Raw genomic sequence first — 144,179 nt, forward strand, 5'->3', positions numbered from 1 at the left:
GATGTCTCAAAAGCATTGTGTCTGCAGAGTCCATTCTGGAGCAGCGTATTCATGCTGCCTTCCACTGTTTGGATGCACCCTGGCTGATGTGAATGTGTGCACGTACACACATGCGTTGAGGCACATGGAAACCATTTTCAACACATACTGAACTGTGGCTGTATGGTACAATACATGTTAGACTGCACTCTCTGTAACAACCAATGATTGAGTAAATGGTTTCTAGCATGGAAACAATGCATTCCTGGACATAAGTTCATTATACGTGATCAGGCCGTAGAGTTTGTACATGGTGGAAAAAATCACCCAGTATATCTTGCTATCATCAGCAAAATAATTTTTTCTCCATGCCTAACATTGTCCTGAAATTTATTAATGTACATCAGAAACAATATAGATCCTAAGGTGCTGTATTGAGGGCCTTCTGTGTTAATATAATTTGGATCTGATAAATGCTTCCATAAAAATTTTGCTTTATTGTACCCTGTTTTTCATATGTGACTGAAACCAGTCAATGGCAGTTCCTATTGTTCCAGATGATTGTATTGTTTTTAGTAGAATCTGATTGGCAACAGTATCAATGGTCTTTTGGCAACATTAGTTTAGGTTAGATTTCACAATGTTTTGATGCTTTAAAGAATTACAGTGATGATGTGCTGGTGCTACGGCCAGTTCCACCATGTTGCCCAGACAACAATTGTACTGGGATTATGGAACCACCAAATTTATTTCTCCAAAACTGCAGTTTTATTAAGATACAGTAATTGCTTTGGAAGTGTCTGTCTGCATGCTGTGCACTCAAGTTCAGTGAGCTAGTTTTCTTACAGCGACTTGCACTTTTCATTTTGCGACACTGATTACACTGGGCAACAACCAAAAAAACGTCATGGGTTTCTCAGCTGATTTAGACTAATTTTGGTGTTCTGAGTCCGAATATCACATTGATTTTGCTCTATCAGGTCAACTTTTTGAGATACAGCCATAGGCCTACATGACCATTTTTCCCTGAAATGTAAGCCTTTTTATAGGCTTCAATATGCTAATATTAGGGGTTTTAAGGGGATTATTCAGGACATATGAAAACAAAAGAAGCCTTTAAGATTGTAACAGTTAATCATTCCAATAGATGCCTTTTTTTCTTACTATAGTATAAAATTTATTCTAATTTTTATTGTCTGACAGTCAACTGCATATTTCTATTACTATTTCAGATTGATATGGCTTCTGCGCGACGTTCATGCATGAATAATCCAGACGTTTTCTGCTACATCTGCGGAGAATACACGCTTTCAGTGGACAAGAAGAACATCACGGGATTTGTGAAGAACGCCTACCAGGCTTACTTTCAAGTCAAGCTGGGTGACCAAGATAAGCCCTGGGCACCGCACACGGTCTGCAAGAAGTGCGTGGAATACCTCCGGCGGTGGACGAAGGGCACGAAAACTTCACTGAAGTTTGGGATTCCGATGGTTTGGAGGGAGCCCTTTGACCATGCATCGGATTGTTACTTCTGTGCCATCAATACTACTGGCATCAACCGGAAGAATCGGCACAGCCTCCAGTACCCCGACCTTCCATCTGCCCGCCGTCCAGTTGTTCACTGCGAAGAAATTCCTGTACCAGCATTCACAGAGCTTCCTAACATCGACGACGAGGCCACCACTGCAGACGAGGGAGGATATATAGCAGACGAGGAGTATGAAGCACAAGATGGTCGGCAGCTCTTTTCACAATGTGAGCTTAATGATCTTGTTCGGGATCTCAGCTTGTCGAAGACTTCATCCGAGCTGTTGGCCTCCAGACTCAAAGAGAAAAATCTACTTGGTGAGGACGCGCGTATCACTTTCTTTCGTAGAAGGCATGAGGACTACATGGGCTACTTCTGCCAGGAGGAAGACCTAGTGTACTGCCGAGATGTCGCCGGTCTTCTTGTTAAACTCGGGGCTCCTACATACGATCCGAGAGATTGGCGACTCTTTATTGACAGCTGCAAGCGTTCTTTGAAGTGTGTGCTCCTCCACAACGGGAACGAGTTCGCCTCAATCCCTCTTGCTCACTCCACAACTCTCGTAGAGAAATATGAAGCAGTGAAGTACGTGCTCGACAAAATCCAATATGAGCAGCACCAATGGATCATCTGCGTCGACTTCAAGATGGTGAACTTTCTACTTGGTCAGCAGTCCGGGTTCACGAAATACCCATGCTTTATATGTATGTGGGACAGTCGAGACAGAGCCCAGCACTATGTAAAGAAAGTGTGGCCACCACGAGAGCAGTTAGTACCTGGTGCGAGAAACATCATAAACGAACCTCTTGTTGACCGGGAGAAGATATTGATCCCACCGCTACACATGAAGCTTGGGTTAATGAAACAGTTCACGCGTGCTCTGGACAAGGATGGGAGGTGCTTCCACTACCTGTGCCGAGCCTTTCCGCGACTGACCATTGAGAAGCTGAAGGCCGGCATTTTCGATGGGCCACAGATACAGCAGCTCATAAAGGACACAGAGTTCGAAAACTCCATGAACACGTTAGAGTGCGCCGCGTGGAAATCGTTTGTGCAGGTGGTGAACAACTTCCTGGGGAACACGAAGGCAGCAAACCACGCCAGACTCATCAGCAGCATGATAGAGGCCTTTCAAAAGCTCGGGTGTTTGATGAGTATAAAGATGCACTTCCTGTACTCACACGTGGAGAAGTTGCCTGAAAACCTTGGGGCGATGAGCGACGAGCAGGGAGAAAGGTTCCATCAGGACATGCGCCAAATGGAGGATAGGTACCAGGGGAGGTGGGACGCAGTCATGATGGCGGACTACTGCTGGATGCTGAAGAGAGACAACCCAGCAGCTGCTCACAAACGGGAATCGAAGAAACGCCGATTCATGCCGTGAACTCTGAACTTTTGTGTCACGTAACGCTCATTGTTATACTAATATTATGATAAATATGCTTATTTAATTTGATGGAGTAAATAAAAACTTAATGAATTTGCATACGTTGACTTTTATTTCTTGAGGAAAACGGAAAAAATCTTGCGGGGTTTCTCAGCAGATGATACAAAGAAATTTGTTTTTTTACGAAAAATCGATTTTTAAAAATTTCTGTAGCAAAAAATCCTGACCTGATAGAACAAAACCAAGGTCATTTTCGGACTCAGGGCATCAAAAGTAGTCTAATTCAGCGGGAAAACCCTAGACTTTTTTAAAAAAATCTTTTTTTGTTGCCCAGTGTTATCAGTATCACCTACAGTGCCACATAAAAGACACCAAATCTAATTTTTGTTTTCTTGTTGGTATTTCACATATATCATAATTTTCATAGTATAGATTTACACCTCTCACAGTGTCAAAGTCGGCTGGTTTGAATGTTGTAGAGTAGCCAGATGGCAGACAACAGCACTTGTTTTCATCCATTTTGTTAACCTTTTATTTTCATTCTACATTTAGTAGTAGGATGTATTGGGAGTGTGCATGCTGTGTGAGGTGGCAGGAGGAGCTAGCCCTGGTTCATGAATAGCTGAAGATGCTGCTGGCTGCTGTCAGCTGTCTGCGGGCTTCCGACTGAAGGTGTAGCAGTGGCGGAGAAACTGTGCTTTGCATGAGACACCTCAGGTATGGCTCGTTTCATCCAAGAGCTCTGCTGCCAAGACACCTTACAGTGGCGAATCTGTGTTTGCCACAAAGTGAGTGGCCTGTTGTAACACATTCACATGTGAGGACTGGCTATATGGCCTTGCCCATTCATCTTGTGAAAGGACAAGTGGCCACCCCTTCAGCAAGATGTGATTAGCCACACAAGGGGCGGAGGTTGCTAGATACCGGGGTCTCCAAAGTTAGGCATGTTATGGAGCACTGAGAGAAATAATGACCGGGGCTGGAAAGAAGTTCAGTGTACATAAATGATTTGGTGGGCAGCAATCTGCAGTTGTCTGTTGATGATGCTGTGGTGTATGGTAAGTGGTTGATGTTGAGTGACTGTAGGAGGATACAAGATGACTTAGATAAAATTTCTGGATGGTATGATGGATGGCAGCTACCTGTAAAAGTGGAAAAATGTAAGTTAATGCAGATGAGTAGGAGAAACAAACCCGTAATGTTCGGATATAGAATTAGTCCTACTTGGTACAGTCACATCATTTAAATATCTAGGTTTAACATTGCAAAACTGTAGCAAATGAAACAAGCATGTGAGGTTTGTAGTAGGGAAGGCAAAAGCTGGACTTCGGTTCATTGGGAGAATTTTGGGATAGTGATTCACCCGTAAAGGACACAGCATATAGGACACTGGTACGACCTATTCTTGAGTACTGCTCGAGTGTTTGGTATATGAACCAGAGTGGATTGAAGGAAGACACTGAAGCAATTCAGAGGCAGGCTGCTAGATTTGTTACTAGTAGGTTTAAACATCACGCAAGTGTTACGGAGATGCTTCGGGAACTCAAATGGGAATCCCTGGATGGAAGGTGATGTTCTTTTTGAGTAACACTGTCTAGAAAATGTAAAGAAATTGCGTTTGAAGCTGACTGCAGAATGATTCTGTAGCCTCCAATATACATTGCACTTAAGGACCACGAAGTTAAAAATATGAGAAATTAGGGCTCATATGGAAGTATACAGACAGAAGTTTTTACCTCATTCTGTTTGCGACGGGAACAGGAAAGAAAATGACTAGTAGTGGTACAACACGCTGTAAGATGGATTGCAGAGTATCGATGTAGATGTAAGCCCAGTATGCTGGTCATGGACCCTACCAGAATGTGGAGGAGGCCCTGCATGTGACTATCAAGGATGTAGGGTGCAATCATCTTCAAGTTGTAGTTCACGTCAGCACCAATGTTGCTTATTACTTGGGTTCGGAGTGTATACTCAGTTACAGGCAGCTGGCAGAAGTGGTGAAGACTCACCAATTTGCAATATCATACTTGCTTACTTACTTTACGTGATCAGGCCCAATGGACCACACACTGCTTTGGGAGATTGCCTCCACTTCAGCCTGTCTTCAGCTCATTTCTGCCATCCTTCCAGCAGTCCCACTCTCTGAAGGTTTTTGGATATGCAGTCACTCCGTCCAGTTGTAGGTCTTCCTACAGGCCTTCTGCCAGTTGGCTTGGTGTTGAGTACAGTTTTCAGCCATCGGTTGTCCTGCATTCGAGCAACATGCCCTGCCCACTGGAGCTGTCGTGTTTTCATTATAACCACGATGTTCGGCTCTTTGTAAATATCATACAACTTTGTATTGTAACGAATCCTCCATTTTTCACTCTTATCATTGTAAACTCCTCCAAAAATCTTCCGAAGGACTTTCCTTTTAAATATCATCAGTCTGTTCAGACCTTGCTTGGTTGTACTCCAGGTGGCACATCCATATAGTACTGCTGGCTGTAGGTGTGTTTTGTAGATGTTTATTTTGAAATGTCTTGACAAACTTCTGGTATTGAGGAGAGCATTAAGGCCATAGGCGATAGTTTGAGATCTTCAGATGAACACTTTCCGTTTGATACGCAGAGAGTGAAATCAGACTGCATACAGTGTAAAGACACTTTGAATGTCAAAATTTTAACAGTAAATTGCCAAAGCATTCTTAACAAAAAAGTTCCTGAATTTACTGCCCTCCAAGAAAGCTATCATGCTCAAATTATATGCTGAACTGAGAGCTGGATGAAACTCAAAAGTAGAAAGCTCCATAATATTTAATGAGGAATAGAACGTGTATCAAAAGGCAGATGGAGGGGAAGTGTTCATTGCTGTTGACAAAAATAGTGTGTCAATCAAGTTTGAACTTGGATCTGACTGTGAAATTATCTGCACATGAGTAATCAGCCTAGATGAACTCAAGTTAACCATCAGATGTTTTTACTTTCCATTTGATTTTGCTTTAACTGTTATAGAATCATTCATAGAAAGTCTGCACTAAATAGCTTGGAAGTACCCTGATCGTGCAATATTAGTTTGAGGTGACTTTAACCCAGCGAGTATAGACTAGTACGTCTATGGATTCATTGCAAGTGGTATGGACAGCTTAAGATTTAAGTGTAGGGAAGTCGTTTCTGAAAGTATTTGTATGGAGTGTAGCCAAGTATGAAAGTGAAACATGGACAATAAACAGTTTAGGCAGAAGAGAATAGAAGCTTTCGACATGTGGTGCTACAGAAGAATGCTGAAGATTAGACAGGTAGATCACATAACTAATGAGGAGGTACTGAATAGAACTGGGGAGAAGGGAAATTTGTAGCACAACTTGACTAGAAGAAGGGATCGGTTGGTAGGACATGTTCTGAGACATCAAGGGAACACCAATTTAGTATTGGAGGGTAAAAATCACAGAGGGAGACCAAGAGATGAATACACTAAGCAGATTCAGAAGGATGTGGGCTGTTGTAGGTACTGGGAGATGAAAAAGCTTGCACAGGATAGAGTAGCATGGAGAGCTGCTTCAAACCAGTCTCACGACTGAAGACCACAACAACAACAACAATGGCCAGTCAGTCTTGTGAAGTAGTTCTGAACATGTTTTCTGAAAACTGTATTGAGCAGGTAGTTTAACAACCCACATGCAATGGAAATATTTTAGACCATGTAGCTGTAAACAAGTTTAACCTTATCAACAGTGTCATTATAAAGAGAGGCATTAGCAATCATGATGTCATCATAGCAACAATGGTTACCAAAGTTAAAAAATATATCAAAGAGGTTAGGAGAGTATTTTTATTAGAAAAAGCACCCTTCTTAGGCAGTGAGTAGACATTACTTAGTGCCAATAAGATGGACAAAAATTATGGGCAAAGTTTCTTTCCTGGTGTATATGCTTCTTTCACCACTATTGGGTGTAGTGCCATATCCAATCATTCAAAAGCCACAATATTTTGGCAGACAATTGTTCTGCCAACATCAGAGGGTTTTGATGGAATGAAGTGTCTGCTGCCAGCTTGGGGTTTTTATACAATGCCAGCCCAGACTTCAGGCCTCATCAGCCCTGCACTGATCTTGGTGGTGAGGGTGCATGTGGCTGATGGTGGAAGGGAGAGTCTCAGTTTCCTTACACCCATTGTCCATGTTTTATCTCTTGTCCAGGTGTTACGTTTTTCTTTGATGGAGATTAATTTTGGCTCCAATGGCTTGCTCAGTTAGAAACTAGTGACTCTGTTGTTTAAATTATCAGTCACATGAAGTTCAATTGCTTCTTTGAAAATGAAATCTGAGATTGAGTGCACCATGTGTACTAGTGTGTTGACCACATTGTTTTTCTGTGAGGGATGGTGGGGGCTGGAGGCATGGAGATATAAATCTATATTTGTTGGCTTGTGGCATGCACTGTGGTCAAGTGAGCTGTCAGGCACTAATCACTCACCCAGTGCAGAGTCACTAATGACTGGCAGAAAACTCAGGTGACTGTTGTATATAAGATGGGTAAAATTACATTCCAATACACATAACATTGATTTGCTGCATAATTGTTGAGCATACTTTAAGTTTGAATGTCATAAATTTCCTTGAGACGGAAAAGCTTCTATCCACAAATCAGGCCAAATTTAGACAGAATTGCTCATGCAAAATACGGCTTGTCCTTTTCTCATGATATGTCCTGCAAACCATGGATGATGAGTGACGGATATGCTGTATTCCTAGATTCCCAAAAAGCATTTGATGCAGTGCTTGCTGCACTGCAGACTGTTTACAAATGTACAAGCATATGGAATAGGTTCCCAGACTCTGATTGATTCAAAGGCTCCTTAAGTCATACAACCCAGTATGTTGTTCTGGACATTGAGTGTTCATCAGAAACAAGGTTATCATCAGGAGTGCCTCAGGAAAATGTGACAGGACCACTCTTGGTCTCTCTCTATACATATAAATGATCTTATGGATAGGACGAACAGCAACTGGCAACTGTTTGCTGGAGATGCTGTAGTGTACAGGAAAGTGTCCCTATGGAGTGACTGGAGAAGGATCACTGGATGACATAAAGAGAATTGCTGTTTGGTGTGACGAATGACAGCTTGCTCTAAATGCAGAAAAATATACATTAATACAGATGAGTATGAAAAACAATCCTGTAATGTTTGAATACACTGTTAGTTTTGTGCTGCTTGATGCAGTCGCATTGATTAAGTATCAAGGTGTAAATTCGAAAAGTAATATGGAATGGAGCAAGAACACATAATGATGATAGTAGGGAAGGTGAATTGTCAACTTAGATTGGGAGTATTTTAGGAAACTGGGCCAGCCGCTGTGGCCGAGCAGTTGTAGGTGCTTCAGTCCAGAACCGCACTGCTGCCTATGGTCACAGGTTCGAATCCTGCCTTGGGCATGGATGTGTGTGATGTCCTTAGGTCTAGGGGACTGATGACCTCAGATGTTAAGTCCCATAGTGCTTAGAGCCTTTTGAACCATTTCGGAAACTGGAACTCATGATTCTACTGCCACAAATATATGTTTCACATAAAGACTACATGAACAAGGTATGCAGACATAACAGATAGTCTCTTCCTGTCACTCCATTTGCAAGTAAAAAAGGAAAGAAAAGTAGTGGTACAAGGTACCCTCCACCATGCACCATATATGGAGTATAAATGTTGATGTAGGTGCAGAGATAAATAGGAGGATATCGATGAACATTAACAAAAGCAAAATGAGGATAATGGAATATAGTCAAATTAAATAAGGTGATGCTGAGGGAACTAGATTAGGAAATGAGACACTTAAAGTAGTAAAGGAGTTTTGCTATTAGGGGAGCAAAACAACTGATTATGGGTGAGGTAGAGAGCATATAAAATATAGACTGGCTATGGCAAGGAAAGCATCTCTGAAGAAGAGAAATTTGTTAACATCAAGTATAGATTTAAGTGTCAGGAAGCCTTTTCTGAAAGTATTTGTATGGAGTATAGCCATGTATGGAAGTGAAACGTGGATGATAAACAGTGGAGACAAGAAGAAAATGGAAGCTTTCAAAATGTGGTGCTACAGAAGAATGCTGAAGATTAGATGGGTAGATCACGTAACTAATGAGGAGGTACTGAATAGAATTTGGGAGAAGGGCGTTTTAAGGTAGGTGTGATGGTACAGTTCGCGGTGCTGTAAACCGTTCCGTGGCATACAACTCGCAACCACAGTGCGCGCTGATCAGTGTGCCAGTGACAGACGAGGTGGGACAGCAGGAATAGCTGCAGATGCAGCAACAACAGCAGCATCCGGAGCAACAGCAAGCATACCAGGATGCACACTACAGCAATAGGAATGTCATGACTGGAAGAAGGGATTATTCAGTAGGACATGTTCTGAGGCATCAAGGGATCACCAATTTAGTTTTGGAAGGAAGTGTGGGGGGTTAAAATTGTAGAGGGAGACCAAGAGATGAGTACACTAAGCAGATTGAGAAGGATGTAAGTTGCAGTAGTTATTCAAAGATGAAGAGGCTTTCACAGGATAGTATACCATGGCGAGCTGCATCAAACCAGTCTCTGGACTGAAGACCACAACAACAATGACAAGCACAGAGAGACAGTGGAAGTTCAAAATCACAAAAACAATTTTAACAGAAAATAATAAGTATTGAAATTAGACAAGCTGTGGGCCTTAGTGCTATATAAAATAAACAGCGCCAACTGTTCTCCACTACAAAATTCATAACAGACATTGATGCAACTCTCTGATCTTTGGTAGCAGTTGGATGATGTCACAAACTGACTGTTGTGTGGATATTTAGTTTGGCTTGCTGAGCTAGTTTGAACTGGTAATTGCTTTTCTTAGTGGTTATAGCCTCTGGTAATGTGTCGAGTATTGGAAGAAGAAATATCAGGCAGAGAAATGTGCCTTGTGCAACAGCCACTTTTCCATAAAACAAAAATAAGCAACAAAGCATATACTGGTCATGAAAGATTGCACTGAATGAATTCACACTGTTATAGATGAGAATATGCGAGATAACGGACTATGGTGTGTGAAGTACTGGACAGAACTGAACTTCAGTGATGCAGTGAGTGCAATATTTGCTTGAAAAGTAAAGAAAAATCAACCTTAGAGCAGGAATATTACTCAAAGGTGGACTAACCTGTCTATTTGGTTGCAAAGTGACTACTTTTACATGTCCAACAGGAGTAGGTCAAAAATGTGAATTTATCTGTAACCTACTTGAGTTTTGTTAAGTCTATGTAATGTCATAAAAGAACTGTATATTTCACATACTTCTATTTTCTCATCATGAAGGAAAGACAACGGCTCAACTACAGCCAACTGAGGTGTGGCACAATGAATCACACAAACTGAAAATAGTACTTAGATGAGCTTCTGAACTCTTTCTCTTTCCTACTAGAAGTACACACGTTCACCTTCACACATACAGCCACAGAGACACCCAAATATACACATGCATGGCTGCTACGAGACTTACTGTTGGTTATTGACAGCAGTTAACTCAGCAGATGGAGGTGGGAAGTAGGTAGGAGGGAGACATGAGGCAAGGAGGGGGGAGCAGGACAGTGCTTGGCAGGTCTTTCAACAGATGAGTGAGCAGCTGCACAACAAAGGAGTTCGGAGGATAGATAATATATGAGGTACAGAGAGGGAGAGGGAGAAAGGGGGGGGGGGGAATTGGAGGTGAGAAAAGCAGAGGAAGGTGAAGATAGGAGAAAGAAGAGGGCCGGAAAAGGGAGCGAGAGAAAGAGAGGAGGAGGAGGACAAGGAGAGAATGCCTGCTTTCAGGGGTGGGGGGGGGGGGGAGGGGGGGGGGAGAAGAGTGGTGAGGGAAGACAGTACGCAATCTGGATATCTGGATGGAGAAGAAGTGGTGTGGACAAAGAGAAGGGGAAAGGTAACTGTGGCAGTGGGAAACAGGTTAGCAGAGATTTTGGCCAGGAAGATTGTGAGATTGCAGGATATGGTGGACAGACAATTCCCACCTGCATAATTCAGAGAAACTTGTGCCGGAAGGGAGTATCCAAATGGTTTTCATAGTGAAGCAACTGTTGAAGTTACTTGTATTGTGCTGCACAGCATGTTCAGCATTGGATGATTGAGTTTGGCATTTGCTTCAGTTTAGCTTGGCCTTTCATGTAAGTAGACACTTAGTTACTTGTCATGCCTGCATAGAATGATGCAAAGTAATTGCAGCATAGGTGGTATATAACAAGACTGGACTGCAGTAGGAAGTGGTGTGTTGGTGTACGGGACAGGTCTTGCACCTGGTGTGACCACAAGGGAATGGCCCATAGGATGCAGGATTGGGAGCAATATTGGAAAAAGGATGGACAAGGAATTATACTGTGGGAATGTTGTCTACTCCAGGGGCCTTGTTTCCAGTTCAGTCTTTTATTGCTCTGTCAAATTATTCTCACAGGATCACATCCCCCATCTCATCTTCAGCTATTTCCTCTTCCCTTTCTATAATATTGCCTTAAAGTTCATCTCCCTTGTATAGCCGCTCTATATACTCCTGTAACATATTCACTTTTCCCTCATATATTTTACATGCCAAATAAAATAAAACACATGGTATGCTACAAGCGAAAATAATGACAGTCCAAACTCTAACCAGTGATGTATCACATGTAAACTGCCTGAGTTAGGAAGCTGTAGTGTAACAGGGATATGTGGAACCAGTGAATAGCAGACCTGTCTTTTCGATTCTGCATCTTCAAAGTCCAACCACACCACCCTCCTCTGTCAGACTTTCCTACCTAAAGAACAGTTAATGGCATGTTGCTCACCAGCATGTGAATTCTGAGGATGAATGTGCTAAGAAAATGACATTCTGGGGAAGTTAATGAACCTATAAATAAATCATAGACAAATCTGGCAAAAGCTTGATATATTGCAGGAGCCCAGTGTCCTCCAATATTTGTGTGTATATATATTACAACAATTGCACAAAGTTCCAGATGCTTTGATCAGAATTCACAGCACTCTCATGAACTTACCTTCAGCCTTTGAGCCCAACACTATGGGTACAAAGATAAAGTTACTTGCATCAGAACACTAGAACATTCAATAACAATCATCCATTATTCTACACTGCTTGAAACTGTACCTGCCACATGAGTCTTTTTGCCATACTGCCAGGATTGTTTAGGAAATGATGGCACTTTTTCAACAAACACAAAATAACTGCATTCTCTCCCTGTTGCAACCAAATGGTCATCAGTGACAATAAATTCGTGATTGTAAGGAAGTACACATTGGAGCAGTAAAGCCACCCAGCTTATATACATGCATTGTAAAAATGGCATCACGACTGGCAAAGCTTTGCGCACTCAAACTTGTCATTAGTCAAAAATATTTATAATCACCACATAAAGTTACATCCTAAACAACTTGACTTGTAAATACATTATTTATGCAATATATTCAAACTTGCAACATGCCAGTCACTTCAGGCTCCAGGCATGTCTTCCCTACTACTGCCCGACTGGAGTGACAATGATGCCACACCTTCGTCTTTAGGAAATGATAATATTTTGGATACTGGAACACCTTCCTTCGATAGCTCCAAGTGATACCCTTGCAGATTTTGGATACTGGAACACCTTCCTTCGATAGCTCCAAGTGATACCCTTGCAGAATGGATATCTGCCAGAATTTTACCCCTCTCCTGACTATTACAATTCCTAACTTAAGAACTGAGAAGGGAGTGAGACAGGGTTATAGTCTATCCTCAATGTTATTCAATATGTATATTGAGCAAGCACTAAACCTCGAAACAAAAGAAAAATTTGGAGTAGGAGTTAAAGTCCAAGGAGAAGACATAAAAACTTTGAGATTTGCCGACGACATTGTAATTCTGTCAGAGACAGCAAAGGACTTGGAAGAGCAGTTAAAAAGAATGGACAATATCTTGAAAGGAGGATATAAGATGAACATCAACAAAAGCAAAATGAGGACAATGGAATGTAGTCAAGTTAAACCAGATGATGCTAAGGGAATTAGATTAGAAAATGAGACACTTAAGGTAGTGAGTGAGTTTTGCTATTTGCGACGCAAAATAACTGATCATGGCCAAAGTATGGAGGATATAAAATGTAGAGTGCCAATGGCAAGAAAAGCATTTCTGAAGAACAGAAATTTGTTAACATCGAGTATAGATTTAAATGTCAGAAAGTATTTTCTGAAAGTATTTGTATAGAGTGTAGCCATGTATGGAAGTGAAACATGGACAATAAACAGTTTAGACAAGAAGAGAATAGAAGCTTTAGAAATGTGGTGCTAGAAAAGAATGCTGAAGATTAGATGGGTAGATCGTGTAACTAATGAGGAGGTACTGAATATAATTGGAGAGAAGGGAAATTTGTGGTACAACTTGGCTAAAAAAAAGGGATGAGTTGGTAGGACACAATCTGAAGCATCAAGGTTGGTTGTTTTGGGGTAGGAGACCAGACAGCGAGGTCATCGGTCTCATCGGATTAGGGAAGGACGGGGAAGGAAGTCAGTTCCTTTGAAAGGAACCATCCCGGCTTTTGCCTGGAGCGATTTAGGGAAATCACGGAAAACCTAAATCAGGATGGCCGGACGTGGGATTGAACCGTCGTCCTCCCAAATGTGAGTCCAGTGTCGAACCACTGCGCCACCTCGCTCAGTGAGGCATCAAGGGATCACCAATTTAGTACCAGAGGGAAGTGCAGAAGGGGGGGGGGGGGGGGGGGGGGAGTAAAAATTGTAGAGGGATACCAAGAGAAGAATACAGTAAACAGATTCAGAGGGATGTAGGTTGCAGTAGTTACTCGGAGATGAAGAAGTTTGAACAGGATAGAGTAGTGTGGAGAGATGCATCAAACCAATCTTTGGACTGAAGATCACAACTACTTTATCGTGCCCTACTTTTCCTCTGTCTTTTATGGAAGTTGTACTGTTCCACGTGTTTGGAAAGAAGGGATGTCACTGCTGCAAAGTATGCAGTATTTTTGCTTACGACACAGTTTGTATCAATCCACCAACCTTAAAAACTTTCCCAACATCATGGCTTTACCTGTGTCCCCATGACCTGCATTTCCTCAGACAACTCTACTCCACTCTGTGATAATGGCTGACCCTTCTCACTTCTGGCACTCACAAATCGCGATTGATCTGCTGGATTTAAACTTGAATATCTTGTGACTTGCTACTCACATCATGTTGCGATTTTCAACAAAATCACTCTAATAAAATTCTCTATGAAATTATAGAGGATAATACTTGCTCAGTACTTTCTTTCATTATTTTAATTCATCCAGTCATGCCTGAGGAGGACAATGAGCATGGACAGTGGACAGATAACAATGCCATGTTTCACTTCTTCCACCTTTCATCTTCCCCTTCTTTGCATTATACTGGTTTTCCATCTGAGCTCTTGATATTTGTACAGCTGCTCCTCTTTTCCCCAGAGGCCTGTAGGTGGTATCTAACTTCCCCCTAGTGAAATATGCTTCTAAATTATTACTTTTGTCCTCTGGCCATTCCAGTTTAGCCATGTTTCACTTGCTGCATTTTTATATTTTCTCCTTTCATTATTTAAGTTCAGTATCTTCTGTGATAGCCAATGATTTCTGCCATGCCTTGTCTTTTCCCCTATTTAATCCACTGTTACCTTCACTATTTTGTAACATCTCAAATATCGACAGTTGGGATCATGGCCAAGCAACCAAAATGAGACCACAGTATCTGGCCAATGCTATGCCAGCTCATCAGCATCAGCAGAAAGGACTTCCATAGTTGGTGCTTCCGTGTGAACAGCATCATGCGGACTTCCATCACATGATCTACTGATTATGCCACACCAGGCCATCAACCCTGCTCCAGATGTTTTGACACAGCCTTCATACAGTGTGCCTTCTGCAACTAACAGCATTGGAAATGGGTTTGAAACCACCAAGACTAGCCAGTCGCAGCTGATCCATCTAATGACACATGCCTCCGTAGGGCCGTGAATTGACAACCGTTGCCTGTGTGTCCATCCCCAGCACAGAGACACTGCCTCACTGCTGCATCACCACCCTGCAGCCATCAGCCATCATACGTCATGGTAAGCTGAATTCAGTATCCAATATTATTTTTATACTTAATCCAAACACAATAAGAAAACATGGGCATAAGAAACAAACTATTTACTAAGTCACAGTATGACAGCTTAAGTACAATACAGTTTAGAGAGCATACACAAGACTGCCAGCTGGAGCCAGTATACTACTACATAAGAAACATTTGCCTGCCAGGGGCTGCTTGGTATTGGCTGCTGGTGATAGAGGCACTGGACACACGTCGGCAGCCTCTGGAGTGGGTTGGAGCAGCTGAACGGTTCACTCCTCACATGTGCACACGTTTTGACATTTGCTACGGTAGAGGTGGCAGAGGTGCAACAATGTGCAGGTTACTACAATTTTACTCAACATTGTGACAGTGCTTGACTCTCATGAATTATGGTGCAAATACTTAAAATTTGAAATACTGCATGGTACAGAGCAAGTCAAAAATATAGTTTGCGGACCACTGTCTTCATCAAATTGTTGCCTCATATCAATCATCACCCAGGACTTATCTTTTTCCATGTTTCTAGTTGGTAATCTCTATTGTCATAGCATTCCTGATCCATTAATTAAATTGTTTCTCTCTGCTATTTGAGTATCATCATACATTTAACTCGTATTAATATGCAGGTGAAGTGGTATTCGCTTGTCATGAAAGCAAAATGTAGAAACCAGAATTCTGGAAGATTTTCCTCAACATTATATGCTCCAAATACTATGTAGTTGAATACCCTTACTTTGAGAAAGGCTTCATCAAATAAGGAGTTAAAAAACACACACACACATTGTCACAAGCAGTACTGCATATTCCGAGAGATCTAGAGTTCTAGACTCTCTAGCCGGCTTTTCAGTACTGTTCACATAAATACCAATATTGGAAGTGATATCAATGAAGCAGTACTACCATCTGATATAGCAAAGAGAACAATGCTTTAAATGTGCTCTTGTTGTTGTTGTTGTGCTCTTCAGTCCTGAGACTGGTTTGATGCAGCTCTCCATGCTACTCTATCTTGTGCAAGCTTCTTCATCTCCCAGTACCTACTGCAACCTACATCCTTCTGAATTCTAAATTTGCTTAGTGTATTCATCTCTTGGTCTCCCCCTACGATTTTTACCCTCCGCGCTGCCCTCCAATACTAAATTGGTGATCCCTTGATGCCTCAGAACATGTCCTACCAACCGATCCCTTCTTCTGGTCAAGTTGTGCCACAAACTCCTCTTCTCCCCAATCCTATTCAGTACCTCCTCATTAGTTATGTGATCTACCCACCTAATCTTCAGCATTCTTCTGTAGCACCACATTTCGAAAGCTTCTATTCTCTTCTTGTCCAAACTATTTACCGTCCATGTTTCACTTCCATACATGGCTACACTCCATACAAATACTTTCAGAAATGACTTCCTGACACTTAAATCTATACTCGATGTTAACAAATTTCTCTTCTTCAGAAACGCTTTCCTTGCCATTGCCAGTCTACATTTTATATCCTCTCTACTTCGACCATCATCAGTTATTTTGCTCCCCAAATAGCAAAACTCCTTTACTACTTTAAGTGTCTCATTTCCTAATCTAATATCCTCAACATCACCTGACTTAATTCGACTACATTCCATTATCCTCATTTTGGTTTTGTTGATGTTCATCTTATATCCTCCCTTCAAGACACTGTCCATTCCGTTCAACTGCTCTTCCAAGTCCTTTGCTGTTTCTGACAGAATTACAACGTCATCGGCGAACCTCAAAGTTTTTATTTCTTCTCCATGGATTTTAATACCTACTCCAAATTTTTCTTTTGTTTCCTTTACTGCTTGCTCAATATAGAGATTGAATAACATCGGGGAGAGGCTACAACCCTGTCTTACTCCCTTCCCAACCACTGCTTCCCTTTCATGTCCCTCGACTCTTATAACTGCCATCTGGTTTCTGTACAAATTGTAAATAGCCTTTCGCTCCCTGTATTTTACCCCTGCCACCTTTAGAATTTGAAAGAGAGTATTCGAGTCAACATTGTCAAAAGCTTTCTCTAAGTCTACAAATGCTAGAAACGTAGGTTTGCCTTTCCTTAATCTTTCTTCTAAGATAAGTTGTAAGGTCAGTATTGCCTCATGTGTTCCAGTATTTCTACGGAATCTAAACTGATCTTCCCCGAGGTCGGCTTCTACTAGTTTTTCCATTCGTCTGTAAAGAATTCGTGTTAGTATTTTGCAGCTGTGGCTTATTAAACTGATTGTTCGGTAATTTTCACATCTGTCAACACCTGCTTTCTTTGGGATTGGGATTATTATATTCTTCTTGAAGTCTGAGGGTATTTCGCCTGTTTCATACATCTTGCTCACCAGATGGTAGAGTTTAGTCAGGACTGGCTCTCCCAAGGCCATCAGTAGTTCCAATGGAATGTTGTCTATTCCGGGGGCCTTGTTTCGACTCGGGTCTTTCAGTGCTCTGTCAAACTCTTCACGCAGTATCGTATCTCCCATTTCATCTTCATCTACATCCTCTTCCATTTCCACAATATTGTCCTCAAGTACATCGCCCTTGTATAGACCCTCTATATGCTCCTTCCACCTTTCTGCTTTCCCTTCTTTGCTTAGAACTGGGTTTCCATCTGAGCTCTTGATGCTCATGCAAGTGGTTCTCTTATCTCCAAAGGTCTCTTTAATTTTCCTGTAGGCAGTATCTATCTTACCCCTAGTGAGATAAGCCTCTACATCCTTACATTTGTCCTCTAGCCATCCCTGCTTAGTCATTTTGCACTTCCTGTCGATTTCATTTTTGAGACGTTTGTCTTCCTTTTTGCCTGCTTCATTTACTGCATTTTTATATTTTCTTCTTTCATCATTTAAATTCAATATTTCTTCTGTTACCCAAGGATTTCTACAAGCCCTCGTCTTTTTACCTAATTGATCCTCTGCTGCCTTCACTACTTCATCCTTCAAAGCTACCCATTCTTCTTCTACTGTATTTATTTCCCCCATTCCTGTCAATTGTTCCCTTATGCTCTCCCTGAAACTCTGTACAACCTCTGGTTCTTTCAGTTTATCCAGGTCCCATCTCCTTAAATTCCCACCTTTTTGCAGTTTCTTCAGTTTTAATCTACAGGTCATAACCAATAGATTGTGGTCAGAGTCCACATCTGCCCCTGGAAATGTCTTACAATTTAAAACCTGGTTCCTAAATCTCTGTCTTACCATTATATAATCTATCTGATACCTTTTAGTATCTCCAGGGTTCTTCCATGTATACAACCTTCTATCATGATTCTTAAAGCAAGTGTTAGCTATGATTAAGTTGTGCTCTGTGCAAAATTCTACCAGGCGGCTTCCTCTTTCATTTCTTAGCCCCAATCCATATTCACCTACTACGTTTCCTTCTCTCCCTTTTCCTACACTCGAATTCCAGTCACCCATGACTGTTAAATTTTCGTCTCCCTTCACTATCTGAATAATTTCTTTTATTTCATCATACATTTCTTCAATTTCTTCGTCATCTGCAGAGCTAGTTGGCATATAAACTTGTACTACTGTAGTAGGTGTGGGCTTCGTGTCTATCTAGGCCACAATAATGCGTTCACTATGCTGTTTGTAGTAGCTTACCCGCGTTCCTATTTTCCTATTCATTATTAAACCTACTCCTGCATTACCCCTATTTGACTTTGTGTTTATAACCCTGTAGTCACCTGACCAGAAGTCTTGTTCCTCCTTCCACCGAACTTCACTAATTCCCACTATATCTAACTTTAACCTATCCATTTCCCTTTTTAAATTTTCTAACCTACCTGCCCGATTAAGGGATCTGACATTCCACGCTCCGATCCATAGAACGCCAGTTTTATTTCTCCTGATAACGACATCCTCTTGAGTAGTCCCCGCCCGGAGATCCAAATGGGGGACTATTTTACCTCCAGAATATTTTACCCAAGAGGACACCATCATCATTTAATCATACAGTAAAGCTGCATGCCCTCGGGAAAAATTACGGCCGTAGTTTCCCCTTGCTTTCAGCCGTTCGCAGTACCAGCACAGCAAGGCCGTTTTGGTTATTGTTACAAGGCCAGATCAGTCAATCATCCAGACTGTTGCCCTTGCAACTACTGAAAAGGCTGCTGCCCCTCTTCAGGAACCACACGTTTGTCTGGCCTCTCAACAGATACCCCTGCGTTGTGGTTGTACCTACGGTACGGCTATCTGTATCGCTGAGGCACGCAAGCCTCCCCACCAACGGCAAGGTCCATGGTTCATGGGGGGGGGGGGGGGGGCGGGGGGAATGTGCCCTTATGTTTGTGGAATTCTGGAACATTTCTTACTGGATATTTGATCACATATTCCCCATCGATTGTAATGATGTTTGGATAACCCCCATGAATGTTAGAATTCTTCATTGCATTCTTCAGTTCATTTTCAGTCTGAGGCCCATGTGATAAACAGTGGATTATTTACACAAGCACTGTGCCTCATAATAATAACACCAAACCCTCATCATGTATACTTCAGCTTCATTTGTAACATCCAAATTCTCTCCATTTTAGGATTTTCACGAGATCCATACTTGTCAAAAAATGAATACCAGAGGCTTTAACAACTTTGCCACAACCACCCCACAAAGAACACTTGAAGTGAAACTACTGGAGATGAATGAGCACAGTTCAACCTCAATACCATCAAGATTGAGTGGGAAGAGGAAAGAATCTACTAATAATAAAAGTTCCATTTCTGCATTTGAACAATGGATAGGTGCTTTTAGAGTAAAATCAAGCCAACCTGAAGAGGCTTAAAGCATAGCAAGGTAGGGGGAGCTCTCTTGCTACAATTCTACTCCATAAATTCGATTTTTTACTCTCTTTTTTCCATTATGTTTGTAATATGTATGCAATATGGGTAATTTCTTATTTAACCTGTAGTTCAAAAAACTTAATTACTTATTAAATGATGTCATTATTTCTATCAAGAAATAATTAGTTTATGTGAAAACAATTTATTTGAAAGATTACTAAGCAATTTCGATCTCTACATAACACTTGGCATTAAGATTGTCAATGAGCAAACAGCTAATTGTTTATAAAATAACATAACTTGGTCAAAAGCCCTAATTTCCCTTTTTCAGGTAAATATTTTCCTTTCCCTGAGAAGTCATTAACTAGAAACTTATTTGTAATTAACTTTCCACACACCAGAAAATACTTCCATTATTTTGACTTTTTGACATATTTAATTCAAATAACTAAATCTCTTGATTTTGTCGCCCAAATTTTTCTGACTTATAGAATACCTTTGGTTATTGGAACAATCTGTTAATAGATAAATTAAGTTTATTAGAAAGAACTTGTAACATTTTTTATGAAGCTTGGTAAATCCTCATGGTAGTAAACAGTATAGACACAACATAGCTACTATTATTTTGTTAATTTTCTCATCAAACAAACCATACTTAACCAAACTTGTAATTTTCCTCAGTGTAATTGTGTATCCTTTAAATTTGCTCTCTTTTATGTCAATAACCAATGTGTACATCAATGTTTGAGGTTTATTCTTTCATGTGTATATAAATGTGAGTAATGGACAATACCACAGGCAGTCTGTGGTTGGTAATCATTACATCAATGTCACAGTGTCAGAGTTAGCACCCTCTAGTTAACTTGTGAAACTCTCTGTACCAACGTCAGCAAAACTGTGAACACTTACTTGTTGGTCAGTGCCAGTGTAAATGTCTTTATGGAAGTTATTTGAGTCAGCATACTGGTGGGTAATGTGAACAATGATGCTTCAGGTATTTCATTAATAGTATTCAGCTGATTAATGAGCATACTTGTGGGTAATGTGAGCAATTATGCTTCAGTTATTTCATTAATAGTATACAGCTGATTAACGATGAAAAGTGAATAGTTTGAGACGTGGCAATGATCTGCTATCTCATTAGCCACATTCATTTCTTAACACTGAAGTTACATAATTTAGTCAGCAGAATAACACAAGAAATGATAGTGGAACATCCTTGACATGTGTTCTGTTTAAATTAATATTGACTGGAGCGTAAAACACCTTACTCTGACCTTTAGATCGGTAGACATCTGGATCTTCATTTTTGGGGAGACAGCACAATTGTAAACCTATTTCAAGCAGTGTTACTGCAGAGTTGGTACTTAGTAACTTGTGTGCAGCCTTATCATATCTAAATTGTGTGTTAGGGAAAAAGACTTTTCTGACATTAAAAGCAGCTAAAAAGTTATAAATAGGGGCTTGCAGGCCCTCATTTCTTCACCTTGTGTAGACAATGACAAAATATGAAGTCACATAAGAAGTGACTTTAATATGTGTTTTGAAGTCATATTTGTAACTATGACAATAATATGAAATGAAATGTCGTGTGACTAGGGCCTCCCATTGAGTAGACCGTTCACCGGTTGCAAGTCTTTCGATTTGACGCCATTTCGTGCGACTTGCGCGTCAATGGGGATGAAATGATGATGATTATGACAACACAACACTCAGCCCCTGAGCAGAGAAAATCTCTGACCCAGCCGGGAATCAAACCCGGGCCCTTAGGATTGGCATTCTGTCACGCTGACCACTCAGCTGCCAGGGTCGGACGACAGTAATATGAAAAGGCTTAGATGAGATTAGATTAGTTTTTCATTCCATAGATCTGTGCTGAGGAGATCCTCGTGGATGTGGAACATGTCAACTTTTTTTTTTTTTTTTGACAAAAGAGTAGGCCTGACTCCAGGCTGCCAGGCTGTGCCTGTATCTGTTGTGAGCAGCAATCTGGGGTGGATGGTAGGGTAAAGAAGAGGAATGGTGCAGAGAGTGGGGGGAGGGTGGGATAGCAGGGTAGGGGGGGAGGAAGATGATGTGCTGCTTGTGGGAGCATGCAGGGGTGTGGTGAAGACAAGATGCACAGTTGGGTGGCTGTGCTTGGGCAGGGGGAACAGGAAATGAGAGAGGAGAGACAAAGAAGGTGAAAAGACTAGTAGATGTTTTGATGGAGTAGAAGGCACATGTAGTGCTGAAGTGGGGTCAGCAACAGGGTGGGGGACAGGGACTGGTGAAGGTTGAGACAAGTGACATTATGGGACTGTAAGATATATTGCAGGAAGAGTTCCCAGCTGCACAGCTCAAAAAAACTGTTGTTTGTTAGTAGGATTCAGATGTCGCAGGCTGTGAAGCAGTCATTGAAGAGAAGAACATTGTACTGGGCGGCATGTTCAGCAGCTGGGTGGCTTCCTCTTGGCCACAGGCTGTCAGTGGTTGCACCTTAGTTTGTGGATTACATGACTGTTTTCACAGGTAGCCCTGCCTTTGACTGGATAGGAAAAGGCTGTGACCTGACTGGAGTAGGTGGTGATGAGAGGATGTATGGTACAGGTCTTGGATGAGATGAGCCATAAGGCATGGGGTTGGGAGCAGGGGTGGAGTAGGGATGGATAAGGATATTGCGTAGGTTCAGTAGGTGACAGAATACTAGTGTAGAAAGGGTGGTGAGGATGGTGGGTAGGATAGCCCTCATTTCAGGGTATGGAGAGGTAATCAAATTCCTGGCAGAGAAAGTGATTCAGCTGCTCTAATCCTGAGTGGTACTGAGTAATGAGAGACTTCTATGGGGCCGGACAGTGCATAATTGGAGAGACAAGGCACAGGAGATCTGTTTTTGGACAAGGTTGAGAGGGTAATTACAGTCTGTGAAGGCCTTAGCAAGACCCTAGTCATATTTGGAGAGGAACTGCTTGCCACTACAGAGGCGATGACCATGAGTGACTGACCCGTTTGGAAGAGACGTCTTGGTATGGTGTGGATGGCAGCTGTCGAAGTGGAGGTAATGCTGTTGGTTGGTGGGTTTGACATGGATGGAGGTACTGATTTAGCCATCCTTGAGATGAAGGTCAACATCAGGGAGGATGGATTGTTTGACTGAGGAGGACCAGGTAAAGTGAATGGAGCAGATGATGTTGACATTCTGGAGAAATGTGGACAGGGTGTTCTCAACCTCTGTCTAGATCATGTAGATGAATTTACCTGATGTTTCTCGTAGTTTAGGTAGCTGGTTTACGCACAGCTTTGTTTAAAAAGAATAGCTCAGTGTGGTTATGGGGTGAGCTGCAAATTTTTGCTTTCATGCCCAGCACCTAACTTGCTGCAAATAATCTGCAACTGTGATCCTACAGTCAAATAGTTTATGCATTAGCTAGAATTGTGAATTAATAAAGTCACACAAACAGAAACTAAAGGATTAATTAATAATTTAATAAAAAAGAATTCTATTATAATGTATATACTTGATGCAGATGACAGAGATTTATGTTCGATAATGTGTATTCAATAATGGACATCCCAAATAAAAGGACGGTGGTCCTACAATAACCAGTTAAAATCCAGACAGAAAACACCCTTATCAAATGCACTAGGGTTATGTCGGGAGTGTTACAAGAATCCCCAAAACAGTCACCAAAGATATGGGAAAACTAAGTCCATTCATGATCAAAATACACAGAATGTTCACCAGATCCAGTGTTCAACATGATTATTTACAAATTTAACACACTGCAGTTGGAAAAAGAGTGTATAGTGGCCGTTCACCACCCAGAATCAGTTACCAACACAATCAAATTAACATACTATATCAGCAACAAGTCTGCCTTCTTCAAGAACCAACATAAAATGTGAGCTCTTCACTCGAAAAAATGCCTCTTTCTGCTTTCTGTTGTCTGTAGGCTGTCCCCCACAAAAATACATCTTTCTTAAGTTCTACAGACACAGTTTGATTCACCTTGACCACTTCCTGAACTTAACTAATATATTTTGAAAATATTTAAATAAAGAAATGTTATAATCATTCAGTCGCACTCAGATCCTTTACAATAATTATAAATAAAGATTTGTTCATAAATAAATAAGCCAACATTCTTGTGCAAGTGCACTCATTATAAATGATAACAGATGTCATTAAATACTGTATAAACAGTTATTTACGTCTGCTTGACAGAAGTGTCTTTTGGCCCTCTTTTCAAAGGTGGTGTCAGCTAACACATGCTACTGACCACTTATTAGATTACCATGATCTTGTATTAAAATGTGTAACATATACATTAAATAAATACACAAGTATGACCAGATAAGAGGAATTCATGCTGCATTCATTTGTGGATAACACGATGTTCTGACAAACATTTGCATAATGAAAAGATAGTACTCACATAATAAATCAAGAAATAAAACAGATACAGATACGTTGCTTTCAGTGGTGATAGCTATATCATTTGTTGAAATTACATGAAATGTTTAAAAGTTCAGAGGTTCAGTGTGAAAATGTTTAGTCACTGAAAAATATTAACTTTCATAGTTTTAAAGATACTGAAAATATTGTTGTGTCATTTTATGTCTCTCATTTTTCTGAGATTGCAGATGTATTTAGATTTGCTTTATTATTTGACTGTGATTTATTGTTGAATTTCTAAGAGCTATAAGTAACCATCTTTCAGCTTGTCTGAAAGTCCACCATTGCTCTTGTATTCCGCACTTGCTAAGTGAGCGACCACTGTCCATCCCCCTTCTCAGATTGTCCCCATTTCTGGCTATGCCGCTCATCTTTGCACCTGGCTTGTTGGTACTTGTCACCTAGCTGGGCTGACTGCAGCATGCGGTGAGCCCTGAACCTGTTAGCGTTCAGCCATACAAAAAATTCATGTTACCCCGTACAATTATAGGCAGCCGATTAGTGTGCCTACATACGCACAACATTACAGTGTGCTTCATCCAATTCACACCTGTGTGAGCTGCAACATGTTTGACCATAAGTTTCACTGCATAAAGTGTTCTTGTGAATAATGTTCACATACACCTGGACCAAAAGTCCTGGAGTGTCCTGTATGACCTCTGGTGCAGCCATTACACTTACAAGATCGTCCTGTGTCTTCACAGGAGTCTTGTAAACAATACTCTTCACGTATCCTGACAGGAAGAAGTCCAGAAGTGTTAAATCGAGTGATCGCGATGACCAATGGTGAACGTGCTGATGGACATCATGTGAAAAGTCGGCTGGTGTGCCATCATGTTGGAACACACCGTCCAATCGATAAACAATGGCACATCCTCCAAATGCTATGCCAGTATGTCTTATTAAGATGCGGCAATAAAATACGTGGTCATTCAAACAACCATTGATAATATCAGCTCACATATAAATACTGAAATGATGTTGAAATCTATAGGTGTGTGGCATGAGGCTTTTCATCATCCCAAATGTGGCTGTTACTATGGTTCAGCAGACCTGTTTTTGTGAAGTCTGTGAAAAGAATGATCTAAGGAAAGTCTGGAACTTCAACACACTGGTGTAGGAGCCACGCACCGTAATCAACATGTGGCACAAAATCAGCTGGACCCATTACCACCATGTTGGAACACACCGTCCAATCGATAAACAATGGCACATCCTCCAAATGCTATGCCAGTATGCCTTATTAAGATGCGGCAATAAAATATGTGGTCATTCAAACAACCATTGATAATATCAGCTCACATGTGTTGTGGGTAAAGTTGCTGTTCACAGAGAACTCCCAGATGCTACTCTGGGATACATCCACTGAACCTGCAATGTTGCAGGTACTCGTCTACTGGTTATGGTTGGTCAGTTGGAGGACTTCCTCTTCCACATCAACAGTGTGGCACATCAGGCCATGGCCCAATTGGCCCTATTAGCCTTGAAGATGCTGGTTTCTTGAAGGTGTTGTCCCAATCTTGCAAAAATGGCATGTAATGGACAGGCATTGTGCTAATCGACCATTCCGTCCACTTTCACTGTAAATGAGCAACACATCATTGTACTCAGAAAATGTGTACTCTGCCATTCTGTTATGCTCTGTCTTTCTTGATCACTCAGTAGCAACTGATGTAAATGCACTTTAATTTATTGTGTTGTTCTCTGATGACACTTGACATGATGCCACACAAGATATCACGTGACCTGAGACACCAAATTATGTCAATGTGTACTGCCTTCCATTATTTGAAGTCTTTTACCTACTAAACAACACCTTACAGACATGAGTTTATTACCAAATATTGCTGTCCTGAGACCCATCTACAACACCTATAACTGTATTTTAGAAATTTTCAATCACCCTTTGAAGGAGGGTAGATTATGGGTAACAGGCTGAAGGCATCGGTCCATGAGAGCAGAGATTCTCTCAGTGGGGCACAGTGATTGGCCACAGTGAAGCGTCCCGAGTGATTGGGTTCGTGGACTTTAAAAAGGAGTGTGCTGAGGGGTGAAGGTGTGGAGAGACAGAGACAGAGAGTAAGAGCGAGAGTGAGAGAGAGAGACTCCGGAGAGAAATTGTAGGATGGGATCTTGCTGGGTTTCTGGAATGGGTCACTGTGGCTGAGTTGGTATGTGGATGTATCTGACAGCTAGTGGAGACCCTCTACCAGGTAATGCCTGCAATTCATAACCACAGTGGTGGGTTCCATGTTGGCAGGTAGGTTTATAAGGCTGAGATCAGGTTTTAGGTGGTGGAGTCCAGTTCTTTTTTTGTAGTTGTAGTGTTGGTTTCCATGTTGAGAGATTTGGGCAACGATAGTGAGGAAGCGAGGTTCGAGGTTAGGAAATTCTGAAGTGTTAATAGGGGGTGATTTTAGGGCAGTGGGGGTAGGTCACCATTACATGGAGGAGTGAATTGAGTTAGGCAGGATTCAACATTGGCTCTGGGTTGAGTCTGATTGTTACGGTTGGTGGCAAAAAAGTGTTTCTACTGTAGGGACTGGGGGAAGGAGAGAAGGTCTTTAACAAGACCAGCGTAATTACATTTGGAAGCAGGGCAAAATGTAAGGTCTTTGGAAGGATTGATACTTCTGTGGAACTAAGGCTTTTGGAGGACAAGTTCATAACAGTGTTTCAGACCTTATATCTTCTGGATTTTGCATGGTGGGGGAAAGATAATCTGAGAGTGTGGTAAATGTTGTAGGTCTGAAAGGCACAGTTTGTCAACTGTTAGGAGATACAGGGGAGATTTGTAGACTCATGTAAAGGTGGTGGATAGTGTTAGTCTAAGGCAGGTGTAGGAGGTGAAACTGTTGGAGAGCTTTTTGAGACAGCATCGTTCATTCTGCTTTAGTCCCTGGAGGGCAAGAGTTTCAGTGCGAGAAATGGGACTAAGGAATTTGGGATTGAAGAGTAGGATAATTTTATGGATGGAGGGGGGATATTGCAAGGAGGTTTGGGTCTAATTTATATGTTTTTGAGGACTAGGTTTGTGAGGGCTGTAGGCCAATGGAATGTGAACAGACAGAAGTCATTGCGGAATGAGGGGTTCCAGCTAAAGATGGGTAATTTGATGGTCAGGCCATATGGGGTAGATTCCATAAACTAGGCACCAATGTCGGAACAGTATATGGGACTGAGTTCTGGCCAGTGATAAAAAAAACTTTTCTATATTGGCACAGATGGAAGGAGCAAGAATCCATAGTGAAGGATGAGTGAGTACATGGGAAAAATCACAAAAAAGATGAAACAATGAGGTATGTGAAAAAAAGGTGAGACCTTAGGGAGCAAGGCCAATAGTAAAAGATGAAAACAAACTAAAAATAATGTAAAAAGAAAAAGAATTAAAAACATAACAATAATTGGATGCTGGTCAGTGGGTGGATGTGTGTGAAGAAAGGTGGCAGCAAGTGTAACTGGATTAGGTGGGTCAGTATGTGTGTGCTAGACAGAATAAGAGAAAAGAGTACAAGGGTGGGAGTCATTAGGTATGTACTTCAACGAAGTATGTGTGGCACAGAAAGCTTTTTTTTCTCCTTATGCTTCATTACGGAATTATGAGACTCTGTATCTGCATTTTGTCTTTGTTTTAATGTTGAGGTTGGCTTGTGATGGAGGGACACAGCATTTCTGCAAGCTGGGATGACAATAAACATTGAACCACATTCGCTGTACCTGCTGGCTGGGTGGTTTATTCTGTGTCACTGATTCCTACCTTGGAGATACAGTGTATGCCATAGAGGAAGAGTAGCTGTGATGACACCTATGATATCATGGGGAACCAGAGAAAACTTGTTATGTGGGTACACTCAATTGAAACCTGTTAATTAAGACAAAAGGTTTTTGGACTTTGCCCTTATCGATGTTTTCACAGTATTCTGAATAATGTAACAGCTTTTTAATTATCAGTTATTATAAACAAGAGTACAATATATGAGAAATTGTCAATGAGAAGCCTCAAATTTATTTTGAAACTTGGATATTGGACTTGTACCCTTAACTTCCAGCAGTAACTTCGAGAAAATAAGTTTGATCAGAAGAGGACGGCAAGTGTGCTGAAATAGTGATATGAGCAAGCTTGAATAATAGGAAGTCTTAGCTCTCAATCAGACTTTACTTCGCCACTCAATAGCATGGTAAAGAACAGCAGAACATTGTACAGGTAAATTCCAGAATCATTCCTTTGAAAAGAGCATGCCCAATTCCCTTTCCCATCCATTCATTATCTACATGTAAATCTACAAGTCTATTCTGAAATTCACACTTAGTGCCTGTCAGAGGGTTCATGAAACCTAATTCACACTATTTTTTAATGTTCCACTCTCGAATAGTGCATGGGAAAAAATGAACACTTAAATCTTTCCGTGTGAGCTCTGATCATTTCTCCCTATGAAGGTGGGCATCAAAAAAATATTTTCACATTCAGAGGCATATGATGGTGACTGAAATTTTGTGAAAAGACCTCACCACAGTGAGAAACACCTTTGATTTAATGTTCGCCACCCCAACTCGCGTAACGTATCCATGACATTCTCTCCCCTATTTCGCAATAATAGAAAACATGCTGCCCTTCTTTGAACTTTTTTGATTTCTTCTGTCAATCCAACTACACACCAATATCCCAGAAGAGGACAGACAAGCACGATGTAGGCAGTCTCTTTAGACCTGTTGCACCTTCTAAGTGTTCTGACAGTAAAATGTAGTCTTTGGTTTACCTTCTTCACAACATGTTCTATGTGATCATTCCAATTTAAGCTGTCTGTAATTGTAATTCCTAATTATTTAATTGAATTCACAGCCTTCAAATTTGTGTGATTTAATGTGTAACTGAAATTTAGTGGATTCTTTTTACAACTCATGTTGATGATGTCACACATTTCATTATTTAGAGTCAATTGCCACTTTATGCACTATGTAGCCACCTTGCTTAAATCATTCTGCAGTTGGATTTGATCTTCTGATGGCTATACTAGATGGTAAATGACAGCATCTTCTGCACACAGTCTAAGATGGCTTCTCAAGATAGTCTCCTAAATTGTTATGCAGATCAGCAACAGCATAGGGTCTATAACACTTCCTTGGGGAATGGCAGATATTATTTCTGTTTTATTTGATGGTTTTCCTTCAGTTACTATGAACTGTGACCTTTCTGACATGAAGTCATGTATCCAGTTGCACAACTGAGACAATACTCCATAGGCACACAATTTGGTTAGAAGTTGCTTCTGAGGAACAGTATCAAAAGCCTTCTGTAAATCTAGAAATATGGAATCAGTTTTATAGCACTCATGAGAATAAAGAGCTAGCTGTGTTTCACAAGAATGATACTTTCCAAATCCATGATCACTGTGTGTCAGCAGATCATTTTCCTCGAGGTAATTCATAATCGAGCTTGTGCTCTGTCTCTAAGGACTTCGCTGTCAGTGGGATGTTAAACTCTTGTCTTCCTTCCTCCCTTCTTTACAAGCATTTGACAATCCATGTTCAGACCAACTGTTCAAGAAGAATACCATATGAGCATTGACACAAGAATGAGAAGTAGCCATTTCCAGGCCTTAGTCATAATTGATAAATAGTAAGATTTTACATAATTCCAATGCTTATTTATAAGGTGTCAGCATGGAGATCTCCTAATTGGGAGGCCAAGAAGGCAAGAATCAACATTGCAGTTTTCTTTTTCAAGTAAAATATTGACAGTGGCCGAAAGAAACTACAGCAAGGCTGAACAGCATATGGTTTACAAAAGTTTGAGGGGCACTTATTAGGAAATCATACAGTGGTACTGACTAACCATAAGGTGCTTAATTTTCTGAAGAGATGCCAACTACTACATCTTCGGCTGGCCCAGTGGGCTTTGCACCTACAACAATTTTAAATGGAAATCAGGTATCTAGAAGTTAGAGATAATATTATTGCAGGTGCTCTCTTCTGATTGCTGGCTGAGGGACTGCAGAAGGAGTCTGGTCTAATTTCAGAATGTATACATGTCTTTTATATGAAAGGTGTGAGAAAAAAAAAAAACTTCAATTTGGTGAATAAGCAGAGAAATGAGTTGAGATCAGAACTAGGATGATTGTCTCAAATACGTCAACTAATATTAGGTTTCCACAAACATCATACAGGAAAGGTTTATTACAACATACAACACTTTATTCTCTTCCACCAAAGAAAAATTTTGTTGCAAATCAGCTTTTGTGGTTCACAGTTTTGCCAAAGAAAACACATCCATGAACTTCATTGTACCTTAGTTTTTGGAAGCTACCATTGTCCTTGCACAACCTACAAGCAATTTTAGTAAATCAGCGTTCGTGATTTAGTTACTTATCAGATTTCTAACTAACATATTGTGCTACATGTATTTCTCCCTTAAAACAGGAGTAGCCCTTTATATTGTCTACATTTGTCATAAATTAACTCTGTTTTTGAGTTTGCTGACAACTATAATTAACCTCAAAACATTTTAGAAAACCAGTAGTTTTTACCAAAGATTTTTGTATTGCCTTAATAGAAATCTCATTTTATGTATTTGCTTCAATTAGCAACTTTTTAACTCAACAGATTGAAAGATAATCTGTGGTCTTAATTTAAAGTTATTTGTTCACTGCCTTGCAATACATTGCTCCAACCAAGATGCAGTTTCACTGTGAATGCTGTTCTCGAACAAGGGTTGGGTTGGTTGGTATTTGTAAGCAGCTGGAAATCACCTTGACTGCCATTAAACAGTTGGCAGCTGCTGCGAATTGGTGTGTTGGGAGAGCTTCCAAGAGTCATGTACCTATGATACCTGTACCAGAGGTACCTCAAGTACTATCCTCTCCCTTGGATCCTGTCTTCTCTGCAGAAAGTACAGGATCTGTTATTACTCATCCACTTTACTATGAGTGGCATGTCAATGGCAGATCTAGGCATCCTGTACAAGGTGCACGGGGACCACGGAAGACTCAGGGTGTTGTAACGATCCCCTTAACCACAAAGTTTGAGATGCTGTCTAACTGAAACTGAGGCAGTGGGACTCACTTTTTGTGTTTTGGGGAAACCTATTTTGTCCAGTGTCATGAGGAGGCAGTCGCAAAAGGGTAGGTTTCTATTAATTGTTGGCAATTCAAATGTATAGCGAATGATGGTACCCTTAGGGAAATGGCAGCAACAGGCAGGAATGAACACCAGGTGCACTCAGTGGTGTATGCCTGGCAGCCTCATTCAACAAGTTGAAGAGGCTATTCCAGCAGCCATTGAGGGAACATGGTGCTACCAACTGCAGATTGTGGCGCACATTGGAACAAATGATGCCTGTTGCCTGGGCTCTGATGTCATTCTTGGGTCATTCCAGTGACTGGCAGAGAAGGTTGAGATGACCAGCCTTGTACATGGAGTTTCAACGAAGCTCAGAATTTGCAGCATTGTCCCCAGAACTGATTGTGGCCCTTTGGTTCTGAGTCAAGTGGAAGAACTGAAACAGAGACTTCAAAAGTTCTGTGGCAAGCTAGGTTGCGACTTCCTGGACTTGCATCATAGGGTTAAGAACTGTAGGATCCCACTAAATGTCTTGAATGAGGTGTGCACTACACATCAGAGGCTGCCACTCAGGTAGCTGACTGTGTGTGGGGTGCACACAAGGTTTTTAGATTAGGTGACTCTCCATCCACTCCAGATAATGATGGCTGTAGAAAAACCAGAAGTATCAATTGTAAGATCGAAAGAAAGGCCTCCCACAGGTGACAGTATTAAAATCCTAGTGGTAAACTGCTGAAGCTTTAGTCAACAAAAGGCCTTTCCTTTTACAAAGGAAAGCTCAGGGAAATTGCCCCCAATTTAATCCTCGTACCACTGAAAAGATGAATGAAATAAGCATTGGTGTCGGTGGTGTAGAAAACAACACTCCAGGGCTCGATGGAATTTCTGTCAGATTCTGTAGTGAATTTGTGGCTGAGTTTGTGCCTCTTCTAACAGTATTCTATTGTAGATCCCTCAAACAAAAAACTGTGCCCAGTTCTTGGAAAAAGAAGAGTAGTAGAAGTGATCCACAAAACTACCATCCAATATCATTGACAATGATTTGTTGCAGAATCTTAGAACATATTCTGAACTCAAATATAATGAGGTATCTTGAACAGGAAACACCTCCTCAATGCCAACCATCAATGATTTCAAAAACATCAGTCATGTGAAACCCAACTCACACTTTTCTCACAGCGTACTGAAAGCTTCGGTCAAGGCAATTGGGTAGATGCTGTATTTATTGATTTCCAAAAAACATTTGTCTCAGTACCACATCTACGCTTATTGTCAAAAGTAGATCATATAGGGTATCACGTAAGTTTTGTGACTGGAGTGAGGATTTTTTAGGGAGGATGCAGCATATTATCTAGGATGGAGAATGATTGTCAGATGTAGAGGTAACTCCAGATGTGCTCCAGGAAGTGTGGTGGGACCCTTCCCTTACATGTTTTATATTAATGACCTTGCAGACAACACTGATAGTAAAAGCATGCTTGTTGTCAACAAAATCACAGCTCGGAAACAAGAGTAACATTCACAAATACAATAATTGCAGGAGAAATGATTTACATCATTCAGCCTTAGTGTAGCACAGTAAGAAGTGTGGTATTTTGCTACAAAAACCTTTGACCATCTGTAATATAGAAATTTAATAGATAATAAAATTAACTTTAGACCCAAACTGAAATCATATCTGCTTGACAACACCATCTTCTCCATAGAATAATTTTTTTTCTTTTTTTTAAGAAAGGGAGAGAAACTGGACATAGTTAAGTACACATCACTGCATACGTCAAAAATCATGTTGCCTTATTCCCCTCTGAGAATGTGTACTATAACTGTAAAACTGACTCATTGCACGTATTAGTTAGGAGTCATAATTATGATCCATGGAACATGCAAATAGCTAACAAACAAACAATGAATTGTGTGTTGAGAGGAGAATATATCAGTGGAAGGCTATGAGGAGGAATCACAGTTTATTTGTAACACAGCTCTTTATTTTATTTCATTATCATTTGCTTTACAGTGTTATGAACAAACATTCTTCCAGTGTACCCATGTTCTTGTGTACTCTTGTCTCACTTTTATTTCTTTACTATTTATTGTTCATTTCAATTAATTTTTAAAATTATGTGCACAGATCAAAAGAAATGTTGACATAACCTGTACTTAAAATAATAACTGAAAGAATTGTCAGACCTCACATATGCTGTTCCTTTTTATAATGGAAAGAAATTCTGCTCAAACACATAACCTTTTAGTAAAATATTAATGTTGTGTCAACCTCAGAATCATGAAATTACTTTTACATAAATGTACAAAATTTCTAAAACTAATAGGTTTTTACAGTTATATAAGCTCATTGAACAATCACTAGTATATCCAACTGTAAATTTAGTAATGTATAAAAGGAACTTCCAGTCTCTCTATTTACAAAATATTTTGCAAATCTGTGGGATCAGGAAAAACATGCAAAAGATATATTGCACAAACATACAGTTTTGCTTCTGTAACTCATTAATAAGATACCTGGAACAGCAATAAAGAAAGTTTATATTTGTCTTCAGCTAACCTGAGAAATGAACACAGTTACAGAATGTCAGAACTATATTTTACAAATACATAGTACACAATGAGTTACACTGAACTTGTGCATGAAATTAATAAAATGAAAATAAAAAATACAAGTTGAGACTTTGTCGGTAAAAATATGAAATTTTCACCTGCACAGTTTTATACCCTGTCAGACCTGTGGAAACTTCCGCAATGTCGTACAGAAAACTTGGCTAAATATTGGGAGGAAGGTGTAATTTCCAAAGGAGAGTAGTGATGTAAAAAGCTTTATTTTTTTTCCTTTTTTCTTTCTTTTTTTGCAAAGTGTGCTTCCTAAAAGAGCTGTGTAAATATGTCTGTATTCTGACTGCACCAAGTTTTGTAATACAGCACTTGCACATCATTGTGAGAGGTGGGCTTATCTGTCTACTGACTGCACTGTGAGAGTCAATTAAACTTTTGGTTTAACAAATTAACTGTGGACAATTTCAATAATTAAATAAAAGAAAAAATACATCTTCAAAGTAATATCTAAACATTCCACAACATTGTTAACATTTGTTAAGAAATTTGCAAAATACTTTTAATGTTGCAATTTTTATGCTGTTTTGACAATAAGAGAGAGAGAAGGGGGGAGGGAAATGTGGGGGAGGGGTGGGGGGGGGGGGAGATGGGTCAGACAGAAAGAAAGACACTGCCTTCAGTGCACATATTCATTCAACAATTGGTCATTATGATAATGTAGCAGTTAAATGTAGGGTCTGCCACTTTGAATTTTAATGTGCAATTTGTATCAAACATTATATTACTCGTATTACAATGAAAGGAGAATTTCTGATAAGATAAGGACTACACAAGTGTGTTTTACTGTAAGCAAGCAGTTACTCATTATGAGAAAAATCTTATTCAGATGGAAGTGCACCAGGATAACACATTCAAGATATGGCAACTCAGCATCATAGCAGCTGGTCAACCAGTTATAATGGCAAACTGTTTGGTATTCTCTTTATTAAACTGAAACAATTTCTAAGTTACATGTTGTGTGGAATTATCTTTCAACAGCCTAAATGTAGCATTGAGTGAAGCCAACATGTACGTGCACAGTCTTAGCCAGCAGATTTTATAATTATGCATCTTCTGTTCCATGTGGGTTTGGGGTGCACAATCTATTATAGTGGTATAGGATGTTATCTGGTGGAATATTTACTTCTGTGTAACAGATTTTATTTATATCTCATTAACATGAATGTGGAAGTTGAACTGGATTTTATGAACACACAATTCTTCAAAGGTTTGTTTTCAAGTGACATTGTCAAACAAAACTGAATGTATCTTCTGCCACTTTGTGACCATTACAGTGCCATGCAGGTTTCCACGTGGATGTGTTGTCCTTAGTAGTTGATGGCAAAAACAAAGAGGATGTACCATAATTTAGTACATAATTAAGCTATATGATAACAGGAATATAGGAGGTTATCTAACAGAAAAATTGAACAATGTTTAAATGGAATTCAGTAGTGAAAGGTTCAGTGCATTGTGCCCCTGACACTTTGTTTTCTTTGCAATTTCATCTTGTAGAAAAGGGTAATGATGCACTTTCTGTAAGACAAGATATATTATACATGACAAATGTAATTTAGTGTTTATGTAGGATAAAGCAACAGTATTGATGAAAGCCTCAATATAAGCAATTAATAAGGCACAGACTACTCAAGTAGTCAACATTCATTGTGCCTGAGAGTTGACCTAAAGATAAGGTATCAGTTTGAGTCACCTTTCCTTTAATTTTCTTGGTATTGTAACAAAACCTTTTATGAAAATGAGATTATATGAACTGCTTTAATGTCATATATTGTTACTGTCAAATTAAAATGAGATCAGATGTAACAGTGAAACCTAAACCAATTGATCAAAATAAAAACCAGAAAGTGAATGACAAGAATTAATATTAACTCTTCAACAATTAAGAAGTTACATTATTCCAGTATGGCAGTTTCATTTTATTTCTTCCACAATTTAATCAGTCTGCATTAATTTTACACAATGTATGACACACACACATTCTAATGCTATAAGAAATAAGCATTAGATAAAATAGATATTAATGTATATGAAATTTTTTTTAAAAAAAAAACTGAGATTATCACAAAGTTACCTACTGCTTTGCTCTTTTCCATGTACACTTAACAAACCTGAGTGTACAGGAATCCATTTTGTAATTCATAAGATATATTAACAATTCGTGCATTTGAAGAAGGGAAGGAAATAACCATTTTGAAGAAAGTTGAGCTGAATGCATTTTACATAGTTTAGTGACTTTTCTTGTAGTTTTAAAATTGTTTTTACAAATATTTTCAGAATAGCTACAACATGCTAAATAGCAAATTTAGACATACCATGTTTTATGTTTTAGAAATCTTAATTTAAAATCTTGGCACTAGCTTTTGCATGCAGTTAGTTGGCTGGTTTTATTATTTTTAAATCAATTAGCAAAATACTCTATTGGCTAATATAGATAATGCTTCACTGAGAGATCACTTGCTCCTCTTTATTACTGAATGAGAATTTCAAAAGATTTTGTTTTAAGGAAACTCTTAGGTTGACTTTTTGTTAATATATGTTTATTAAATGTATAAATGCTTGTTATATAACTATCGAAACTTAGATTGCAAGTAAAAGCACTAAACTCAAAATTACAAATTAATAAGCAGATTAAAATTAATTTATATGTTAGTACAAATTACAAACTAGGAAAAGAAATAAAACTTCATTTCAATAGCTCTGTATTACAAAGAGTAGTATTAGGGGCCTGATTATGTACAATGCAGCCAGTTTCTCTGTGCCATCTAAATTGTAAATCCATTGAAAAAAGGTTTCGATACGAGGGTCTCTGCTTTGGTGAAATATCAAATTTGTTACAGCTACTGATTGTCTAATTTTCAGTGTTCAGAAGCAACAGTTCAACTCATTCAGTACTGCAAAAATCTGCACTTTCCTCCCTTTTCTACAATTCATATTAATAGCTGTGAATACACTGATACAAAAGTATCTTACACCTAAATGTACATTCCACATGCTCACAGATGACTCACATTTTGTACAAGTTTAAAAATATGTAAAAGGAAGATTTTTTTATGCTGAAAGCTCTTCATACAAAGATACATAATCAGGACCTCAGATACCTATTCAACCATGTTCCTACCCATAATTACATATCAAACTTACACAAAGGATGAAAGTAGGAAATTCATCAGGTGCAACAAATTAAAAAACTAAATTCACATTCTTGTATGATTAAGCCTTGTGATGGAAAACAAAACACACACAATTTGTGCAACCAGTTAAATATTAATTTTTACAAAGCACTTTATTAGCTACAGCAATAAGTAGCATTATGGCGGCTACATAAGGCATCTAAATGTACTGCAGCGAATTCAACTCTACTACTCTGCTGCAATGCTTGTGATATGTACTGCTCTGCTTGTTTACTACATAACAACGGTGTCACATTGGTTACCTTGTTAGGAATGTATAGCTGAGGAAATATGTTGTGCTGTAGGCAGATTTTGATTGAAGACAGTTGTAACAGTACAAAAGACATAATTTCATTCCCTTTCTTTATATTTATAACTTATGATTAAATATCAGAAACCGGTCACGAATATTTTGCAGTTTTACAGTTTCAGTACGTATCTGTTTGTGAGGTGGACCAGCAACAGGCTGAGGAAATTGAAGCAAAAAGGGGGAACACTGGCAGGCACAAATCTTATGTAAGTGATTTTCTCTAGCAATGTTGCAGTATATAGAAAAATAACTGTGTGAAATATTTCTCTCTGCACTCAGTCCTGTAATGAACATCTTTCTTGATGCCGGGCCACATAAAACTTGATCGCTTGGTAGGCTTCTATTTTAGCAACTTACATTCTGGAAATGCGATGAAGCATGCAAATCTAAATAAAAGTAGTTTCAATTAGAACAGGAATAGGTCACCCAATCTGGACATGAATGATATTAGGACCTCATACGCCAAGTTCCGATTATAACTTGCAATCTTGGACATCAGCTTTAATTTGTATAAGAATTTGAATGTATATGTAAAGAGATGAATACTTCACAGTATCATTCTGCAGTAACAGGACATAATGACGAGTGCACAAGAGCAGCTGTCTGGTGCTATTGAACTACTTTAGCTACCTCACTTTCACCTGCCAAACCATTATTACAATCAACACCTGCCTTCCATGTGAAATTATACAAAACATAATGCTTGAAATGAGTATATTTCACACAGCTTATTACTTCTGGTAACCAAGTGCAGCCATATACTAAAAATCAGAAAATATATTCTCTCTCAAAAGTTGGAGATAGCAGAGCTTAGCAACACAATATTTCATCACAGTCTTAGCACTCAGTATGTTACCAACTGAACAGCCACTATACAATCTCCAACCAATATTCAAGTAACTACATCTCCACAAATTACCTTATTTTAATTGTACATTTGGCTGCTTTGTAGGAAGCACCATGTTGACATAACCACAGTACAATAAAGCTAACAACAAGAGTAAAAAAGGTTGCACTGTAATCTGTATCTATAATCATCTTAGCCTGTCTGGTAACTGTAGATAATAGCTCTTTCAGTAATATTTTAGCTGAAAGAACGGAACTAGTTCTGGCAATTTAAAATGAAATAAAGAAACTTGTCTTCGGGCACGAAGAACCAGTCTATTCCTGACAGTGACGAGGAAACTGGTTTACCGTTTTACACACTAGAATCTACAACTTCTCCACGAAAGTAATTCGCACGTGCATCTCGACTCTCTATAGACTTCACTCGAGGCACATCCATTCAATTAGACCAGTCTTCGAAACTCGACGATCTGCTTTTTAAATTGAAAGCACAATACAGTTACATAACAATTACAATACTTTAACCTGACATTCGCTCAAAATCGGAACACATTAATTCGATGCCACACACCATTTCATACAGAGCTATTATGCAAAAGTTATATTCCGGCTTTTTAATGACTCAGCAGAGCGCAGAAAAGTTAAGTTTCCCTACAAAATATCCCAATTTTAATAACAGCTCTCTCAGTTTCTTCATGCAGAGAAACTGGAGAAATGTCAGACCGTTAGGCATGTTTCTTTAAAGGGCATACAAAACTGACACTACTGTCAAAATTTGTTACCTCTACCGAGGTCACATTCTAGATACAAAACAAAGATTCTCAAGATTTAGGTAGAACCCAGAGAAGCGACGTTCGATATTAAGTAATCGTTTCCTAAGTACAATGCGGCAAACGTCCGTGTGGGTGGACAACAAAATTTCGAGCGCGAGGAAGGTTACTAGCAGTCCGTGCTGCGACATACTCGCTAGGCCCTCGGCAGCTACAGTTAGTGTTTATTTTTCTTCACAGACACCTTCAGTTTGAGCACGTATTATTTCTCACAAACCACAGAATACTCAGAATTTTGGGTCGGTTAATATTTGAATAAGACCATCTCAGGAACCCCACTTTGTACACGCCAGTTCGAACTGCAAAGGTATCTGGTAGAAAAACATTAGAGAACAGACAGCAGAACGCGGTTACGTGGACCCCCTCGTGGCGCTCCTGCCGCGCTGCAGGAGGCTACGTATGTGCGCCTGGGCACGCTCGAGGGGAGAGCGCGGCTCGGTGGCATCCGCGCCGGCGCCCGGCCGTGACCGTGCCGACGACAGGTGGTGGGGGGGCAGGTGCAGCTGCAGGGGATCACGCAGCCGGCGCAGGTCCGCTTCCAGCTGAGCGATGCTGTCCTTGAGCTGGTTGTAGCGGCCCAGGTCCAATCCCACCTTTCGGGCACGCTTGTGCAGGATGATGAGGTGCTGGCGGTCCTTCACATCTGGAAGAAGGTACTCCTGAAAAATAAGCAGAGAGCAAAATAACCCGTGTAGAAAAAAGAATGAGGTATGTCTACAGTGTACAAACAAATATAGCTTATTTTCTTGTTTAAAAAGTTACAAATACAGAACACATATTATTAATAGATTCACTGTAATATTGGTTCCACACAAAACTCGATTGTAGTATATACAACATTTCCATCCCTGCTGACACTTGCAGTATTGCAGGTAGGTGCAGTAAGAAAAATCGGGCATGGCGGAGCACACACTGTGAGAGGGCTACCAAATAAAAATTCCATAGTCTCAGATTTCCAAAAAGCAACTGACAGAGTGCCCCACTGCAAACTGTTAACAAAGGTACGACTGTACAGGGTAGCTTCCCAGATATGCAAGTGGCTCAAAGACTTCCTAACTCTAAAGTCCCAGTAAGTTGTCCTTGATGACGAGTGTTCATCAGAGATGAGGGTATTGTCAGGAGTGCTCCAGGGAAATGTAATAGGACTGCTGTAATTCTCTATATACATAAATAATATGACAGACAGGATGAGCAGCAATTTACGGGTGTTTGCTGATGATGCTGTGGTGTATGAGAGGGTGGCATTTCTAGTTGGTGTGATGATAGGGTCTTGTTATTCGAAGAATTTTAGGAAAGTTTGTGTTATCTGTAAAGGAGACTGCATGTAGAACACTACTACAGCCCATTCTTGAGGGCTGCTTGGGTGTTTGGGTCTCCACCAGCCATATTAAATGAAGACATTGGAGCAATTCAGAAGCAGGCTGCTAGATTTGTTACCAGCAGGTTCAATTAACACGCTAGTATTACAGAGATGCTTCGGCAACTCGAATGGCAATCCCTGGAGGAAAGGTAGCATCCTCTTTGAGGAATATCATTCAGAAAATTTAGAGAACCAACATTTGAAACTGATGGCAGAAAACTTCTGCTTTTATCTGTTCAGGGAAGCTACAGAAACTGATAAACATGACACTAGCTTTAACAAGAAAGAAGAAAGTATCAAAGGATATGGGTCCTGCATTCCCATGCTGAAGCAAATGACCACTACCAACAGCAAAAAGGAGGACTACAGTGGTAATGAAACGGGAAAATCCCTCGGATGTTGGCGCACCAGCTACATAAACACTGATCAGGCAGAACATTATTACCACTGATCTACTATCAGTATAAATCCATCTAGGCAATAGCAGTGTCACCTGGCAAGGAATGACTACTAGTCAGGCACATCACAGAGCACGCAGTATCAGTGAAAATGCTGTCAATGTGTAGAATGGGGAAGGCGTGCGATCTATTTGAGTTCGACGGAGGGCAGACTGCAATGGCTCGGGAGCTTGGCACAAGCATTTCAGGAACTGCACGGTTCGAGGAGGAGGATGAGATTAGTGTTGAATGTACCATCGGCAATGAGCTCATTAGAGATGGTTGGGTGTTCGAGGAGTGTTGTGGTGCGTGTCTTCAACATGTGGTGAAACCGAGTCCAGATGTCGCAGGGTTGTGCGGCCACCCCTCATTACAGATGTTGGACATCGTAGATTTGGCAACTGGTAAAACAGGACAGGTGGCAAACTGTGGTGGAACTAACATCAGACTGTAATCCTTGGCAGAGTACAAGTGTGTCCGAATACACAGTGCACCAGACACTCCTAACGATGCACTTTCACTGCTGATGATCCATGCATGTGCCAATGTTGACACCACAACACTGGCAACTACGACTGAAATAGTGTGCTGCTGTTTAGTAAACACTTTTTATTAATCTTGATGAATTCTCTAGCATTCAGCAGCCTGACTGCAATATTTTGCATGTTTGAACACCACTTGCATCTCTCAACTTTTTGTTTATTTTTCATACCGTAGCCTTAAAACCCATTTTCAGTGCCCTGTAAAAAATTATTTTAAAAACACAGTAATAATTCCTCAGTTGGTGTATAAGTTTTTACACCAATCAATAAAATAATTTTGTATTACACTCAGGACTTAGTTAACCCTACTGCTGATACTCGGAGGGGCAGTCTTGAACTTACACAAGATACAGAAGCCAAATTCCCAAAAGATAGCACATGTTAAGGCAACAATGCTTTTTCAGATTTTGCAGCAGCTCAAGGTATTGCTACCCCATTTTAAATGCTGCAATGATACTATAATCATACATTACAGCTGCACCTAGCAAATATCAAAACCTAAGACTCAGAAGAGTCAAGGAAGAACATGAAACACTGGTGTAACACAAATAGGTTGGCTCCAAACTATTTTATGTTGATGTGTCTGAATACTGAGCTGCACAACCAGGCGTTTTTATTTCCTACTCAAATGTATGGATACAGAATCTGTAGAAAATTCCTGACTTCCTCAAACAGTGTGTAAGATGTATAATCAAGTGCAGACTCCTTTTCTGACATACATTTGCGTGGGAATGCTGCAAAAATTTTAGACAAATAAATGTCTTTAAGAGTAAATGCAGCACCTGCATATGTATGCATATATTTAGACCTCTGTATTTGAAATAAAGACTTCAAGTTCAATTGTGCATTGTAGAATTCTCTCATACCTTATTTCTCTGGAAGGAAAAGAGAATTTATTAATCAATACAGATTCTACAATTGTACCATAAAACAGTATCACTAACTAGTCAGTGTCATTAGCTGCAGGTGAGAGTCTGATGGTAAAAGGCCAACAAATGGGTTCTTTGCCATTGTCTCTGAAGTATGTAATAGGCACTTTCTTATTTTTTTAGTGTTATCATTTTCGCATTTACTCCTTGATTACAGCAAAAGTTTCCTCATTATTCTGTAATTTGCATGGCAACTGGCAGCACTGTCCTCCCACCCACCACCCTCAACCCTCCCCCTCCCACATACACATACACCCCAAAAATACATACCTGTCTGGTCAATACGAAGTAGGCGTAGGCAGCCATAGCCGTTCCGTAGGTCACGAAGTAAGTGACGGGCTCCATGATGTCCCAGGAGTACTCCCACCAGGTGAGCCGTGCCAGGATGCCAAACTGCACCGACATAAGGCCGAGGCCAACCCACGTCAAGATGTTGGTTCGGCGGGAAGCTATCTGTTCCAGTTCCTGTCGCTTCTGTATGGAGCAGAGAACAGAACATTTTTCGTATTTACAAAATACCCGTTTTTATTATGAACAGAGAATTTATTTATTGTAGGAATTTGTATTACTAACCCAAAAATATTTCTGAAATGAAAGTGGTGACAAACATTATTGTGTTTATAGATTATATTTTCTGGCCAATATGGGGGACTCCAAATAGAGGGTGCAGAAGAAATAGCTCTCGAGTTTTACGCTTATATAACACGACAGTGCAAAATGACAAATCCACACAATTATAGACCTATATCATTGACGTCAATCTGTTGTAGAATTATAGGACATGTTTTATGCTCAAGAATTATAATGTTAGTGGAAAATGAACAGCTACTCTATAAAAATCAACACGGATTCCACAAACAGAGATCGTGCAAAACTCTGCTCGCTCTGTCCTCCACGAGATCCACAGCGAAGTGGACAACGGGGCTCAGGCTGATGCTGTGTGCCTTTATTTCAGTAAGGCATTTAACACTGTCCCACACTGCCTTTTCATAAAAAAAATACTAGCTTACAGAGTATCAGAGCAGACCTGCGATTGGATTCGAGACTTTCTTGCAGATAGACTCCAACACGTCGCTCTTAATGGAACTAAAACGACAGAGGTAAAGGTAATATCCGGAGTACCACAAATATATAAATGATCTAGTAGAAAGCATTGGATGCTCTTTAAGGCTATTCGCAGATGATGCAGTTGTTAATACAAAGTAGTAACGCCAGAAGATAGTAAAAATTTGCAGAATGACCTGCAGAAAACTGATGAATGGTGCAGACTCTGGCAGTTGACCCTGAACGTAAAGATATGTAACATATTGAGCATACATAGGAAAAGAAATCCACTACTGTATAGCTACACTATTGATGACAAACAGCTGGAGACAGCATCTGCCATAAAATATCTAGGCGCAACTATCCAGAGCAACCTTAAGTGGAATGAACATACAAAACAGATAGTGGGAAAAGCAGATACAAGACTCAGATTCATTGGAAGAATCTTAAGGAAATGCAACTCATCCACGAAAGAAGTGGCTTATAAGGCACCTGTTCGCCCGTTTCTTGATTATTGTTCATCTCTCTGGGATCCCTGTCAGGTATTACTGACAGAGGAGATGCAACAAATGGCGACATGTTTCGTCACAGGATCATTTAGCTGGTGAGATAGCGTTACAGAGATGCTAAACAAACTCCACTGGCAGGTGTTACAAGACAAACGTTGTGTATCACGGAGAGATTTGCTATTGAAATTTTAGGACAGCACTTTTCAGGAGTAGTCAGACAACATATTACTTACCCCCACATACATCTCGCGTATTGACCACGAGGAGAAAAATTGAGAAACTAGAGCCAATACACAGACTTACTGACCATCATTCTTCCCACACAATATTCGTGAGTGGAACAGGTTTGGCGGGATCAGGTAGTGGTACCGAAAGTGCCCTCCACCACACATCATTAGGTGGCATGCGGAGTATGATGTAGATATAGACGAATGACATTCATACATTTAATGCACAGTTTGAAAGAGTCGTGTTTGCTGTTTACAACACGCGCACACACACACACACACACACACACACACACTTTAGGTTTTGAAAATGGTATCATCCAGACTGACAGGAAGTGCAAAATGGCTAAGATAGATGCCACCTACAGGAAAACTAAAGAGACCTTTGGAGAAAAGAGAACCACATGTATGAATATCAAGAGCGCAGAGGGAAAACCAGTCCTGAGCAAATAATGGAAAGCAGAAAGGTGGAAGGAGTATATAGAGGGTCTATACAAGGGTGATGTACTTGAGGGCAATATTATAGAAATGGAAGAGGACATAAATGAAGATGAGAAGGAATATATGTGTGATGAATTTGACAGAGCACTGAATGACCCAAGTTGAAACAAGGCCCCAGGAGTAGACAACATTCCGTTAGAACTACTGATAGCCTTGGCAGAGCCAGCCATACCAAAACTCTACTATCTGGTGAGCAAGATGTACAAGACAGAGGAAATACCTGCAGACTTCAAGAATAATATAATAATTCCAATCCCAAAGAAAGCAGGCAATGACAGGTGTGGCAATTACTGAACTATCTTTTTAATAAGACACAGTTGCAAAATACTAACATGAATTATATATAGACGAACGGAAGAACCGGTAGAAGCCAAACTCAGGGAGTATCAGTTTGAATTCTGTAGAAATGCAGAAACATGCGAGGCAATACTGACCCTATGACTTATCTTAGAAGAGTTGTTAAGGAAAGACTAACCTACATTCATAGCAATTGAAGACTTAGAGAAATTGTTTGAAAATGCTGACTGGCATATTCTCTTTCAAATTCTGAAGAGGCAGGGGTAAAATACGGGGAGCAAAAGGCTATTTACAATGTGTACAGAAACCAGATGACAATTATAAGATTTGAGGGGCATGAAGGGAAGCAGTGGTTGAGAAGGGAGTGAGACATGGTCGTAGTCTATCCCCAATGTTATTCAATCTGTATAATGAGCAAGCAATAAAGCAAACAAACAAAAATTTTGGAGTAGAAATTAAAATCAAGGGAGAAAAAATAAACACATTGAGGTTTGCCGATGATATTGTAACTCTGTCAGAGACAGCAAAGGACATGGAAGAGCAGTCAAACGGAATGGACAGTGTCAACATGTACACAAAAAAGCAGAACTAGAATAATGGAATGTTGTCAAATTAAATCAGGTGATGCCAAGGAAATTAGATTAGGAAATGAGATGCTTAAAGCAGCAGATGAGTTTTGTTATTTGGGCAGCAAAATAACTGATGATGGTCGAAGTAGAGAGAATATAAAATGTGGACTGGCAATGGCAAGGAAAGCGTTTCTGAAGAAGAGGAATCCGAGTGTAGATTTAAGTCTCAGGAACTCTTTTTCTGAAAGTATTTGTGTGAAGTGTAGTCATGTGTGGAAGTGAAACATGGATGATACACAGTTTAGACAAGAAGAGAATAGAAGCTTTCAAAATGTGGTGCTGCTACAGAAGAATGCTGAAGATTAGATGGGTAAATCATGTAACTAATGTGAAGGTGCTGAATAGAACTGGGGAGAAGAGGAATTTGTGGCACAACTTGACTTTAAGACAGGATCAGTTGACAGGACATATTTTGAGACAACAAGGGATCACCAATTTAGTACTGGAGGGAAACATGGAGGGTAAAAATCATAGAGGGAAACCAAGAGATGAATACACTAAGCAGGTTCAGAAGGATGTAGGTTGCAGTAGTTACTTGGGGATGAAGAGGCTTGCACAGGATAGAGTAGCATGGAGAGCTGCATCAAATGAGTCTTTGGATTGAAGACAACAACAACAACAACAACAACAACACATCGTTCAAATTATGACCATGTTCTACACACATTTAAAGCCCGTCCCTGAAGTGCCACATGATCCTCCTAGTCATGGAACATCACTCTGTAAGAGGATCAGATGCCCTGCCAACATTTCTCTGAGAAGGGACCATCAACAACCTGGCTATGTATACAGTGGTGCCATCTTGTGGAATAACATAGCAGGACTCCCTAAGTAATTAAGTGTTGACTGCAGGAAGTTGTGTAGAAGTTGTACATAATGATCAGATGTTTCTTTCACAGTTGTGGCCTTTTCTTTAAAAATGTATGGGTCTACAATTCTGAAATCAGTGAGAGCACACCAAACAGTAACACATTCGCTGTTGAGAGGGTAGTGAAGGATCTGTCAAGAATTGCCTGTGGACCAATACCAAATATGTATTTGTTTATTGACATAGCCTGACAGATGAATGTGCAGTCCGAGAGTTACGTAGCAAATGCATGCATACAGACTGAATGTTGAGGAGATCACAGTGGCTTTATATTAACATTTTAACACCTTCTTATCAAATAACTGAACCATAACAGAATGATTTTCCTACCTGGACCCTTCACCTGTTGACCTATCCTAAAGCGTCTACACGATGAACTCTGTGCTGGAGAACAGAGTGGGCATTATTTGAGTAAGTATCAATCACAAAACCTCAATGATGTCCACTACATGCCTGACTAGTCCTGACAAGCCACTGCATTTGTTCATCCAGGCACCCTTCCTTGTTGCTCGCAGCTGTGGTGTAACAATGCATGTGATGTAAATGGCAAACATTATTCTTTCAAACTCTGCATTACATTTGTGACTGTCATTTTGCATTGTTGTGTTTCTTAGGTTTAAAATTTGGGAGGTGTTTCTGATGCACCATGTAAATCACGACATTACCACCACAGCAAAAAATCGGTACAGTCAATGAAGTGCACTCTCATTTAAAGGGTATGTTAACAGGGTAAAAAGTATAGAGTTCTCTACTACCATTAAAACAAGAAGACACTGCATTTTGTGGCAACCATCTCAGAAAATGCCAATATAGCCTCGTCACAGAAAACTGCTTCCATCTAGAGCAAGTGCTCAGGCCCGGATTCAGGCTCAAGTGACACAAGCTGCTGCTTGGGGTGCAAACTGAGAAGGGCACCGGAAGCATCACCACTGCAAGATTTCTAAAAAGGGCATGTCACAATTACTAGTGGCCACCCAGTGCACACAAGCTGGGAAGGGCAGGGGCATCCAAGTCGAAGATCTGATGTTTGGTTTGTGGGGCGGTTATCAGCGCCCGTACAAATTCCCAACCTTTGCTCAGTCCAAACTCGCCACGTTTAGGAATGATGATGAAATGATGAGGACAACCCAGCCATCTCAAGGCAGGCGAAAATCCTTGACCCCGCCGGGAATCGAACCCGGGGCCCCGTGCTCAGGAAGCGAGAACACGACCGCAAGACCACGAGCTGCGGACTGTATGTATGCAGTGTGTATCACAGTTAATAGCATGAACTGACACTGCAAAGGTGTACAAGGGATACGAGGGAAAGGGGAAGAAGGTTTCTTTTGGGGCGGGGTGGGGGTGGGGTGGGGGGGGGGGGGTTAGGGTGCAAAACATCTAAGGTCATAAGTGCCCAGTATAGAACCATAGAATGCTAGGACCGTGAGGGTAAAAACCGCTGCGAGGTCCAATGCAGAAAGGAAAAAAAAAAAAACAAATCTAAAACATCAAGACGTTACGGAAGAGTATCTAAAAGACTTCGACAGGACACCAGCATCACCAGGTAGAAATCAAATCTCTTTTGTCATATTACTGCTTTTTAAAAAACTTAAATGCAAGCCACATCTGCTAAAATGTCCGGCAAAGCGGGCGGCAGCCTGACCCTGAGGCTTAAGTGGCTAAAACGGGGCGGAGGATCAGGAAAAGTCTGACTGTTAATGGCTGGCCACAGAAAGAACAGCTGGGTGCAGGGGTCGCCACTCAACAAGTGGTGGCGACTAAAGCAGCAGTGCCCTATTCACAATCGAGCTAACATTACTTCCTCACGGTGAGACGGCCGGGAGGAAGTCAACCAGGCTATCGGGAGAGGTTTGACTTCTCTGATGTTGTACCCATGAAGGGAGCACCAATGGTCATGCCAAAGTGACATGATACGCCAATAGAGAAAAGTACAAATATCTTTTGAGGGAACAGAGTAAGAGGCAGGCTGACTGAGATGGACTGCGACCTTGGCTGCAGCATCATCAGCATCATTCCCAGGCACACCAACATGGCCAGGAACCCACGTGAACATCACTTGGACTCCCCCACCTGGAAACAAACGGAGGCAGTCCTGGATCCGTCAAATGATGGGGTGGACTGGATCGGGATCATCCAGACTCTGAAGGGCACTGAGGGAGCCAGAGCAGATCACACAGCGAGTGAGCTGGTGCCTCTGGACATAGTGAACAGCTTGATAGAGGGCAAAAAGCTTTGCTGTAAAAATTGTGCACTGGTCAAGAAACCGGTATTGAATCTTATCAGCCCCGATGACAAAAGCACAGCCAACACTGTGGGTGGACTTGGAACCATCAGTGTACAAAAGTATGCTATCGGCAAGTTGTGAGCGAAGTTCGAGAAAGTTGCAGCGATAGGTCAGTTCGGGAGTCGAATCCTTCGGGAACGAGCTGAGGTCAAAACAAACACAAACCTATGTCTGAAGCCAAGGTAGCGAAGGGCTCTCCCCCCCCCCCCCCCATTTGGAAAGTGGCTCTCCCCCCCCCCCCCATTTGGAAAGTGGCAGGAAGTGTGAACTTCAGCTGCTGAAACAGGTGACGAAAGCAGATGGTGGGAGGCCGCAGAGAAGAAACGTACATCTCGTACTGGCAGTCAAGAATGTCATCAAAAAAAGAGTCAAGGGTTGGGTGGCCTGGCATGGAAGAAAGCTGATATGCAAACCTACTGAGTAGGATGTTGCGCCGGTATGACAGTGATAGTTCACCGGCTTCTGCGTAGAGACTTTCAACAGGGCTAGTACGGAAGGCACCAGTGGCGAGACGGATCCCCAAATGGTGGATTGTATTTAGATAGTTTAAGATAGAAGCCCGTGCAGAGGAGCAGACAACGCATTTATAATCCAACTTGGAGTGGACAAGAGATCAATAGAGGCGGAGGAGGACAGTCCGGTCAGCTCCCCAAGAGGTGCCACTCAATACACAAGGGACATTGAGGGACCGGGTGCAGCATGCAGCCAAGTAGGACATGTGGGGAGACCAACTGAGTTTCCCATAGAACGTAAGCCCTAAGAACTTCGTTGCATCCATTAATGGGAGAGCATTTTGGCCCAGTCACAAGTACGGTGGAAGAAACGCCTTGTACTGCCAGAAGTTGATGCAAATGGATTTGGTAGCACAAAAGCGGAAACCATTTGTGACACTCCACAAACAGAGACCGTCCATACAACACTGAAGACAGCTTTGCAGGAGCTGCAATAAATAGCAAATTCGTCAACGAAAAGAGAGCTGGAAATGCCAGCTGGAAGGCAGTCCATAATTAGGTGGAGGACAACACTCAGTATGGAGCCCTGAGGCACCCTGTTCTCCTGTGGAAAGGTGTGGGATGAGGAGGAACCCACACGTACCCGGAAAACTGTGTCTGTTAAAAATTCCTGGATGAAAGTGGGAAGATGACTGCGAAAGCTCCATGTGTGCATAGTACGTAGAATGCCTGTCTGCCAACAGGTATCATAGGCGTTCTCCAAATCAAATAAAACGGCCACCGTTTGTCGCTTCTGCAGAAAATTATTCATGATGAACATCGACAGGGTGACGAGATGATCAACTACTGAGCAGCGCTTTCGAAACGCACACTGCGCATCAGTGAGAAGATGGTGTGACTCCAGCCACCACACTGATCGACCATTGATCACGCGTTCCATCACCTTAAAAACGCTGCTGGTAAGAGAAATTGGACGATAGCTGGAAGGCTTAGGTAGTGGAACAACAGTAGCTTCACATCAAAGCGTGGGAAATGTAGCGTCAGTCCAAATATGGTTGTAGGTATTGAGGAGAAAGCGTTTTCCCACAGGAGGAAGATACTGCAGCATGAGGACGTGGATTGTATCAGGCCCAGGAGTAGAAGACCTGGATGAGGAGAGAGCATGCTCAAGCTCCCTCATAGTAAAAGGAGTATTGTAGCAGTCTCGATTCAAAGAGAGAAAAGAGATTGCACGAGCCTCCTCCACTTGCTTCCGAGGAAGGAAGGCAGGATGGTAGTGGGTGGAGCTTGAAACCTCCACAAAGTACCGGCCCAAAGCATTGGAAATATCTACAGGGTCGACTATGATGTTTCCCGCCACAGTCAGACCAGGAACCGGGGAATGGGCGGTAATCCCGGAAAGCCAGTGCAGGCCACCCCAAATGAGAGAGGATGGAGTAAATCTGTTGAATGATCTGATGAAGGAAATCCAGCATGCTTTCTTGCTTTCCTTAATAGTCCGATGGCACTGTGCATGTAGTTGCTTGTAGCAGATGCAGTTTGTTAACGTAGGATGATGGTGAAAGATACGAAGTGCATTTCGTCGGGCACGAATCGCATTGCCGCACTCTACAGTCCACCAAGGGACTGGGACCTGACAGGGAGAAGTAGTAGTATGAGGGATAGAGGATGCAGCAGCCGAGAGAATAACGTCCACGAGGTGCTCAACCTGATCATCACAGCTGGGAAATGGCCATTCGTCAAAGACTGCCAAGGACGAATAGAGCTCCCAGTCAGCAAGAGAGAATTTCCAACGAGTGGGCCGCTGTGGTGGGGTATGACTGTACAGGCGAGTCACACAGGAGAAGTGGTCACTCAAGTAAGTATGGTAAAGAGCACACCACTCGAGACGTCGAGCGAGCTGGGCAGATCAGATTGAGAGGTCTAAGTGGGAATGATTGTGCGTGGAATAAGAGAGAAACGTGGCTTTGCTGGTGTTAAGGCACACAAGATTAATACGATTAAGAAGATCCACCAAAAGAGAACTTCTCGGGCAGGCGACAGGCGAGCCCCAAAGAGGATGTTGGGCATTGGTGTCACCAAGAAGCAGAAAGGATGGAGGAAGCTGAGCAACAAGCTGCATCAGGTCTGCCCTAGTGACAGCAGAATACAAAGGGATATAAATGGTGCAGAGGGAAAAGGTACATTCGGGAAGGCAAACATGGGCAGCAACTGCTTGCAGGTGGGTGTGCAAGGGGATAGCACAATGACAAACATCATCTCGTAGAAGCAGCAGGACCCCACCATGAGCAGGAATCCCCGCCATAAGGGGGAGGTCCATCCGTGGCGAAGTAAAATGGGAAAGAGCAAAATGATCTTGAGGACGTAGCTTGGTTTCTTGGAGACAGACTACAAGCGGACACTGCGACCACAGGACCAGCTGGAGGTCTGCCCTGTTAGACCGAAGGCCACGGATATTCCATTGTAAAAGAGCTATAAAATTTAGGAACACCAGAGAATGAATAAGAAACACTCACCTCGACGGCCGCTTAGGGTGAGCCGTCGAGGGAGGACAGCCACTGGAATCTACAGGTGGAGGATCTTCGTCCACAACTCAGCAGGATCAACAGAGCTTCCCTGTTGTCGGTCAGTTGAAAAGGACTGACGAATCGATAAGGGCCGACGAGTAGGAGAGGGGGAAGACTGTTTGCCTTTGGATGACTGTTTTGGCAATTGGCAGAAGAGACAGACGACTGGAAACTCAAGGTACGCAAGAAATCTTCCCGGGAATAATCCTTTTTGAATTGACGGTTCGCTGGCTGCGTTGCAACCATCTTCGCCAGTGAGGGCAAAGAACGGGTAGCAGAATCTACAGCCAGGAAATGGGAGACGGAGTGTCAGCTTGAAGGTGAGGCGACTTTGCCACCATCAAACTGAACTGTAAGTCACAAGTTTGCATAGCCATGTTTTTCGTGGGACGATAAAATGGTGCGGTAGGTTCCAGACGAATGGACATTCAGTTTACAGCTCGCCAACAGTTTCCGGGCAACAGGAAAAGGTACCTTCTCCTTCACCCTTATCTCCTGAACTGCTGGGTCATATTGATAGACGGGACAAGAATGAAAAGAAGCAGCATGTTCTCCATGGCAATTAACGCAGTGGGGGGGAAGGAGGTGGACAGGCACCCTCGTGTGCATCCCTGCTACAAGTGATACATTTGGCTGCGTTTTTACATGATGTGCTGGTATGACTGAACTGATGGCATTTATAACACCTCAACGGATTTGGAATGTAAGGGCACACAGAGATGACTTCATAGCCTGCCTTTATCTTAGTAGGAAGCGATAACCGATTGAATGTCAGGAACAATGTGCGAGTGGGCAGCTTCCTTCTTCATAACTCGATGAACAGCGGTAACGCTCTGATCCGACAGATAATCAGCGATTTCATCTTCCGTCAAACCATCCAATAGCCGGGTGCAGATAACACCATGGGACGAGTTAAGTGTCCTGTGAGCCTCCACTTTTATAGGATAGTCATGGAGGATTTGGGCCTCGAGTAGTTTCTGGGGCTGGAGAGCACTATCAATTTCCAAAAGCAGAGTACCATTGTGGAGACGATAAGATGACTTCACAGAGCCGGCGATGCCATCCGTGCCTTTCTGTATAACAAAGGGGTTAACAGTAGCAAGAGTCCGGTTTTCATCTAAATGTGAGACTACTAGATATCAAGGCGCAACAGGAAGAGACATTGAGGCAGGAGCCTCATTCCACTTTCTTTTATGCGAAACACTTGGAAAAAGAGAAGGAAAGTCAGTCATTGGGAAAAAGTCCCTCACAATTGCCAGCGTCTCCGATAGCACGCCCCCTCCAGCCAGGGGCCCTCCAAAGGGGAGGCCTCCCGCCTTAGGTGATTGTCCTCACTTCAGGTCACACCTCCCGAACAACAGACGGAGGGACCAATCGACAGAGGAGGAAGGTAACAGCTCAGGCAGTCACCCCTCCCTGGGCCTGGCCTGCACCAGGGGGTATGTGTGGGCCCTACTTGCCAACCCGGGGCGTCAAACGCACGGGTGGCCATCAGGCACACATAGGGAGGAGAAGAAAAGATAAGAAGGAAAGGAAGAAAGAAAGAATGGCCTCAAACGCTGCAGCAGAGGAAAAAGAGATCAGAACAAGGAAAGAACAGAACAAGCAAAGAAAGGAACAAAGAAAGAGTGGAACAGGGAGAAAACTGAACAGGGAAAGAGCAAAATGAGGAAAAAGTAGTACAGGGAAAGGGCAGTACAGGAAAAGGGCAGTACAGGAATAGGGCAGTACAGGAAAAGGGCAGTACAGGAAGACAGCAGTGCAGGGAAAGAGCAGTGCAGGGAAAGAGCAGTGCAGGGAAAGAGCAGTAGAGGGAAAGAGCAGTACAGGGAAAGAGCAGTAGAGGGAAAGAGCAGTACAGGGAAAGAACAGTACAAGAGAGAATATTCCTAGAAGCAAACCAATGCAAATGAGCTTCAAGAGCCCATGGAGGGATGAGAAATCTCCCCAAGAGAGGGGAAAAGGACAGGAGAAGAGGAGACAAGCAGCACACAAAGAGAAGCACTGCTGTGAGGGCTGGGGCCCCATGGTTGCCAAGCATGTCCCCTGGGAGAAGGGAGGAAGGGAGTGGGTGGTGGCAGATGATAAGTCACTTGTTTGGAAAAAGTTCTCAAACCAACCCTGCAACTCTTCTGGTGAACAATATTCAAATGGCACATGCCATTGTCAATAGCTTCTGTAAATGGGTAACAGTGCAGTACACACAAGAGCAGGAAGATCATCCTGGATGATATCCTCATCATCGGGTTGGAAAAACTGCCAGTCCATGTGGTTGCACATCAAAGCACTGCTAACAGCTGCTCTAAGCAAAGAGAGAGGTTTCCAAGACTGACAGGTTGCAGTAGACATTTATGCGTGTTACCAGAGCTGTTGAAAAAACCTATTAATTCAAACTGACCATATCAGACTTCACAGAGTCACAATTAAGTAAAAAGCTATATTTACAATGAATGCCTGACACTGTTACAGGCTGCATAGATTTCCCCCTATTAATTCAAACTGACCATATCAGACTTCACAGAGTCACAATTAAGTAAAAAGCTATATTTACAATGAATGCCTGACACTGTTACAGGCTGCATAGATTTCCCCTCCACACTTCTGAGACACAGCTCATAATACCTAAATTTAAAACATCTACAAACTTACATTATTGAACTACATTGTTCACTGGAATAGCAAAATCTGTGCAATACATTACCTATATCTAAACCTATTGCTAATTAAGTCTGTCTTATAATATGGCATACTGTTGTGTGTGTACCTATATCTAATTGTTAATTGCAATTAATTAAGTGATTAAAATCTTCATCAGTCCTTCATGTTTGCCAGCTAAATAAATATGTAAACAATAATGATCATGGCATATTCTGGTAGCTAATGCAATGAGCTATCCAATCACACCACACACAGGATCTTTTATCTTTTCATTGCACTGCAGTTATTAATTCTCATACAATTATCACATTTACATAGCACTGCCCTTACCAGTGTATTACGTTTACAGGTTTTCAAACTATGCATTGTGGCTTCAAGAGCCATCATAGCATCAGTTTAAGGTCATCTCAATGGTTTCAAGAAAATAATAATTTGTTTTATTTGTGTTCTGAGTAAAAGAACAATATATGAGCAAGTAGTGATTTTTAGCATGCCGACAACTCAGTGTCATTACTGTGGCAGTGTGGTAGACGGCAGTCTAGTATTGTGGAAGGAGAAGTTGAATTGTAAAGGTATGCATCACATTGTCCCCAGTCTTCACTCGGTTTTAAAAGACAATGACTTCAAGTTGACTGAAGAACTGAAGTCTGTGTTTGTGGATCAGTGATCAGTGATTATTTCTGATGTGCTTTCGAGAAAAAGTTTATCAACACATGTGGATCAAAGGTCTTTTCAGTAGAGAACTTCCCTCATCACCAAAGAACAAAAGCAATTTATTATATTTCTTCGTACTCCACATTTAAATTGAAGTTCATTTCCTCATCACTGCTTAAGTTTCGAAGCTTAGTGAAGCAGGATATCCCCAAGTAGGTAACAATGCCCTATGAATGTTGATATTTCTTGCACCACCCTACTTGCACGAGGTAGAATTTTCAGCATTGGCAGTCATGAACATGAAACATAGGTCGCAAATGAATGTTGGAGATGACAGTGGTAATTTCCAATCAAGTGCTGAGATTTGAAGAACTGATGATGAAGAAGTAAGCTCATCCTTTTCGTTGATTTTATTACAAAAATAATGTGTAAAAATACAAAGTTGATTATAATTTATTGTATCAACAGTTGGCCCACCCGGTTAGCCATGTGGTCTAACGCACTGCTTTCCTGGCGGGAAGGAGCGCCTGGTCCCCTGCACGAATCCACCCAGCGGATTTGTGTCAAGGTCCAGTGATGGCCAGTCTGTGGATGGTTTTTAGGGGGTTTTCCATCTGCCTCAGCGAATGCAGGCTGGTTCCCCTTATTCCGCCTCAGTTACACTACATTGGCGATTGCTACGCAAACAAGTTCTCCATGTAAGCGTACACCACCATTACTCTATCACGCAAACATAGGGGTTACACTCGTCTGGTGTGAGATGTTCCCTGGGGGGTCCACCGGGGGCCAAACTGCACAATAACCCTGGGTTCGGTGTGGGGCAGCGGAGGGGTGAAGTGGACTGTGGTAGTCGTCGTGGAGTTGTGGACCACTGCGGCTGTGGCGGAGACAGAGCCTCTCCGCCGTTTCTAGGTCCCCGGTTAATATACAATACAATACAATACATACAATCAACAGTTAAGAATGATGTAACTACTCTTTTTTATTTTTTGGAAACTTTAGTTTATTTACCACACACATGTGTTGGACAATCAAACTCAGATACTTCAATCACTGGCTTCTGTTTCGTCTAGTTGGCACACTCCTCAGGCCACGTTGCCTGTCGCTTCGCCCTCCGGCCCCCATTGTTTATCCACCTCCCTTTTCTACAAATGATGAGTCCACTGAGGAATGGGATGCATACAAAAAATGTCTGTGACAACACTTTCAAGCTTTTGGGATTACTGATGCTATTTTATGCCATGACTTGTTCCTTTCATGGATATTGCGAAGAATGTATCAAGTCCTATGCTAACTCGCCCCTTTTCAGGATCCATCTTCTTTCATGTTTGACCAAATGTCTGAACTTCTGTCAAAATACTGTTGCAAGCACACTCATATCATTGCATCCCGGGTTGAGTTTTACCACTGTAGGAAGCATCCACATCAATCCTATCGAGCATAAGTGGCTGAACTCCAGGGGTTAAGCTGTCATCATCATCTTGTCTGATGTCCATAATGAGCAGTATGCTGATCAGACAGTGACAGATGCTATCATTCGTTTAGCTCCCCCTGAAGTGCAAGAGCATGTCCTCCAGTGTGAAAATCAATCCCTCTCAAGAGGTTTCAGCTATTGCGCAGTTATTCAAGGTGTCACGAGCTGCAGGTAACCAAATTCAATCATGGTGCGAAGTATCAGCAATCCAACTCTCTTTCATTAACCCTGAGGGCCCACAGACTGGTCAAAATGCTCGGCTACCTGTCATAATTGCCACAAAATAAGTCACACTGCTTCTGTTTCTAATGCAAAAATTCAGCACAAAGATCCTGATGCAGGTATGGATGTAAACATTGTATCTGCTATTTCTGTTGCACCAAACAAGGTTTTCACTGACGTGTTTTTTTTTTTAATTCTGTACATGCAAATGGATACAGGAACTCACACGCAAATGGATACAGGAACTCTGGTAGCCTTGTTAAACTCACAAAATCATACAGATCTGGGCTCCCCTCTGCTTATTCTTGTGTCATGAAAGTTGCTAAATTACAATAAACAGAGTATTCCATTTCTCAGCCAATTCTCTGCCCTGTGACCTGCAAGTCAGTATCTAGTCACTTACATTTCTTGTTGCAGATAATGTATGTATGGAGAATCTTTTTTGGATTAGATACTTTTAAGTTGTTTGGCTTTTATCACTTCAGATGAAGTGAATTTAGTGTCAGAACAAGTGCCGTATATGCAGTTAGATGCATTATGTTCTGAGTTTTTCTCTTTGTTCTTTCCTGGACTGAGGTGTTCCAATGATTTTCAAGTGAACAATACCATGGAACCTTCTGCTCAGTCTCATTTTTTCCAGATCCGTCCGATCCCAGTGACACCCAGGGAACAAGACAAAGATTAATTAGATTGCCTCATGGAATCCAGTATTGTTTGGCCTATTGCATCAAGTGACAGATGCTATCATTCATTTAGCTCCCCCTAAAGTGCGAGAGCATGTCCTCCAGTGTGAAAATCAATCCCTCTCAAGAGGTTTCAGCTATTGCGCAGTTGTTCAAGGTGTCACGAGCTGCAGGTAACCAAATTCAATCATGGTGCGAAGTATCAGCAATCCAACTCTCTTTCATTAACCCTGAGGGCCCACAGACTGGTCAAAATGCTCGGCTACCTGTCATAAGTTAGTTATAGTAAAGAAATCGTTGGACTGGTTACGCCTCTGTGGCAATTTTAAAAGTTTCTACGGACACACAATGTGTAGTGCATACTTACCTGATACCGCACTAAGGTGAACTCTTTGTGAAGTTATCAGGTCGTCAACATTTCTCAGAAATTAACTTGTCGGATGCCTATTTACAATTCCCTTTACATACAGAGTTACAACTCCTTTTGGACCATATCAATACTTTCAGTTGCCTTTTGGAGCTGCCAGTGATCCCACTGTTTTTCAATGTTTTTGTGACAACTTAAACCATCTGTGCCGGTTGTGCAAACTATTTGGATGGCATTGTGGTTTGTGGTCCCTCCACTGAGGAGCATCTACATCTACAAAATCTCTGTACTTTTTTTTTCTGTCCTCCAAGTGGCCAGGTTGAGATGTAATTTAGAAAAATGTCAATTTTTTTCAACCTTCTATCATTTATCTCGGTTTTGAAGTTTCTCATGAGAGTCCCAAACCCCTGCATCAACATGTTTCTGTTATTGTGTTGCTTCCACACCCTATGTCAGTCAAAGAAATTCAGGTTTTTCCAGGAAAAGTCACCTACTACCATAAATTTTTGACTGGGGCAGTGACAATCGTCACCCGTTACATGTGTTGCTGTACAAAGGGACTCAGTTTGCTGGCTGCTGGCCTGTGAAACCATGTTTTCCACCCTAAGACCACGTTGCATTCTGCGCCGTGCTTAGTGACGTACTAACCAGGCCTCCACTTGGTCCTTGCGATGGCCGCTTCACTGTACAGGCTGGATGTGGTACTGGCTCATACAAATCCCTATGGCTATCAACAGCCTATTGTTTGCTTCTAAAAAATGCTGACTCCTGCTCAAAACAGGTACTCTCAGATAGAAAAGGAAGCTTTGGCCATTGTATATGCTGTGAAGAAATTCCATGTTTTTCTCTATGGTACAAAATTCCATCTGGTCATCAATCACAAACCATTGATATCCATATTCAGTCCTTCTGTGACATTACCAGATAAAGTGGCACACTGTATTCAACATTGGACTCTTTTTCCTTTTGCATCAAACAACGAAATTCATTTCCGCCCTACGAATCAGCACGCAAATGCCAATGCTTTGTCCCACCTGCAGGCCAGCCTGGACCCAAGATTTGATGAGGAGGAATTGTTTTGTTTCCACATTGATGTCAGCACACAGCAGATGGTTGATGGTTTTCCTGGAACTACAACACAGATCGTGAAGGCATTAGCTTTGGGTCCCGTTACGTGGAAGGTCATAATATTCATACAACATGGTTGGCCAGATTGACCACCTTCTTGTGCATTCGACTCCTCCATAATTATTACATCTTTTGACATCGATTCTTTGTTCACTTGTAGGCATGGATCACATGGCTTCTGAAGTACTGATCCCCTCAGTGCTTTGTTCGGAGTTCTCCATTTATTACATGCAGATCACTGTGGTGTCTCACGCACAAAAGCGTTCACAGTATGTGACATACGAAGCAGCTCCCCAGGCATCATTGTCTACTTGGCAAACACCATTACTTGCATGGGACCGTATACATCTACATCTACATCTACATACATACTCCGCAATCGTGGCAGAGGGTACCTCGTACCGCAACTAGCATTTTCTCTCCCTGTTCCACTCCCAAACAGAACGGGGGAAAAATGACTGCCTATACGCCTCTGTATGAGCCCTAATCTATCTTATCTTATCTTTGTGGTCTTTCCGTGAAATGTAAGTTGGCGGCAGTAAAATTGTACTGCAGTCAGCCTCAAATGCTGGTTCTCTAAATTTCCTCAGTAGCGATTCACGAAAAGAATGCCTCCTTTCCTCTAGAAACTCCCACCCGAGTTCCTATAGCATTTCCGTAATACTCATGTGATGATCAAACCTACCAGTAACAAATCTAGCAGCCCTTCTCTGAATTGCTTCTATCTTCTCCCCCAATCCGACCTGATAGGGATCCCAAACGTTCAAGCAGTACTCAAGAATAGGTCACACCAGCATTCTATAAGTGATCTCCTTTACAGATGAACCACATCTTCCCAGAATTCTACCAATGAACCGAAGACAACCACCTGCGTTCCCCACAACTGCCATTACATGCTTGTCCCACTTCATATTGCTCTGCAATGTTACGCCCAAATATTTAATCGATGTGACTGTGTCAAGCGCTACACTACTAACGGAGTATTCAAACATTACAGGATTCTTTTTCCTATTCATCTGCACCAGCATTCTATAAGCGATCTCCTTTACAGATGAACCACATCTTCCCAGAATTCTACCAATGAACCGAAGACAAAACACCTGCATTCCCCACAACTGCCATTACATGCTTGTCCCACTTCATATTGCTCTGCAATGTTACGCCCAAATATTTAATCGACGTGACTGTGTCAAGCGCTACACTACTAATGGAGTATTCAAACATTAAAGGATTCTTTTTCCTATTCATCTGCATTAATTTACATTTATCTATATTTAGAGTTGCCATTCTTTACACCAATCACAAATCCTGTCCAAGTCATCTTGTATCATCCTACAGTCACTCAACGACGACACCTTCCCATACACCACAGAATCATCAACAAACATCCACGCATTGCTATCCACCCTATCCAAAAGATCATTTATGTAGATAGAAAACAACAGCGGACCTACCACACTTCCCTGGGGCACTCCAGATGATACCCCCACTTACGATGAACACTCACCATTGAGGACAATGTACTGGGTTCTATTACTTAAGAAGTGGATTTCACTGGCTTCTTTCTCAATGATTATTGGCTGTTTCATGTTGATGCATATTCTCATTTTCCATATGTTGTTCATTGTGCTTCCATATCCACAACTGCCACCGTTGCAGCCTTGTCCAGAGTTTTTGCACTCAAAAGCTTGCCCACGATGTTAGGTCCAATAATGGTCCACAATTTTCATCGCGAGAGTTTGTGGCATTTTGCAATTCCTGTGATATCCATCACATCCTCACCCACCATTCCATCCTCTATCTAATAGTGAGACACAATGTCTAGTGCAAACGTTCAAAATTCAGATGAGATAGAATGTTGCCAACTCTTTGTCCAACATTGCCTTAGATCAGGTTCTCTCATTGTGCCGTTTCACACCATTTGGTGAAATGAGCCCAGTGGAGCGTCTCCATTGGTGCCAGCTGAGGACACTGCTACACCTCCTGCGTCCTGCACGCGGGCATCAACCTGTGTGGCCACTGCACTTCTTCCAGTGGGTGTGACTGTCTGGGCACATGGTTCCGGACATCATACTAAACAGATTCCGGCTGTCATCACCAGATCCTGGGGGCAGCATCTCTGCAACATCTGCACAGAGGATGGCCTCTGCTCGAGACATCATGATCAGCTTTGCCTTCGCACGGATCGCAGGCATCCCCTGATGTCACACCTTCACCTCCGAGTCTGTCCACATCAGGCATCACATTGCCTGCTGCAAGCGAGGGCATCTGTCTTCGGTAGCTGAACCAGCAGTTCCTCTATTGCTTCTAACATCATCATCAGAGATTCTGTCATTTGTTGGTACCAGTATCATCAGCACCGCGAGCACTGTCACCAGAGCAGATGACCGAGGTCGACATGGAAACAGCCCTGGTGTTGCCATATGGTTAGACTCAGGAAGGTGGGTGCAGAATGTGCCCAAAGCACTTCAGACCAGGTTAACCAAGCTACACTTGGCCTCAGTTCTCTATGTGTATTGTTACAGCTCTCTGTGTATGTAATTGGTTCCTGCTGAATGTTACTTAAATGCTGTTCGTGTCGCTAATGCTTCTGTGGAATAAAGTTGTGTTCGGTTTACTGGTTATGTCTTCTTATGCCTAATTACAACAAGAAGGATAATTTCAGTGTACAACATATTTGTTGTTGAAATTTCTTTTTACAGACGTCATAACTGTATAGTGATTGCAATATTAAAATTACAAATTTCTGATATGTGCATCAATGATCGTAATGGTAAGTTACAAACAGGACTGAAATACGTATTCCTGGTCATGCCGAACTGAAAATCGGTATTGGTAGTGTAGAATGATCTAAATGTTCTTAGAAGGGAAAAAAGTGTTGTGTATGAGAGACAAAGAAAGACAGTATCTGACATTATATGAACTTTTTTTTATTTTAGTAGGAATGGTTAAAAATGTGGAATGTTGTTGTGTTCCTCCAACTGAAAAGTGTCACTTTCGTACAGACTTCCTGAAAATCATACATTTTGGCAGTGAATGGAAGGACCTCGTGCCATTTTTTTTTTTTTTTTTTTTTTTTTTTTTTTTTTTTTTTTTTTTTTTTTTTTTTTTTTTTTTTTTTTTGCGAACTACTACAGCTAATAGAGTGACTTCAATCGAAACAGAAATAAAACAATTAGCTGTTTTACCACAATGCGGTCCACACTAAATAAATGAAATTTTACATTAACAAGTGAGGTTGTCAACCATCTGATGCTGAGTATTCTAGTACATCTATGCAAATTAATAAATTTATGTCGCCCACTGGATTTTTCTGTCTCTATGTGAAGGCTAATCTCAGGAACTACTATATGGATTTAGATACTGTTTTCACTAATAGACTTATTCATGAGAAATGTTTGTGTGTGTAATTTACAATTACAATAATGATGAATATGTAATACATGGATTGTTACCTGTTCCAAACTTATTTGGGGTGTGGAGTGACATCTTATGGTAATGATGGGAGGTACGAGCTGGTCAGTTACAAAGAAGGCTGTATCTAGTGGCAAAACAGTAAGGTAAACAGTCACTGCAACTCCAGAGAGGAGCAAAGCTGGACCAGAATCTATATGTATTATAAATTCGAGAGTCCACTGTATTTTCCTGTCTCCACGTGAAGGCAAATCTCAGCAACTACTGTAGAAATTTTAATTTATTTTCACTAATAGATACACCGATGAGGAAAGTTTATGCTTACAATTTATTACCGCTATGCCAGGCACGTTTTTTGACCGAAGATGTTTAGCACTACCCATGCGAAGCCTTGGCAGGACATTAGTTGCACTTAACACGTAATCAGACGTAACGGTCAGTTCACTGACATTATCCTGAGAGGCCAAGCTGCACACGAGACTGTAACCAAAGACCTACATTTCTTGTGTTGGCAAGATGGTGGACAATGGCGACCCCCCACACCCCCCTCCACCCACCTCATCCACTGCTGCTATCCAGGATATATGTAAAGCCATCTCCCTATATTCTAATCTCACTGACAACACATACCTTAGTGGTCAGAGGCACGAGAGACTGGTGTCTGGCACCGTAAAACAAACAGTTGCGAGCAGGACAAAACTGACAGAAATGAGATGGCACCAGAGTAGGAGCTCAAAACCTGTGGTGAGACCCAACCCTTTGGGCAGCAAGTAGACACAGAATAAGAGAGCACTACCTTTAACTACGTGGACGTTCCACTAAGATATTTATCAATTTAAATACATAACCGAGGAACATTGCTTCAACCGAAGGAAAGCTGTTTGTCGTCGCGAATATGTGGTCCGGTATTTGCACCACAGTGTTGCTTGGCACATAAGCTCACCTGCTCCATTGGTTCCAGCTCGACCTTGAGCTCCTCGAGCTGCGAGCACAGCTCCCTCTCCTTGTGCAGCTGATGCTCCTCCACGTTCAGGGCTTCGTACATCTGGTTCACCAAGTTCCGGACATCTGACAGCCGCTGCAGTTCTTCCTGCAAAACAGAACATGTGCTTAGTAACTGGGAGACTGTCATCTGCCATGTGTATTTCTGACAACAACTTCAGCAGGTGTAGAAAGAGTTGCTACAAAGCAATGTGAGGGTTGTCAAAGTTTTAATTACCACCTTGAAAAAATACAGTTATATGTGGCTCCGTAAACTTTACCGGCAGAATAGTTGGTTGTACTCATGTCGAGTCTCCAGCCAGAACATACCATCATCTGGATACATCCAGATGACGATATGTTCCAGCTGGATACCTGACACGAATGTAATACAGTTACATAATTATTTTTGTATCTTCTTCTCTGCTGAGCCAGCAGCTTGCGTAAGGTCATAATAGACATCTTCTTACACTTCTGGCAAAATTAGCTGAAAACTGTTTATTTATTGCTGACGGCACAAGTTCACAACAAGCTTGTTTCAGCATATGTACCATTATCAACAGTTCATCTAGATGGAATGACATCCATAAATAATCTTGGTACACAAGTTCTTTTACACTGATCAGCCAGAACAATATGACTACCTACATAATAGCCAGTACATCCACCTTTGGCACGGATAACAGCGGCATTGTATCGTGGCACGGAAGCAATGAGGCCTTAGTAGGTTACTGGAGGGAGTTGGCACCACATCTGTGCACACAACGCACCTAATTCCTGTAAATTTTGGTGGAGGGGTGGCGGGGGTGATGAGCTCTGACACCACATTCAATCACATCCCGCACGTGTTCGATTGGGTTCAGATCTGGCGAGTTGGAGGATCAGCGCATCAACTGGAACTCGCCACTGTTTTCCTCGAACTACTCTATCACAATCCAGACCTTGTGACGAGACACATTTTCTTGTCGAAAATGCCACTGCCATCGGGAAATGATGGCCATGAAGGGGTGTACGTGGTCTGCAACTGGTGTACGGTACTCCTTGGCCATCCTTTTGCCTTGCACGATCTCCATTGGACCCTGGGTGCTCGTATGAATGTTACCTGGAGCATAATCGAGCTGCCGTCAGCTTGTCTCCGTCCCGCAGTACACGTGTCGAGGAGATGGTCCCCTGGTAGACGACAGTGTTGAAGACAGTCATTACAGCACAACCGACAATTTGTGCAGATTCCGAAATGCTCATGCCAAGACTCTGGCTCACCCCAACTTTCCCTCAGTCAAACACAGATAGATCGAATGCCTTCCCCGTTCTACACACAAACAACACACTCACTGATGCTACGTCCATCGTGCGTGTGTCCGACTAGTAGTCATCCCTCACCAGGTGATGCTGGTATCGCTTGGATGGGTTTATACCGATAGCAGGTTGGTGGTCATAATATTCTGGCTGATCAGGGTATGCACTGTGTTGTTAACATAGGTCATATATTTATACTGTCTAGATGAAGTGACATTCATAAATCATGTGAGAACATAAATTCTTTTGTGTACTATGCTGGTATTTTCTGTGACCTATCTAAGGCACTTTGCTCTGTGAATCACAGTATTCTTCTAGGTAAATTGAATTTTTATGCAATTAATGGCATAGTCAACCAATGGATAATGTCATATCCAACCAAAACAATGCAGAAAGTTGTTCTTAGTAATTCAGTCAACATAGTCTGGGGACGTAATCCCGACTTGAGAGAAATCACCTATGGAGCTCACATAAGCAGCTTAATTTTACTTCTACTATTGTTCCTCACATACACAAATAATCTTCCGCCTAAGGCACAACAAGCAGAATTACTTCTTTTTGCAGATGATGCTAGAACAGTAATCAGTCCAATGGTACATACAGGAACAGAAGAAACAGTAAACAATGTTCTTAAAAGTATCATTGACTGGTTTTCTGTTAATTTTAAAAAGACACAGAATATTCAGTTGTGCACATCTAGGGGTACTACACCAATGATATGTATAATACTTGGTGAATAAACAATAAATATAATGGAAGCTTCAAAATTCTTAGGTGTTCATACTGATGAGGATTTAAACTGGAGAAAGCACATTTTGGAACTCCTACAAAACTTAGTTCAGCCTCATTAGGACTTAGAGTCATTACAAACCTTGGGAAGAGACAAATCAGTAAATTGGCATATTTTCCACATTTTCATTCAATAATGTCATGTGGCATAATGTCCTGGGTAAGTCATCTTTACAAAAGAAACTCTCTGCTGCTCAAAAACGTGTTGTAAGAATAATATGTGGTGTCCATCCATGATCATCTTATAGGCATCTGTTTAAGGAGTTGGGGATTCTGACTACTGCTTCATAGCACATTTATTCCCCTCATGAAGTGTGTTGTAAATAGTCCACCACAGTTCAAATGAGGCAGTGATGTACATAATTCCGAAGGAAAAGTGACATTCTTTACTCCACATTAAGGTTGTCTTTAGCACACAATGGGTGCACAATACCCCAACTAAAATTTTTGATCATTTGCCTAGCGATATAAGATATCTGACAGACAGCAAAGTAAAATTTGAAAACAAACTGCAAATTTCCTTGACAACTCCTTCCATTCTTTGGAGGAATTTCTATTATTGTAATGTTTATAAGGTGGCGAGCAGTTATTACTAACTCACATAGGCATTATAATAAATAAAAACTTATAAATGTCAACTGGTAGTTATTTTCACAAATTAATTTGCAATGTGAATGTAAAATGGGTTGTACCACAGCTTTATGATTCATCGTACAAAATGGTCCATGGAACGTGTAACTAATATAGGTTACATACTGTATTTACTTTCTGCAGAAATTTCGTGTTATTTTTTGTCAGTTGTAAAATGACAGATCGTACACACAAAGCATCATTGGAACGATCTGTCATTTTACAACTGTCAAAAACATAACACGAAATTTCTGTAGAAAGTAACCTGACCTTGTTAACAACGCAGGTACATAAACGAACTTGCGTTCCAAGATGATTTATGGACGTCACTCCATATAGAATCTAGAGGAAACTTGATACAGATGCACATATGCGGGAAAAAGCTTGTCGTGAAATCATGTAGTCAACAAGAATTTAACAATTTGCAGCTATATTTGTCAAAAGTATAAGAAAAATATTTTCCTGGGTATATTTTCGTTCTGCCGTTGAAACTACAAGAAAATGCGTTTTTTTTCCGCCAGACTCGCTTCGTTTTATTGAGGTATAGCGAAACGCGTCCGGTGAAAAGAAAAAAAGGAAAAAAAGGACACGCATTTCCATGTAGTTTTAACGACGGAACGAAAATACCCTCAGAAATTGTGAAGCAACTACGGACAATACGGCCACACAAATGCAGAAAATTTTTTAGTTTGTTTGCAGACGGAAGCCTGTAGTCCCGGTAAACGACGAGATCATCTTAGCCCAGTACAGACAGCAGTGAAAAGGGGGTTGAGTTGTAAAAGGTGGAGTGAGTTTGATTTTCAGATATGGTGCCTGTAATACCCCAAGTTTTAGATCTCCCCTTTGTACGTTATCCATCATCTCGAGGAAAACCGACAAGAAATGTCACTTTTTTCCAGTTTTTTCTCAATAACTTACTCCCAGTGTATTTTACGCTACAATATGTCATTATTAGTTTTAAAGAGCGATAAATTTCCTGCAAGTTTCATATACAGGGTGTTCGGAAATTCCCATGTACACAATATTTCGAATTGGAACCCATGCCAGGAAACGTACCGTTTCCGTGGTACAGTCGTTTGAAAACATTATTTTTTAGCAGGTACGTATGCAACAGGATTGTCGGGGGGGAGGGTGGGGGGTGGGGGAGGGGTATATCCGATGCCAGTGCCAATGAGTAAAGAACCAGCTCCATAGACATTGTTGTACACGATTTCAAGCGAATGCAAAAAATACTTGTGGCAACAAAGGCAGCTGCAAAAAAAGCGGGACTTCGATGCTCCATTGCATCTTTCAATGTGGATTCGAATTATACGGCAATGCACTAGAAGTTGAATTCATCGTGGAAGAAGAGGAGTTCGACGATCCACTGCGTACTGTTCGAAGTGGTGAACTGTACACGTCTGAGGCAAAACAACACAAATTGATAAATTTTTAGCTTAAAATCTTATATATATCATTAAAATAAACTTTAATATCTATTTTTAAATTGTAATTTGTTGAAATATACGTATATGTAAAAGAGTTGAAAATTGGTGTTTTTCAGAAGAGCTTATTCCCCAGAAATTACGTGAATCTCCTAAATTACATGCACATATTGCACACATAACGGCTAAAGATGATATTACTTTTAGGAATACTATTTTTGACTGAGGATGTGTGGTGAAACAAGTGCTGTATCATTTGAGAGAGAGAGAGAGAGAGACGAGCGGGTGTACCAGGACGTTGCTCCCACTGCTACTAGCGCGACGTCGTCATAACGCGCCTATGCGTAGCATACGAATATTGCATTATAATCTAAGAATGAAATTAAAAATTAAAGTAGCTTTTCCAAACTTTGTCAGTGTATGCTTCAGTATATTAATGTTTAAACTGTTAAATCTCAGAGTGACCAGGTGAATATGTTTCCCTAAATAGATCGTTATAAATAAAAAGCAAGTGGCACTAAATAATAACGGTAGAAAGCCAAAAATTATTCAGGATGTGCAAATGTATTTCACAATCAACTGTTACAAGTCTCAACTTGATGGATGCAATATTTTCGTCAAAATCAGTGTTTTTATGAAAAACTTAATGCGCTAAATATTAGACTGGAAAGTTCTGAATAGGGTAAAGTAACCCAAATCACACCACTTTTCATAAAAACTGCTGTAAAAGCCTTAAAATGTTCTATTTTAGTTACATAAATAAACAGAAATGAATATTTGTGTTTTGGGTACAAAAACATTTACAAGAATTTTTGCCATAATATATATATATTTATTTTTGACAGTTTTGTAAAACTCTGCAATTGGTGCCATTTGGGCTAATGGTTTCCTAAATTGCAACACGGGGTGCCAAAATCGCTCCTGTTCCTACTATTATGCGGTTTTTGGTTGAAAATTTGTTTTTAAATTTAAGGGTATACTCCATATAATTAATTATTTATTTATTCCTCTGAATATCTCACACAAATAGCCTTTAAAATATTCGTAATACTGCTTTGCTGTTATTGAAAAAAAGAAAATAAATTTATCAGTGTTCAGATACAGTTGAACTTATGTACAAACTCACACTGAATGGTCATTTCATGTTTTAAAACACCAGCACAGGTTTCATGGGCCCATTTTCTGCAAATTGAGCATTGCAGCATATCCTCCACCACACTTTCTTCACAAATCAATTTCAACCGGAATATTTTCGAGAGATGATGACGATGAACCAGTGTTGTTTTCGTTGCTTCTCTGCTTCTTCCTTTTGAAGGTCCAAGCCCATCAGTTGATTTCAACACTTCCTTTGCAACATGAAGTGATTTTTTTGTCCCTAATATCTTGCAATGTATTCGTATGCTTCAACTCAACATTTAACTTTCTGAGCACCTTTCTTTTGTCTTTTTCGTTGTCTGGTAGGCCTAACCGGTTTTGACAAAGGACTCATTTCATGGACGGTCGCAGCAAAACTTCATGAGGGGCTAATTTGAAGTGGTTGCTATACCGTTGTATTTGCTCCGTTGGAGAGGTCTCCTTCAGCTTCTTGATGCCCATTCTCAGCTCTGTCATTGGGAAGCGTTAGGCACATTGGCGTCTCTTCAACTTGATTAGTGTTGCTTTTCTGTGAATGGGTAATGGCTGGAACAAAGTCAGCATCGCGAAAGACATTTCTGTCTACGGGCCAGATTCCAGTGGTTCTGAAACCATTCATTGCATTGATGAAGGTCGCTGCTCGGATGTACGCTTCGGAAAGCGGAGAACAAACCGCGAACTGAGTCACAGGAGGCTCATTAGCTCGCAGCCATTTCCACAGTGCTTCATGATAATAGGAACGGTGTGTAGTGTGCCCAGCAAGTTTTAAGAGTAAAACACCGTGCGACCTTGCAAATTTAATAGCATCAAGATTCATGGAGTGTGTCGAGCGTCCAACCAACACAAGAAGAACTTGTCTCTCTGCGATGGTTTCAAATAAGCAACAAAATGCGCCAGCCATTTAATGTGTCTGAAATTTCCACAAGAGCGCCTGGCGGAGCACCAGTTTTAAGCCTCTTAAATATTATGCGGGGGGGGGGGGGGGGGGCATAACTACCACTAGCACTCGTACAGCAGACAATTGCAGTGTTAGTTCCTCTTTCGGCACTAGAAACACTACCCACTTGATGTCTCCCCTTCTGTGCCAATATCTGGGAGATTCCTTTTGTACAGTTGAGAAACCCGATTCGTCGACATTGAAAATGAGCAGTCCATTTAGTTTATGCTCGTCTACATTTTTTTTTCCAGATTGTCAATAGACTTGTTAACATTTTCTTTATTAAAACCTCCAGCCCTAGCAATTGATACATTTTCAGGCTGTCGTAAAGTTAGTGTCGGATGACGTTTCACAAAAGCGTATAACCATTTCTTACCAGCCATTTTTTTTCTCTTTACTGAATGGATTGTCAAGATGGGGATTAGCCTCAATTATTTGATAAGCTAACTTCCTTACTTCAGTTATTCGTAAGACCGAACAGGTTGTCTTCGAATTCTAAAATGACATTAACAAGTTCTACAGCTGAAAGTGGTAATGCTGTTTGTTTTCCATTCACTGCCCCACTGCTGCCACGGTTGACTCCCCGTATAATTTCACCTCGAATATGTCTTAGAAACGGTTTCTTTGGTATTTCTTTTTTCTGCAACATTCGTTCAGTTTTAATTTCCGTTCTTTAAAATCTTCTCTAAAATCCTCCAATAAATGTATTGAAGGATTTAGCCTAAATGGCTTTCATTACTAAGGTTCTAAAATCGCACCAGTAAAGATTCCTAAATCGCACTGGTGCTATTTAGGCAACTCAGCAGTGGTGCGATTTCGGCAACCATGCCATTTTGTAAGTCTGTCCTATTGTAAGCTAAACAACTGACTGAATGACAATTATAATGATGTCAAAGAGTAGTTAAATATATCTTAATTATATGTAATAGATGTGAATGAAATTATGTTTTGTACCTTAGTAGCAGGCTCCTTACGAAAAGTACACAAATCTCACATTAAAATCGTCACTTTTCTTGTAAACCAAATACAACACGAACTACCGCACCCACTGAAACCGAACTATTGTCGCATAATGGGTGTGTTCCCTAGTTCAAACTACTTCCGTTAGGTGGTGCGGAAGTATCACCGGTAAATCTAAAAACGTGGTGGAGCGATTTGAAAGCCGTTGCGATATAAGCTACTTTCCCCTACAGCACTTGATTACATCCGTTTAATAATGAAGCTATAACAAGCTTCAAGACTTTGATGTAAATACCAATCAATACAAGGTCTCTTACGGATGTAGCTCAGAGGTCATGTTCAACTGTCGGTCCCGTTTTAAAAATTCTAGCCGGCTCAAACTTAATGCAGTCGAGCTAAACCGTTTTCTGTAATTAAAGACAATCTAAATCCATTCATATAAAAATAACGAAGATTGTAAATTGATTCATAACCGACTTCCTAAATAATAAATGTCAGAGAAAGCGGCCAATTAGATGCTACTACCTCGGTATACAGCAGATGTTCCCTTCGGCCGTCCGCTGTGCCCTTATATACAAATACGGCCTGAGAACCCTTTGACGACCAAGAAGACGAGCCAAACTGAGAAGACAACGAATACACTGCGATTCACCGAACCGCACAATAACCCTGGATTCGGTGCGGGGCGGCGGTGGGGTGAGTGGACTGCTGTAGCCTGTAGTGGGGTTGTGAACCACTGAGGGCTACGGCGCGGACGAAGCCTCTCCATCGTTTCTAGGTCCCCGGTTCAATACACATAATACAGGGTGATTCAAAAAGAATACCACAACTTTAAAAATGTGTATTTAATGAAAGAAACATGATATAACTTTCTGTTATACATCATTACAAATAGTATTTAAAAACGTTTTTTTTTTCACTCAAAAACAAGTTCAGAGATGTTCAATATGGCCCCCTCCAGACACTCGAGCAATATCAACCCGATACTCCAACTCGTTCCACACTCTCTGTAGCATATCAGGCGTAACAGTTTGGATAGCTGCTGTTATTTCTCGTTTCAAATCATCAATGGTGGCTGGGAGAGGTGGCCGAAACACCATATCCTTAACATACCCCCATAAGAAAAAATCGCAGGGGGTAAGATCAGGGCTTCTTGGAGGCCAGTGATGAAGTGCTCTGTCATGGGCTGCCTGGCGGCCGATACATCGCCTCGGGTAGTTGACGTTCAGGTAGTGCTTGAACCAATTTCAGACGATAAGGTTTCATAACTAACCTTTTTCGTAGGACTCTCCATACAGTTGACTGTGGAATTTGCAGCTCTCTGCTAACTCTGCGAGTCGATTTTCCTGGGCTGCGAACAAATGCTTGCTGGATGCGTGCTACATTTCCATCACTCGTTCTCGGCCGTCCAGAACTTTTCCCTTTGCACAAACACCCATTCTCTGTAAACTGTTTATACCAACGTTTAATACACCACCTATCAGGAGGTTTAACACCATACTTCGTTCGAAATGCACGCTGAACAACTGTCGTCGATTCACTTCTGCCGTACTCAATAACACAAAAAGATTTCTGTTGAGCGGTCGCCATCTTAGCGTCAACTGACGCTGACGCCTAGTCAACAGCGCCTCAAGCGAACAAATGTACAACGAAATGAAACTTTATAGCTCCCTTAATTCGCCGACAGATAGTGCTTAGCTCTGCCTTTTGTCGTTGCAGAGTTTTAAATTCCTAAATTTGTGGTATTCTTTTTGAATCACCCTGTATACACAACATACCTGAAAATCTAAATTACTCCACCATTTGCAATCAAAAATGGTATCTCTGCTGGCTTATCTCGCCGCTAGAGGAGCTAAACAAAATGGTGCACTCCATTGACAGAGTGGAGCACCATGCGGTATATAGTTTTCTGCATTTGAAGGGGAACAACACTGCAATAACCCGTGCTGAGTCAGCGGTAGGGTACAAGAAGGATGGACCACCGTATGACACAGTGGTTATGTGGCGTCGACGCTTTTATTGTTGTCAGACGACTCCGAATGACGAAGAATTAAGCGACAGACCACTCCTCTCTGAGTAAGTGGCAACCACAAAGAAAATGGACGTCCTGGTGCTGGAAGACCTGTCGATCACAATCGAGGCGATGGCAGAAAAAGTGAAAATCGCTCTCTGAGCAGATCTCAACATCCTTCACGACATTTTGAACACGAAAAATTTCGCCGACCGCTGAATTCTGTGACCGCTCAACGCCATTAAGAGAAGCCTGCCGAACGGAGACATCAGCCGAAGTGTTGTAGCTGTATCAGGCCTATTCAGATGGCTTCTGAAGCTGCCTAATCATTGTGGACGAGTGCTTGGCTTATCACTATGACCCCAAGACAAAAAAGTGAAAACAAACGGATTCACAACCACGCCGAAAACAGCGAGGAACCAGCCATCAGCGCATTGCGAAGAGTCACAGGTTCTTCGGCTATCAAATTCAGATTCTGTCTCTAAACCCCCCCCTCCCCCCGTTTTCTCCTAACATGGCACCCAATGACTTCTTCCTGTTTCATCGGAAGATCAAACCATTGCGTGGCGGCATTTCCAGAATGACTACTACAGCCAACATCTTTGCTGCGTCAGCCGCTGATGGTGAAAAATGTGTCAAATGGCTCTGAGCACTATGGGACTTAACTGCTGAGGCCATCAGCCCCTAGAACTTGAGAACTACTTAAACCTAACTAACCTAAGGACATCACAACATCCATGCCCGAGGCAGGATTCGAACCTGCGACCGTAGCAGTCGCGCGGTTCCGGACTGAGCGCCTAGAACAGCTCGGCCACCGCGGCTGGCTAAAAATGTGTCACATTGAAAGGTGAACACAGACACAAATAGCATCACCAAGTTTCACCGGCACTGGCGCAGCTTGATCATTAAGAGGTGATAATTAAAACATGGTGACTGCCCTTTGCATTCAACGTATCGAACACGACAATAAATAAATAAAATGAAAGCAAAAACGGTGCAAACAAAGATTGTTTTGTTTCCCAAGCCCTGTGTGTTTGCTTATACTACTGAAAATCGCTTGAAAACACATTGTACATAAATTCCAATGTTCAGTTGTTCAGTACCAGGTTTTTTTTTTTATTGTTTCCGTGTCTCAATATGTAAAAGTGGAACCTTCACGGTATCGCTTTATTGTTCGTGTGCCTGTCCGACTGTTAAGAATCCTTTTTATCAGGAACGAGTACAGGTATCAAGTTCAAATGTATGTCAAATATTAGGGTATATGGTCCCACGGCGGTGTAAAAATTTTAAGCTTCTAAGTCAATTCAGTGAAAAGATATGACCGTTTATGTTACATATTTTGATACTCGCAAACTGACTCACCAAAACCCACAGAGTACCTCTCGTTGACGTAGAATTATGAAATCTGGCAAGAAGCAAGGTTCCAGACTACGACTAAAGGGAAAAATCCGAAATTGTTAATTTGTAATTACATCGACGAAAAAATTTTCTTCTGTCATTTGTTATCCGACATAAAATTGAAATTAAAACATTCTCTAAAGTCTTTGAATCCTTGGAACGGATGTCTTACCAGTATCAAAGTCAGTAGCAGGCAGAAGTGATAGAGATTCTCGCTTCCAGGAATGTATGAACTGTCTACATTTACAATTAAGTTTGTACGGAACCCTGAGTGAGCGAGTCCTACTGGCACCTGTCTATTTTTAAAAAAATTGGACTACAGTGTTTTTTTTGTACCAAGAGACATCTGAGACAAAAGCTGTTTTGTAGATCACAGAAGGCAACACGAAGTAACAGCACAATGGATATGGGAATTCTTATGCTGTTGTGGCAAGCCTCCCGGCACTGCTATACGTTGAGAGAAGATTAGATTAAATTAGATTAGATTAGATTAGATTTACATCTACATCTACACGGACACTCTGCAAATCACATTTAAGTGCCTGGCAGAGGGTTCATCGAAACACCTTCACAATTTTCTATTATTCCAATTCGTGTAGCGCGCGGAAAGAACGAACACCTATTAACTTTCCGTAAGAGTTCTGTTTTCCTTATTTCATCGTGGTGATGGTTTCTCCCTATGTAGGTCGGCGTCAACAAAATATTTTCACATTCGGAGGAGAAAGTTGGTGGTTGGAACTTCGTGAGAAGATTCCGTCGCAGCGAAATGATGTCCAGCCCAAATCCTGTATCATTTCAATGATACTCTCTCCCATATTTCGCTATAATACAAAACGTGCTGCCTTCTTTGAACTTTTTCTATATACTCCGTCAGTCCTATCTGGTAATGATCCCACACCGCGCAGCAATATTCTAAAAAAAGACGGACAAGCGTAGTGTAGGCAGTCTCCTTAGTAGGTCTGTTATAGTTTCTAAGTGTCCTGCCATTCCAATTTAAGTTGTTCGTAATTGTAATTCCTAGGTATTTAGTTGAATTTACGGGTTTAGATTTGACTGATTTATCGTGTAACCAGTTTAACGAATTCCTTTTCGCACTCATGTGGATGACCTCACACTTTTCTTTGTTTATGGTCAACTGCCAATTTTCGCACCATTCAGATATCTTTTTTAAATTGTTTTGCAGTTTGTTTCGATCTTCCGATGACTTTATTAGTCTATAAACGACAGTGTCGTCTGCAAACAACCTAATACGGCTGCTCAGATTGTCTCCCAAATCGTTTATATAGACAAGGAACAGCAAAGGGTCTCTGACACTTCCCTGGCGAACGCCACAAATCTCTTCTGTTTTACTCTATGACTTCCCGTCAGTTACTACGAACTGTGACCTCTCTTATAGGAAACCACAAAAACACGCAATTTCACTACGAGACACTTGTGTGGTACAGTGTCAAAAGCCTTCCGGAAATCCAGAAATACGGAATCGATCTGAAATCCCTTACCAAAAGCACTAAACACTTCATGCGAATAAAGAGCTAAACATCGAATGTTTGCATCCTGTGAACCACTGTAAAACAAAGTGTAACGACATACTGTGTTTATTTGTGTACATAGCTTAATAATGCACGTTATACGAAGCAATCTGATGTGAATACCACAAGGCAGTAGTAGTGGGGCAAGGGGGGCATCACCCCAGACCAGGACATCGCTCCAAAGTACCGTTAGACCTGTGACGTCACCCCCCCCCCCCCGGCGGCCATGACGTCTCATGATGCCCCAAGTACCGTTACACCGGTGATGTCACAGACACACTGATTGGGCTCCCACCACAAACTAGGTCACCCCAAGGGCCGGCGTCTCTCTAAAGTAGGTCACCCCAGACCAGGACGTCGCCCCAAAGTACCGTTATCCAAGATGGCGGCCGTGACGTCACAGAGACATCCCCGAGATGGTGGCGATGACGTCGCCCCAAAGTAAGTCACCCCAGACCAGGACGCCCAAAGTAGGCCACCCCAGATGACGTCCGTGACGTCACTGATGACGCAAGTGCCACACCCCCTGGTGGGAAGTGTGAATTTTGTCAGATTTTCGCGAGTGCCACGCCCACCTGGACTTGGAACGAATTAGTTAAAGTCTCCACCACGATCCTCAACCGACCGCCACGCCTCCCAACCAATCTATGTTGGCGGTATATATTATCTTATTATGATATTTGGAAAATGTACAACATCAACAGCAAGGATCACAACATAATTCCCATTGGCAAGTGTGCAGTTAGATTTACAACTGTCGATTCAAGACGACACGCTGCGTCCTCGCTGTTAAGAAAGCTCACGAGTTTTCTTTGATACCCAATACACTCCACTTTCTTTAATAAACGTTGGATTATTACCGAGTCAAAAGCTTTCCGGCAGTCGACAAATACTGTACCCACCTGACTGCCTTGATTCTTGGTTTTCAGGACGTAATGTGACAGATGTGCAAGTTACATTTCACATGACCGACGTTTTCCGAATCCATGCTGGCTGCTACGGGAGAGGACTTCTGTTCGAAATATCTCATTACATAATTATGAAAAGCTTTGCTTTGAACAGGAACAAATTACTTTTTTTAACATCCAAACATGTTTCGCTGAATTTGCACCATCGCCAGTACGTTCTTTTATTCTCTTAGTATCATATATTTATCTTTTTGTGGCCGTCTGTCATTTCCAGTTCGGTTCCAATTTTTCATTTTTGTTGCTTCAACTTTTTCATGTGTCTACGTAAATTTCACTGCCTGGCATGCACTGTGTTGTCATGGTTTATTAGATTTACTCTGTTCCATTCTGTCACGCCAGTGCATTTAATCCATTTCACATGTATTCCTCGTGGCAGGCAAGCCAAGGTACTCCACTGAGTATGTTCTCCCAGTGTGTACGATTATGATGTATCTCACGTACTAAATTGTACGAATGCATGCTTTCGCGACGATATCGTTAATAAAACATTCACGGGTTTCAAGCCGCGTCAAGTGGTTTACTGCCCACGAGCTTTCGGCAGAGATCTCCTCTGCCATTGTCGAGTGGATGTCCACATGACAATAGCACAGATCTCTGCCGAAATCTCGTAGGCAGTAAACCACTCGACGCGGCTTGAAACCCGAGAATGTTTTATTCCCGTACTAAATTTGTTCATTATATTCAGTGTCCAAGTATGGTACAATCTTATGACGCTCTACATTGACCAGAAAACAACGACTCGTCTCGTCGTGAAAAGACAAGTAAAACAACGTTGGGGACCGCTGCGATGCTTGTAGGCAGACAGTCCAAGCAGTAACGAGGTAGCATCACTGAACTCCACACCACAGGAACTATTTATTGTTTTAAAAACTTTGCGAATGTTGAAAGCTAGGCCAGAATTTAAAAACTCGATGGGAAGATACGCAACAAGGACTGCGAGGATGTTCATTGTTAAAGCAACAGAACGCAGTACTGTTCCCACTTTTGAGTGGTGAAATCTAGTAATCGCGTGGATGGTAATCTCTTAAACCACCGACAGTCAATGCCATTTTGAAGATCCACGCTGAACGTCGTAAATGAGTCAGTATATAACCTGAACGCTGAGAGTTTCTTTTTTTTTATCAGCTCCATTCTATAACAATGGAGAGCCAACAAGGCCAGTTCCTTTTATTCCAACTAAGAATTATGAATTTTGTAACGGAAAAGGTAGGGAAGCTACAGAATGCAGGAGGCTGCTGAAGACCTCGAGATAACAGAGCAGTTCCAACGATAACATCGGACAGTGAGTACTGCCACCGCACCTCCGACGAGTGCCCAGTTGGTTGTGTGTGTTTTTAAATCACTTAAAGAAGCATTATTTGACTAGAGATACGTTTTTTGCTGTCCTTACATGAGTACGTTGAGAAGTATGTTTGGTAGTGAGTTCAGTAATAATTTTAAATAATGTTTTGCCGTCAATATTGTGATATTTCTGAGGTGAAAATTGTTAATCAAGTTTGGAATAACCAACAATAAACACTGAATCATCAAAGTTCGTCAAGAAATCCGAGGGGACGTCGCAAGCGGCGCTATTTCCCACATACGCTTTGGGAGAGATTCTGGTGGTAGTGTTCGGAAATCATAGGTGGAAACATCATCAGTGGCAATGGAAGTTTGAGTCAGACCTTCTGATATAATTTCAGTAATCGACCGTCGATTACTGAAGCAAATTGGATCGCGACACCTTCCAACGGAGTCTTTGCCCCGAGCCTAAAACGATATTTTGTAAATTGTATTTTTGTTATAGATAAGACGTGTTTTTAACAACAGCACGACATTGCTGATCGTTTGCTGATTCCTTAGATACCGTCCAATCCATCCGAAATCGTATTTTTAGATCCCTATAAGAAATCCATATTTCGAATGTTGAAACCAGATAAATTAATTACCTCATATTTTGCTACCATGAATTTAGGATGTGTTACAACTAAAGATCACGATAGGATAATAGGTGCCACAAGAAACCTATTCCTTTGGATAATTACAAAACTGAATCACGTATTGACAAATGGATCAGTTATGCAATGTCAAAATTCAGCGGAAGGATGTTCTCAGAAGTAAAGTTCATTCAACAAATGTTAGAGGACTAAAGACAATGCTTTTCACACACAAGTGGGTTCAAACCACATCAGGTTAAATAATATTAATAAAATATTAACCACATTATTAAATTATGCTTAACTTTCGAAACGCTGCCAACTCGCAAAATCTAAGATCTTTCGGAATCAGTATAAGGATTCCTTTAAGATGAGACTTTATACATCATTTCAAATATTGTTGCTGCCAGTTTGTATACATTCTGATTTAATATACAACTAGCTTAGCGCTTGCTACTTCGATTCACGTAGACTATATGGTATGCATAGATTTCTTTGTTTTTCCTTAATTGAATTTTTGTATTGTTCACAAATAGCAAAATCTTTTAAACTTTTCGCGCTAATTACGGCCATAAAAACATGATCTTTCTGGAATGTACTTCTGATAAAGAAAGCGATTCTGATAGCTAGTCTGAGGTCTTTGTTAATCCTGCCTTTTGAGTTCTTGTGATGGTATTTCCACATAAACTTTCATCTCCTAACACATACATCTTTAGAAGTCAAATAAATACCAATTTTCATAGATTTAGCTTTATGTACATTTAATATATGCCCTTATGGGGTTGTATTTCCGAAAAAGACAAACTTTTTTGTTTCAACCGAGAAGCCGAATACAAATCTTCATAGGTATAGTGTCTAAAATGCTTTCCTAATGAAATATTTCCGCGAAAGCTTTCATCCACTCTTTTATTCCCTTATGGTTTGTATTAAGAAAAAGCTCTGAAACACACATTTAAAAAAAAATTCTAACCGAGAAGACAAATACCAATTTTATGTAGCTTTAAACGTGCTTTAGTAGTACTTTAAGAATGATTTATTTTTAAAAACGGTTCACCCATGATTTCACCACCATAGGGGTTAAAGCTCCAAAAATGCTGAAACCGGTGCTTCTTTATTTCTGACCGAGAAACCAAATACCAATTTTTGTAGTTCTAGCTTTAAAATTGCATTAATGGTGACATATTTTAAAAAAAAAACTTCCATCCCTAACGACGCCTACACTCCCACCAGAATTCAAGTTTCTGTCCTTAGCGGTTTGGGTTGGGCGGTGATGAGTGAATGAGTCACGACTTTCCTTTTATACATAAAGATGACAATCTACTGTTAGCTAAAAGTACTATACGTTTAAATAATGCTTGCTGTCAAGCAGTTTTAAGTAATTTGTTGGTGAGGTACACCACTGAGACCTCCAGTCTTTTTTTTTTTTTTTTTTTTTTTGTGTGTGTGTGTGTGTGTGTGTGTGTGTGTGTGTATGTAGGCCTGCTGAAGTTAAACATGGCCGATGGTTGTTACTGTCACCTCTGTGAACATGCGGTTTGAATAAATATTTTGAGTTACTGTTTGATATGTGGCACACAGCTCCGTTAGCACAACTGGAATCTGGTGCCAATCTTCTGGAATCCATTTTAGGATTTGTGGCGTAATTTATGGGGGGCTCAGAATTTAACTGTCTTTAGACATCTAGTGATAGGTGACGCCACATCCTTGAGGTGTACTGATATAGGGTAATGGTTAAGCAGACAGCTCACAAAAGATAAGAACTGTGGGTTCGAGCCCCGATCCGGACAAAATGTTCTAAATTATATTTTGTAACATATTCATTTCTTTTCATTTTAGCTGTATTTGAACGCTATCCTCCAAATAAATAAGCTCCGAGTGCCTTAATTAAACTTGTGATCTATAATATATCGTGTGGTTATAATTAAACTTTCGCTACTTCAGAAAAATGAGTGAGCGTAGGAGAAATAAATTTTGTGGAAAAAATTTTAAGGACATGCGGAAGAGAAATAACGAATAAACCTTTGAAAGAAACACATTTTAATTTCCTCTTGAGAGGGTAACATTAGGTAATTGCGTTCCATGCTTACGTTCCAAGTTGCAAACGTTGCTCAATTTTACGATAATTGCATCCACGACAACCTGGACCCGGACAAGAGATAGCTCTACTGATGCCGGAGAAATCTCAGGTGGAATGTTCGCCATCTCCCTCGCTATTCTCATCTGCAACCTCCAACTTATGTTAGTGTCCCGTTGATAGACCCTGTCCTTCAGGTATCCCCACAAACAGAAACAGCATGGGTTCAAATCTGATGATCTCGGTACCCACACAGTTTCTAACAATCGGCCAAAGATTCGGTTTTCTTCAAACGTGTTACGGAGTAACCGACTGACCTCACCAGCAAAGGACTTCCCTCCCTTACAGCAAGTATCACATTTTGGCGAAGCACAATATACATAAATGACCTTGTGAATGACATCGGAAGTTCACTGAGGCTTTTTGCGGATGATGCTATGGTATATCGAGAGGTTGTAACAATGGAAAATTGTACTGAAATGCAGGAGGATCTGCAGCGAATTGACGCATGGTGCAGGGAATGGCAATTGAATCTCAATGTAGACAAGTGTAATGTGCTGCAAATACATAGAAAGAAAGATCCCTTATCATTTAGCTACACTATAGCAGGTCAGCAACTGGAAGCAGTTAATTCCATAAATTATCTGGGAGGTACGCAAAGGAAGTAGGTTACAGTACGCTTGTTCGCCCACTGCTTGAATACTGCTCAGCAGTGTGGGATCCGTGCCAGATAGGGTTGATGGAGGAGATAGAGAAGATCCTACGGAGAGCAGCGCGCTTCGTTACAGGATATTCAGTAATCGCGAAAGCGTTACGGAGAAGATAGATAAACTCCAGTGGAAGACTCTGCAGGAGAGACGCTCAGTAGCTCGGTACGGGCTTTTGTTGAAGTTTCGAGAACATACCTTCACCGAGGAGTCAAGCAGTATATTGCTCCCTCCTACGTATATCTCGCGAAGAGACCATGAAGATAAAATCGGAGAGATTAGAGCCCACACAGAGGTATACCGACAATCTTTCTTTCCACAAACAATACGAGACTGGAATAGAAGGAAGAACCGATAGAGGTACTCAAGGTACCCTCCGCCACACTCCGTCAGATGGCTTGCGGAGTACGGATGTAGATGTAGATGAAGCAGATCACAGTAATGTATGCCGTCCACGCTGCATATCCTTGGTCCTTGGGTTCAGATTTCGTCAAAGAAACTTGAACGATTCATGAACTGTGCCGTGAAGCCACACCATGCAGAGATGCGTTCACTATGCAGGGAAACCTCGTGGACATTCATTGGTGGTGAAGATTCCCAAATACGAAAATTGTTGATGTTCACTTCTCCAGTGAGCGTGAAGTGTACTTCATCACTCCGCAAAATGTACCAGGGTCACATGTCAACTTCATTGCTAGAAACATAACAGGAAGTCTACTCTGATGTCTGCATCACGTGGCAAAACTTGGTTGGTAATGTGAAGTTTGTACAGATACCATACCACAACTGTTCACAGCGCTTTTCGAACTTTTGACTGTGGAACGTTTAGCTGTTGTGACACAGTTCGTGTACTGCTTCAAGAATGCACATTGCGTCCAGCATTCTCAGCCACGGCGAACGTAAGTTCCCCAACAATTTGTGGCGCAATTGCCTGTCGGCCTCTCCCAGCAGTAGTGGAAGAGATTTGTTTCACAGTATCGAAGATGAAAAATTGCTCGTAGCTCTTAAGGTATGCATTTTCGACCCTATGTTTACTGAGAATTTTTTGCTTCTAGTATCGTGTACTTTCAACTGTATGCGTTTACGCCATTAATAATGATACAACCTGTATATGATGTACACTCCTGGAAATGGAAAAAAGAACACATTGACACCGGTGTGTCAGACCCACCATACTTGCTCCGGACACTGCGAGAGGGCTGTACAAGCAATGATCACACGCACGGCACAGCGGACACACCAGGAACCGCGGTGTTGGCCGTCGAATGGCGCTAGCTGCGCAGCATTTGTGCACCGCCGCCGTCAGTGTCAGCCAGTTTGCCGTGGCATACGGAGCTCCATCGCAGTCTTTAACACTGGTAGCATGCCGCGACAGCGTGGACGTGAACTGTATGTGCAGTTGACGGACTTTGAGCGAGGGCGTATAGTGGGCATGCGGGAGGCCGGGTGGACGTACCGCCGAATTGCTCAACACGTGGGGCGTGAGGTCTCCACAGTACATCGATGTTGTCGCCAGTGGTCGGCGGAAGGTGCACGTGCCCGTCGACCTGGGACCGGACCGCAGCGACGCACAGATGCACGCCAAGACCGTAGGATCCTACGCAGTGCCGTAGGGGACCGCACCGCCACTTCCCAGCAAATTAGGGACACTGTTGCTCCTGGGGTATCGGCGAGGACCATTCGCAACCGTCTCCATGAAGCTGGGCTACGGTCCCGCATACCGTTAGGCCGACTTCCGCTCACGCCCCAACATCGTGCAGCCCGCCTCCAGTGGTGTCGCGACAGGCGTGAATGGAGGGACGAATGGAGACGTGTCGTCTTCAGCGATGAGAGTCGCTTCTGCCTTGGTGCCAATGATGGTCGTATGCGTGTTTGGCGCCGTGCAGGTGAGCGCCACAATCAGGACTGCATACGACCGAGGCACACAGGGCCAACACCCGGCATCATGGTGTGGGGAGCGATCTCCTACACTGGCCGTACACCACTGGTGATCGTCGAGGGGACACTGAATAGTGCACGGTACATCCAAACCGTCATCGAACCCATCGTTCTACCATTCCTAGACCGACAAGGGAACTTGCTGTTCCAACAGGACAATGCACGTCCGCATGTATCCCGTGCCACCCAACGTGCTCTAGAAGGTGTAAGTCAACTACCCTGGCCAGCAAGATCTCCGGATCTGTCCCCCATTGAGCATGTTTGGGACTGGATGAAGCGTCGTCTCACGCGGTCTGCACGTCCAGCACGAACGCTGGTCCAACTGAGGCGCCAGGTGGAAATGGCATGGCAAGCCGTTCCACAGGACTACATCCAGCATCTCTACGATCGTCTCCATGGGAGAATAGCAGCCTGCATTGCTGCAAAAGGTGGATATACACTGTACTAGTGCCGACATTGTGCATGCTCTCTTGCCTGTGTCTATGTGCCTGTGGTTCTGTCAGTGTGATCATGTGATGTATCTGACCCCAGGAATGTGTCAATAAAGTTTCCCCTTCCTGGGACAATGAATTCACGGTGTTCTTATTTCAATTTCCAGGAGTGTATTACGACAGAGAAAGCAGCCAGTGACCACTGGAGGTCTCCTATTTTAGTTGTTTTATTTTCATATTCACGTTTTGCGTTTAGTCAAAAACCTCCCCACATGCGTGTTCTTAAGTAGTGTTTCGTTTCTTCACTAGACATAGCCACAGGTTACCTCAAAGTCTTAACTCCATTTGATGATGGAGGATTAAACCTTGAAATGCGTTGTGGATATCATAAACAGTGATTGGTAACAGTAAACTTGTTGTTTCATTCGATGTCAGTACCCAAGCCTGACTTTCTTCGTCGTCATTCCACCTGACAAGGGAACCTCCACATCGCAGCCCCCTCAGATTTAGTTAAAGTTGGCACAGCCTAGAAAAACTGAACACAGATCAATCGAGAAAACAGGAAGAAGTTGTGTGGAACTATGCAAAATATACGAACTGAGTAGTCCATGTGCAAGATTGGCAACTTCAAGGATAGTTTAAGCTGAGTAGTGTTGTGGTCCCGTGGTTAGCGTGAGCAGCTGCGCAACGAGAGCTCCTTCGTTCAAGTCTTCCCTCGAATGAAAATTTTAATTTTTTATTTTCAGACAATTATTATCTGTCCGTCCGTGTCAATTATCAAAGTTCAGGCACTCACACATAATCAACTCCGCTCTCCAAAATTCCAGAACATGTTCAGATTTGCTTGGACATATGCAGGATTTAACGGTGTACACACGGAAAAAATTGAAAACGTTAAAAACATATGTTTTGACAGAGCACAGGGAAAACTGTGCGACTGCGAAACTGTTGCATTCATTTGTTGCAGTTTATGTGACAAACTCTTATGTTTACATTACTTTTTTGGGAGTGATTGTAACATCCACAAGAAAATCTAAATCGGGCAAGGTAGAAGAATCTTTTTACCCATTCGCCAAGTGGACAAGTTAGGTGGGTCGACAACATATTCCTGTCGTGTGACGCACATGCCGTCACCAGTGTCGTATAGAATATATCAGACGTGTTTTCCTGTGGAGGAATCGGTTGACCTATGACCTTGCGATTAAATGTTTTCGGTTCCCATTGGCAAATGTTTTCGGTTCCCATAGGAGAGGCACGTCCTTTCGTCTACTAATCGCACAGTTTTGCGGTGCGGTCGCAAAACACAGACACTAAACTTATTACAGTGAACACAGACGTCAATGAACGAACGGACTGATCATAACTTTGCGAAAATAAAGAAAGTAAACTTTTCACTCGAGGGAAGACTTGAACCAAGGACCTCTCGTTCCTCAGCTGCTCACGCTAACCACAGGACCACGGCGCTCCTAAGCTCACATTATCCTTGATGTTGCCTATCTTGCGCATGGACAACTCAGTTTGTATATTTTGCTTATTTTTTCATAGTTCCACACAACTTCTTCCTGTTTTCTCGATTGATCGGTGTTTAGTTTTTCAAGGCCTATCCCTTGTGCCAACTTAAAACTAAATCTGAGGGGGGGGGGGGGGGGGTGCGATGGGGAGGTTCCCTTGTGAGTACTGTAGTGTAGTGTAGTGTAGTGTAGAGTAGGGTAGTCGGCAGTGTATTAAACTGAAGCTTTCTCAGAAACGTATGCTTTTCACATTTAAAAGAATTTCGAGTGACTGGAAGGGGGAAAAATCACAAAATGCTGTTTCGGCTTTAAAGAAATGAGAATTTGCTAAAAAGAACCGAGGGATATGTTTATTCAGTAATCAAATGATGTACAGCAGAGCAGTAACTAGTTACTCCCATTGGTAACTTGCAGCAAGACTTGCAAACATTTGCCTCCAACAAGGTTCTGAGGAGACCATGTATACAGTCGCTACACGCCACCGTCTGCACTACATCTGTGCCCAATATCTACTTCGTTCTCTGGGGAAAAAATGTGTGATGCGCCATTTTTTGCATAGCTTAATAATATTCTGAGTAAGATATATGAACTGATCAATATGGTCCTCCACTGGAGACAGTAACTCTACAATGAGTTGACAAAAGTCATGGGATAGCGCTATGTACATGCACAGATGGCGGCAGTATTGCGTACACAAGGTATAATGGGGCAGTGCTTCAGCGGAGGCGTCATTTGTATTCAGGTGATTCATGTGAAAATGTGTCGAATGATTACGGCTGCACGAACGGAATTAACAGACTTCGAACGCGGAACCGTGGTTAGAGCTAGACGCATGAGATATCCATTCTGTTTCGGACATCGTTAGGGTATTCAGTACTCTGAGATCCACAGTGACAACAGGGTGCGAAAATATAAAATTTCAGGCGTTACCTCTCACCACGAACAACGCAGTGGCTGACGGCTTTCACTTAACAACCGGGAGCAGCAGCGTTTGGACAAACATGTCAGTACTGACAGACAAGCAACACTGCACGAAAGCCGCAGAAATCAATGTGGGACGAACGTATTCGACAGGACGGTGCGGCGAAATCTGACGTTAACGGGCAATGGCAGCAAACGACCGACGCGAGAGCCTTTGCTGACAGCAATATATTGAAATTACAATGAAGTGAACACCCTTAGCTGCTTACAGGCGTTGACATACGTCAACGGGGACAGATGAAAATGTGTGCCCCGACCGGGACTCGAACCCGGGATCTCCTGCCTACATGGTCACCGATGGTATCTGTTCTTTCGGACATGTCCGAAAGAACAGATACCATCTTAGTATATATAGCAATATATTGGTTGGATCCTAGACGGCTGGAGAACTGTGGCCTGGTATGAGCTGATGGTAGGATTCGAGTGTGGCGCAGACCCCACGAAGCCGTCAACAAGGCACTGTAAAGCTGGTGGTGGCTACATTATGGTACGGACTGCGTTTAAATGAAATGGACCGAGTCCTCTGGTCCAGCTGAACCGATCACTGACTGGAAATGCTATGTTAGGCTACTTGGAGGCCATCTGTAGCCGTTCATGGAATTCATATTCTCAAACAACAATGGAATTTTTATGGATGGCAGTGCCCCGTGTCACCGGACCACAGCTGTTCGTTACTGGTCTGAAGTACCGGATGATCAAAAAGTCAGTATCAATTAGAAAACTGAATAAATCACGGAATAATGTAGATAGAGAGGTACAAATTGACACACATGCCTGGAATGACATGGGGTTTTATTAGAACCAAAAAAATACAAACGTTCAAAAAATGTCCGACAGATGGCGCTTCATCTGATCAGAATAGCAATAATTAGTATAACAAAGTAAGACAAAGCAAAGATGATTTTCTTTACAGGAAATGCTCAATATGTCCACCATCATTCCTCAACAATAGCTGTAGTCGAGGAATAATGTTGTGAACAGCACTGTAAAGCATGTCCGGAGTTATGGTGAGGCATTGGTGTCGGATGTTGTCTTTCAGCATCCCTACAGATGTCGGTCGATCACGATACACTTGCGACTTCAGGTAACTCCAAAGCCAATAATCGCACGGACTGAGGTCTGGGGACCTGGGAGGCCAAGCATGACGAAAGTGGCGGATGAGCACACGATCATCACCAAACGACGCGCGCAAGAGATTTCACGCGTCTAGCAATATGGGGTGGAGCGCCATCCTGCATAAACATCGTACGTTCCAGCAGGTGTTTATCAGCTAGGCTGGGGATGATGCGATTCTGAAACATATCGGCGTACCTCTCACCCGTCACGGTAGCAGTTACAAAACCAGAATCACGTATTTCCTCGAAAAAAAAAAAAAGGCCCGATAACGGTAGATGTGGTAAATCCAACCCATACCGTGACTTGCTCGTCGTGCAATGGAGTTTCCACGACAGTTCTAGGATTTTCGGTAGCCCAAGTTCTGCAGTTGTGGGCGCTGACAGGACCTCGGAGCGTGAAATGAGCTTCGTCGGTCCAATCGCCATCTTCCGCCATCTTTTGAAACGCCCACATCGCAAATGCCCTCCGCTTCCCTAAATCGCCAGGTAACAGTTCATGATGCCGATGGATTTTGTACGGGTAGCATCGGAGGGTACGCCTAAATGCCAACCAAACAGTAGTGTATGGAATGCCGATGCGACGTGCGACTGCACGAGCGCTGACTTCCCCGTGCATAGACGAACCCGCTACAGTCTCCATTTCTTCCTGAACTGTCTCAGCAGCATTACGCCTTGTGCTCGGTCGGCCACTACGTGATGTATCATCTAAACAACCCGTGGCTTCGAACTTCGAAATCATTTTCGCCACAGCTGCATTTGTCAACGGACCTCTACCCGTTCGAATCCCCTTCCTATGGCGATAGGATCGTAACGGTGAACTAGCACATTCCCCATTCTGATAATACAGCTTCACTAAAAGCGCCTTTTCAGGTATCCTCAACATGCTGCGACTGCTGGCGCATCTGATTCTCTCTCTCATTACAGCCCGCATCTCGTGGTCGTGCGGTAGCGTTCTCGCTTCCCACGCCCGGGTTCCCGGGTTCGATTCCCGGCGGGGTCAGGGATTTTCTCTGCCTCGTGATGGCTGGGTGTTGTGTGCTGTCCTTAGGTTAGTTAGGTTTAAGTAGTTGTAAGTTCTAGGGGACTGATGACCATAGCTGTTAAGTCCCATAGTGCTCGGAGCCATTTTTCTCTCTCATTACAGCTCCTTTTATACACGATTGTCATGTGCAGTCACTGACGTTTTGTTGTCCAGGGCCATCTGTCGGACATTTTGTGAACTTAGTTTTTTTTTGTTCTAATAAAACCCCATGTCATTCCAGGCATGTGTGTCAATCTTCACCTCTCTATCTACATTATTCCGTGGTTTATTAAGTTTTTAAATTTATACCGACTTTTTGATCACCCGGTACATTCTAGACAATTACAATTTGGTCACGCCGATCGCGCGACATGGATCCCATCGAACATCGAGAGGTCAGTTCGAGCAAAAATAATCCTGTATCGCAACTATGCATGGCTATAGCGGCAGCATGGCTCAATATTTCTGCAGAGAACTTCCAACAACTTGTTTTGTCCGTGCCGCGTCGAGTTGCTGCACTACGCCAAAAGGAGGTCCGACACGATATTAGGAGGTATCCCAGGACTTTTGTCACCTCAGATATTCGTGAAACGAAATTAATATCCAATTAATCAACAGCTGTGCTGTGTTACTGGCACAACTCTGACTTTTCATTACCTCTATTTCGCCAGTATTTAGACCGCGCAGCCGGCCCGTGCGCCTCTCGGTGTCGGAATCGCTACCCGCATCGGAGTCGCTCGACGTGGCCTGCTCCTTCTCACACACCTGCAACAATCCGCGTCTCTCCTCAATCGCCGCGTCTCCCCTCTATCGTCCCGCTTCCCCTCAATCGTCGTCCTCAAACCTCGCGCCCCTCACTCTTCTCCTCTATCTTCTCGCTGGCGATAGCTGTTTGACAATCTTAGGCCAGTATTACACTATCAAATTGATTTGTCAAAGATTTGATCAAAGATGTGATCAAATATTCGTCAAATATATTTGACAAAGATCTTTGACGTGGCGCTTTTTAGCATAGGGTATTATCACAGTCTAACATAACAGTCGCGACACTGCTGTAAAAGTTGTTACCGTTTGACAGATGGAGCGACACTAGCGCTCCAAGTGGCAGGTAAGGTGAACGTCAGACGCGTCGTAAGCATAATGTTTGTTTGCATCCATCTCCTACGTAATTACCGAATTATTCGAGTTATTTTCTTGCCTCCAAGAGTTTGTGTAGTATCAGAACGCATATATGTTTCTAAAAGTGATTCTAAAATAAGCGCAAGTATGGACAAAAACCATGAATAGAGTGGCATGCTACAACACATTCGTGAAGAAACACTTGTGACATTGGACAGAATTGCAGCTTACCACGTTGATATCAAAAGAGTATAAACACACAGATTCACATGTGAGAAGCACAGACATGTACAACCTCTACATGTAAAAGCGATCGACAGCTCGTTTATCGTTCTGTAGGCCTCCTGTGTGTGTCATTGTCGCCTGTTGCCACAAGTACGACCTTCACTTCTATATTATTCTAACAAGGGAACCTCCCCATCGCACCCCCCTCAGATTTAGTTATAAGTTGGCACAGTGGATAGGCCTTGAAAAACTGAACACAGATCAATCGAGAAAACAGGAAGAAGTTGTGTGGAACTATGAAAAAAAAGCAAAATATACAAACTGATTAGTCCATGTGTAAGATAGGCAACATCAAGGATAGAGTAGGCTCAGGAGCGCCGTCGTCCCGTGGTTAGCATTAGCAGCTGCGGAACGAGAGATCCTTTGTTCAAGCCTTCCCTCCAGTAAAAATTTTAATTTTTTATTTTCAGACAATTATCAAAGTTCAGGCACTCTCACATAATCAACTTCACTCTCCAAAATTCAAGGACATATTCAGATCTGCTTGGACTTATGCAGGATTAGACGGTCTACACACGGAAAAATTTGAAAACGTTAAAAACATATGTTTTGACAGAGCACAATGGCTCTGAGCACTATGGGACTCAACTGCTGTGGTCGTAAGTCCCCTAGAACTGAGAACTACTTAAACCTAACTAACCCAAGGACATCACACACATCCATGCCCGAGGCAGGATTCGAACCTGCGACCGTAGCGGTTGTGCGGTTCCAGACTGTAGCGCCTTTAACCGCTCGGCCACTCCGGCCGGTACAGTGAAAACTGTGCGACTGTGAAACTGTTGCACTCATTTGTTGCAGTTTATGTGACAAGCTCTTACGTTTTCATCACTTTTTGGGAGTTATTATCATATCCACAAGAAAACCTAAATCGGGCAAGGTAGAAGAATCTTTTTACCTATTCGCCAAGTGTACAAGTTAGGTGGGTCGACAAAATATTCCTGTCATGCGACGCACATGCCGTCACCATTGTCGTATAGAATATATCAGACGTGTTTTCCTGTGGAGGAATAGGTTGACCTACGACCTTGCGATCAAATGTTTTCGGTTCCCATATGAGAGGCACATCCTTTCGCCTACTAATCGCACGGTTTTGCGGTGCGGTCGCAAAACGCAGACGCTAAACTTATTACAGTGAACAGAGACGTCAATGAACGAACGGACAGATCATAACTTTGCGAAAATAAAGAAAGTAAACTTTTCACTCAAGGGAAGACTTGAACCAAAGACCTCTCGTTCCGCAGCTGCTCACGCTAACCACGGGACCACGACGCTCCTGAGCCCACACTATCCTTGATGTTGCCTATCTTGCGCATAGACTACTAAGTTTGTATATTTTGCTTATTTTTTTCATACTTCCACACAACTTCTTCCTGTTTCTCGATTGATCTGTGTTTAGTTTTTCAAGGCCTATCCACTGTGCCAACTTATAACTAAATCTGAAGGGGGTGCCGTGGGGAGGTTCCCTCGTAAGTGGGACAAGCAACTGCCAAATAGTGGGAGAAATATGCTGAAAACATTATAATGAGCTGATTACATTACATTTCACGAAAAACCACATATTCGAATAATTTTCAAACAATCCGTCTGTAGGCACTTTCCTTGTCCCGTAATAGTTTCGCTCGATCTGCACATTCTGACACTTCACACGCTTTTGTAAGACACGAACAGCTGCACTTATTCTAACCACTTCATCGCCAAAGCAGGTCTGTGTTGATGCTCACACGAATCTGGCACTGATACATGGAGAGTTGAACTGGCTGCTTCTGTGTCATAGGACTGTTTTACAGCTTTAGATTGAATGTCGAATCTTTGTGGCAGTTTCCTCTTCATCGTCAGTTGAGGTGGCTTATTTGGAATGTCAAACAGTGTGGGTACTGCATTCCACACGAGTTTGTTATTGTCTGCGTTCATGAACTGGTTTTGTACGAAACGTAGCGAACAAAACTTAACATTATTATACAGGTAAACTGGGTCTTTTTTCATAAGGTCTTCTCGTCTGCTATTAACTACCCATTTTCTGCTCCTAAATCGAAACATTAATCATTAATACACAAGTAATTTGCAAGTGAATCCTGGCGATACAGTTTAGTAACATGGTGGTATATACCTCTCACGATCGTTAGGAAACCTAAAAAGAGACAGCTGTGGTGTCTTCTTCCTGTTGTTGTTGCAATTTATTATGCTAGAAACTGTCCCGCTGGTAAAAACGATTGTAGAAATCAAAATAAACAACCACTATTCCCTTCAACCATCGCGCCGAACTCACAGTTTAAGTTACTAGCCGCTTGGCGCGCTACTGGCGCGGTAGGCAACAAAATCGAGGTGAAGTGTCGCGACTGTTGTGCTGGACTGTGGTATTACACTGTCATCATATTTTTCGCCAAAGTTCAAGATGGCTGACAACAACTTATTAACTGCAGCAGTTGCATGTACCACAATTGCACTGTGTGCATCTGCGGAAGAGAAGCGGGAAAAAAAGAAAGAAAAGGAAACGTACCTGGGTGAAGCCGTGGGTTTTACGACACAATATAAGCATTCAACAAAACTTGTTACTTGAGCTTATAGTGGAGGACGTCAAGTCGTACATCAATTACTTAAGAATGGATGAGCATACATTTCTGTGTGTGCTCAGTGAAGTGTATCCTCATATCACAAAGCACAATACTGACTTAAGAACTGCTATATCTGCAGAAGACAGGCTCCCTGGAACACTCCGATTCCTTGCTACAGGAGAGGGTTAGGTTAGGTCAGGTCTTCAATCTTCTTAATCTATTTTTGTATTCAGGGTGCCTCAGCAGGGTTGGCAGCCCTGCAGCCAGGCGACTAGCGCGAGTTTTGGTGTTCTCGTAAAGATAAGTCATTTTAGATTATAAAACATATAGATTAGTACTGGTTACGTGGTAAATAAGTGTATTAGTGTGCCGTTGAAGTGTACCATTAAAGGTTTCACTTTTTTTTACGTAATATAGCAGAAAACGCGAAAATACCGTACAGTCGTATTTTCTGTTTACGTTCTGATGCAGCAAATCTATAGAATTTCGTTTAGTTGTTCCTTGCTCTCTCCAGCAATTTAACTTAGCGTACCTCTTCATTATTTAACTAGCATTTCCGGAAAGTAGCGTAAAGTTTAAGTTGTTGTTTCAGAAACTTTGCACTTTTGTTTTTGTTTACACACAGTTGCGTATAGGCCAAATTTGTGTAACCATATTTTCGTGTTTATCTGTAATTTAACTGACTTATTCTTAATAAACTATTACGTTTATCACGAGTGAAAAGTGCTTGACTTGCCGTAGAATTGTTAGGTCGGGGCTTTGGTGTGATGGGTGCTGTAGTTTTTTCCATGTGGGTGACTGTAGTGGCGTGGGAATAGGGGAAGTAAATGAGACTCATCAGTGGTTCTGTAGGATTTGTAGTAGAGATAGGAAGATACTAGAACAGGAGGGGAAAATTGCCGCCCTTCAGGCTGAGTTAGACAAGGCCAGGGGAGATCTTGACAGGAGACAGGGCACAACAAACTTTCAGGAGCAAATTGAAAAGTAAGAATGTAGGGAAATCAGTAAAGAGAAAGAAAGTGTTGTTGTTAGGTAGTTCCCATGGAAGAGGTGTTGGCCAACTTTTGCAGGATGAACTAGGATCAGAATACCAAGTCACCAATTTTTTTAAACCTAGTGCTGGTCTGGAGCAGGTGACAGAGTATTTAGGATCACTTTGCAAAGATTTCACTAAGGAAGACACCATGGTTATAGTGGGTGGGGCAGGTAACAGTATTGACAGAGATCCTTGGTACAGTATAGAGTGTGACCTGGTGAAGATTGCATCAGCATCGAAGCATACTAGTGTTGAGTTTGTATCTGTTCTTGGGCGCCATGACCGACCTCATTTGAACTCTTCTGTCAAGAGAGTTAATTTGGAGCTGGAACGGCTGCTCATGTCGGGTGCGGGGTCACACATTGGTGTGGTTCATGTTGATTCTCTCAGTAGGTGGGATTATACTAGGCATGGCCTTCACCTCAACAGGAAGGGGAAGGGTAAATTGGCTGGGGAAATAGCAGGAAAGTTAAAGGGGGGAGGCACTGTCATGAGTGGTAAAATACCAGTGGTTATAGGATTCAGAAAAGACCCTTTTTTAGGGTAGGGAGGACAGAAAGAAAGCAAATTTTAAGAGAGGTTAGAACTGAGACAAACCTTCAGTTTGAGAAAGAAATCAAAAAACATAATTCCAGCTTATTACATCAGCATAAACAGCCATTGGTTAAGAATTTTCAACTGTCAGCAGATATTTTAACTCCACCCAATTTTAACTCAGTCAATGTGAAATGTCAGCTGCATCAAAATATTCGAGGACTGAGAAATAAAATTAATGAATTAACTATCGGCATAGATGAATTAGAGTCTTCAAACCCAGCTGACATAATCTGCCTCTCTGAACATCATGTGACCACTGGTATAGAACTTTTAAGTGTTACAGGGTTTACGTTAGCATCTCACTTTTGTAGATCAGAAATGGAGAAAGGAGGAGTTGCCACATTCATCAGGAACTGTCATAAATTTAAGAACATAGACATTCATAAATTTTGCCTAGAACAGCATATGGAAGCATGTGCAACAGAATTAGAATTTCACAAAAAATCCTTCATAATATTAAGTGTATATCGAGCACCTGCAGGTAACTTTAATCTGTTTGTAAACCACCTTGAAGCTGTACTGGTCCATTTAACAACCAAAAACAAAGAAATAGTCGTTGCTGGTGATTTCAATGTAGATTTCCTTAAAGACTCTCCCAATAAGAACTTATCTGAGTTAGTAACACTATCATTCAACTTAATTCCCACTGTAAAGTTCCCCACTAGGATAGCCACTTGCTCACAAACAGCCATTGATAATATCTTTATAGAAAAGTCCAATGAACAAAATTATATTACAAAACCAATAGTCAATGGCCTCTCAGACCATGACATGCAGTTCCTTCTGTTAAATGTTAATACTGAACATGATAAAAAATCTGTTAAATCTGAGCTCAAGAGGGTAATCAGTAAGCCAAAAATTGATTATTTTAGGACACTCCTCAGAGACATTCACTGGACTGATGTTTACAGTGCTCATGGAAAAATATAACATTTTTGCTAATAAAGTGCTTACCTTATTCGAACACTGCTTTCCCCCAAAACTTACCAAGGTTAGAGCAAAGTCTACAAAGAAGCCATTACTCGAGGAATAGGGGTATCTTGTAAAACAAAAAGAAAACTGTATCTGTCAATCCGAAACATTTCCAATGTGGATGCTATAGCACATTATAAGAAATACTGCAAAATACACTCCTGGAAATTGAAATAAGAACACCGTGAATTCATTGTCCCAGGAAGGGGAAACTTTATTGACACATTCCTGGGTCAGATACATCACATGATCACACTGACAGAACCACAGGCACATACACACAGGCAACAGAGCATGCACAATGTCGGCACTAGTACAGTGTATATCCACCTTTCGCAGCAATGCAGGCTGCTATTCTCCCATGGAGACGATCGTAGAGATGCTGGATGTAGTCCTGTGGAACGGCTTGCCATGCCATTTCCACCTGGCGCCTCAGTTGGACCAGCGTTCGTGCTGGACGTGCAGACCGCGTGAGACGACGCTTCATCCAGTCCCAAACATGCTCAATGGGGGACAGATCCGGAGATCTTGCTGGCCAGGGTAGTTGACTTACACCTTCTAGAGCACGTTGGGTGGCACGGGATACATGCGGACTTGCATTGTCCTGTTGGAACAGCAAGTTCCCTTGCCGGTCTAGGAATGGTAGAACGATGGGTTCGATGACGGTTTGGATGTACCGTGCAATATTCAGTGTCCCCTCGACGATCACCAGTGGTGTACGGCCAGTGTAGGAGATCGCTCCCCACACCATGATGCCGGGTGTTGGCCCTGTGTGCCTCGGTCGTATGCAGTCCTGATTGTGGCGCTCACCTGCACGGCGCCAAACACGCATACGACCATCATTGGCACCAAGGCAGAAGCGACCCTCATCGCTGATGACGACACGTCTCCATTCGTCCCTCCATTCACGCCTGTCGCGACACCACTGGAGGCGGGCTGCACGATGTTGGGGCGTGAGCGGAAGACGGCCTAACGGTGTGCGGGACCGTAGCCCAGCTTCATGGAGACGGTTGCGAATGGTCCTCGCCGATACCCCAGGAGCAACAGTGTCCCTAATTTGCTGGGAAGTGGCGGTGCGGTCCCCTACGGCACTGCGTAGGATCCTACGGTCTTGGCATGCATCCGTGCGTCGCTGCGGTCCGGTCCCAGGTCGACGGGCACTTGCACCTTCCGCCGACCACTGGCGACAACATCGATGTACTGTGGAGACCTCACGCCCCACGTGTTGAGCAATTCGGCGGTACGTCCACCCGGCCTCCCGCATGCCCACTATACGCCCTCGCTCAAAGTCCGTCAACTGCACATACGGTTCACGTCCACGCTGTCGCGGCATGCTACCAGTGTTAAAGACTGCGATGGAGCTCCGTATGCCATGGCAAACTGGCTGACACTGACGGCGGCGGTGCACAAATGCTGCGCAGCTAGCGCCATTCGACGGCCAACACCGCGGTTCCTGGTGTGTCCGCTGTGCCGTGCGTGTGATCATTGCTTGTACAGCCCTCTCGCAGTGTCAGGAGCAAGTATGGTGGGTCTGACACACCGGTGTCAATGTGTTCTTTTTTCCATTTCCAGGAGTGTATTAAAGACTGTAATACGGATGTCAAAGCAAATATATTACAAGGAAAAGATAGCCATATCAGATAACAAAATAAAGACAATATGGGATATAGTGAAGGAGGAGACCGGTAGAACCAGACATGAAGAGGAACAAATAGCATTAAGAGTAAATGATACATTGATGACATGTGTATAGTGTTGCAGAACTTTTTAACAAACATTCTATAACTGTTACCGAAAAGATGGGGTTGTCAGGTTCGGTAGATGCTGCTATGGATTACCTCAGACCAGACATTTCAAGTAACTTCCATAATATGAATTTGACCCTCACTACCCCAACAGAAATAATGTCCATCATAAAATCTTTAAAATCAAAAACATCTAGTGGGTATGATGAAATATCAACAAAGTTAATTAAAGAATGTGATTCTGAGCTAAGTAACATATTAAGCTATCAGTGTAAGCAGTCGTTTATCAGTGGAATATTTTCTGAATGGCTGAAATATGCTGAAGTTAAGCCACTGCTTAAGAAGGGAGATAAAGAAATAGCATCAAATTTTCGTCTAATTTCACTGTTGCCAGTATTATCAAAAATTTTCGGAAAAGTAATGTACAGTCGTCGTTATAACCATCTTATCTCAAATAACATACTGTCAAAGTCAGAGTTTGGATTTCTAAAAGGTTCTGATATTGAGAAGGCTATCTACACTTACAGTGAAAATGTGCTTAATTCATTAGACAAAAAATTGCAGGCAACTGGTATATTTTGTGATCTGTCAAAGGCATTTGACTGTGTAAATTACAATATCCTTTTAAGTAAACTAGAATATTATAATGTAACAGGAAATGCTGCAAAATGGTTCAAATCTTATATCTCTGGCAGGAAACAAAGGGTGTCATTAGAAAAGAGACATCTATCCAGCTATCACGCATCATCCAACTGGGAACTAATTACATGTGGGGTCCCACAAGGTTCCATTTTGGGGCCCTTACTTTTTCTTGTGTATATCAATGACCTTTCATCAGTAACATTACCAGATGCCAAGTTTGTTTTGATTGCCGATGATACAAACATTGCAATAAATAGAAAAATCAAGTGTAGTCTTAGAAAGATCAGCCAATAAAATATTTGTGGACATTAATCACTGATCCTAGCCAAGTCTTTGTCACTAAACTCTGAAAAAACACACTACATGCAGTTCAGAACTTGTAAGGGGTGTCCCAAGAATGTATGTCTAACATACGATGACAAGAAGATAGAAGAAGTGGACAGTGTTAAATTCTTGGGATTACAGCTTGATAATAAATTCAACCCCCCCATGTACCATGGACCTTGCCATTGGTGGGGAGGCTTGCGTGCCTCAGCAATACAGATAGCCGTACCGTAGGTACAACCACAACGGAGGGGTATCTGTTGAGAGGCCAGACAAACGTGTGGTTCCTGAAGAGGGGCAGCAGCCTTTTCAGTAGTTGCAGGGGCAACAGTCTGGATGATTGACTGATCTGGCCTTGTAACAGTAACCAAAACGGCCTTGCTGTGCTGGTACTGCGAACGGCTGAAAGCAAGGGGAAACTACGGCCGTAATTTTTCCCGAGGGCATGCAGCTTTACTGTATGATTAAATGATGATGGCGTCTTCTTGGGTAAAATATTCCGGAGGTAAAAAAGTCCCCCATTCGGATCTCCGGGCGGGGACTACTCAAGAGGATGTCGTTATCAGGAGAAAGAAAACTGGCGTTCTACGGATCGGAGCGTGGAATGTCAGATCCCTTAATCGGGCAGGTAGGTTAGAAAATTTAAAAAGGGAAATGGATAGGTTAAAGTTAGATATAGTGGGAATTAGTGAAGTTCGGTGGCAGGAGGAACAAGACTTCTGGTCAGGTGACTACAGGGTTATAAACACAAAGTCAAATAGGGGTAATGCAGGAGTAGGTTTAATAATGAATAGGAAAATAGGAATGCGGGTAAGCTACTACAAACAGCATAGTGAACGCATTATTGTGGCCAAGATAGATACGAAGCCCACACCTACTACAGTAGTACAAGTTTATATGCCAACTAGCTCTGCAGATGACGAAGAAATTGAAGAAATGTATGATGAAATAAAAGAAATTATTCAGATAGTGAAGGGAGACGAAAATTTAATAGTCATGGGTGACTGGAATTTGAGTGTAGGAAAAGGGAGAGAAGGAAACGTAGTAGGTGAATATGGATTGGGGCTAAGAAATGAAAGAGGAAGCCGCCTGGTAGAATTTTGCACAGAGCACAACTTAATCATAGCTAACACTTGCTTTAAGAATCATGATAGAAGGTTGTATACATGGAAGAACCCTGGAGATACTAAAAGGTATCAGATAGATTATATAATGGTAAGACAGAGATTTAGGAACCAGGTTTTAAATTGTAAGACATTTCCAGGGGCAGATGTGGACTCTGACCACAATCTATTGGTTATGACCTGTAGATTAAAATTGAAAAAACTGCAAAAAGGTGGGAATTTAAGGAGATGGGACCTGGATAAACTGAAAGAACCAGAGGTGGTACAGAGTTTCAGGGAGAGCATAAGGGAACAATTGACAGGAATGGGGGAAAGAAATACAGTAGAAGAAGAATGGGTAGCTCTGAGGGATGAAGTAGTGAAGGCAGCAGAGGATCAAGTAGGTAAAAAGACGAGGGCTAGTAGAAATCCTTGGGTAACAGAAGAAATATTGAATTTAATTGATGAAAGGAGAAAATATAAAAATGCAGTAAATGAAGCAGGCAAAAAGGAATACAAACGTCTCAAAAATGAGATCGACAGGAAGTGCAGAATGGCTAAGCAGGGATGGCTAGAGGACAAATGTAAGGATGTAGAGGCTTATCTCACTAGGGGTAAGATAGATACTGCCTACAGGAAAATTAAAGAGACCTTTGGAGATAAGAGAACCACTTGTATGAACATCAAGAGCTCAGATGGAAAGCCAGTTCTAAGCAAAGAAGGGAAAGCAGAAAGGTGGAAGGAGTATATAGAGGGTCTATACAAGGGCGATGTACTTGAGGACAATATTATGGAAATGGAAGAGGATGTAGATGAAGATGAAATGGGAGATACGATACTGCGTGAAGAGTTTGACAGAGCACTGAAAGACCTGAGTCGAAACAAGGCCCCCGGAGTAGACAAAATTCCAGTAGAACTACTGACGGCCTTGGGAGAGCCATTCCTGACAAAACTCCACCATCTGCTGAGCAAGATGTATGAAACAGGCGAAATACCCTCAGACTTCAAGAAGAATATAATAATTCCAATCCCAAAGAAAGCAGGTGTTGACAGATGTGAAAATTACCGAACAATCAGTTTAATAAGCCACAGCTGCAAAATACTAACACGAATTCTTTACAGACGAATGGAAAAACTAGTAGAAGCCGACCTCGGGGGAAGATCAGTTTGGATTCCGTAGAAATACTGGAACACGTGAGGCAATACTGACCTTACGACTTATCTTAGAACAAAGATTAAGGAAAGGCAAACCTACGTTTCTAGCATTTGTAGAGTTAGAGAAAGCTTTTGACAATGTTGACTGGAATACTCTCTTTCAAATTCTAAAGGTGGCAGGGGTAAAATACAGGGAGCGAAAGGCTATTTACAATTTGTACAGAAACCAGATGGCAGTTATAAGTGTCGAGGGGTATGAGAGGGAAGCAGCGGTTGGGAAGGGAGTGAGACAGGGTTGTAGCCTCTCCCCAATGTTATTCAATCTGTATATTGAGCAAGCAGTAAGGGAAACAAAAGAAAAATTTGGAGTAGGTATTAAAATCCATGGAGAAGAAATAAAAACTTTGAGGTTAGCCGATGACATTGTAATTCTGTCAGAGACAGCAAAGGACTTGGAAGAGCAGTTGAACGGAATGGATGGTGTCTTGAAGGGAGGATATAAGATGAACATCAACAAAAGCAAAACGAGGATAATGGAATGTAGTCGAATTAAGTCGGGTGATGCTGAGGGTATTAGATTAGGAAATGAGACACTTAAAGTAGTAAAGGAGTTTTGCTATTTGGGGAGCAAAATAACTGATGATGGTCGAAGTAGAGAGGATATAAAATGTAGACTGGCAATGGCAAGGAAAGCGTTTCTGAAGAAGAGAAATTTGTTAACATCGAGTATAGATTTAAGTGTCAGGAAGTCATTTCTGAAAGTATTTGTATGGAGTGTAGCCATGTATGGAAGTGAAACATGGACGGTAAATAGTTTGGACAAGAAGAGAATAGAAGCTTTCGAAATGTGGTGCTACAGAAGAATGCTGAAGATTAGATGGGTAGATCACATAACTAATGAGGAAGTATTGAATAGGATTGGGGAGAAGAGAAGTTTGTGGCACAACTTGACCAGAAGAAGGGATCGGTTGGTAGGACATGTTCTGAGGCATCAAGGGATCACCAATTTAGTATTGGAGGGCAGCGTGGAGGGTAAAAATCGTAGAGGGAGACCAAGGGATGAATACACTAAGCAGATTCAGAAGGATGTAGGTTGCAGTAGGTACTGGGAGATGAAGAAGCTTGCACAGGATAGAGTAGCATGGAGAACTGCATCAAACCAGTCTCAGGACTGAAGACAACAACAACAACAATAAATTCAACTGGGAGGAGCACATCACACAACTGCTGAAGCGTCTTAACAAATCTCTGTTTGCAATGCGAATTTTGTCAGACATATGGGATATAAAAATGAAAAAGCTGGCATACTATGCTTACTTTCATTCCATAATGTCATATGGGATTATTTTTTGGGGTAATTCATCAAGCCAAGCTAAAGTTTTCCGGGCACAAAAACGTGCAGTAAGAGTTATATGTGGTGTGAACTCGAGAACATCCTGCAGAAGCCTGTTTAGGAAACTAGGGATACTAACTACTGCTTCCCAATATATTTATTCCTTAATGAAATTTGTCATTAAAAATATATCACTTTTTCAAACCAACTGCTCAATTCATGGAATCAATACTAGAAATAAGAATAATCTTCACAAAGATTTAAAGTCACTTAGTCTTGTACAAAAAGGTGTGCATTATTCAGGAACACACATTTTCAATAACTTGCCGGCAGCCATCAAAAGCTTAACCACCAATGAAATTCAGTTTAAGAGAAGCCTAAAGGATTTATTGGTGGCCAACACCTGCTACTCCACTGATGAATTTCTTAGTAAAACCAACAGATTTGTATATAAGTGCAACATAACTTCTGCACAATTTCAGTGCAGTAATGTGTTCATTGAAAATTTGTGTGTGTGTGTGTGTGTGTGTTTCTGTGTGTGTGTGTGTGTGTGTGTGTGTGTGTGTGTGTGTGTGTATAATCTAACTTCTGCACCATTTCAGTGCAGTAATGTGTTCATTGTAAATAAGTATTACAGTAGTTGTATTACATGTTTATTACCTTATAAATAAATAAAAAACTTTTGTATTTTAAATTCAGTGCATTAGCATTTGTAAAATGACTCTTAGTGTTCATTAAAAAATGACGATCATTCCACTTGGGACCTGTGGAATGGTACATTAGCTTATTTGTTTTAGTTGTAAATATTTGTCATGTATTGTTGCTTTTCTGACACGTTCCACATCCTGGAGGACCTCCTCACTACGGATCAACTGGAATGAAAGTAAATCTAATCTAATCTAATCACGTTGTAAAGCGCCTTATCAGCTTTATACATCTCTGTTAAGTTTGTAGTTGTCGGTACACACCAACTGTATTTACCAGCAATTTTTATAAAAACTCTACAGATGACAGACGCTCCACGTGGTAACATGTCACATTGCAGTGAACAGAAGACAAGCGACTTCTTCGATCAAATCTACAGCGAGGCCCTAGATTTGATAAAATAGTTGACGACATTTGACAAAGTTCCCTATTAGACCATCAAATTTCTTTGACAAAGAAATTTGATAGTGTAATACCGGCCTTAAACCTCACAAGCATCGCAGTAATAGGCGTCCAGACGATGGTAGCACACTGTCACTATCGCCTAGAGAGGGAACCACAAGGCTGACGCCTTAGATCTTCAAAGTGTCAATGAATTTCCAATACTGTTCTGAGGAGTCGCAGGCTAATGTGTGCTACCCTTGTAAGCACACGTAATATCGCTGTCTGCCCCGCGCCAGTTCTTATAATCGCCTCTCCGGAGAGCGCAGTAGCCGAGAACCTTGATTCAGTTTGCGCGATGCGTGCCAAGTGCAATGCCAACGTCACGGCAGCAAAACCCGAGTTGGGTATTTTGATTAAGTAAGTCTTTACCGCTGAAGTAGTTGCTTTACATCAGTGTTGACTGCTCGGTTTTAGTGAATTATTTGAGTGTCGAAACTTTCGAACTCGTGAGTCATGCCGGGAGTCAACAATCAGCCGCCACGTGACCCTTGTGCTACCAACAGCGTCAACTCGATCAAATCTGATTGGGTATTTTAAGTGGAGGAGAGACATATAATCCGTCGGACTAAATCTCACGAGTGGAATTACTTTTCGTTCGCTTATCGTGCTGCAAATTCTTCATCACCCGCGTCACCAACAATCATGCGCACCCTGGTGAAAACAATTGGTATCATTGCTAAGAGGAATAATTGATAATTTCTGAGAACAGTGCCACCCATCAAAACCTATAATACCCTATTCGAACATGAAATGTTACACGATTGTGCTTCAAATAATCGAACTAACACTTCGACGTCAGCATACTTCTAACAGACCACGTAGTCGACTGCCAATTAATGATTACGGACAGGATATGAAAATATCAGATGTGAACAGTTCGGCGAAATTCACAGAGTTTCGGTAACAGAATATACCTGTATCACACAGGGTAACTTTGGACTTCATTGGGTGAGTGCTTCCCAAACACACGAGTAATAAATGAACTTTACAGGATTGGCTCCAGATGGCGCGACAGCAGCAACAGTATAACAGCCAGTGGGGAAAGAGGCACGGGCAATTTAGGCGAGCGGTCGTAATGTATTCAATCCAAGTGCCTGTGTTTTATGTGACTTCGTGCAGCATCAGTGTGAGAGAATTTATTTAGTTTGATTCCCAGCGGTGTTACATCCCGTTTTCATGAGCGGTTATATGGCATTTTGACTGCAATTTCTTATGAGCATACCGATTTCGTATTCAAGTAGGGGACATCTTGATAGCCGGCAAACGGAATTTGCAGCTTCTCCTTCCTCAACCCTGAGTCCGCTTGCCAATTCATTCCTCGAAGCAGAACACATTTTCCCCAGACATCCACGCCCATTAAACTAGCGATGCAAAAGTAATCAAAATGGGAAAAAAATTTACAGGGTTGGCATAAATGATTTCACAGCGCTGTTTACCGACAAGTATATGACGTGCAAAGAAGGGTGATACATGAAAAGACAGATTCACTCACCAAGTTTATAAAGCCCGCGTCGTGTCTCGCGTGCAAGTTGGACGGCAGATCTGTGATAGCACTCTTCAAGCTGACGGTAGTACATTTTGTGTGTTACGAGGGGCATTCAGTAAGGAATGCAACATATTTTTATCTGAAAGCAGGTTGGTTTTATTGAGAATTCCAGTAAGCCATCTTATTTTCCACACTTTCTACAAAACCCTGTTTTTCAACATAATCTCTGTTCAGTGCGGCAGCCTTACACAACTTACCGGCAGGGCCAGTACGTCCATGTGATATTATTCTACTGATCGACGTGGGATCCAACATCTTGCTGCATCACTAACTTCCCCATTATCCACGTACTACACTACTGGCCATTAAAATTGCTACACCAAGAATAAATGCAGAAGATAAACGGGTATTCATTGGACAAATATATTGTACTAGAACTCACATGTGGTTACATTTCCACGCAATTTGGGTGCATAGATCCTGAGAAATCAGTACCCAGAACAATCACCTCTGGCCGTAATAACGGCCTTGACACGCCTGGGCATTGAGTCATACAGAGCTTGGATGGCGTGTACAGGTACAGCTGCCCATGCAGCTTCAACCCGTTACCACAGTTCATCAAGAGTAGTGACTGGCGTATTGTGACGAGCCAGTTGCTCGGCCACCATTGACCAGACGTTTTCAATTGGTGAGAGATCTGGAGAATGTGCTGACCAGGGCAGCAGTCGAGCATTTTCTGTATCCAGAAAGGCCCGTACAGGACCTGCAACATGCGGTCGCGCATTATCCTGCTGAAATGTAGGGTTTCGCAGGGATCGAATGAAGGGTAACGCCACGGGTCGTAACACATCTGAAATGTAACGTCCACTGTTCAAAGTGCCGTCAATGCGAAGAAGAGGGGACCGAGACGTGTAACCAGTGGCATCCCATACCATCACGCCAGGTGATATGCCAGTATGGCGATGACGAATACACGCTTCCAATGTGAGTTCACCGCGATGTCGCCAAACACGGATGCGACCATCATGATGCTGTAAACAGAACCTAGATTCATCCGAAAAAATGACGTTTTGCCATTCGTGCACCCAGGTTCGTCGTTGAGAACACCATAGCAGGTGCTCCTGTCTGTGATGCAGCGTCAAGGGTAACCGCAACCATCGTCTCCAAGCTGATAGTCCATGCTGCTGCAAACGTCGTCGAACTGTTCGTGCAGATGGTTGTTGTGTTGTAAACGTCCCCATCTGTTGACTCCGGGATCGAGACGTGGCTGCAGGATCCGTTACAGCCATGTGGATAAGATGCCTGTCATCTCGACTGCTAGTGATACGAGGCCGTTGGGATCCATCACAGCGTTCCGTATTACTCTCTTGAACGCACCGACTCCATATTCTGCTAACAGTCATTGGATCTCGACCAACGCGAGCAGCAATGTCGCGATACATTAACCGCAATCGCGATAGGCTACAATTCGACCTTTATCAAAGTCGGAAACTTGATGGTACGCATTTCCCCTCCTTACACGAGGCATCACAACAACGTTTCACCAGGCAACGCCCGTCAACTGCTGTTTGTGTATGAGAAAGCGGTTGGAAACTTTCCTCATGTCAGCACGTTGTAGGTGTCGCCACCGGCCCCAACCTTGTGTGAATGCTCTGAAAAGCTAATCATCTGCATATCACAGCATCTTCTTCCTGTCGGTTAAATTTCGCGTCCGTAGCATGTCATCTTCGTGGTGTAGCAATTTTAATGGCCAGTAGTGTATTTCCTGCGGAGTGAATCCTTCATTGGGTCGTAGAGATGAAAGTCGGAAGGTGCGAGGACCGAGGAACCCGGCGGGCACAAACCTGTGAGTACCCCATCTGGTGGACACGTGTCAACACTACCAACAGAGACGTACAGTTGTGCAGCGAGGTGTTTGTTAGTGATCCATCAGTTACTTCGAATGAGAGTGTCCACACGTTCCAGCACTGCAGGAGTCACAGCAGTGTGCGGCCAGCCGGCACGCCGGAGATAGGACAGGTTTGGGCGACCTTATTGTGATGATGACAGACGCCTTGCCCTACCTCACTGTGCTTTTATTCACTTCCAGGTCTCCTTAGACGTTCTGCAAGCGTCTATAAATATCTGCGCTACTCTAGTTTTGCGCCAAAAGAAACTCGATGACAGCTCTCTGCTTGAAACCCACCTCAGTTACAGACGCCATTTTGAAGGCTACGTATAGCTAGGGTGACCAGATGCAATTGTTTAAAAAGGAGGACAAACAGATTCAAAAAGGAGAACAAAGGAAGAAAAAAGAGGACACATCAAACGGGTCAACTGCAGATGAGGATACCCCCCGTCAGCTTTGGACAAGTCACGTGACTGCCGGGAATTACCGGTAAAACCAGTAGTTAACTGTTACTGACGGTCAGGTGTTGGTTAACTGAGCAATATAAAAATAATAAAAAACATTGATTGTGGTGACAGTGTGGCGTCAATTGTTTTGTTATGTCAACAAAACGGAATTGTTTACAAAGCGAAAAACTTAAGACCATTCACCTTCCTTCATTCGACGCACCACTACCAACATCTACAATTCAAGAAGCAGCTGACGACATGTAAACTTCACTTTAACCTGCCGAATACAGATAAATTGAATGACTATGAAACAATGAAATAAAACCATGACAGTTAATCTGTCGAGTTATTTCTTACCTTCACTGGCCACTGAGACGTACGTTCCAGCTCCACATATCTTACATTCCGCTTCAAATTCATTTCTCCCTTTCTTAAAGCCGGATATTTACAGGAAATGACATCAGAAAATGGACACTTTCGTTTAGGCATAGCCAAATATTTTACGTAACTCACTCGGTTATAAATTCCACTCACAAATCACACGTGCACTACAGGAAGCCAAGCCAATACAAAGCGTAGATACGAAACGAAAATTTTAAATAATCGATATTTGCATTCGCTTATACGTAGATCAACGATAACATCGACGATCCTTGTGGCACCTACTAACACCGCCTTCGTGCGTGTTTATTACGAAGGCTGTGCCAATAGTTGAAGTATTTAGGAAAAGAGCAATAGAACGGGATGAATTGTAAATTTAACTGTATTACGCTCAACTTTGCGAAAAAGGCGGACACTGTAAAAATCCGCCCGGACCCCGGACAAAGAGCTAAAAAGGAGGACATGTTCGGATTAATCCGGACGTCTGGTCACCAATCGGAACTACAAGAAACTACAGAGGTTGGTTGACTCGGAGAGGGGACCAAATAACGTAGTCATCGGTTTCATTAGATTAGGGAAGGATGGGGAAAGAAGTCGGCCGTTCCCTTGTAAAAGAACTGTCCCGGCATTTGCCTCAAACGGTTTAGGGGTTGGGTTGTTTTGGGAGAAGAGACCAAACTGCGAGGTCATCGGTCTCATCGGTTTAGGGAAGGACGGGGAAGGAAGTCGGCCGTGCCCTTTCAAAGGAACCATCCCGGCATTTGCCTGGAGCGATTTAGGGAAATCACGGAAAACCTAAATCAGGACGGCCGGACGCGGCGCTCGGTAAACTGTAGAGGCTGTAGCGGGAATATTCCAACACGTACCACAACAAATTCCTCTTTTTTTTCACCCGAAATTGGTCGAGAAAAAATTTGTTGCATTACTTATAGAACGCCCCTCGTAGAACATGCTAAGTGTTCGTCGGTTACGAGCGTTCATCGTGCATCCGTACGCAAACATGTAAAAGCTGCATACGGTCACCAGAGCATTTTGCGTTGGTTTCGCCAGTTTTGTGATACTGGTTGTCTGTGTAATGGCAAAATCACGGAGCGACCGTGTGTCTCAGAAGAAATCGTGGAGCGCGTCAGAGCGAGAAATTTGTGCCCAGCCGACAAAAACGAATCGTTGGTGCAACTCGAGAACTGGTCATTTCGCAGAAAACAATGTGAAATGTTTCGCAGTGGTGTTTGCATTTCAAGCCGTACCGTTTGCAACTGTTACGGCACCTGACTTCAGTTGAATGTGCCCGCCGATAGGAGCTCTGTACCCGAATGCAGAAAGCTAAGGAAGATGATGACGATTTCGCGGAAACATTAATATTCAGCCGCGAGGCGACTTTTCATCTGTCGGGAAATGTGAGCAGTCACAGTGTGAGAGTGCGGGGTACTGGATGTCCGTATTTCCAAGTCGATATGAATGGGGCTCTCTAAAAAGTGAACGGCTTCAGTGTCGTTGTTGTTGTTGTTGTTGTTGTGGTCTTCAGTCTTGAGACTGGTTTGATGCAGCTCTCCATGCTACTCCATCCTGTGCAAGCTTCTTCATCTCCCAATATCTACTGCAACCTACATCCTTCTGAATCTGCTTAGTGTATTCATCTCTTGGTCTCCCTCTACGATTTTTACCCTCCACACTGCCCTCCAATGCTAAATTTGTGATCCCTTGGTGCCTCAAAACATGTCCTACCAACCGATCCCTTCTTCTAGTCAAGTTGTGCCACAAACTTCTCTTCTCCCCAATCCTATTCAATACCTCCTCATTAGTTACGTGATCTACCCACCATGTCTTCAGCATTCTTCTATAGCACCACATTTCGAAAGCTTCTATTCTCTTTTTGTCCAAACTAGTTATCGTCCATGTTTCACTTCCATACATGGCTACACTCCATACAAATACTTTCAGAAATGACGTCCTGACACTTAAATCTATACTCGATGTTAACAAATTCCTCTTCTTGAGAAACGCTTTTCTTGCCATTGCCAGTCTACATTTTATATCCTCTCTACTTCGACCATCATCGGTTATTTTACTCCCTAAATAGCAAAACTCCTTTACTACTTTAAGTGTCTCATTTCCTAATCTAATTCCCTCAGCATCACCCGACTTAATTTGACTACATTCCATTATCCTCGTTTTGCTTTTGTTGATGTTCATCTTATATCCTCCTTTCAAGACACTGTCCATTCCGTTCAACTGCTCTTCCAAGTCCTTTGCTGTCTCTGACAGAATTACAATGTCATCAGCGAACCTCAAAGTTTTTACTTCTTCTCCATGAATTTTAACACCTACTCCGAATTTTTCTTTTGTCTCCTTTACTGCTTGCTCAATATACAGATTGAATAACATCGGGGAGAGGCTACATCCCTGTCTTACTCCTTTCCCAAGCACTGCTTCCCTTTCATGCCCCTCGACTCTTATAACTGCCATCTGGTTTCTGTACAAACTGTAAATAGCCTTACGCCCCCTGTATTTTACCCCTGCCACTTCCAGAATTTGAAAGAGAGTATTCCAGTTAACATTGTCAAAAGCTTTCTCTAAGTCTACAAATGCTAGAAACGTAGGTTTGCCTTTTCTTAATCTTTGTTCTAAGATAAGTCGTAAGGTCAGTATTGCCTCACGTGTTCCAACATTTCTACGGAATCCAAACTGATCTTTCCCGAGGTCGGCTTCTACCAGTTTTTCCATTCGTCTGTAAAAAACTCGCGTTAGTATTTTGCAGCTGTGACTTATTAAACTGATATTTCGGTAATTTTCACATCTGTCAACACCTGCTTTCTTTGGGATTCAAAAAAATGGTTCTGAGCACTATGGGACTTAACATCTGTGGTCATCAGTCCCCTAGAACTTAGAACTACTTAAACCTAACTAACCTAAGGACATCACACACATCCATGCCCGAGGCAGGATTCGAACCTGCGAACGTAGCAGTCGCGCGGTCCCGGACTGAGCGCCTGAACCGCTAGACCACCGCGGCCGGCCTTTGGGATTGGAATTATTATATTCTTCTTGAAGTCTGAGGGTATTTCTCCTGTCTCATACATCGTGCTCACCAGTGCGGTATCCAAGACAAAAGTGTATGTTTCCGATTTCTTCATCGAGCACAAGGTGACTGGTCCTACGTACCTGGAAATGTTGCAGTTATGTTGTTGTCGCAACTGACTGCTGACTCTTCGAGTTTCAACTGGACGGGGCTCCACTTCACTGGAGCATAACCGTCCGCACCTCTGTCAACAGAGAACTGTCACGTCGCTGGATAGGCGCGCTGAACTGGTTGATGTTCCTCTGTTCTCATGGCCCCTCCAGGCCGCCACATCATATGTATGTGCTTTCCTCCTTTGAGGCCATGTTAAGGGCAAGTTTGTGGACTCCCAGTGCCAAAAACTTCGCGACAGTTACAGGAACGCATCAATGCAGCTGAGACGAACATTACTGAAAACATGGTAGCGAACGTATGGGCGGAACTGGATTACCTTTTGGATGTGTGCCGGGTATCCAAGGGTGTACTCATTGTACTCACCTGGTGAGTGACGTGTCTTTTCATGTATCGCTCGTCTTTCTACGTCGTCTGCTTTTAAATAAACTCTATTTTGAACCCGACGAATCATTTAGGCTAACATATATTACTGTACCTCTTTTCTTTGTTTCATTGTCACGGAAAGGTAATTGATATACAGGGTGTTACAAAAAGGTACGGCCAAACTTTCGGGAAACATTCCTCACACACAAAGAAAGAAAATATGTTATGTGGACACGTGCCCGGAAACGCTTACTTTCCATGTTAGAGCTCATTTTATCACTTCTCTTCATGGAATGGAAACACACAGCAACAGAACGTACCAAAGTGACTTCAAACACTTTGTTGCAGGAAATGTTCAAAATGTCCTCCGTTAGCGAGGATACATGCATCCACCCTCCGTCGCATGGAATCCCTGATGCGCAGATGCAGCCCTGGAGAATGGCGTATTGTATCACAGCCGTCCACAATACGAGCACGAAGAGTCTCTACATTTGGTACCGGGGTTGCGTAGACAAGAGCTTTCAAATGCCCCCATAAATGAAAGTCAAGAGGGTTGAGGTCAGGAGAGCGTGGAGGCCATGGAATTGGTCCGCCTCTACCAATCCATCGGTCACCGAATCTGTTGTTGACAAGCGTACGAACACTTCGACTGAAATGTGCAGGAACTCCATCGTGCATGAACCACATGTTGTGTCGTACTTGTAAAGGCACATGTTCTAGCAGCACAGGTAGAGTATCCCGTATGAAATCATGATAACGTGCTCCATTGAGCGTAGGTGGAAGAACATGGGGCCCAATCAAGACATCACCAACAATGCCTGCCCAAACGTTCACAGAAAATCTGTGTTGATGACGTGATTGCACAAATGCGTGCGGATTCTCGTCAGCCCACACATGTTGATTGTGAAAATTTATAATTTGATCACGTTGGAATGAAGCCTCATCCGTAAAGAGAACATTTGCACTGAAATGAGGATTGCCACATTGTCGGATGAACCATTCGCAAAAGTGTACCCGTGGAGGCCAATCAGTTGCTAATAGTGCCTGCAGACGCTGTACATGGTACGGAAACAACTGGTTCTCCCGCAGCACTCTCCATACAGTGACGTGGTCAACGTTACCTTGAACAGCAGCAACTTCTCTGACGCTGATATTAGGGTTATCGTCAACTGCACGAAGAATTGCCTCGTCCATTGCAAGTGTCCTCGTCGTTGTAGGTCTTCCCCAGTCACGAGTCATAGGCTGGAATGTTCCGTGCTCCCTAAGACGCCGATCAATTGCTTCGAACGTCTTCCTGTCGGGACACCTTCGTTCTGGAAATCTGTCTCGATACAAACGTACCGCGTCACGGCTATTGCCCCGTGCTAATCCATACATCAAATGGGCATCTGCCAACTCCGCATTTGTAAACATTGCAAAACCACGTTCGTGATGAACACTAACCTGTTGATGCTACGTACTGATGTGCTTGATGCTAGTACTGTGGAGCAATGGGTCGCATGTCAACACAAGCACCGAAGTCAACATTACCTTCCTTCAACTGGGCCAACTGGCGGTGAATCGAGGAAGTACAGTACATACTGACGAAACAAAACGAGCTCTAACATGAAAATTAAGCGTTTCCGGACACATGTCCACATAACATCTTTTCTTTATTTGTGCGTGAGGAATGTTTCCTGAAAGTTTGGCCGTACCTTTTTTGTAAAACCCTGTATCTTTCCTCAGATCTGATCGACAATTTGACCTCTCCATCCCATCTATGGTGCGCAGTCTTAAATGTAAAAAAAAAAAGAAAAAAAACACTGAGTGGGTGGGTGTTGCATTGTAATAGTCGTCTTCTGGAGCGGTATTTGGCGGAGTGGACCGTAACTGTCAATGCAGCGGTTGAGGGAGTGTTGGCTAAGGTAAACAGTGACCGGGTGGACGCGAGAATTTTCTCCGCGGGTCCATGAAGAAGTGGCTGAGGAATCAGACAAGACACACTGGGGAGGGGAGGGGGGGGGGTTACAGTGAACGAAACATAAGATACGAAAATTGAATTTTCATGGAAACTACGTTACATACAAACGTGATGCATTAAAACCAAACACCATAAAAATCATATCTATGATGTGAGCTGATTGTATCTAAGCATGATTGTGCGTTAAGTATTAAGAAAGTTACAACTGTTTTTAATTACGAATATTATGCTGGACACTAGAAAATAATAACAATTACACAGTTGGAGAGATCATATCGCGTGAAGTATCAAATGAAAGTTGTCCACAACAGCAAACACAACAGCCCACTTCCTAAATCCTGATTGTATCTCAAAAGTTGCAGACAGATCGATAAAAGATCGATATGAAAATATGCCACAGCCATAAATCCTCCACAAGTCACACGTCATATGAAGGAAACATGAGTTACCTAGTTCCTCCCATAATCATACCAGGTAATGACTACCTACAATTAGCTTTTAGATATACTTTAAATGAGTATTTGTGAAAATGGTCACTAATGAAAGTTATATAAAACACGAATAACAAAATTATCCAGGCGTGAGTAGGACTCGCGCGCTCAAGAATTCCGCACAAACTTAATTACGTACACCGACAATTCATGTATTCTGAGAATCGAGATCTCGGCGATTTTTGTCTGTTATCGACATTAATAGTGACAAGATATCGGTTCAAGGCATTCCACCACTTTAGAGAATGTTTTAATTTCAAGTCTGAAATCGAGTACCAAGTGACAAAACAGATGTTCTTTTCGTGTGATATAATTACAAATTAAAAATTCTCTCAACTTTTCCCTTACTTTTACTGTGAAATCTATTTTCTCGGCACATTTAATGATTCTACATCACGGGGAAGTAACCTATAGATTTTAATGAGCGTGTTAACGAGTATCAAAATATGTGACATAAATGGCAGTATCTCTCGAATGCACTGGCTTAAGAAGCTTAACAATTTTTACACCACCAAAGGACTGTAGACTAGCAAATGACCTACATTTCAACTTGATACGTCGACCTGTTTTTGAGAAAAAAAAAAAGGGTTTAACAGACGGACGAACAAACAGACAGACTGATAACAAAAACTTTTTCCCTGTGGTATAATTACAAATTCACAATTTTCGAATTTTTTTCCTTTTGCTTGTACAATGAAACCTTACTCCATGCCACATTTCATGATTCTAGATCAACGGGAAGAACCTTGTTGGTCCTGAAGGGTGAGTCTGCGAGTATTACATTTGCTGTAACGCAAATGGTCGTATTTTTTGGCTGCATTGGCTTAGAAGCTTCACATTTTTAACATTGCCAAGGGGCCGCAGACGATAATATGTGACATAACTTTCAGATTGATACCTCTACGCGTTCCTGTGAAGAAGGGTTCGAACAGTCGGACAGACAGACGAGAGACATGCGGGCAATAAGGTGATCCTATAATGGTTCATGATTTACCAACTGACATACGGAACCAAGAAAACTAAAACACAAGTGTGAACTGAGATGTATCTAGACGGTAGAAGGACCCTCTTTCTTCAGGCTGGCCAAATGTATTTTGCAATTTTAATGTAATTATCTCCAATTTGTTACAGACGTAAGCGTGCTTATGAATTTTGTTAATAACATACGTAATACTATGTTGTTTTTGCGATGAGAAGTCCCAAATGACCGTAATAATTGTAGGCGTCCCAAGATGGATGGTGAATATTCAGGAATATGACAAGAACGATCATTCTAAGCAAGAAAGTCCAACAAACATGGGCTAAAAAATGCATACCTGAAGACCTATCAGCACTTGTTCTGCTTCGATCCTCTGAAACACATTTCTTCTTCTGTAGGCTCTTTACCTACTACACTCCTGGAAATTGAAATAAGAACACCGTGAATTCATTGTCCCAGGAAGCGGAAACTTTATTGACACATTCCTGGGGTCAGATACATCACATGATCACACTGACAGAACCACAGGCACATAGACACAGGCAACAGAGCATGCACAATGTCGGCACTAGTACAGTGTATATCCACCTTTCGCAGCAATGCAGGCTGCTATTCTCCCATGGAGACGATCGTAGAGATGCTGGATGTAGTCCTGTGGAACGGCTTGCCATGCCATTTCCACCTGGCGCCTCAGTTGGACCAGCGTTCGTGCTGGACGTGCAGACCGCGCGAGACGACGCTTCATCCAGTCCCAAACATGCTCAATGGGGGACAGATCCGGAGATCTTGCTGGCCAGGGTAGTTGACTTACACCTTCTAGAGCACGTTGGGTGGCACGGGATACATGCGGACGTGCATTGTCCTGTTGGAACAGCAAGTTCCCTTGCCGGTCTAGGAATGGTAGAACGATGGGTTCGATGACGGTTTGGATGTACCGTGCACTATTCAGTGTCCCCTCGACGATCACCAGTGGTGTACGGCCAGTGTAGGAGATCGCTCCCCACACCATGATGCCGGGTGTTGGCCCTGTGTGCCTCGGTCGTATGCAGTCCTGATTGTGGCGCTCACCTGCACGGCGCCAAACACGCATACGACCATCATTGGCACCAAGGCAGAAGCGACTCTCATCGCTGAAGACGACACGTCTCCATTCGTCCCTCCATTCACGCCTGTCGCGACACCACTGGAGGCGGGCTGCACGATGTTGGGGCGTGAGCGGAAGACGGCCTAACGGTGTGCGGGACCGTAGCCCAGCTTCATGGAGACGGTTGCGAATGGTCCTCGCCGATACCCCAGGAGCAACAGTGTCCCTAATTTGCTGGGAAGTGGCGGTGCGGTCCCCTACGGCACTGCGTAGGATCCTACGGTCTTGGCGTGCATCTGTGCGTCGCTGCGGTCCGGTCCCAGGTCGACGGGCACGTGCACCTTCCGCCGACCACTGGCGACAACATCGATGTACTGTGGAGACCTCACGCCCCACGTGTTGAGCAATTCGGCGGTACGTCCACCCGGCCTCCCGCATGCCCACTACACGCCCTCGCTCAAAGTCCGTCAACTGCACATACGGTTCACGTCCACGCTGTCGCGGCATGCTACCAGTGTTAAAGACTGCGATGGAGCTCCGTATGCCATGGCAAACTGGCTGACACTGACGGCGGCGGTGCACAAATGCTGCGCAGCTAGCGCCATTCGACGGCCAACACCGCGGTTCCTGGTGTGTCCGCTGTGCCGTGCGTGTGATCATTGCTTGTACAGCCCTCTCGCAGTGTCCGGAGCAAGTATGGTGGGTCTGACACACCGGTGTCAATGTGTTCTTTTTTCCATTTCCAGGAGTGTATATTTCCAGGGGCGGTAGTACGGGCCAAAACAAGAAAAAAACTGTCCAGTAAACATGGGCTGCAAAGTGCATATGTTACGAGCTATGAGCACTTGTCCATCTTCGTTACTGTGGCACGCATCTTTTTTACTACGTAAGTGCTCATACTGCTTACGGTATTCATCTCAGAGCCATATTTGCTAGACACTTTTCTCTTGTTTTGGTCCATACTACCTCCTAAAATATGGAAACCAAAGAGCGAACCACCTGAAGTGCCAGCTTCTTCGCATGAAACCCGCATTGACGACATTAACCTCTTTAAGGACCGACGTGTTACAGCTGAATATACAGTAAAAACAGTTGCAGTAAGTGTTGGCACAGTTTACAACGTTATCAGTGAAAAGCTCAAGTACAGCAAAACAAGTGGAAGGTGGGTGCTTAAAAAGTTGCTCCAAAACACAAGGAGATAAGACTCTGAGTGTGTAGACTTGAAGGAACGCTAAGAAATGGAAGGTGACCCTTTTCCATACAAGATTTTAACGTGTGATGGAACTTGGGTTCATCATTTTGAGTCCAAAGGACAAAGCATGGAAAGAAAGCAAAGGAATTCACAACACAACCATCAGCGGGAAAAGGCATGTTGACCGTCTTTTTAATTATTTGGTAGATCGGCATTCAAGAAACAGTCTCTACTGCCCAGACATGCAGATGAACAAAATAAAACTAGCAATGAGAGAAAAACGTCGCGGATTAAAAAAGGGTTGATACTTACTAAACGACAATACTCGCCCTCACACCGCCCAGCTGAACCCCGGAAGCCACTGGAAAAATGTGTTGGAAGGTGCTGCTTCATCCTCCCTACAGCTCAGATTTCACTTCCTCGGATTTTCATTTCTTTGGTCCACTCAAGGAGGAAAAATGTTCAGCAACAACGAGGAGGCCACAGAATTAGTGGGAAAAGTGGCTCGAACAACAAGACAAAGACTTCTTCACATCATGCATAAAAAAACCAGTTCATTGTTGAGACAACTGTATTAATATTGGCCGGAGTGAGAAGTAGTAAAAGTTTCATTTTGTACCAATCCACAGTTTTTTTTCTATATCAATTTGTCTCTTTAATTACTGAATGTCCCTGTTAACTGAAGAAGGGACGAAGAGATCAAGAGCAAATGAAGACATTAAAAATTACATCAACATGTTTTGGCTCAAATGGCTCTGAGCACTATGGGGCTTAACTTCTGAGGTCATCATTCCTCTAGAACTTAGAACTACTTAAACCTAACTAACCTAAGGACATCACACACATCTATGCCCGAGGCAAATTCGAACCTGCGACCGTAGCGGTCGCGCGGTTCCAGACTGAAGCGCCTAGAACCGCTCGGCCAAAGCGGCCGGCCCAACATGTGTTTGAATATGAAAAAAACGCAGGTTGAAGTTAAATGGGCGTATTAAAAGAAAGGAACAACTTGATTAACGAGACATGTTGTGGAATTCTCTGGAAATCACAGTAAACCAAAATACGAAACAATACAACGGAAGGGCTTACTAAAAAAATAAATCAATAAATAAATAGATAAAATAAAAAAGACTTTACAGCTGCCGGGCGATACGGGACAGAGTTGCTGCGTTACGCGAGCAACTCTTGTTTGTACGTCTGTAGCCGTCTGCCAATACACAAGCAACGAGCAGGCGGCTCCTATATTTTTAACACAGTACTAAAGCTACCGGAGTCACAGAGGCGGTAACACTACGTAGCATCAATTACTCAGTTTACACTCAAAACCACGCCAGAGGCGTTAACACTACGTAGCATCAATTACTCAGTTTACAGTCAAAACCACGCCTTGCTTAGGTCAAAACGCTTAGCAAAACCAAGCTCTCAGAATCTTTTGATCAACACTTTGTGCAACTTGGGATAAAGAAACACGGAGTTATCGTTGGAGAGTGACTCACCACACCCAGAGGTCGTGCAGAAGTGTGTGCAGAGACATGCTGTACTTACTTTGGTTAGTCTCTCCTGCCGGGGCGTGTTCACCACGTAGACGCTGTCGTTGACGATAAGTTTGAAGTCGTTTTCCATCAGCACTTCTATGGTGTTGGACGAGGCTATCCGGACGTCATCTGCGCAGATACAGAAAATATGCTGACTCATCTGTTCATCTACTCCGAAAAATTATCTGTACTGAAGATTGGTGGTGGTTGCACCAGCAGCATCAACATCAACAGCAACAACACAGGGCGAGTAGTGCCACTGGAGCGAAAGCGGACCCCATGCTCAAATGGCTTTAAAGCACTATGGGACTTAACATCTGAGGTCATCAGTCCCCTAGACTTAGAAGTACTTAAACCAACAACCTAAGGACACCACATACATCCATGCCCGAAGCAGGATTCGAACTTGCGACCGTAGCAGCAACGCGGTTCCGGACTGAAGAGCCTAGAACCGCTCGGCCACACCGGCCCGCTCGGATCCCATGTTCAGCATACCTGGTCTGGGTGGGGGCTCTGCCTCTGCGACACCACATCTGGTTCACAGAAGCTCTTCTGCAAAACTTGCAGAACTAGCACTCCTGAAAGGAAGAATATTGCGGAGACATGGCTTAGCCGCAGCCTGGGGTATGTTTCCAGAATGAGATTTTCACTCTGCAGCGGAGTGTGCGCTGATATGAAACTTCCTGGCAGATTAAAACTGTGTGCCGGACCGAGACGCAAACTCGTGACCTTTGCCTTTCGCAGGCAAGTGCTCTACTATTTTCAACTTTCGCAGAAGAGTTTCTGTGAAGTTTGGACGGTAGGAGACGGGGTACTGGCAGAACTGAAGCTGTGAGGACTGGTCGTGAGTCGTGCTTGGGTAGCTCAGATGGTAGAGCAGTTGATTGCGAAAGGCAAAGGTCCCAAGTTCGATTCTCAGTCCGGCACACAGTTTTAATCTGCCAGGAAGTTTCAAACGGAAACTTATTGATCACCTCTTATAAAAGTATTTCGTGATTTACACAGTCAAATGTCTCTGACAGGTCAGTAAATACAAAATAAACGGGACACTGTGTAATCTACTAGGTCTACAACTCTGCTTCCGCCGTTTTTTCTCGAAGTCCGGGGCTTTGTTGTGAAAAACTTACAAAAAAATTACGATTCATAGTACTGCCAATCGCTGGCCACTGCATTCTCTCATCTTTTGGATAGCATACGAATCCCGTGGCCGAAGAAATTGGCGTCTTTTGTGGGGATCCATGAATCGATTCCATTTTGCACTTGTTCATATGATCGGAAGTGCTGCTCAAGCCAGACTGTATGCCACTGGCCGAGAAACGGGGTAGTCAGAGAGAGCAACATATGGAGAATACGGCGGCAGCGATAGGACTTCTCATTTCAACGTTCCATGTATATTTTGACGGGTTTTGCGACTTGGGGTCGAGCACTGACCTGCTGCAAAATTACCTCTACGTGTCTATCGCTGTATTGTGGCCGTTTGTGTTTCAGTGCTGGGCTCGAACGCATCAACTGCTTTCGATACTGATGTCCTGTGACTGTCTTCGTCTGTTTCAGTAGCTACGAAAGCGTTCTGTCTTTCACCGCCATGCCAGTCTTCGACATCAAAATCACCGTTCTTAAGGCGTTGAAAACTTTCTATGCACGTTCTTGCACTAATAGTTCCCTTACCATTGGTCTTACCTGCATTTTAAGAGCCTCACCCGCAGATTTCTTCATGTTAAAGCAGAAAATTAAAACTTCCCGCAAATGGCGAGAAATGGGTACGTAAGTTGACGTACTTAATCGAGAATACCCTTATGATGCAATCACAAATCGACTAATATTTTTATGACATTATGTTTACAGATGCCTAAGCTTATTGTATTACACCTATGACCAACCACCTGAACCCCACTTGGCGCTACTGCCGTCTATTTCAAAACGACGGAAGCAAAGTTGTAGACCTAATATATTTAAATTGTAAGTAGGCTGTTTCGTTTTTTTTTATTGGTAACGCCACGTAGCGCTCTGTATGAAAATCACTGGTTGTGCTGTGTGCAGTCTGTGACTGGTTTGCATTGTTGGAACATTCGCTATTGTAGTGTTGGGCAGTTGGCTGTTAACAGCGCGTAGCGTCGCGCAGTTGGAGGTGAGCCGCCAGCAGTGATGGATGTGGGGAGAGAAATGGCGGAGTTTTGAGAGTGGATGATCTGGACATGTGTCCATCAGAGACAGTAAATTTGTAAGACTGGATGTCATGAACTGCTATATATTATGCCTTTTGAACACTATTAAGGTAAATGCATTGTTTGTTCTCTATCAAAATCTTTCATTTGCTAACTATGCCTATCAATAGTTAGTGCCTTCAGTAGTTTGAATTGTCTTTATGGACTGTGAGAAAATCTTTGATTTTGACCAACAGTGTATCAATAAGTGTGTGCATTTGATATATTTGTTACTGTAATCATGAAAATTTTTTCCAAATCTGCATTTTCCACTGCCCAAAACAATTTGTAAAATTTTTTGTGGGGAACATGGGGGCTATGTAAGTAGGCTGTTTAGGGTTTTTTTATTGGTAACGCCACGTAGCGCTCTGTATGAAAATCACTGGCTGTGCTGCATGCAGTCTGTGGCTGATTTGCATTGTTGTTGGCTATTGTAGTGTTGGGCAGTTGGCTGTTAACAGCGCGTAGCGTTGTGCAGTTGGAGGTGAGCCGCCCGCAGTGGTGGATGTGGGGAGAGAAATGGCGGAGTTTTGAGAGCGGATGATCTGGACGTGTGTCCATCAGAGACAGTAAATTTGTACGACTGGAGGTCATGAACTGCTATATATATTATGACTTTTGAACACTATTAAGGTAAATACATTGTTTGTTCTCTATCGAAATCTTTCATTTGCTAACTATGCCTATCAGTAGTTCGTGCCTTCATTAGTTTGAATCTTATTTAGTTGGCAGTAGTGGCGCTCGCTGTATTGCAGTAATTCGAGTAACGAAGATTTTTGTGGGGAAAGTGATTCACGAAAGGTATATGTTATTGTTAGTCAGGGCCATTCTTTTGTAGGGACTATTGAAAGTCAGATTTCGTTAGGCTAAAAATATTGTTTAGTGATGATCAGAATGAGTAAAGAGAGAAATGTCTGAGTACGTTCAGTTTTGCTCAGCTGTTTGAAAATCAAATAACGTAAGGGGTTTATCAGCACAGTAATTCATTAATTTTTCTAAGGGGACGTTTCATAAAATCCGTCAAGTGTCGTGAGAGTTAATAACTTAAGTGGAGATGGGTGACAGGCAGGAGGACAATGAATGAATGCAAATTAGTGGAAGGGTGGTTGGTATTTAGATGGAAAAGGGCAGAGGGAGGGGGGAGTGAGAGAGAGAGAGAGAGAGAGAGAGAGAGAGAGAGAGAGAAGATATAACAAAGAGCGGATCGTTTTGTCACGGATTTGTTTAGCACACGACAGAGCGCTGTGGTGACGCTACAGACGCAGCAGGCTGGGTACTGACCGAGGCTGGAGACGGCGACGCGGTCGATGCCGTGGTCCTCGTGTCGCAGCATGGCCAGGAAGTCGCCCACCGTGTTGGAGACGGGCCGCAGCGTGAAGCGGCAGCGCTCGCGCCGCGACGGCAGCGGTACCGTCACCTGCGGCAGGCCGCGGTAGTACTCCACCGTCACCTCGCCGGCTGCAACACACAGCGGAGGGGCGCATTTGACAAGGGCGCAGCCAGTGGAGGCAGCCCGACTAGAGCGGGCACCAAATACCGACTGCTAGACAACATTCCATTACAACTACTGACGGCCTTGGGGGAGCCAGTCCTGGCAAAACTCTACCATCTGGTGAGCAAGATGTATGAGACAGGCGAAATAAACTCAGACTCCAAGAAGAATACAATAATTCCAATCCCAAAGAAAGCAGGTGTTGACAGATGTGAAAATCACCGAACAGTCAGTTTAATAAGTCACGGGTGCAAAATACTAACGCGAATTCTTTACAGACGAATGGAAAAACTGGCAGAAGCCGACCTCGGGGAAGATCAGTTTGGATTCCGTAGAACTATTGGAACACGTGAAGCAATACTGACCCTACAACTTATTTTAGAAGCTAGATTAAGGAAAGGCAAATCTACGTTTGAAGCATTTGTAGACTTAGAGAAAGCTTTTGACAATGTTGACTGGAATACTCTCTTTCAAATTCTGAAGGTGGCAGGGGTAAAATACAGGGAGCGAAAGGCTATTTACAATTTGTACAGAAACCAGATGGTAGTTATAAGAGTCGAAGAGCATGAAAGGGAAGCAATGGTTGGGAAGGGAGTGAGACAGGGTTGTAGTCTCTCTCCGATGGTATTCAATCTGTATATTGAGCAGGCAGTAAAGGAAACAAAAGAAAAGTTCGGAGTAGGTATTAAAATGCACGGAGAAGAAATAAAAACTTTGAGGTTCGCCGATGAGATTGTAATTCTGTCAGAGACAGCAAAGGACTTGGAAGAGCAGTTGAACGGAATGGACGGTGTCTTGAAGGGAGGGTATAAGATGAACATCAACAAAAGCAAACCGAGGATAATGGAATGTAGTCGAATTAAGTCGGGTGATGCTGAGGGAATTAGATTAGGAAATGAGACACTTAAAGTAGTAAAGGAGTTTTGCTATTTGGGGAGCAAAATAACTGATGATGGTCGAAGTAGAGAGGATATGAAATATAGACTGGCAATGACAAGGAAAGCGTTTCTGAAGAAGAGAAATTTGTTAACATCGAGTGCAGATTTAAGTGTCAGGAAGTCGTTTCTGAAAGTATTTCTATGGAGCGTAGCCATGTGTGGAAGTGAAACATGGACGATAACTAGTTTGGACAAGAACAGAATAGCTTTCGAAATGTGGTGCTACAGAAGAATGCTGAAGATTATATGGGTAGATCACGTAACTAATGAGAAGGTATTGAATAGGATTGGGGAGAAGAGAAGTTTGTGGCACAACATGACTAGCAGAAGGGATCGGTTGGTAGGACATGTTCTGAGGCATCAAGGGATCGCCAATTTAGTATTGGAGGGAAGCGTGGAGGGTAAAAATCGTATAGGGAGACCAAGAGATGAATACACTAAACAGATTCAGAATGATGTAGGTTGCAGTAGGTACGGGGAAATGAAGAAGCTTGCACAGGATAGAGTAGCATGGAGAGCTGCATCACACCAGTCTCAGGACTTCCTCTCTGAGGAAGACTGAGACATCGACGACAACAGCAGCTGTTCTGCGAGCTGACTAGTACGAGGGTCACTCCAAAAGAAATGCATACTATTTTTGTAAAAATAGAGTTTTCATTCTGCATGTGTGAAAGTTTTACAGTGTGTTGATACATCCTTCCCGCTTGTTTTCAAACTTAGTTCAACCTGTTCCCCCCCCCCCCCCCCCCGCCCTCCCCCGTGAGTGGCACCGTCACAGCTTGTCTTCAAGATCGTTGCCACACTTGACGTTCGTCAGAAGCAACGTGCTGTCATAGAACTCCTCTGCTGTGAAAACGAGACAGTGGGAAACATCCGCAAGAGGTTGAAAAAGGTGTATGGAGATGCTGCTGTAGATCGCAGTACAGTTAGTTGGTTGGCAAGCAGGTTACGTGACGAAAGCAGGCACGGCAATATTGAGGGGTTGTCCTCACAGTGGCAGGCCTCGTACTGCACAAGCTGCAGACAATGTGCAGAGAGTTAACGAATTGGTGACTGCTGACAGACGCATCACAGTGAACGAATTGTCACGCTACGTTGGGATAGGAGTACGAAATGTTTGCAGAATACTGAAAGTGTTGGCGTTAAAAAAGGTTTGTGCCAGGTGGGTTCCTAGGATGCTGTCAGTGGCTCACAAAGAAACAAGACAAATGGTATGCAGCGAACTTTTGGAACAGTACGTGAATGGTGGAGATGAATTTCTTGGAAGAACTGTGACAGGTGATGAAACATGGCTCCATCATTTTTCACCAGAGAGTAAGAGGCAATCAATGGAGTGGCACCATGCAAATTAACCAAGAAAAAAAATTCAAAACCACACCTTCTGCTGGAAAAGTTATGGCTACTGTGTTTTTCGATTCCGAAGGACTCTTGCTTGTGGACATCATGCCAAGTGGAACCATCATAAATTCTGATGCATATGTGACAACACTGACTGAGTCGTGTTCGACCACATCGGCAAAAGCAGGATGTTTTGCTGTTACACGACAATGCACGGCCACATGTCACTCAAAAAACCATGGAAGTGATCGCAAAACTCGGATGGACAACACTGAAACACTTGCCTTACAGTTCTGACCTGGCTCCATGTGACTATCATCTCTTTGGGAAACTGAAAGACTCTCTTCGTGGAACAAGGTTTGAAGGTGATGACTCCCTTGTGCATGCTGCCAAACAGTGGCTCCAACAGGTTTGTCCAACATTTTACCGTGTTTGGTTCCAAGACGGTGTAAGGCAATTGAGAGGGATGGAAATTATGCGGAGAAATGAAAATATTGTTCCTAAAGCATGTATCCACACACTGTAAAACTTTGAAACATGTAGAATAAAAGATGGATTTAAAAAAAAAATAGTGTGCATTTCTTTTGGAGTGACCCTCGTACATGTTTAACATACTCTGTGTAACACCGAAAATGCAGGATGCACGGCACCTGCTACTGATATGTATCTTTTTTTTCTGAATTTATGTAAATATTTGTAATTTAAATGCTTTCTTTTAATGAGTAAGGACATTGCTTCACTGTACGTGTACATTTAGGTAGAAGTCTGTTGACGTTTCATTGTATTTATCTGTGTTTTACTGTTTAAACTCAGGGCGATTGTGTCCTCATTTCCCCCAGACATTGTTACCAAGCAGGATCCTTGTTCCTTTCTTTTTCCTAATATGCTAACTGAGTGTCATAAGAAACAAATTGAATAGTTACAGCCAGTTTATTTAATGAATAACTTCTCTTTTAAGAATTTTAGCCTCAGTCTACTTTCAATTAACTGTTGTACAACAGAGGTTTCAGTATATGACTAAAAGTAAAGCAATTTCTTTTTTCAAGTTTCAGAATCAATCACTAGAAAAAATCCAAACATAAAGAAACGCACAAATTAAGAGTGCAGAAGTTTTTCTTATTTTACATATAGCTTGGAGCACATGGCTGTTTGGTTTGGTTCGTATTCTAGTGTTTAATTCTCTTCAAGCCAGTGAAAAAAAAATACCCTCAATTGTTCAGTCAATAATATGAAATCCAATTAGCAAAATAACTAACGGCAAAGTAAAAAGTGCTGCTTTTTATTTCTTTGATAACGTTATGCTGAGGTCACTGAAAGTCATTGTTCACGTTACGACGTTCAGTACTAACATACAGTTTAATTGCATATTTTCAAATCATTACTCAATTGCCTTTTTCAAAATTTAATGCCAAACATAACGTAAAAGTGACTTCTCAGTTTTATTTATCATTACATAATCACTTAAAATTAGTGTAAAAAAAATGGCAACCTTTACTTGCCACGTCAGTGCTTAATAATACATGTTTTTCTTTCCCATCATCTTGTACAGGATTTTGGGAGTAAATTGCCCTAGTGGGCTGGCGACCGTTAATTACTTCTTTTCGTTCATTGGTGTAACTTTTGGATTCATGATCAGTGGTACCCCTTTCTGTCCAGTGTTGTTTGTGAGTGTATGAACAAAATAAATTTCATTTTCCAAATTATAGCCCTGTTCGGTTTAATTACATTTAATTTTAGTAGACTTTCCATCAGAAGGGTCGGTTGTACGCTTTCCTCCTACTCATCGATAGCCTTACAGAATTAGAAAAAATCCATTAGGCATTCACGCCATCCACGGTCATATTTTATATCGCAAGCAGGGTAGGCCGTTTAGAAAGAGGGAGGTTACAACTGCCGCAAAAAAATTAGTACACTTGGAAAGACGACGTCGATTTTGATCCAGTGATGGCAAATGCCACCTCAGTGATAGTAAGTGCACTGATAATGATTTCAAAATTCGCCCCCCCCCCTCCCCAACAGATATCATAGTGGCATAGTTACCAGAGCGCTCACTGGTGTGCAAACATGTCAAGCAAGGAGACAACTATGTAATTAACACGCACTCACGCTTCCCACAGCCAACTCAGCGAGTGTCATCATCATCATCATCATCATCATCATCATCATCAGTTATCTGCTATATTAGCAGGTCCTTTGCCTCTCCATTTTCTGCGATCCATTGCTTCCTTCTTAAAGCTGCTGTATGTTGTACCGTCCATCATGTCATCCAGTATCTGGAATCTCTTCCTTCCTCACTTCCTTTTCCCTTCTACATGTTGTTGTTGTTGTTGTGGTCTTCAGTCCTGAGACTGGTTTGATGCAGCTCTCCATGCTACTCTATCCTGTGCAAGCTTCTTCATCTCCCAGTACCTACTGCAACCTACATCCTTCTGAATCTGCTTAGTGTATTCATCTCTTGGTCTCCCTCTACGATTTTTACCCTCCACGCTGCCCTCCAACACTAAATTGGTGATCCCTTGATGCCTAAGAACATGTCCTACCAACCAATCCCTTCTTCTGGTCAAGTTGTGCCACAAACTTCTCTTCTCCCCAATCCTATTCAATACTTCCTCATTAGTTACGTGATCTACCCATCTAATCTTCAGCATTCTTCTGTAGCACCACATTTCAAAAGCTTCTATTCTCTTCTTGTCCAAACTATTTACCGTCCATGTTTCACTTCCATACATGGCTACACTCCATACAAATACTTTCAGAAATGACTTCCTGACACTTACATCTATACTCGATGTTAACAAATTTCTCTTATTCAGAAACGCTTTCCTTGCCATTGCCAGTCTACATTTTATCTCCTCTCTACTTCGACAATCATCAGTTATTTTGCTCCCCAAATAGCAAAACTCCTTTACTACTTTAAGTGTCTCATTTTCTAATCTAATTCCCTCAGCATCACCCGATTTAATTCGACTACATTCCATTATCCTCGTTTTGCTTTTGTTGATATTCATCTTATATCCTCCCTTCAAGACACTGTCCATTCCGTTCAACTGCTCTTCCAAGTCCTTTGCTGTCTCTGACAGAATTACAATGTCATCGGCGAACCTCAAAGTTTTTATTTCTTCTCCATGGATTTTAATACCTACTCCAAATTTTTCTTTTGTTTCCTTTACTGCTTGCTCAATTACAGATTGAATAACATCGGGGAGAGGCTACAAACCTGTCTTACTCCCTTCCCAACCACTGCTTCCCTTTCATGTCCCTCGACTCTTATAACTGCCATCTGCTTTCTGTACAAATTGTATATAGCCTTTCGCTCCCCGTATTTTACCCCTGCCACCTTTAGAATTTGAAAGAGAGTATTCCAGTCAACATTGTCAAAAGCTTTCTCTAAGTCTACAAATGCTAGAAACGTAGGTTTGCCTTTCCTTAATCTTTCTTCTAAGATAAGTCGTAAGGTCAGTATTGCCTCACGTGTTCCAGTATTTCTACGGAATCCAAACTGATCTTCCCCGAGGTCGGCTTCTACTAGTTTTTCCATTCGTCTGTAAAGAATTCGTGTTAGTACTTTGCAGCTGTGGCTTATTAAGCTGATTGTTCGGTAATTTTCACATCTGTCAACACGTGCTTTCTTTGGGATTGGAATTATTATATTCTTCTTGAAGTCTGAGGGTATTTCGCCTGTTTCATACATCTTGCTCACCAGATGGTAGAGTTTTGTCAGGACTGGCTCTCCCAAGGCCGTCAGTAGTTCCAATGGAATGTTGTCTACTCCGGGGGCCTTGTTTCGTTCAGGTCTTTCAGTGCTCTGTCAAACTCTTCACGCAGTATCGTATCTCCCATTTCATCTTCATTTACATCCTCTTCCATTTCCATAATATTGTCCTCAAGTGATCGCCCTTGTATAGACCCTCTATATACTCCTTCCACCTTTCTGCTTTCCCTTCTTTGCTTAGAACTGGGTTTCCATCGGAGCTCTTGATGTTCATACAAATGGTTCTCTTATCTCCAAAGGTCTCTCTAATTTTCCTGTAGGCAGTATCTATCTTACCCCTAGTGAGATAAGCCTCTACATCCTTACATTTGTCCTCTAGCCATCCCTGCTTAGCCATTTTGCACTTCCTGTCGATCTCATTTTTGAGACGTTTGTATTCTTTTTTGCCTGCTTCATTTACTGCATTTTTATATTTTCTCCTTTCATCAATTAAATTCAATATTTCTTCTGTTACCCAAGGATTTCTACTAGCCCTCGTCTTTTTACCTACTTGATCCTCTGCTGCCTTCACTACTTCATCCCTCAAAGCTACCCATTCTTCTTCTACTGTATTTCTTTCCCCCATTCCTATCAATTGTTCCCTTATGCTCTCCCTGAAACTCTGTACAACCTCTGGTTCTTTCAGTTTATCCAGGTCCCATTTTGCAGTTTCTTCAGTTTTAATCTACAGGTCATAACCAATAGATTGTGGTCAGAGTCCACATCTGCCCCTGGAAATGTCTTACAATTTAAAACCTGGTTCCTAAATCTCTGTCTTACCATTATATAATCTATCTGATACCTTTTAGTATCTCCAGGGTTCTTCCATGTATACAACCTTCTATCATGATTCTTAAAGCAAGTGTTAGCTATGATTAAGTTGTGCTCTGTGCAAAATTCTACCAGGCGGCTTCCTCTTTCATTTCTTAGCCCCAATCTATATTTCCTTCTCTCCCTTTTCCTACACTCGAATTCCAGTCACCCATGACTATTAAATTTTCGTCTCTCTTCACTATCTGAATAATTTCTTTTATTTCATCATACATTTCTTCAATTTCTTCGTCATCTGCAGAGCTAGTTGGCATATAAACTTGTACTACTGTAGTAGGTGTGGGCTTCGTATCTATCTTGGCCACAATAATGCGTTCACTATGCTGTTTGTAGTAGCTTACCCGCATTCCTATTTTCCTATTCATTATTAAACCTACTCCTGCATTACCCCTATTTGACTTTGTGTTTATAACCCTGTAGTCACCTGACCAGAAGTCTTGTTCCTCCTGCCACTGAACTTCACTAATTCCCACTATATCTAACTTTAACCTATCCATTTCCCTTTTTAAATTTTCTAACCTACCTGCCCGATTAAGGGAGCTGACATTCCACGTTCCGATCCGTAGAATGCCAGTTTTCTTTCTCCTGATAACGACGTCCTCCCCGCCCGGAGATCCGAATGGGGGACTATTTTAACTCCGGAATATTTTACCCAAGAGGATGCCATCATCATTTAATCATACAGTAAAGCTGCATGCCCTCGGGAAAAATTACGGCCGTAGTTTCCCCTTGCTTTCAGCCGTTCGCAGTACCAGTACAACCAGGCCGTTTTGGTTATTGTTACAAGGCCAGATCAGTCAATCATCCAGACTGTTGCCCTTGCAACTACTGAAAAGGCTGCTGCCCCTCTTCAGGAACCACACGTTTGTCTGGCCTCTCAACAGATACCCCTCCATTGTGGTTGTACCTATGGTACGGCTATCTGTATCGCTGAGGCACGCAAGCCTCCCCACCAACGGCAAGGTCCATGGTTCTACATAACCTTCTAAAACTGTTTTTATCAGTCCGTCATTCTTTCTTAATATATGCCCAATCCAATTTCTTTTTCTTCTCTTTATTACATGTAGTAGCTGTCTTTTCTCTCCCACTCTTCTCAGTACCTCTTCATTTTTTACTCTGTCCATCCAACTTATTCTTTCCATCCTCCGCCATGTCCAGATCTCAAAAGCCTCCAGCCTTTCTCTGTCTTTTTTCCTCATAGTCCATGTTTCAGCGCCATATTGAAGAACACTACATACAAGACATTTTATGAGTCTCTTTCTGAGTTCTCTGTCCAGATCGCTGCAGAAAATTCTCCTTTTCTAATAGAACTCCTCTTTTGCCATTGCTATCCTTGTTTTAATTTCTGTGGTGCACTTCTAGTCAGTGTCTATCCTGCTTCCAAGATACTTAAAATTATGCACCTGCTCTAGTATTTCTCCATTCAGCATAATTTTTATTTCCTTATTTCCTCCTAGTGCCAATACTTTTGTTTTATTTGTGTTAATTTTCATTCCATATTTTTTTCCGTTAGTTGCAATGATGTCCACCAAATCCTGTAATTCTTTTTCCCCTGTGGCTAAAAGGACCATGTCATCAGCAAACCTCAAACACTCTACTCTTCTTCGTCCAATTTCTACTCCTTTGTCATCTAACGAGCATTGGTCAATCATATTTTCCAAGTAGAGGTTGAAAAGAATAGGTGATAGACAGCATCCTTGTCTTACTCCTTTTCCTAGTCTGATCCAGTTTGTACTTTCTCCTCTCACTTTAACTGAAACTTTTTGATTAAGATATAAGTCTTATGGTTTTCCAGTCCACTCTCTTTTCGCTCATTATAGTCGCCAGCTTGTCCCAAACCACATTGTCAAATGCCTTTTCTAGATCGATGAAGCACATATATAGGTCTCTTCCTTTTTCAATAAACCTTTTCCCCAAGATTCGTAGGGGCCCTATTGCATCTCTGGTGCCCGTATTCCGTCTAAAGCCGAACTGCTCCACGCCAAGATTCTCCTTCATTACTTTTTCAAGTCTTTTATTAATTATTCTTAACATCACTTTGGCTGCATGTGAAATGATGCTGATTGTACTGTGCTCGCTGCATTTCTTGGTTCCTTGATTTTTCGGTAATGGAATCATTACTGTTGTCAGAAAGTCCTCAGGCCATTCACCACTGTCATATATTTTATTACATAACCTCAATATTTCTCTTATTCCATCTTGGTTAAAGCATTTTAGTATTTCTCCCGGTATTGTATCTGTACCTACCGCTTTGCCATTTTCATTGCAGCTATGGCAGACTTTACTTCTTCCATTATGATGGTCGGTCCTTTCTCGTCATCACTTACACTGTTGTGTGATTCAAGCGAGTGTAAAAGAGGTCAAATCGTAGCTTCCACAGTGGCGCGAAGATCCTTTTCGAGAACTGTCACACAAGTTGAACATGCTGCGTCATTGTGCAACAGTGCTATCAGTGGTCACGTGAACATTGGCACCCTCGCACTCGAAGTTCTGGGCGTGCACGCAGCCCAGACCCCCGCCAGGTTCGTCGTCTTGTACGAGGTGCATTCAAGTTCTAAGGCCTCCGATTTTTTTTTCTAATTAACTACTCACCCGAAATCGATGAAACTGGCGTTACTTCTCGACGTGGTCGCCCTGCAGACGTACACATTTTTCACAACGCTGACGCCATGATTCCATGGCAGAGGCGAAGGCTTCTTTAGGAGTCTGTTTTGACCACTGGAAAATAGCTGAGGCAATAGCAGCACGGCTGGTAAATGTGCGGCCACGGAGAGTGTCTTTCATTGTTGGAAAAAGCCAAAAGTCACTAGGAGCCAGGTCAGGTGAGTAGGGAGCGTGAGGAATCACTTCAAAGTTGTTATCACGAAGAAACTGTTGCGTAACGTTAGCTCGATGTGCAGGTGCGTTGTCTTGGTGAAACAGCATACGCGCAGCCCTTCCCGGACGTTTTTTTTGCAGTGCAGGAAGGAATTTGTTCTTCAAAACATTTTCGTAGGATGCACTTGTTACCGTAGTGCCCCTTGGAACGCAATGGGTAAGGATTACGCCCTCGCTGTCCCAGAACATGGACACCGTCATATTTTCAGCACTGGCGTTTACCCGAAATTTTTTTGGTGGTGGTGAATCTGTGTGCTTCCATTGAGCTGACTGGCGCTTTGTTTCTGGATTGCAAAGTGGCATCCACGTCTCATCCATTGTCACAACTGATGAAAAGAAAGTCCCATTCATGCTGTCATTGCGCGTCAACATTGCTTGGCAACATGCCACACGGGCAGCCGTGTGGTCGTCCGTCAGCATTCGTGGCACCCACCTGGATGACACTTTTCGCATTTTCAGGTCGTCATGCAGGATTGTGTGCACAGAACCCACAGAAACGCCAAGTCTGGAGGCGATCTGTTCAACAGTCATTCAGCGATCGCCCAAAACAATTCTCTCCACTTTCTCGATCATGTCGTCAGACCAGCTTGTGCTAGCCCGAGATTGTTTCGGTTTGTTGTCACACGATGTTCTGCCTTCATTAAACTGTCGCACCCACGAATGCACTTTCGACACATCCATAACTCCATCACCACATGTCTCCTTCAACTGTCGATGTATTTCAATTGGTTTCACACCACGCAAATTCAGAAAACGAATGATTGCACGCTGTTCAAGTAAGGAAAACGTCTCCATTTTAAGTATTTAAAACAGTTCTCATTCTCGCCGCTGGCAGTAAAATTCCATCTGCCGTATGGTGCTGTCATCTCTGGGACGTATTGACAATGAACGGGGCCTCATTTTAATACAATGCGCATGTTTCTATCTCTTTCCAGTCCGGAGAAAAAAAATCGGTGGCCTTAGAACTTTTGAATGCACCTCGTAGGAGCAACAGTGGCAGATCGCACAGCTACCACGGCACAGATAAGAGTGCTTGTGAGCCCAGATGTGTCAACACAAGCTGTTACAAACCGGTTAATAGTTGTGGGACTATGTACAGTCGTGGACAAAACGAGCGAGACCCCTCGCCTTTTCGTTATGCTGATCCGCACAGCTTTAATGTCTGCTACACAGCATAACAGGCAAGGCGACCAAGTGCTACCAACATACTACGCACAGGCGTGAAATTGAAAAACTATACGAACTTTGTCAGACTGTTTTCAATAATGTGTATGACTATGCTGATTAGTGTGTTAAACACAACACTTAAATATAAGATGTAAATGAAAGAAGAAACGCTAGTGAGTATGACTGTACTAATAAAAATGAATATCAGTTTATCGAGACAACATAACTGTTTTAGTACGACAAAGTACCCCAGATCGTTACGAATTAGCAAAATATTATGCATATTCGGCTGCGAAACGGTCTGTGTCAACGTTCAAACCAGTCACACTGGATTACCGTTGCTGACCTACCATGAAAACGTGCAAATTTAGCAATGCATGAAGATTCATAACGAAATTGAGTCAAAACTCATTCAGTGCCACACGTAAGTCAATTCAGTTACTGACAGAAGCGGAAAACGTAATCAGTAAGAAGTATGAAATTCTACGAGATCTTCATATTTACATCTACAGGACGCCAGTACAGAATAAAGGTAGCAATAAAACGTATTGGGGGCGCGAGAATTTCTCAAAATTGCTTTACTGCCAGTCTATCTGCCTCAATCGAGATTAGAACCGAAAACAAACAAGACCTCCCTTGCAGTAGCAAACACCTTTCACTACGCTAGCAGACAACCCAGGCAAACTGCCCTCTATTATTACCCCAGACTTGAATAAGCTGGCAATTTCGCAGTGAAAATGGCAAAATGATCTGCAGTTTCCGTTGCACAAAACTTTCTGGACTCAAAAACAAGAATTTTGTACCTTTATGTTACCGCTTATGTGACAATCATTCGGGATGTTTATCGAAATAACAAAATACGGATATTAGCGAGTAAATTTAGTAGGATAATTCTGCACCACCCCAGGACATAAATGGCTACATAGCTACCAAACGTATTCTACAATGTTTCGAATTCTCCATAAGACTCGCCACAGCCAGAAGACGTTCATTAGCCGAAGCGTTTCTTAAGGTACCTGGCAATGGGAATGCTCGCACTTCTAAAACGCGAGGTATTAATACTGGGATCTGAATTACGACGTGTATAGGCAAATGGATTTTATTTGCATTCCTGTAAACGTGATTTGGATCGAAAGCATAGCAACGAGTAATATGCTGATGTATCGACTGCAACTAGAACATTTCCAATAAAGAGTAGGGGGGGGGGGAGGTTATTTATGCGGCCCTCATCTTCAATAACTGTCGCAGCTATTTTCGTTGTTAGGATTTCGTCACCTAAATCGGGAAAAATGGAACCCTACTAGTCTCACTTTCTTGACCGTCTGTCTGTCTAGCCAGCCCTTAAAACCCGTTTTGCAAATTCGTAACGATCTTGGGTAATTTGTCTTACTAAAACAGTTATGTTATCTCGATAAGCTGACATTCATTTTTATTAGCACAGTTCATACTGCCGGCCGGTGTGGCCGTGCGGTTCTAGGCGCTTCAGTCTGGACCCGCGTGACCACTACAGTCGCAGGTTCGAATCCTGCCTCGGGCACGGATGTGTGTGGTGTCCTTAGCTTAGTTAGGTTTAAGTAGTTCTAAGTTCTAGGGGACTGATGACCACAGATGTTAAGTCCCATAGTGCTCAGAGCCATTTGAACAGTTCATACTAATTAGCGTTTCTTCTTTCATTTTTATCTTCTGTTTACCTATTGTGTTTAACACACTAATCAGCATTAATGTAGTCATACATATGATTGAAAACACTCTGAGAAAATTCGGATAGTTCGTCAATTTCACGGCTGTACATAGTATGTTGGTAGCACTTCGTCGCCTTGCCTGTTATGCTGTGTAGCAGACTTAAAAGCTGTGCGGATCAGCATAACGAAAAGGGGAGGGGTCTCGCTCGTTTTGTCCACGACTGTACATGCACATCTCTAGCTCGTCTTCCACTCACGTCGCAGCACTGACGTGCACGGTTCGACTGGAGCTACCAGCAGGTCACTCGAAGGATGGAATGGTGAGCCGTGGTCTTCAGCGAAGACAGGAGATTCAGCCTGGATGCAAGTGATGGTCGTTTTCGCATATGATGTAGACCTAGTGCATTCATCCAAGACACACTAGCTCCATCCAAGGCTTTATAGTTTTGACTTGCAATAAGCTAGAAATCTTTTTCACCTTTGGTGTTTCTAGAGAGAACGCTAACCAGCCCTCAGTATGTCCAGAACGTTGTCAGACCTGTTCTCGTGCCGTTCTTGCAACAGGAAGGTGGTGTGTTGTTCCAACAGTATAATGCTCGACCACACACTGCCCATGAACCTCAACGTGCAGCAATATCCCTCGCCGGCACGACCTCTAGACTTGGTGAACAGGTCGAGCGGGCCTGGCATAACATATCCCAGGGCAGTATTCATCGTCTGTACAATCGGCTGCATGTCGGAGTCAGTGCCTGCCTTGCCGCTCATGGAGGCTACGTCATGCACCAACACGGGTATTTCAGCATGGCTAGGTACCTGGAACCTCATAACCGTTTGTGCTACTGACCTGTAAATGTAGCCACCTCATGTAATCTGTGGTGTCACCGCCAGACACCACACTTGCTAGGTGGAAGCCTTTAAATCGGCCGCGGTCCGTTAAGCCCGTCTCACACGGAGCAAGGTTCGGCGCAAGTTTGCGAGATGGCGCGCATGCCTGTCGGCTTCCAGGAAAAGGAGGCGGCTATCTTCCATGCCGAAGCTCTCCCACGGTGCAAGATCGGCTGCATGTTGTATCGAACGAAGATGGCTGCTTCAGGTACAGATGTTCAGAGCAAACTGGCGTTATTAGCTGTTTTGGTGCTAAACAATGCAGAAATGCATGCTAATGAGAGAAGAAGAAAGAAAGAATAGACGAAAAACTGGATTAAGAGGAGAAACGCTGGAAAAGGTGTGCTCTCCATGGTTCATAAAGAGTTGAGGTTAATTCGCATAACACGTACTTTTGTTTGATTTTATAAATATACCGATAATGACTGTTATATACGACTTTATTTTATATGATAGAAGATCGTACATCCTTTGCAAATTTTATACGAATGGATGTATTGCTATTTGCAACTCTTTCGAGTGCCTCTGCACGCAAGTGTTTATTATAATAGTTTGCGCTTTTCACGACGTACAGACACTGTTCTTCCCTATAAGTACATATCAATGCTTCAATCGCTTCTTTGGACAACTGCGGTGCCATTATTTAATAATTATAAGAACTGCCTACCGCACCTCACAACAGCAGAAAAGCGACTATCAACGTAGGCTTCCTGCCCAAGCTTTCCGCGTCTGACGTCACAAACGAAACGCCTCATGATTGGCCAGCGCAGGTAGCACGCAGGGAACCTTGCAAGAAAAATAGCACCGGACCTATCCTGGAAATCTTACAAGGTTCGCAGAAAGGTAGCCCGCTAGGAGACGACGGAGCCCGCAAGGTAGCCGCCGCGCGAGCCAGCAAGGAAACTTACAGCGAATCTTGCTCCGTGTGAGACGGGCTTTAGTATACGTCGGACCCGCGTGTTGCCACTATCAGTGATTGCAGACCGAGAGCCGCCACACGGCAGGTCTAGTCTAGAGAGACTCCCTAGCACTCGCCCCAGTTGTACAGCTGACTTCGCTGGCAATGGTTCGCTGTCTACATACGCTTGCATTTGCAGAGATGACAGTTTAGCATAGCCTTCAGCTACGTCATTTGCTACGACCTAGTAAGGCGCCATATTCAGTTACTATGAACAGATAATATTGTGAATCATGTACCGTCAAGAGCGACGTTCATCATTAATGGATTAAAGTTAAGTATCAAACTAATTATGTCCGCTTTCTGAATTCTCATTCCTTGTCATGTTCCAGACCTCACGTCAGTATAGTTCTTCCCTCTTCACGCCAGCCTGCGTGAGTTAAAACGCGTGCATTTCGGCCTCCACTCGTAACACGGTGTTGGCTCTTCTGCTAACACAAAATAATCCATATACACTGTTGCAAGAATAAATCTTGGGTGAAATGGAAACCTCTAAAAGACTGTACAAACTTTTCTTCCTGCTGATGTTGGAAAGCTAGTACCACACTATGACAATGGTCTGATGCGTAGCGGTGAAGGTGTAGCTAAATGTTGCAAATAAAACATTTTTAATTTTCACTGTGGTTTTCACTTCACGACCGATCTTAGGTTGAAAAAAAAAATAGCCCTGGTATATTTTCTTATTACATTTCAAAATGATACCATTCACTTTATGTCTGCTGCAGTGTTTTTCTAAAATTACAAAAATTGTAAGTAGGCTGTTTAGGTTTTTATGCTGGTAACGCCACGTAGCGCTCTATATGAAAATCACTGGCTGTGCTGTGTGCTGTCTGTGGCTGGTTGGCATTGTTGGAACATTCGCTATTGTAGTGTTGGACAGTTGGATGTGAACAGCGCGTAGCGTTGCGCAGTTGGAGGTAAATGGAAATGTCGTGTGGCTAGGGCCTCCCGTCGGGTAGACCGTTCGCCTGGTGCAGGTCTTTCGATTTGACGCCACTTCGGCGACCTGCGCGTCGATGGGGATGAAATGATGATGATTAGAACAACACAACACCCAGTCCCTGGGCAGAGAAAATTTCCGACCCAGCCGGGAATCGAACCCGGGCCCTTAGGATTGACAGTCTGTCACGCTGACCACTCAGCTACCGGGGCGGACGCAGTTGGAGGTGAGCCGCCAGCAGCGGTGGATGTGGGGAGAGAGATGGCGGAGTTTTGAGAGCGGATGATCTGGACGTGTGTCCATCAGAGACAGTAAATTTGTAAGACTGGATGTCATGAACTGATATAAATATTATGACTTTTGAACACTATTAAGGTAAATACATTTGCTAACTATGCCTATCAGTAGTTATGGCCTTTAGTAGTTAGAATCTTTTATTTAGCTGGCAGTAATGGCGCTCGCCGTATTGCAGTAATTCGAGTAACGAAGATTTTTGTGAGGCAAGTGATTCACGAAAGGTATAGGTTATTGTTAGTCAGGGCCATTCTTTTGTAGGGACTATTGAAAGTCAGATTGCGTTGCGCTAAAAATATTGTGTGTCAGTTTAGTGTTGATCAGAATAAGTAAAGAGAGAAATGTCTGAGTACGTTCAGTTCTGCTCAGCTGTTTGAAAATCAAATAACGTAAGGGGTTTACCAGCACAGTAATTCATAAATTTTTCTAAGGGGACGTTTCAAAATGAATACGGAAAAGTAGGGTTTTTTCCAAATATGAAAAACTGTTCGAGAGCACAACATGGTCCTTGTACCTAGGAGCAGATATTCTACTCCAATTTAAAAGTGTTGCAACCAACGAAATCTGGTCAGTACTGTATTTAATAATCTGTGTGTTACGTTATTAATCTACTACACATCAATAATGAATAAGTGAACTAAAATTAAGAAGAAATAATACCAGAAATCATCTACAAGTTAAAAATTTCCTGAAATAGAAGCTACTGGCAACTAACATAAATTTCAATTTTAAAAACAGGGAAAATTGTTAAGACAAAGAAACTCAGTTCGTTTTCAAATGTCGTGCGTGCCTTGGTAGAAGTAGTTCTGTTTAAAAGAACAAGATGGTGCACTACCGTCGAACTACAGCTTATTAGTCCACATATTATGTAACTAATTTTAAAGATCTACAGAATTTTATCCATCATAAAGCACTGTAATTGAAGAATGAACGACGTCCTCCAAATGGCTTTCATTGTAAGTCTGACACAGGACTTAAATGTGTAGAACTTAAAATATTTACAAAGGCTGACACGAAACACTAACTCATGTCTCACAGTCACAAAACAGTAGAGAACGCCGGATACTGCCGACGGTGATTTCTAGTTCGCATTTCTTCATGTGATTCTAATATAAGTCACTAGACTGAAACACCAACAAGGAAACATCTCATCCGCTGTATACTTAATTGTTTTAACAAATATAGCACCACGATTTTATGTAAAGAATTTTGTTGGAAATAAAACTAAACTCTCTTAAGTCGCAACACGAAGTGGACCAGCAGGCCAGCGAACATGGTATAAATTACGAGCACTTCTTATACACTGCTGTAACGGGGCATTAAAAACATTATCTCCCCCACGAAATTCAAAAGTCATCAATACGGAAAAGATAAACTCGCAAATGAGTGATCCTAACAATCACAACGTCTTCATTCACATAAATGTTTGCTATTTAGGACTTAAATTCTGATTTTTTCTTTTTCTTTTACAATTCTTTCAACATTTTAATTCTTAAGGTGTAGCATAAATTATGCTTAAGCTATCGTAACTTCTGTATTTCGTTTGGCAGATGTCATGGGGATATCCTGCCGACGTCAATATATCTTTTTTTAAACAATAATCCCATTGTTGTGTTTAAGTGACCCGTTATAGTGGTGTATAAGAAGTGCGCATAAAACTAAATTCTACACGATTATGTCCTAACGAATAATTACTTAATATATGTGGGTAACTGTCGAAGGTAAACATATAAGCAGAAATGTAATGTGTAACTGATACGAAAAACATCATGTAATCGTAACAAAATACATATGTTAAATTAATAAAATAGTGTAAAAGTATTAGTTATGAAACGATTTATGACGAAATGTACCTTATACCTGAACAGCTTTGTAAAATATTTCTAAAGGAATAAATAAACTGTAATTGCATTTCCCGAACTGAAACATTTGAGTTAATTGTTTAAAAAGCATAAATAATGGATGGCGATAGCTACGAGATTTTTGTTTTTGGGCTTATTGTTCATTTGTTGCTGTTCTTATGAATTAAAATTACATTATAAAAAGTGCCTCATGTTATAAAAATTACCAACCCATAGATCATCAAATATTTTCTCAGATAAACATTAATAATGGTTGACATACTGTCACAGAAGATGCCACAACTCAATAATTTTTTTGAAATATTTATATTGTGACTGTCAGTCGTGATTAGTCACAATTGATAACTAGTTACGATTAGTCAATGATCGTCTTCACTTCACATCACATCTATATCTACATCTACATCTACATGGCTACTCTGAAAAATCACACTTAAGTGTATGGCAGAGGGTTCATCGAACCAGCTTCACGCTAAGTCAATATTATTCCACCCTCGAAAATCGCGCGGAAGAAAATAACACCTTTCCGTGCGAGCTCCGATTTCCCTTATTTTGTTAAGATGATCGTTTCTCCCTACGTAGGTCGACGTCAACAAAATATTTTCACATTCGAAGTAGGAAGTTTATGATTGAAACTCCGTGAGAAAATCCCGCCGCAACGAAAAGCGCCCTTTTTTAGTGACGGCCACCCCAAATCCTTTATCATTCCATTAGAACTACTGACGGCCTTGGGAGAGACAGTCCTGACAAAACTCTACCATCTGGTGAGCAAGATGTATGAGACAGGCGAAATACCTTCATACTTCAAGAAGAATATAATAATTCCAATCCCAAAGAAAGCAGGTGTTGACAGATGTGAAAATTACCGAACTATCAGTTTAATAAGTCACAGCTGCAAAATACTAACACGAATTCTTTACAGACGAATGGAAAAACTGGTAGACGCCGACCTCGGGGAAGATCAGTTTGGATTCCGTAGAAATGTTGGAACACGTGAGGCAATACTAATCCTACGACTTATCTTAGAAACTAGATTAAGGAAAGGCAAACCTACGTTTGTAGCATTTGTAGACTTAGAGAAAGCTTTTGACAATGTTGACTGGAATACTCTCTTTCAAATTCTAAAGGTGGCAGGGGTAAAATTCAGGGAGCGAAAGTCTATTTACAATTTGTACAGAAACCAGATGGCAGTTATAAGAATAGAGGGGCATGAAAGAGAAGCAGTGGTTGGGAAGGAAGTGAGGCAGGGTTGTAGCCTCTCCCCGATGTTATTTAATCTGTATATTGAGCAAGAGGTAAAGGAAACAAAAGAAAAATTCGGAGTAGGTATGAAAATCCATGGAGAAGAAATAAACACTTTGAGGTTCGCCGATGACATTGTAATTCTGTCAGAGACAGCAAAGGACCTGGAAGAGCAGCTGAACGGAATGGATAGTGTCTTGAAAGGAGGGTATAAGATGAACATCAACAAAAGCAAAACGAGGATAATGGAATGTAGTCGAATTAAGTCGGGTGATGCTGAGGGTATTAGATTAGGAAATGAGACACTTAAAGTAGTAAGGAGTTTTGCTATTTGGGGAGCAAAATAACCGATGAGGTCGAAGTAGAGAGGATATAAAATGTACACTGGCAGTGGCAAGGAAAGCGTTTCTGAAGAAGAGAAATTTGTTAACATCGAGTATAGATTTAAGTGTCAGGAAGTCGTTTCTGAAAGTATTTGTATGGAGTATAGCCATGTATGGAAGTGAAACATGGACGATAAATAGTTTGGACAAGAAGAGAATAGAAGCTTTCGAAATGTGGTGCTACAGAAGAATGCTGAAGATTAGATTGGTAGCTCACATAACTGATGAGGAGGTATTGAATAGAATTTAGGAGAAGAGGATTTTGTGGCACAACTTGACTAGAAGAAGGGATCGGTTGGTAGGACATGTTCTGAGGCATCAAGGGATCACCAATTTAGTAATGGAGAGCAGCGTGGAGGGTAAAAATCGTAGTGGGAGACCAAGAGATGAATACACGAAGCAGGTTCAGAAGGATGTAGATTGCAGTAAGTACTGGGAGATGATGAAGCTTGCACAGGATAGGGTAGCATGGAGAGCTGCATCAAACCAGTCTCAGGACTGAAGACCACAACAACAACAACAACAACCTAAGATGATGAAAATCGAACATATTTTCTTAACACGGAGTTGCCTGCCTACTTATTTGCAGGTCTACTACTCAGCAACGCACTCGTTGTGCTTGTCAGTAATTTGGTGCTGTTACACAATCATCAACGCGTTTCTCTCTGTGGTACGTAGCGGTACGTTCGGTTGCTCGTGTTGTTATCTGCTTTGTTAGGACAGGTGATGTTTCCACACAGTTTGTCACGTGCAGTACTTGTAGCACACCAATGCTGCGTACTCCCTCGATCGGACACAGGGTTTCACGGTCGTTGGCTAAAGTTTGCCTGTTTCGAGCAGGGTTCTACCTCATCGCGATGTTCCATTATCTTCCGTTGCAGTATTTACCGCTACCGCCACTCTCGTTTGGTTCCCTGCACTATTAGTGTTTGTTAGTGTTGTGTCGGCAGATTAGCTAACACAACGCACACTAATTGAGAGAGGAGGCCGAAATGCACGCGTCAACTCACGCAGGCTGGCGTTAGGTCTGAAACAGGATACGTAATGAATGCTATAAAGAAAAGTACGTAGCTGCTGGAATACTTAACTTTAATCCATCATTTGTATACAGCGTTCTTGATGATACAAGTGAGACTCTCTCTAGAAATGGTTAATGGCGCCTTGCTAGGTCGTAGCCATGGACTTAGCTGAAGGCTATTCTATCTCTCGGCAAATGAGAGAAAGGCTTCGTCAGTGTAGTCGCTAGGAAAGTCGTCCGTACAACTGGGGCGAGTGCTAGTAAGTCTCTCAAGACCTGCCGTGTGGCGGCGCTCGGTCTGCGATCACTGACAGTGGCGACACGCGGGTCCGACATGTACTAATGGACCGCGGCCGATTTAAAGCTACCACCTAGCAAGTGTGGTGTCTGGCGGTGACACCACAGTTAGTAGTGGGTCCACGGTGGGGCTCTCTCCTAGATGTGGGGATGTGGGCTGCGCCAGCCGGCGGATCTAAGTAGCCCGCCAGAGGGCGGAACTATGCGGCCGCCGGCTCCGGTTGCTTCCGCTGCCGTCAAGGTCGCCCGGCCAGACTTCTCTCAGAAAGACGCGTGCGTCCGCGTCTCTAGCGTGTGCGGGCGACTGGGGCAGCGCCAGCCACACAACACGGCGCCCACTGCACTAGAGATGGGTCGAACTCGTTCATTCCCGTGAACTACTTCATTTCACTCTATGCCGTGAAGCGTTCATATGAAGTAGTTCATTCACGAAGTACGGAAGCCTGGCGAAGTTGCCCAGTTCGCCGCTCAGCCGCGGCTACGCTCGCTTCGCCTCGCTCGTACAATAAAGCTTCGTAATACTTCATAATTTTACCAACAGATGGCCGAACTATGCAGTAACGTGCATGCAACGTTTTACGCTCTTACAGCGTCTCAGAACTTAAATAGAGCATGGTAGAAGGGGACAAAGGAAAGATAAACAGAGAAGCCTGTCAAATATAAAGAAGGTATTACATTTAATCTTGCTCGATATTTTGTCATGAAGCGCCCAAAAAAGTCTTTATCTGCCAAGTGAAACATTATTTGTTGTATTCATGGACTGAAAACTAGGGCTACCAACGAAATGCAGTCCAATTTTATGTTCCTTTTAAAATTTAATCCAAAATAGAATGTGTATGTTTACCACTGTCACGAAGTCTATATATCTACGTTAAGTAATTATTCAGAAGTTATCCTGTAGATTTTATTTTTGTTGAGAATAATAACCCTCCAGATTCAAAACAGTTTAAACTGTCACCTGTAGTCATTGGTACGATTTCAGGTAAAATCCCTCTTTCTGCGTTATTCAAAAAATGGTTCAAATGGCTCTGAGCACTATGGGACTTAACATCTATGGTCATCAGTCCCCTAGAACTTAGAACTACTTAAACCTAACTAACCTAAGGACAGCACACAACACCCAGCCATCACGAGGCAGAGAAAATCCCTGACCCCGCCGGGAATCGAACCCGGGAACCCGGGCGTGGGAAGCGAGAACGCTACCGCACGACCACGAGATGCGGGCTTTCAGTGTTATTAACAAACCTTTTATTTTCATGTTGGCTGTGCGTGCTCACACAGCCAGCCTCTTCGTTTGTATCTGTAATATTCATTGGTCCGCAAGTGCTGCCAACGGTAGGCTACCGGTAGACGCGAAGTATAACTGAACTTCACAAATAGTCAGGGGTAATGATGTCAGCACAGCAGGAAGCAGCTAAAGCTGCCTTCCCCTCGCCCCTCACCTTCAGAAACCATCGCAAACCTATCGTTTCCCACAAACGCCGCGCGATTCGTCGACAGGTAGTAGAGGGGGAACTGAAGTGAAGGGAGAATGAGTGACGTAGCGCCGATGTAATGGGATGAGGGAGAGGGGAAGAGAGTGAGTGAACTAGAAAAAAGTATGGAGTGTGTTATCTGTGAAGAGTTTGAACTACCAGTTCATTGAAATTGAGTGGTTAGTTCACACTTCACTGGAGTGAAGCGTTCATTTGAACGACTCATTCACGAGCTCCCCATCACTACACTGCACGCCCAGTGTTCAAAACGAAACTAATCTGATACGATCGCCATCCACTGTTCTACAGAGTGTCTTCAAAAAGGATCCCTTCTGCTATCCCTGAGTGTATCGTATTGAGTGCGATAAAAACCAGTAGTGTAAGCATAAATATCTCTGGAGTGAGCATTGCGTTCTGCGCATGCTGTCAACATTAAACCAGGATTGTCACCTGTTCTCGGGACTTCGCTGTGCGTGTGTGCTTTCTGCAGCGTTTGAAGTTTATAATATCAAGAGTTTTTGTTGTGTTTCACCGTTTGTTGATAGTGTAATAGCGATGGTGAAAGTGTTGTTACTACGGATGCAAAGAAAAATATGTGATAGGAGGGATAGTAACTTTTCATGCGTACATACCATGTAGCTCTAATTATAGTTATCGCATTAGTAAGAGACACTGTGTATGTTAAAAATTTCGAGACGCATTATAATTAAGGCTTGATTCTGTACACCTATTTTTCTACGATTTTATGACTATATAATAGATATTACGGCTCGTACAAATGCTTACAAACAATCGCTTCCTCTGGTAAATTTGCTAGTGGAACAGGAAAGGTTCAAATGGCTCTGAGCACTATGGGACTCAACTGCTGTGGTCATAAGTCCCCTAGAACTTAGAACTACTTAAACCTAACTAACCTAAGGACATCACACACATCCATGCCCGAGGCAGGATTCGAATCTGCGACCGTAGCGGTCGTGCGGTTCCAGACTGTAGCGCCTTTAACCGCTCGGCCACTCCCGCCGGCAACAGGAAAGGAAATGGTTAGTTGTTTCAGCAGATACTATCCTCCATGCATTTATTAGTGACTTGTCGATTATGTGTATAGATTACTCAGTCTACTATTTATTTAATATACTGGGAGCAAGTACGTAAAATGCGTTAAATAAATACTTCAAAGTGTCACCAGTAAGAAAAATTGTGCTTTAGGTCGCAAAAACTAGAAAATAAATACGCAGAAAGAGCAGGAAAAAAAGGACGAATTGTGAGGGATATAATCGCTAATGTGTGGCAAATTCGGTGTTTTTCGGACACTTGCAAAAGTACTAGCGTACTGTCAAGTCGTTTTGCAAGACTATTAGTGCAAAAATGTACGTCAGGCTCTGTAATACTATAAAGTGCCGTATCATACCGAAAACTGCCAAAAATCGAGTCCATCTGAACTGTGACACCTATCGCAAAGAAGCAGAATGCAATATCGCTTGCCCTTAAAAGTTACGTAGCTGGTTTATTC

The 144,179-nt window shown here is 42.3% G+C and overlaps 1 protein-coding gene across 1 annotated transcript; it reads right to left on the reverse strand.

The window, feature by feature from the left end:
* Positions 1-39,378: 39,378 nt before the first annotated feature.
* LOC126101184 (calcium uniporter protein, mitochondrial) lies at positions 39,379-120,572 on the reverse strand. Its single transcript, XM_049911881.1, has 5 exons — positions 120,521-120,572; positions 117,046-117,164; positions 63,218-63,364; positions 42,567-42,770; positions 39,379-39,687 (listed from the first exon to the last, which is right to left on the reverse strand). Exons 1-5 carry the CDS (start codon positions 120,570-120,572, stop codon positions 39,379-39,381), a joined length of 831 nt encoding a protein of 276 aa, XP_049767838.1.
* Positions 120,573-144,179: the final 23,607 nt, after the last annotated feature.

The sequence above is a fragment of the Schistocerca cancellata genome, chromosome 9 (genome assembly GCF_023864275.1).
Source record: "Schistocerca cancellata isolate TAMUIC-IGC-003103 chromosome 9, iqSchCanc2.1, whole genome shotgun sequence".
In the NCBI taxonomy this organism is placed as follows: Eukaryota; Metazoa; Arthropoda; class Insecta; order Orthoptera; family Acrididae; genus Schistocerca; species Schistocerca cancellata.

Bases quoted from the DNA above. Each gene is read 5' to 3' on its own strand.
- LOC126101184 (XM_049911881.1), bottom strand. From the start codon at position 120,572: ATGCTGCGACACGAGGACCACGGCATCGACCGCGTCGCCGTCTCCAGC. The intron at 117,165-120,520 runs GTCAGTACCCAG...GTATCTGCGCAG, and splicing joins CGTCGCCGTCTCCAGCCTCG to ATGACGTCCGGATAGCCTCG. The intron at 39,688-42,566 runs GTATGTATTTTT...CTTATTTTTCAG, and splicing joins ACTTCGTATTGACCAGACAG to GAGTACCTTCTTCCAGATGT.